The sequence below is a fragment of the Podarcis erhardii genome (assembly GCF_964252035.2).
Source record: "Podarcis erhardii genome assembly, chromosome: 13".
Classification (NCBI taxonomy): Eukaryota; Metazoa; Chordata; class Lepidosauria; order Squamata; family Lacertidae; genus Podarcis; species Podarcis erhardii.
In genome coordinates, this window is record NC_138502.1 from 28,159,918 (window position 1) to 28,297,955 (window position 138,038).

The following is a 138,038-nucleotide window of genomic DNA, read 5'->3' on the forward strand; positions in this document are numbered from 1 at the left end:
TCAGTAGTGGACTAACACAGCACCTGATAAACCATTTTGACACATTTTCTCTTAATTTCCATGCATGAAGAAAGAGTACGGCTGATCTTCCAAAGATGTTTCCATACAGACTTGGAGAGGTATATTCACTTCCACGCCTAGAGTCCACTTTCATTACTGTATATCTTTCATTTTGCCAGTTCACCCTCCTACTCGCAGGATTTTATTGTCAAAATCTGATATTCCAGAACTAGCATGACTCTCAAACCGTGCTGCATGGAACCAGAAAAAAACAACATACAAGTACGGTATTCCTTCCTTGACACATTCCCTTTTCCACCCTCGAGAACTGGAGCCAAGTGCTTTGACAAACAAAGGCAAAGGGGTTCTTTGTTAAGGTTTGAAACACTAATAAGTGGAAAAAAGCCTGGAATTTATTCAGCAGCAGACTTCTCATATACAAGGATAGAGAACCACTCCTTTACACAAGAGTAAACACAATAGACCAGTGGATCCCAATGGGCAGTGCTTTTTTTCCTTGGGGTACAGTTCTTCCCCCCTCCCCAAAATGTTAAAAAGTGTGGCACTTACTGCAACACCTTCATGGTGAGTACTGACACCTTCTTTCTATAAAAAAGCACGGTCAATTGGTGGCACCATTCACATAATAAAAACTACCAGATACCAAAGGTTTCAAAAGTAGGGGGTCCATGGTTTGGCTTTTGAAAAACAGGGGGTTTGCAGTACTTAGCCAACTGGGAAGCACTGGAATAAAGCAGGACACAGGAATAGGACAGACTAACATACCAGACCCTCCTTTTTACACAAGGATACCAGGCAAACAATCCCTTCTTTAAACAAGGACAGAACATACCTGGCAAGAGCCTCTTCTTCCAGCTGCTGGGACCCCCAGGGATGTAGTAGCACCTCAGTCAACCTCATTCTGGCCAGGCTATGCAGAACCTACATCAGTTTAGGCCTGCAGCAAAGCTCCCCCATCTCTTGCTTAAGCCCTATGGCTTTTGTCTGCCCCAGTCATGAGGATTAATTGATGAGCTCCCTTCACCTGGCTTGATTGTTAAGCTCCCTTCACCTGGCATTTGGCAGGGGGTGTCTCATGGTCTAATCCAAAAGTAATTAGCCTACAGCAGTGCTATGTCTGCACAAGGAGCACCCCTGCAAACAATTTTGAGTCATTACAACTGGGCTTAGGAGAGCGGGGAAGTCCTGCTTCCTTTTATTAAAAAAAATAATATTTATTAAGAGTTTAAAGATTACAAAAAGAAAGAAAAAGAATTAAACAAATCAATATAATACAATACAAAAACACTACATAGAACATTGAATTAACAAAAACAATTAAAAACACTTCCAATATTTTCAATCTTAGCTTTCATTCACTTGTTTCATTGACTTCCTCACGCCTCCCTTTTTGTATTCCACTTCAATTAACTGTTTCAGCAATTCCTTTCCATCTTCCTCCTGCTTCCATAGTGACATGGAGGGTTAATTGTGCAAGGCCACCGACACCTCCTCGGATTAACAATTCATCTTCCTCATTCTCAGGACACCAAGCAAAAGCCAGAGAAGTTTTGTCCTCCTACCTGCAATGTTCTGTTCCTAGTTGGGAGCAAGGCAGCCTCAGTTACTGGGAATCCCCTTTCTTGGACAACAGGACAAAGGAACAGTGTCACTTCCCCCCAAAGAGGGGTTTCCTCATTGAAGCCTCTTTGTGGCAAGCAGAACATTTAATAGTCTAGATTGGAGTCACCCATAAGGGGCAGTGAGAGCTCAGAGGCTAAGTGGGTGCCAGGAGGAAATATTGAGAGTATTGTGCCCATGGGCAGCATGCTGGCAATTCTTGCTCTATACCACATCATTTTCCCATTAGAAAAACAGGAGTAAAATAACTGGATAAGGATATTATTAATAAGCTCAGCTCAGGCCTTCCCTGCCACTGATACAAGCTAGGTTCGAGACAAGCTACCTATAAGTGTAGCTTATTGCAAACCACCATCCTAAGGTATGTTACCTTAGAAAGCTGAAGTGGCAGTTTTCCAGAAAGAGATGCTCAGGCATCTGTTTCCCTTGATGTGCTGTTATGAATCAATATTGGCTGCAATAAGCTACACTGCAAAAATCCAAGACAAGACTTGACTTCCTTAGAGATTTCTGACTCAAGAGAAGACACATTTGAGGTCCTGAAACTCTGTGGCACAATTAGGGTAACATTTGAGGGCTCTCCTGACAAGGATTTCAAAAATGTCCCTGGTCTGGAGCAAAGGATGACAAGGTTTCTACAACAAAAAGATTTTTTTGGAATGCAGGAAGTGCCAGAATGTAGCACAGCCTAATTTCTATTGAAAACACAATGCACCTTAAGTACCAAAGGGAGAATGTTCAGCTTTAATATAGATCTAGGTAAATACCATCAGAAGTGACTGCCTCGTGTTTAATAATGTGCATTAAGGCCCTGACCCAAACGGGCAAAATTAGAACATAGGGCACTTTTGCATACATGAATCTTTTGTACTGGGGAAATACAGTCGCTGGCCTGAGGTTTCTGCATCCCTGCTTGGACTGGGGATAATGAGAGTTGTAGTCCAACAATTCTAGAGTCATGGGATCCCATCTCTGGCTTAGTGTTACAAGAACATGCTACGGTGAACTTGCGCACTCCACCTCCCCACAATGTATTTTTCTTTAGCACAAAAACAAACATGGTGATTCAGAAGTAGCAGAATTTCTAAGTGACAACTTCCAATGGAAAAAAAATGTTTATTAAGATGAAAATGATAGTGAACAGGGTCAAATATTTACAGGGACAGACATGTTAAAACATCAAAAGGCAGACACCCCATTTTGAACAAGGTGCTTTCAGTTCACAATAGCTCGTCGTCCGATTCCTCAAGGTACTGGACAACTTTCCTGGCTCGACCCAACCTTTCACGTGCGACAGTTGGAAAAGGTGAGTCCTCACCCGAGCTTAATTCAAGGGAAAATGACTCATCAACATTCTTGGATTTCTGCAAAGGAAAAAAAAAGTGGGCCTGGTTAGCTCTCATAGGTATTATGTGGGCTCAGGAATGGCCAAAACTACCCCCTCCTTATGGAACATGGATGCATTAATGCATCAGTTGTGGGGAAGAAAAACTTTTAGTGCTCTACAAGCACTCTGAGGGATAGACTAATATTCCTGGTTTATGTAGGAGAAACCACTTCAGCCACAGGCCCTAGGGCACGTCATTCCACAGCACACCCGAAATAAAACACTACATATTTTATTAAGGGCGTGGTTTCCTTGCAGAGCAGAGCACTGCAGGCTTGCCCCATAGAGGCACTCATAACTAGTCACCAACATATACTGATGCACTTTTAGCTAGGACTTCAAGGTGAACAAGATGGTGCGAGGCCCATGTATGGTTGATAAAAATGTTTAGAATTTGTTATAGGTTATGGAGAACACCCGTATCTGCCCATATGCCAAAATCAATCTCAGTGGCGACCTAAAACTATGGCACTTCCACCCCCCTCCCTTTGCTCTTTCAATTCTGGCATTTAGGTATGCCTTAAAGACATTCTCCTTCTATACTTAACTGGCAACAAAAAAGATGGAAAGTAATTTTAGAGAACAAAAATGGGGGCAAACAAACCTTAATTGCTGTAGTTTTTTTAAGAGCTGGGCCAAAGTCAGAATCAGAGTCGTCAGAGCTAGAAACCTTCCTTTTGGCAGGTTTCTTCATCCTGGGAGGTGCACACTTCTGGGAGGCTGCTTCATCCGTGCTGGACTCCGAACTCTTTGCTGTTGCCTTCCTTGGTTTTGCGGTTGCCTTCTTCTTAGAGAAAGCATCCATAATAGAAGGCTGATTGCCTAAGAGCAAAAGAATCAGTGAAATCTCTGTTTCTTTCCCACAAAAACATGGATCTACCACAATGTTTTCAAGCCATTGCTTCAGAAACTCATTCCGGTAACTGTTAAGGCAGTGTTAATTGCCAACAAGGGGCTAAACTACAGTTGATAACACTGAAGTATAGCCACCATTTTCAAATGTCAGTCAAGGCTGGAAACAACTATGTGCTTCAACGACAGGAAAGAAACATGGCTATTTAATTGTGAGCAACTCCACAACGGAACAGGCTCTACTAAAAAACCTATGGAATCTTGGCTTGTTCACATTTCAGCTTATTAAGATAAGACATGTTCAGCCCCAAATGGTCACTAACTCTGCAAGAAAAAAAATGATGTGTTAACTTCCAGGGGCAGAAGAAATGTTCAATAGAGGTTTGATGGATTTCAGAATAATATCCCTTTTCAAGGTAACAGTTACTACTTCACTTATTTCATGAGAATTAACCATAGGTAAAGGTAGGTAAAGGTACCCTTGACCATTAGGTCCAGTCGCGGATGACTCTGGAGTTGAGCGCTCATCTTGCTTTACTGGCCAAGGGAGCCGGCGTTTGTCCACAGACAGCTTCCGGGTCATCTGGCCAGCATGACTAAACTGCTTCTGGCGAACCAGAGCAGTGCACAGAAACACCATTTACCTTCCCACCAGAGCGGTACCTATTTATCTACTTGCACTTTGACGTGCTTTCAAACTGCTAGGTGGGCAGGAGAACTAACTACAGAACTAGAGTAATCGATTTGACTTTCTCTTTTCCAGACCCTTAATTTCTAAGCTTATCAGTGAAACCGTGAACCTCCATCATGCAGTTTCTGCTTCCACCTATGTAGAAGCCAGTGTGGTATAGTGGTTAAGAGTGGTAGTCTCGTAATCTGGTGAACCGGGTTTGATTCCCCGCTCCTCCACATGCAGCTGCTGGGTGACCTTGGGCCAGTCACACTTCTTTGAAGTCTCTCACCCCACTCACCTCACAGAGTGTTTGTTGTGGGGGAGGAAGGGAAAGGAGATTGTTAGCCGCTTTGAGACTCCTGAAGGGGAGTGAAAGGTGGGATATCAAATCCAAACTCCTCTTCTTCTTCTAGTGTAAGCCAGAACCAAAGACCTTTTGGGGTACTTATAGTAATGCCACTGAATACTCACCTTTTAACATACAGACATCAGTAGTAATCTTACCTTCAGCTACCTTTGCTGTTTTCTTGGCTGGAGCTCTCTTTTTGGGAGCAGGCTTGGCTGGCACATCAAGGGTAGCAGGCAGAGAAGAGGCTGCTGCAACTGGTTTGCCTGCATCATAGTCCTCAACGTGAACTTGAATAAAGAAAAGTCCCCACTAAGCTAACATGCCCTAAACATCATGAATTCTATACTGAAAAATTCAGTATAGAATTTTTTTGCACAGAGAACAAACCAAGCCACTTTTGAAAGATTGCGAACATCCACAGGCAAGGATATGAATCTCTTTAGCTCTGAAACAGGGAAGGGGAAAGACAATGCAAACATTGTAACATGCTCCCAATGCCAGGTCTGCACAGCATACGACCCATGGACTGACTTACTGCAGTCCTCTTGCTATCTCTGCACCTCCCTAAGGGAATTCCAATTACAGCCACACTGTTGGATACAAATATTGTAGCCCACGGAAATGCACCAATATAAAAATCTCATGCAAATATAATGATGGAAGCAGAGAAAAAAGTATCTGCCAGTTAGAAGTATAGCAGTTAAAAGCAGGTGCACTATAGAAAATGGCAGTTAAAATGGTAACAAAAATGGCCCCTCTGCAGAAATATGGTCCTCTTGAGTTAATAAAAATGTAAAAGTAGCCCTCAGAGTGATTTAAGATGAACATGTAGATGAACATATTCACTGCTTCTTTACAAGGGAGTAAACCAGAGCTTTCCAAACTTTTCATGTTGGTGATACACTTTTTAGACATGCCTCATTTCGTGACACAGCAATTCAGTCTTACTAGCAAACTAGAGGTTATTAAACCCCTTTCATTTTTTTTAAAATGATATTTATTGAAGTTTCAAATAATACAAAAAAGAAAAAAGAAAACAAAAAAAAGAAGAAAAACAGTCAACCTTAACAATCCTTTTTTTCAATAACTTCTTTTCTGCGACTTCCCCTCACATCCCTTTTGTATTCCTTATCCAGATATTTATTCAACAAGTTCTTGTTCTTAAATTTTTAACCCTAATTTGTTATTATGTCTAGTTCAATTTATATATCAAATTTTAACTTTAACATTAATCATTATTCATTAACATTAATCATTATGCTTAAAGACTTTTTCTAAGGTCGACCCTGTTTCCCTTGCATGAATTCCCCGTTTTTACACTAACAGCAATACAAAAAAAAGAAACAATAGAAAGAATCAAAAACATACTTGTGCACCCTTCGGATTTCCAGATCCCACCCTCCCCTTCCCGGTTTCAATCCCCAAACCATTGTCCATTTATCCTTGTGCTGTCAGCCTGGATTCCTCACATCAAAAGCCCTTAAATCTCTCTCAGTTCCTTTCTGCCGGTTTTTTTGAAAGTCCTCTGTAATAACCACCGAGTCTCGGAAGGGCTCTATCCCAAAAATGTCCATGTTCCATCCGGCCGGGCCTCCAGATTTGAAGGTGGAGCTCAAAACTTGTTTCTTAATCTTTATAGGTCCAAATTAAACCCCTTTCAAGCCCCAGGACAAGTGTGTGATACACCTACACACTGCAGCCAACATACTAACGTGTCGTGATAAACAGTTTGGAAAGCTCTGGAGTAAGCAAAACTACCAAATGTTCCAAAATCCTTTTGTTTACAGAACTTGCAAAGAAAAGAGACCATGCAGGGAAATATCAGCACAAACATAAATATGAAAGTATTAGGCAGTTCTTTTGTATGCAGATGGCATTTCCTTCTCATTTTTTAAGCCCTTGCAATCTGTCATATTACAATAATGACCGCTGCTCTTAACCTTGGACTGCAGTGATTTTGGCAGCTTTATGCACAAAATCCCATTAAAACTAAAAATAAAAAGTATGCTTTTTTCAAATTCTGGTGATTCCACAGTTTTATTCCATACAATTTGAGGCTTTAAAAAAATCGTGCAGGAATTGGCCAGCAGATGCTTCTTGCATGAAGTGAGAAACAGTAAACCATGGGTAGTCAAAGTAAGGCCCAGGAGCCGGATCTAACTCAATTGCTTTCTAAATCCAGCCCGCAGACAGTCCGGGAATCAGCATGTTTTTTACATGAGTAGAATGTGTCCTTATATTTTAAATGCATCTCTGGGTTATTTGTGGGGCATAGAAATTCATTCATCCCCCCCCCAAATATAATCCGGGCCCCCACAAGGTCTGAGGGACAGTGGACCGGCCCCCTGCTGAAAAAGTTTGCTGACCCCTGCAGTAAACTATCTACTTTCAGCTGGGGGTGGAGATACAAAAATGAGAAAGTCACTTAACGGCAGTCCCATATTGCTGGTACTCATGGTAACACCGATTTAATCACATGCAGCTATGGTATGATCTTGTTACTTTTACGCACCAGAACATTAATTTTTTAATAAAGAGCGATGCCTTGCTGCGTTAACAATAGATGTTAAACTTGAGTGGTACTTACTGGAGATGGTGCTCTGTACCCCTTGTGGTTTGATGGCTTCTTTGCCTTTACGTCCCTTGGCTTTCCTAGAACACATAATACATACTATGGAGCAAATTCTCCCCATTTCCATGTGTTTGCTCCCTACGGTATAGAAATAGACTATATATGGACAATGGACAAATAGCATGGACTGTGTTCTTGGTATTGAAGTGACAACAAACCCTACACCTCTCACTTTTTCATTTCTTTTGTTTGCTTCACCCCATTATGAAGAGCTTTGTGGTAACATGAGGTTGGTGTAAGTAGATGCAAGTAGAGAAATAGGTGGGAAGGTAAACGGCGTTTCCGGCGCTGCTCTGGTTTCGTCAGAAGCGGCTTAGTCATGCTGGCCACACGACCAGGAAAAACGTCAGCTCCCTCGGCCAGTAAAGTGCAACCCCACAGTCGTCTGCGACTGAACTGTCAGGGGTCCTTTACCTTTAACAAGAATTACATTTTGTGTGTACTTCACTCACATGGAAATAGTATTCTGTTCATCAGATGCAGCATTCTCAACCAATTCTTGGATGTCACCACCAGTGTCACTGAGGTTTGAATCTGACACACACTTTGCTTTTGCTGAAAGAAATGGAAGAAAATTAGGCTGCAACCTTACACATGCCAGCTCAGTACATACTGCGGAGTTTGGCGGGACTTACTACTAGATAAATGTGTGTAGGACTGTAGCCTTAGAAAATGCTGTCAAGTAGAATCAACATTCTTAATCGCTTTTCCAAAGCTCCAAACTTTCCTTTTTTTAAAAAATAAAATTAAACCAAGGATATTTAACAAAGGCAATTTAATTATAGCAAGAGTACAGCAGCAAGCAAAAGTTCCCACATCATTTTTAACCATACACCTACCTTTTGCTGGGCAGCTTGACATGTTTTCAGGTGACAGCACAACCTCCATATCACCACCACCACCACTGTTGTCTGATTCCGAGTCAGACCAAGAGTTTTTCTTTGTTTCTTTTACTGGCTTGAATGGCAGTGTGGATTGTTTCTTGGTACCTTAAATTAAACAGATTGGCTAAATTTTAAGACAATGCATGCTCTGTCCAAAAGAAAAAAGTATTGAGCACTTAAAGAAGATGCATCTACACCTAAGCACATTATTTTTTGCTAAATACAAATATCCAAACAATCTTTAAAACCTAAATGAAGCTTAATCTACTAAAGAAAAGCTACCAAAGAAAATGAATGACACTTGTGAGCAGGTATTACCTGGTTCTGTTTTAAATTTCTTTGCCAATCTTTGTTGAAGAGTCAATGGTTCCTTATCGCATGCTGGTCCATCTTCTTCTTGAATCCCATTAGGCTCAGTTGTTTCACTCTACAGGTAAGCAAAGGGGGAAATTGGTCACTATACATACAATGGATGACAGGACAAAGGTATCCAAGAAAGTGGGAATATATACATATGCATAATACACTTTAATAGTGTGTGCACGCACACATACCCCTTAACAGAGGCTAATATTCTGTTACCTTGATTTTCCTTTTTACTTTCTTCTCTGCACCTGCTTTCATCTCCTCAGTCACACGGGGGATGACCCTCCGGCCATGTGGAGAGGGCATAATCTCCTGCAGCTGCTGCTTCTGTACTTTCAGCCTTCCTCCTTTCCCTTTGGTGGCCTTGCCTGCAGTCCCAGCCATCTCATCCTGTTTTTCCTTGTTTTCTTGCTCCTAGAGCGGGTAGGTAGGTAGAAAGAAAGTGGGCTAAAGAACCAGAAGCAAGAATGGGCAGCATGGGGATTTTAAATCTTGGTGTAACCAAAGCCCAGTCTACCCCCAAAGGAAGCAAGCAAGCAAAATGCTCATATCAGCATAGGCCAGAGGGCAACTGCCACTGGGGCAGCCCTTGGCCACTGTCAGCCTCAGCAGCATTCTTACTTGTGGGGTTTCAGATTCTTTGAGATGACAGAACTCTGCTGAACGCTCACATTCTTCCCACCCTTAAGAGAGATTACTGCTATGATGGATCAAAATAGGCTGTAAACTGAATAACTGGTCAGCTACTCTTCCCCCAGAGTTACTTACTTCAAGAGCTTCAACAAAGGCAGCAAGATCTTCTCTCCATAAGTCATTAGGAGCCTTTCGTTTCAGGTTTTCCAGCTCCATTTCCTAATAAGAACCAGTGAGGAGGAAGAAATATTTAGGAGAAACAGCTGAATGCATATTTGAGTCTTCAACAATGTCATCTCTCAAGTTTCTCCGTAACAGCTCTTTCACCTACTTTGTCACCCCTTTGCTTGCAGAGCTCATCCTTCTTTTCCTTCGTCAGGTACCAGAGAGGCATGTTCAGAAGGTAGTTAAAATCTGGTCCAGAGGCTGCAGCAGATGCAGTTTCCTTATCACTGTCTCCCTCTTCTTCATCAATCTCTTCATTGCCCTAGAATGGAGAAAGTTGATCTGTTTGCTGAGGCTGCTCGATATCCATGGCAATGTACCTCTTGCCCAACACTTTATTTTGGACCGAGGAAAGCAGCAGTAATTGCCTGCTCTCTGAAGGGGATACTGAACTCAATAGCAACCCCTGGGCAAAGATAGAATTACCTGCCACTACATCAGCCATGTCTACTGCAATAGGGCTGCCTTTCTGCCTTAAAAAGGCCAGTCATTCTTAAGACAGTGTGAAATTCAGGATGAAGATTTATTTGGGATATTTGTAAAACACTCAGGGCAATACACAACAGGGGAAAAACATCACACATAAATAAAAACTAAAAACATTAATAGGTATCAAAATTCTGAATAAAATATAGCCTTTTATGATTCAATATTGTAAATTTGGGATTTTTAATGTAATCTGTCCTGTGATCTTTGGCTGAAGAGCGGCACAGAAATTTAATAATACTCGCATTACTTTTGTGCTGCAGCACCTGCCATGGCAGTAGGGTTGGTGGAATTGGTGGAAGGGGATTGGTGGAATCCCCTTCAAAGGACATAGAATCTGGAGAACAGCTAAATTAAAAGGAAGAGATTGAAGATACACTACCTTCTGTTGAGACTCTTTCCATTTCTTTACTGGATCAGAATCATAACCCCTCTGGATAAGGACCTGTATCAATTCTTTCTTGGGTTTATTCTCTAGAAAAAAACCACACACGTATTTTCAGGTCACCACATGGAATGAATGAAACCAGTTGAACAAGCAACCAAAAATCAATGGGTATATCAATTTTCAATCTGGGCACTCTATTAGGAAGGAGCAAGGTCAATTTGCATACCACGTAGAGAAAATCAAAATCAAATTGACTTAACTTCATTCTCCTGTCCCATTTTCAACTACCTTATTCTCAAGGCATAGTTCATGTTTTATCACTTCAGGATTAATTTGGTTTTATTTCATTTTTTTGGGGGGGGGTCACAAATAAACATTAGTATATGGTTTATTTCAAGGTGCATCTTTAGAAAATGAAGCTTGCCTCTCTATCTGAAGCAGGTTTGAATTCTGGAAGGAGAGCCTTTTCCTCCAGTGAAAATGAATTTGAGTTTGCCTGCCCCAGTCTCAGAAGTGGAACCAGCTGCCCTACCATCTTCAAGATAAGAAACTGCTCATGGTAAGCTCTGGCAATACCTACTTACCAATCACTATTTTGCCTTCTATTTTTTCGAGGATAAAGCGAGCCTGGTTGTTCAGTTTTGCAGATTCTGCACTCAACATCCCAACAAGCCAGTCTTTCCTTAAGCCATAATAGCGCAGCCTGAGCTCATAGAATTCCCGCAGAATATCCTCTGCAGTCTCATATTTCTTCAGGCACCCAACGTGGTCAAAGAGTACCTGGAGCAAATAGCAAAAACCCAGAAGTCTGTAACCTGCAAACCTATATGGATCATGGCTCAGAAGGCTGCATGGAGCTCCTTTGATACTTGCACTTCCCTACCCACTTATCGCATACCATGTTGTTGCAGGAAAGAGAAGTCTGAAGTTTGAAGACCTTGTGTAGACCAGCAGCCTCTGCCTCCACCAGATTCTTCTCACTCATTTTTACGATGAATTTGACTGTCGTATCGGTGTGATACTCTTTGTAGTCTGTTATTAGGGGGGGAGTCTTCTCTGTGCCATTCAGCATAGGCTCCAGAACCTGTTCTTTATATACCTAAGGGTGGGGAAAGCAAACAAGAGGTCAGTACTTTGTACCTTTCCCCCACCTCATCAGGAAGGCTCTAGGAGCATAGTAGAAAATTAAACATCTCACCTGGGTCCATGTCCGAACAGGAAGTTCAGAAATTTCAATGGTGGTCGAATCAAGAATAGACACCTCCCCGTTGACAAGGTACTGGTTTTGTCCCAGCGCATCTATTGTCCCCTTGAAATTTTTGTAGCTTGGAAGCTTTAAAAAAAGAGAGGAAATTGTAACAGAGTAAGCCAAACAGCACTCAGTTTTGTAGTTTGTACAGTGTGCTCTGACTCCAATTCAGCAAGACCAGCTCAACTCCTTTGCAAATTTGGCCAGACAAGAGCAGTGTTGTAGGAAAAACAGGCAAAAGCAGAATTGCTGCTGGAGGGTTGTACTTGTACAGTGGACACTCAGGCTTGGGTTGTGAAAGCGGCAAACCCAGAAGTATTTTTCCAGGTTTCGCTGCTCGCGCATATGCAGAAGTGGTCCTCCAGTTGCAAATTCCTTGGGATGCAGCCACTTCCGGAACGGATCCTGTTTGCAACTGGAGGTACCACTATATAGAGAGAAAAGAGCAGGCACTGGATTTTAATGAAGAACAAGAGGGATGTCTTCAGAATGCAAAGGTTACTCATCATTTTATAATGTTCAAGACTGTATCACTAAAACTTTCATCAAAAGGAGTAAACATTCACTGTCAACTTGCAAGGGCTGAAATCTCATGGCCCACAAATTGAGGTGCTGAAGTATCATGCTAGAAAGCAACAATCTGCCCTTGCCCCACACATGCCAATTAGCATTTCTCTTATGATCAGTCCTATTTCACTCAGCCATCAATACATTTGCATTACCATTGGAAGTGGCTCATCTCCATCTAGCATGCGCCGAATGTTATTCACCACTTCTCGGACATCATAGTTGGGAATCTTGCATGACCAGCCAGTTCCAATGCCCTCAGCACCATTGATTAGCACCATGGGAATGATTGGAATGTACCATTCAGGCTCAACCCGTTGGTTGTCATCATACAGAAATTTCAGCACACTGTCATCCGCTGGTGGGAAAGCCAAACGTGCCAATGAGCTAGAAAAGAAAGTGGCTTGTGCTTAAAACAGTTCTGAGATAGGAATCCTGGAAACAGGAAAAGTGCCAGGTTGGGAAGGATAGAGGACCATCTTGCTAAACCTCCTGCTGTAGGGCATGTTACATCAAGATTATCTTAGTGATTAGATTTAGGAACATGTTAAAACCACCATTATATCTTTCAAAACAACCCAGCCAAAGCCAAGAAAGCAGAAGTTGGACAGTGAGTTGCTAACCTGAGCATTGTGAAGATGTATCGAGGGCTGGCAGAATCTTTCCCACCATGCAGCCTGGTGCCAAACTGGCCAATGGGCTGAAGAAGATTGAGGTTGTTGCTGCCCACAAAATTCTGAGCCAAATTGATGATGGTCATCATCAGTGAGTTCTGAAACCAAAACATAACAAACTGAAGCTGAAAGCATCTCCTTTTAAAAGAGGGACAAGGCCACCATCCTGGGACTGAAGAAATAGTGCTGCAAAGGCAAGATTACACTGGCCACAAACATTGGCCAAAAGAACAGAAACTGACAAGACGTTTTAAGCATTTGTGCATGCTGCTCAGACCATTTGGGATAGAGTAGGGTTGACATTTAATAACATCAATATCATTATAACTATAAAGCAACAACAAATACAAGTTTGATTATGTAAACACTGTTTGAGCTGTAGTACTGCTTCCTTGGCAGCTCATGGTCATTACTTGCCCAATCCCCACCCACATTTTAACTACCTCTCCATGGTGGTAAGACGACATCTCAGCTATTGATCCAGCCAACTGGGCAACCTTCACTTCCCGCTTGTCATTTCGTTTGAAGCATGTGAACAGAACTTTCCTCTGACCTGGTTTTAGTCCTGAAAAGAACGACAAGCAGGTTGCTTCAAGTCAAGCAATAGGCTTCTTTCCTTCGATAACCAGCACCTCTCAGTTAAGGCAAGGATGCCAGTTCAGCACTCAACAGATTCCCTGGAAACTTTCTTGATAGTTTGGTACCTATAGACAAATGCTGCTCCCACATTTTAGTGGTTATTGATACACATTTTTAAATTTTGTTTTTATTCCTATGATGTATTTTGTTTTTTACTGTACAGGCTGCTTGGATAAATTAGTAGAAAAGTAGGATAAAAAAACCCAAACTCTCTCCAATGTTGCATCACTTTGAATACTTAGGTGCAAACAGAAGTACAGTAAGCTATTTTTGTTCTCTTACCACTGGTTTTCTATACACTCACCCACCCACCTTATATCACAGCAAATAATTAAAGTAGTTTACATTTTCAAATACTGTACTCTGAATTCTGCTTCAAGCAGGAGTGTTCAAAATAAAATTATTATACTTTTACACCTGTTGTTATTATTATGTCCCCCCCTGCTCAACCTGCCCTTGTTGCCTGGGTCTGCTAATAAAATAATGACAGCTATGTTTATAAGGGGAACTATGTTTGAAATAATAGGAAACTTGATTTAGATTATGAAGAAGTATAACAGATAACTTACCATCAACCAGTGATGGGATGGATCGCTCATTGTCAGAATTTGAGAAGAGGACAAGTTCTTTGTTGATAAAATCATTGTAGGTCAGGTAATTTGTACTTTTGCCATATAAGTAAACCTACAAGTGACAAAGCAAGATTAAGTTATCAAACCTTCAAAACTGTTGCCTCTACTATAGTAGCCTTCAAGTGTTATCCCCATCATAGCACAAAGGAAACAATATACTCTGATGCAAACATATATAGGTACTGAGAAGTGCTAGCAAAGGGCAGATCCAGCAATGCAGTCATCATTTGAGCTCATCACTGCTGACTCCCAAGTGAAAAAGTTAACTGCCTGCATTGAGGTCTTATATTTAATATGACAACCGCTGTGAAAAGCTTGGTCTGTGTTTAGCCCTGGCAACTGGGTATTTGTTGCTGTACAGTGATGAACATGCATGCAACAAACTCTGAGCTCAAGAGGGCACAGGAAGAAATTGCAGGAAACTGCAATTGTTATATGCTAGCGACACTTTAGCCCTTCCTCCTTTACCTCTATTCTAATCCATTACCACACCATAAAACAAGCTTCTTCCTCCTTACCCTTTCACCGAGGGGCAAAGCAACACATGGTGTTAAATGTGACAGTTTTTAAAGCAAAAACACAGATGGATCTGATCAGGGCTATGGTGACATAATTTAACCCTCTGTCCCTTTAACCAGATGCAATCTTAAGGAAAATCACCACCCTCCAACTGTTATTTGTGTTTGGAAGCAAACTTTCACTAGCTCCAAAGCAGTGAAAAGAAAAGTGACTGCTCTATTGTCCTGCATTTTACCCACAGTGCATTAACCCCTGGCCAACTACTGAAATAATGCTTGACTGTCAAAAACCTTAGTCTTTTAAGAAGGTGCCTTATATCTGGTCTGTTCCCTCTAACTAGTAGCAGCTCTCCAGGGATCCAGGCAGAAATCTCTCTCAAGTTTCCTGCAACCTGCCAATGCTAGGGATTCATCCTGGACCTTCTGCATGTGAAGCATGTGTTTTGCCATTGAACTAATCCTTCCCCAAACCATATAGTGAGAATCCCATGCTGCTCTAATGGCAACTCACGTCTGGAAGGCCATGAAGCTTCCTCTCCCTTCGATCTTGCATGAAGTTTGTCAGCCACTCCTTTCGGTCATCAACCTTTTTTTTGCTAAAGGCCTAGGACATTAACAAAATGATTAACTCAGACTAGCCTGGGATGGAGAGTGATAAAAAAATTGCACTTACTGAAACCATTTAAATTCTTCTCAGTTTCCACTAAATTACCCACAGGCTTAGGTTGCCAGTCTAGAACTCTCTCTCAGAGCTGGACAGTACCAAAGTCCACTAAGAGAAGTTAGTAAAGTCAAATTAATGACTGGATCCAGCTTAAATCAAGAGACATTCAAGATCAGGAATTCAGGAATATGGACAAATACAGTCAGACACCCTGGAAGGCCATTGAGTTAGAGGGCTTATCTACATTGCAGCCAACCATAATGCAAATATGTACAGCTGTGGTAAATTTCCCTCACTTCACTGTTAATTTAACTGCCATAAAATCTTGAAGTTGCTCCCTGTCCCCCCCAATGCTGGGCTATCACATGCCAGAAAGACATTCTCCAAACTTTGATAAGTCAAACACCACGAAGCTTTGCTGGTGTTTAATGATGGGAAATGGCCAGATTCAGCTACCAAAAGTTTTTGAACATTTGTTTCCAGGCTATCTAAAGTGTAGTGCTCTTGTTTATTCTAATTCTGGAATAAACAGAAGCTTCTGGAAGCTTCTCTGCATGATGCAAGCTGGAAGCTTCTAGTTGACACGCAAGTTTCTATTCAGCCTAGAAACAAGGAGAAGGCTCCTTGATGTTTGGGATATTCCTTCAGAGAAGCTGAGCAGCTGGTTTAAACTTGTTCTGTTTGTTATTCACTGAAAGTCATGCTGACTATAGTAATAGGCCAGAAGGAGCCTGGGTTTCACCCTTTCTCTTTCCTTCTTGTGTGGTGTTCTTTACATAGCATACTTAGTGTTAAGGTTTTAGTCTTATTATAAGTTATTGTAAATTTAAGTTAAACCTGCTGCAACTTATCTTATGGATTGTGCTAATCCAGATGTATGTGATTTGTGACCGTTATGCACATTTGCCTTCAGTAGCAGGAAAGCTCTGATGGATGAAATATTAATTGCCTCTGGTCTTTTTTTCTTCTTCTTTTTGAAATCCTGCAACGTGTCTAAGTCTTTTTTACTCTAACTATATGTTAGAATCTGCTCTGGATCAATATTGAGCAGAATTCTTGACACATTTGTTCAGGAACATATATGGATATATCAGATAGTTCCAACTTTAAAAAAGAGAAAGGCTTATTTCTGGTAGGATCACTCAACATTTTAAAAGCAGATAATGATTATTGCCTAACTATTTTGCAGATGCAATCCCCAAGCAATAGAGGATAGGTGAAATTTTGTTACCAGAGTAATCGCAGCATCATCTTCAGGGCCAGAATACTTGAAAGGTATTCGGTGCCTTGTCATCTCTGCAAAGTACTCTTTCGCTTCCTTTGCTGTGCTGGTACCCAGACCTAGAGAGATTAAGGACAGATAACACCACTAAGATCCTCAAATAAAACCTAGGCAACTTAAGACATTCTCCACTGCGTGTACAAGTCTCTCTCTATATATATATCTTGAAGCAAAGCACATTTACATAAATCTGGGGTGGCTAACCTTTCGCACATATTGTTGGATTCCAAACTCACATCATCCTGATCATTGCAATGCTGGTTTGGGTTGATGGGAAACCAACATCATTTGGAGGATGACAGGTTAGCCACCCCTGAGATAAAAAAACAAACAAACCAAAGTCTGCAGAGTTAGTATTCCATAGCTATTAGGTGCCATGCTATGCAGTTTATTTTCTTTGCATCATCTACAACTGCAGTCCAGGTCCAATATTAAACAGTGCATCAACCCAATATGGAACACTACAAAGAGGAAGAAGAAAGCTGTTTCGAAAGAACTGCAGCAGGGAAAGTGGTTTAAGTACAAAAGTGGGATTCCTTTTTCAGGTATGTCTAGTGTAAGCTTATCATAGCTCTCTCTAGCAGACACAAAAATGTTAGGTAAGTACCTTCTTTGTTGAATCTTTGGCAATCAAAATGCCAGTCCATACAATATATAAAAATATATTAGGTTTCTGGTAGACCCCTGCCCCCAGGATAAGGGAGTTCCAAACAGAACACCAACTGTTTATGTTACTATAGGCAGAGACTATTTTGGGTGAATCCAATTGTTGCATGACCAGCAATGTGCGGGTCCTTTTGGACAAAATGGAGGGCAAAATGGGGCAGGCTTATGTGTGTTTGGCTGACATGTGGGGGAACCTCATCGCAAAATGGTCACTGCCTGTATAGCAAAGGTATTGCCAAGAGTACTTTCAGCTGACCTCGGGGTTGCTTAGGGTAAGTTAAGTGCTCCAAGATATCCCCTTCACATTCTCTGTCTTTTCTACTTAGAATCTGGAAATGTGGTTATAGATAAAGCCCTTCAATTGCTTTCTCTGCCAGAGTTTACATGGAATATTTCATGTTTCCTCGGAGGCTGTTTACTAGTCTTAACTATCTAGCAGACTCCCAACACTTCTCATATGATTCAAGTTAGCTGTGTTAAAAATAGTTTTAATCAAACCTTTGTAGTACTTGATCTTCCAGTTTTTGTAGTTAGGATTGCTGGCTTTCCATTCTTCATATTCAGGAATGCTATAGAAAGAAATCTCCTCCTTGTTTTTGGAAACCTAGTTTGAAGTAATAAGTAACAATGGGAAAGCATTTTAAGACCTAAGATTTTAACCAGTGGAATTTGGGGGAAATATTCTCAGCTGACTCAAGTGGTCACTCAGGAAGTGGGGGGGGGGAGGGAGGGGAGAGAGCAAGCTTACCTTTACAATGGGAGTAATGAACTCTTCCAGGAAACGGTGTCTCAGAAGAGATGGCCAGTTATGGTGTATGAAGTTAATAAGCAAGCCTTTGATGTGAGAACCATCTTGATCCTAAAGTGTTTCAGAAGACAAATTTTAGCCACTGGCAATGTGAAAGTAGAACTCAAGAGCATGCAGCACCCATCTTTTCAGAGACCAATGCTAGCCAACAACTGATTACGATTGCCAGTATGATCAAACACTTGGCCTTGGACTAGTTCTAACTCACTATGGTTGAGTCAAGGGACATTCTTACATATTCAGTTGGATCTGTACATGGAAAGGATTAAATAAAGGAGAGCAGGTCCAACGTAGCAAAAGGTGGGCTACATGATGGAACAACTCCACTGATAGGTGTTTAAAACACTCCCTTAAAGGGCCCACCTCCAGTCTTTCTTCAGGTTTCTTTTAAAGGTGCTCCATCAGACATTTGGGATGTAACTAGAAGTGTGCATTTATTGTTGCTTCATTTTTTAATTTTCATAATAAAATTAACAATTAAAATTTGTTTTATTTAGAAATTTTGAGTTATAAAGCAATACAGAGGTGTGGTAACTAAAGATAAGTACTGTTCCATGCTGATAGCTTTCACCTGTGGTTCTTAGAAGCTGAGTGCAGGGTAGGGACCAAAGGTGGACAAAACTACCCCAGAAGGAGCACAACATGTCCCCCACCAGTGGTACTACCCCTCCACTAACACCTCATATACCCCCAACCCTTATAGTTTAACTATTTTATCAGCCACGTGTGCAAACAAAATATTTGTACTGTTACTGTTGGCAGGAGATATGCTTGCCCATGAGAAAAAGACTGACCTGATCTGTCATTATCATTATTCTCCCATAACGCAGACTCTTTAGTGATTCTTCATCATCATAGGTCTTCTTATATTGCAGGCCAACTATCTTGATAATGTTGTTGATTTCAGCATTCTCCATTATCTGAAAAGGATCGGTTTTTCTCTTTAAGATTCAGTGGGGGGGGGGGGAGAGGTAAAGGACCCCTGACAGTTAAGTTCAGTCGCAGGCGACTCTGGGGTTGCGGCGCTCATCTTGCTTTACAGGCCAAGGGAGCCGGCATTTGTCCACAGGCAGTTTTTCTGGGTCATGTGGCCAGCATGACTAAGCCGCTTGTGGCGCAGTGGAACACCGAAGCCAGAGCAGCGCACAGAAATGTCCTGCCAGAGTGGTACCTATTTATCTACTTGCACTTTTTGGCGTGCTTTCAAACTGCTAGGTTGGCAGGAGCCGGGACCGAGAAACGGGAGCTCACCCCGTTGCGGGGATTCGAACCGCTGACCTTCCGATCGGCAAGCCCAAGAGGCTCAGTGGTTTAGACCACAGCGCCACCCGCGTCCCTAAGATTCAGTGCATGAACTATCAATTTATGGATCCTGCTGCCCATTTAGACAGATATTGATATCTTGCTTTTAAACTTGGCTCAACCCCTTTTTGTCTAGAAGACTGATCCACAACAGGCAAATTGGGATCCATTAGTGGGTTGCAATAGGAGCACCACCACCAGGCAAATATATGGTAAAATATTTAAGAAATGGGCCCCCAAATGTATGTTTAGTTTAAAAGTGGGTCCCGAGTCTGAAATGGTTGGAGAAACCTGGTCTAGACTGCCATAGGTTACTAGGCTCAAAGTGCTTAACTCATCTTAAAAGCACTTTAAGCAGATTTTGCACCTCACAATCCAATGAGTATCCACTGAGCCATTGTGACAAGGTTTGGAAACGCAATCTCATTCCTGTTACAATTTAGAAAACTGTTGACAGCTTTTATATACAATACCTAAAGCAAATCACGGCCAAGTAAGATCCATGATGGAGTTTGCAAAGTATTGCCAACTCACCTGTTTGTGGGAGGCTTCCCGAACATTCAGCAGCTTTCCACGCAAAGGAAACACTCCAAATTTGTCCCTGCCCACAACTCCAAGACCAGAAACAGCTAGAGTTTTAGCTGAATCACCTTCTGTCAGAATAAGGGTACAGCTGGTAGAATTCTTGCTCCCTGGAATGAGAATTGAGCACCTTAATCCAGACAACTCCATTTACCTACATGCTCATCCTGTTTAATCAGGACTGGCTGTCAAGTTTCTGATTGCAAGAGTAGATCTGTCTCATGTTTCAGTCAGGCACAATTAGCAAAAGCATAGAGTATTGGACAAGACAACAGACAGCAGCTTTACCCATGATGAAAAAAAGCTCTATATGCACAGAAGGAAGAATATGGCTCTTTCCCAAACTGCAGCTTATGTGGAAGCAAAGCTGTCAGTCCTTTCTCTCTCTAAGTCCTTAATCATCAATCAGGCCAGTTGCCACCACTGGTCAGGAATCTGGGTTCCTGTACAGAAGGGTATTTAACTTCTTAAAAGTATCAAAAGGCTTTTATGCTTGTAACCATACTGCGATACATACCAGCATCATTGGCATCATCTAGTTTAGGTATCCCTTTAATTCTGCTGTATTTTACAGAAGAACATTTCTTGTTCAGCTGAGCCTGGGCTTTAAATCTGACCCAGTTCAAAATGTTATCCACTATGCCACAACTGCTTACCTAGAAAGAAAGAAAAAGCTGTCTGTAGAAGCAAATATGATACAGAACATAAGGCTGAAGTCTTTTTTGCTTCTCAGTTTGTTTTGCACCCAATTCCAGCTCAAGACATCTCCAAAACAATTAAACAGATGACAACACAATGCACCCTACAGCACTTACCCCCTTGATAAACTTTTCGCTCAACTTGCATGTTGAGCCAAAACTCTTTGCTTGAAGGGTCATGTTCTCCTTTGTTTGGGAGTCAAAAGTTGGATTTTCAATCAGGCAGTTTACAAAGACCCACATGTGATTCTTCACCTAGAATTAAAGGGAGGTGTTATAAACTACTAATGTTTAGTTTAGTGGACAACCTCATCTCTCAAACTTCCCCAGCTGCAAATGTGATATGTACCCATGTTGTTAATTAAGTTGACTAACTTGGCATTTAGTAGAATCTATTCCCAGGTTATGGAAATTGTTTTCCAAAAGAAGTTTATTTAAAAAGTGATGGTGGGGAGGGGTGTGTGAAGCAAGATGCCTTCAAACAAGATGTGAGAACATGACAAAAATAACTACCATGTAGGAAGCAACATTTTTACCAAGTTGAGCTTCTCAGGCACAGGTAACAAAAGCTGTATCAGGTAAGTTTTATATAACAATGTTCCATTTTCTATATAACAATTAAAGGTACAAGAGGTCCATCTACCTTAGCATCTAGCAATGCTTTTATTCAAGGAATTTTTCTGTTAAAACTATTGCCTAATCTGCAACTAGAATTGTAGGGTGCTGTAAGACAGCAAAGAGGCAAACTTTCAAAATGAGGTCTAAGAAGCCTACGCTTAAACAGGGAAATCTGAGATTTATACCTGGAAAGGCTTCACTGACACTCCAAGTTTGTTCTTTTTCTTTACCATGTCAATGAGTTTGGCAATAAGCTGGTCAGCAACATAGTCTACATGTCTACCACCCTATAACGAAAAGAAAATCCAAGAATTAATAAAAGTTTCAAGGAGAGCCTACTACAACATATGCGTTTGGGGAGTCTTAAAGTGTGTGCCTTGGCAAGCAGGATTTGTATTCAGCAGCTTTGAAATTAGAGCTCCTGGATGGAGCCAATTCCTGCTGATCAGCCTGACTTGAGTTCAAGCTGAACTGCAAAAGAAGGAAATGATTGGAACATACTCCAAATCCTTTCCTTTGAAGGTCACTCATCTGACTTCATGGACATGCAACAGTCACGTGACTGACAAGCAGACAGCCTCATTAACTTGTCAAAATGGTCTATGGGGGAAGCGCAGGATCTGGTCCACAGGTTCTCCACCCTTGCTATATCTAGTAATTAATTAGATAGAGATAGATTGGCTGAGGAATAAAAGCTCCAAACTAGCTTCAAGAATGGATCTGGTCTGTAAGCTAATGGCCCCAATAATATTATGTATTTACTGTATTATGTAATACGGTAAAAACATTTACAATGCTTCTATAATAAATCAAGGAGACTTGTTAGGTTTAAGGTCTCATTTCCAAATCCAATAGCTACCATATTAGATTCCCTCCCCTCTTAAACGGATGATTTGTTTTCCTATAATTTAGCAATACCATAACTGTTTCGCCATAAACAAGACAGATTAAACATATTCAGACTACAGAGCTGTAGCTGGTTACCTTTGTTGTAGCAATGCTATTGACGAAGCTGACTTGCTGGAAGCCCTTTTCACTCATTGTTACACAGACTTCCCACCGATCATTCACTTCTTCATAGACTACTTTCAGTAGATTGCCAGTTTCATCCACCTTGTCCTTTATATACAGATCTACATAACTGCGGAATCCGTTGATCTGTAAATGAGATAGGTATGTTGCAATGTTTGCAGAAAGCTTTTACCTCATTTGTTAATGTGTTAGGTGAAGATGGGTATAGCTATCCAATTAACTCTAAAACATTTTAAGACTGGTTTCCCCAAATCCCAATCCAACAGCTCATTGCCAAAAAGGGGAAGAAAAACAGTGAAAGTCATTCACTCACGAGTAGATTCTTTCCATTCAAGAAAACTTTGACACCTTTACTTGATCCTGCAATATCATAAGCTCTCCGAGACATTAAAGCCACAATATCTTTGTCCAGTGTGGTCATTTTAAATTTTGACAGATCGGGCTGGAAGGTGATGCATGTGAAGTCCTCACCATCAAAGTGCTTCAATTTCATCTCTCCAGCCTTAGACATATTATTAGACCAAGTCTGAGGAAGAAAACAGTTTACAATTTTATGTACAGAAACAACTAGATGAATTTCTTTAGCTACAGCTGATAGTTCCTAATCAAAGAACAGCATATAATTTTTTGTGGGCTCTACTTTTAGCTTAGTCACTTTTGCAATTTTCAGTTAGGTACTGAAGATGTACAAGCACAACAGTTAAAAATGCAGACCAGCTGATGCCTGAACCTTTACAATACAGCGGTACCTCGGGTTAAGTACTTAATTCGTTCCGGAGGTCCATTCTTAACCTGAAGCACCACTTTAGCTAATGGGGCCTCCTGCTGCTGCACTGCCGGAGCCCAATTTCTGTTCTCATCCTGAAGCAAAGTTCTTAACCCGAGGTACTATTTCTGGGTTAGAGTCTGTAAGCTGAAGCGTATGTAGCCCAAGGTACCACTGTATGTGGAGTAAATTTAGAAGTTGGTTTAATGTGCACATGCGCATGTGTCCATGTATGTACCCAAATAACATTTGGGCCCAGGATCTTAAAAGCACACAATACCTATCCTTACAAGGTTCCATGTACCTGCTTAAAGTGCTTCTTATATTCTCTGCATGCAGTTTCCACAGTAAATTTGGTACTGAAGATGTTGCAGAGTTTTGCTCCATAACCATTTCGGCCACCTAAAACAATGTATAAAACAAATCAAGTTACTTACACACCATGAAGCTTTGCAGAGTTTAGGAGGTATACAGCCCAATCCTAGGCATGTTTACTCAGAAATAAGTCCCAATGAGGGCACTAGAAGCTTACTCCCAAGCAGGTATACACAAGGCTGCAATCTTAAAAGATTTGCTTGTTGTTTCAAGTGGGATTAAAACTCAGCATTCAAACCTTAAATGGAGTGTTCCCATCTTCCATCAAGAAAGCCCACATGTGCCCCATTTCTATATCCTTCCCTGTAATATCAGTATTGTTCTATGCTGCTAAAGGTTGGTACCATGAGGCACTTTGAAACTTCGGTTCCCTCATCTATACCTCAACTCTTGCCTTTAGCTCAGCAGTAGGAAGTTAGCATAACTTGTCCAGTATACTAATTTCAGGAAACCGGGGAACTATAAAACATGGGTTACATATTTTTAAATAATGCATATTAAATTAACTCTTCTTTACCCTTCAACCACTCTTCTGCATATAATGAAAGAGACAAAGCTGTAGTGAAGAGACAGGTTTTTCAAAAGGGCTAGTCCCTTAAGACACAATTTCCCAGCTGGTTAATATTTTCTATTAAGGTTTTCCTCTACCTGTGACTTTCTTCTCATCATCATCGTAATTGCTGGAGGTTAAAAGCTGTCCAAAAATAAGAGCCGGCACATAGACTTTCTCTACTTTGTGCTCTACAACAGGAATCCCTTTTCCGTTGTTCCACACAGAGATTGTGTTATTCTCTCTAGAAAAGGAAACCAAACTCTTTATGAATCAGGAACACAAAAAACCTCCATTAATGGAATTAGCTCCCTATTCTACACAAGTGTTAGTAAGCAATGACTGCCTGCCCACTGCTCCAGAAATTTCTCATCTCTAAAGACCCCGAACAAGATTCTTATTCACCTTATGATTTTCAGCTGCAAACCCACTATTGGGTTTGTTTACAAATACAGAATTCAAAACTAGGCCCATCATAAATAACTGACATGAAAGTCATATTTATATACAAATTCTGAAAAAATGAGCAACAGACAACAGGGGGCAATCTAAGCCTGCAATTCTTAAAATAGTTTACTAGAAAGGAATTGAATATTACTTACGGGTCAATCATAACTTTGATACATGACATCTTCTTATCTCTCTGCTTGTTATCAGCAGCATTGACTGGGGAAAAATGAAAACACGAACAAAGCTTGTTAGTAAAAAATGAAGTACTTAATGATATTTCTTAGCTTGGCATTAAGAACCAGTCCCAGTAATCACAAGTTAACTGCATTTGTCGTTGTGCCATTCACTACAGTATTGCAATTCCCATTTTATGGCTATGGTAGCAACTTGCTAAAGTACTGAGCTTGTGGATAAGCCAGAAAATTCCCCAAGCCAACTTAACATCAAATGCAACTCCTCTGTAATTCAATCCATTGACACTAAAAGATGTTGCTCTCACCATACCTAGGATTTCGTCAAATATTTTATAAAGGCCAGGTACGAAGGTAACATCCCTGCAGTTCAGTCCAACATCTTCATCAAATACCCACATTTGCTGAAAAGATAATTAAAAATAATAAGATATTCAGTAAAAAGCAGACACTTTTACTCTGCACATTCAGTGAGCACAAGGTCAGCATTGTCCAGTGATTCCCATAAGCCATGTGGCCTGACTGGAAGTGTCCTAAGATGCCATGACCTTGTAATACAGTTGTGGAAAAATCACCCTCTCAACTCCCCAAATTAGAACAGTCTAAGCTCTGCTTTGTGATACTAGAACTTTATTTGCAATTAGTAAAACAAAGGAATCAGAAAAGCTCCCTCTCATTCAATCCCTACCTTAACTCCCCAAACAAAAAGCTTTTTACCTGAGTCACTTGTTCCACAGAGCCAATGTAGGTATCAGGCCGAAGCAATATATGCTCCAGCTGGCTTTTCTTCTGGTATATTCTTTCAACAGATAGCCTCTTTTTTGAATCTCCATCTGTGATCTTACCCACTTTAGGGTTTGCATCTACTGGCTGAATAGAAGCAAAATGAAAACATTGTAAGTCACTGCATAAATGAGCTAACTTTGTGGGTTTCTGTAATAACAACAATGCTAGGATGGAAATAAACACACACAAGACATGAATTTACCACCAAGCTAGTTTTGAAAGAAGGAATAGGCATTTGTCTCAAGAGACAATGGACCGCACATTTGGGAGGTGAAGTCAAACTGCTGAGTTAGAAGCACTGCAGTGACCTCCGCAGGGAGCAAATCTAGTCAGTGTGGAGGTCCTGGGCTGCCCAGATCACCATCACCATTTTATTTGTATGCCGTCTTTCCACAGTTAAAACAATGCTCAAGGCGGCTTACAATATGAAAAGATTTACATAATTTCAGATAAAGCAAAGTAGTCATAAAAATAAATAAAACACATTAAAAACTACATAACCAAACTGAAATATGACTAGACTCCTCTTGGTCTTGGTGAAGTGGTCCAAAGGAAAACAGAGCAATACCTTTGACACCTGCTTGGCTGACAGGAGTTGCTGGAAGGAGGCAGACAAGGCACCATCCAGATTCCTTGGGGACTTGTGTAGCCTTTACTCCTTAGTCTTTTCGTCTCCCAAAAATATCCCGCAAGGCAGCAGAGGTTTAGAATCAGTTTTCCTTCTCCTAGAGGGGCTTCATTCCCACGCGGAGAAGCCCCATCTACCCCTCACTTCCTTCTACAGCACATGCAGAAACCACCTTCCTCCTGAGCCTGTCTACATGCAGGGGAAGTCCCCCTCACCTAGTTTAGCCAGCCCACCAAAGGTAAAAGCCCTCTCCTAACATCCCATACACCTGAAACTGAGATGAGAAAGGGGGTAAAAGATTGTGCTCGCCTTTTACAGACAAAAGCCTGAGATTCAAGTCATCTATATCTGAACATCAGACTGTTCAGACAAAGAAGTTTTCACCATGTCACACCTGTGATATTTGGCTGGCCACTCTTAAAAAGAGGAAGCTAGAATAGATGGATCTCTGATGTAATCCAACAGAGCCATTAACAGTCTTACATTTTTGGGATGCTAATCCCCACATTCAAACGTGTATATATTTTCTCTGCCTAGAAAGTAAACCTATTATGTCCAGTATCAGCAATATACTGAAGCTACAAAAACATCCACAATCAAACGTTGTTGTGAGTTTGGGTAGGAATTTGCCCCCCCCCCCCCCAGATCCACAAATTTTTTTGAAAAGCTCCATGAACCTCCATGAATTGAGGTTCTGCACCCCCTCCCATGAGAAACCTGTCCCCATCGTAATGTCTCTGTAGGATAGACCTCCAAACCAGTACGTATTTTTTTTAGGTTTTTTTTTAGAGATAAGGAACCGCGGATCATGATGGGATTGTTGTAACACATATTAAGCTAAAATAATCAAATTAAAAAAACAGGAAACAAGGGAATTGGAGGCATCTATGCGGAGGTTGGGTTTTTTTTTTTAAGATAGAGAAGTAGCAAGATGGCTGGGATTAAGAATGAATTAGAAAGGTCCAACGCTCGAGGGCAGAGGTTAAAGGCCGCCACTAATTAAGGCCCGTTTTGTTTCAATGGCGCTGTCCTGAAAGAAAACCCCTCAGTCGATATTGAGTTACGTGGGGCTGGGAAGACGGTAAGAGGGCGGGAGTGTGAAATAACGGTGTGGGGGTTGGGGGGGGAGACTCACCTTGAGCGGGGAAAAGGAGTCTTCTAAGTCCATGGTGGACCCGGTTGGAGCGAGGGGTGTCGAGGAAACAACAGAGCTAGCGGGGATTGTGGGGGTGGGAAGCGGCCGTTGAGAGGGGAGCAGCGGCCGAGTCCCTCAGACTGGCAGTCACCGAGCGCTGTGAGCAGAGCCAACAACCTTCCCTCAGACGAGCGGCTGCGAATGAGGCCGGACAAAGGCGGCAGGAAACGCTTCACCGAGAGAGAGAGCGCTTTCGAAAAGCGTCGCCTCAGCCCGCTCAAACGGCCGCGACCAATCCCCGCCGGCCTGCTTTAGCTGCCGGGCCAATCGCCGTTCGGCACAGGGAAATACTGATTAAGGAGGCGGGGAAGGAGAGTTCGCGCAGCCAATCGGAACGAAAGTCTGAGCGTTCGAACAAATGAACAAAAAAAAAGCCGAAAAACAGTACACCGCTCTTCAAAAGCACAAACTGTTATTTCCCAGGTTTAAAAGCGAGGGCAGGCGCACCGCTCAGTTCCACCAATAGACGTGTGGAATGGCGTTGATGGGCGTGGGGCTGCGCCAATGAACCCGACGCCAGCGCGATGGATTGAATTGCACGTTTTGTTTTGTAGGCGCTTGTTAAAAGTTATCGTTCTTCTTCGTTAATCGTTTGTTAGATGTTTGCTGGCACTCAGCATGTAACAGTTCAATGATTTCCCCCCCCCTTTCTCCTTCATGCATTTAAAGTCAGTGTGGCGTAGTGGACGTGGAACCTGACAGGCCACAGTTACCTGAAGCGAACCACAAAATGGCGCCCACCGCCCTCCCCTCCCCACCTCAAGGGGAAAAGGGGAAGGCGGAAAACGGAGGGAGGAGACGAGCAGTACCTCCTATTGACCAAAAGGGAACTGTTAGAGGAGCATGGATGGGGAGCAAATCTGGCCTTCAATGACTGCGCTACAGCAGCAGTGGGTGATGCATTTCTTGGAGGCTGGCTCTGGTGCCCCTGTGGATCCTGCTGTCTGAGGCAGTCGCCTCACCTTGCCTCATGGGTGGGTCGGCCCGGGCCCCTGTTATTGCCTTTCGGCCTAACTTGCTGAACACCATACATATAATCTTAAGGCAAATCATTCCCACCATCATCGTGACTTATGTCATGATGGACATTTTCATGTCATTCTGAAGTCAGTTACTGTTTTTCCCAGCTCCTTATTCACCAGTAAAGTTTGAAGCAGCCTCATTGTTAAACTTGGTAGGAAACTAAAGGTGCACCCCAAAATTTGCTTTGTACAGTATGATGTGTCTTGGTGACTGGGAAGCTGCCCCGTTGAGCTCAATGAAGGAATCCTCTCCATTCAAAACCACTAGTTTTTGTTTTGGAAACGCTCATTAATGTTTGGAGACCAAAAAATGAGTAACTCCTGGTATGCTAAGCTTGGGGTCATCACAAATGATACACACATGCATATCTCCAGGAAAGCATCCTCTAAGTTGCCCTCAACCTGTTCGAATTCAGGACCCCCCTTCAAGCCAAACAAACATTTGGGGACCCATTTCTTACTGCTTTTTTTGGCCATATATTTGCATGATGGTAACACTGCTGTTGTGACCCACCTTAGATCAGGCCATAACCTAATAGTGGGTCCTCCTGACCCACCAGTTCAAGACCACTGCTCTAGGAGATTTGTGTCTTACCCGATGTTTCCTTCCTTTTGGTGTAAGTCAGACACTGGACTTGTCCACACTTTGCTTGTCTCATGCCTAGAAAACACGAGACCAAGTGGTTTTCCGTTTGCCCCACCACTTCCCCTGGGAAAACTCACTCTTTATCACTGAATCAGAGCATACATCAATGTACGAAAAGCCCAGTTGATGTGTGCTCTGATTCAGCAGTAAAGAGTGGGTTTTCCCAAGGCAAGTGTGGACAAGCCCACTGCCAAGCATAGCTCCTTCATGCCAATAATTTCTAAAATACATAGAAAATAAAGAATAAGAAACTGAAGGTATGCACACCCCGCAATAATCTCTGGGCTACCACAAATTCCCAGGAGAGACCCATCTGTGAGACTCCATTGAACAGTATTTTTATGCTGTTTTATGGTTGTGTTATGCTGATTAGCTTTGTTTATTGTGCGCTATAAAAGTCCACAAGTAGTTGGATGCTGACAGTTGAAAAGATATGACACAGAAGCAAAAGAGAATGACAAACAATTTTTATTTCACATCGGACCTTCTCCATCATGGAGCCTTATTACAGTGTGAAGAAACATGTGTGAAGAAAAGATGGATGGGATTAAAACCCCCTCTAACCAACTAAGCTATCCTTTTAAAAAAAACTTGTTGAAAAATATATTGTGCTAACATAAATTAATTTCTTTTGATATATTGTAAACAAATGTACAGTCAGTAAAATGACTTAAAACAGGAGTGAGGAAACAAGGAATAGATTCAAAAGTTAAAGGTGAGAGGAAATAGGATTGTAGGGAGGAAATTATAGGACAATGAGGATCTGTTTTTCATAATAAAATAAGTCATTGCAACTAATCAAGGGGGGGGGGATTAAAGTGTTACACGAATGGCACCTTTCACCAGTTAAGTTTAATAGATGTAATGGAATGATTCCAGATTTGCACTGGTGGTGTTCAGAGTCCAGGACAAATGAATTCCACATTGCTAGAATGAGAACCTCGTGGCAATTAGGGATTTTCTACATATATTGATCCTCTTGTCACTCTTGAGAGTATTTTGGGTTTAGCTGGACTATCTGATCCCAGTAGATCATAAAGAGCCTCTCATTCATTTCATTATCACTGTTGTAACTGATGTTTCATATGCTCAAATCAACCAACTTTGTTAGGTTTAGGGAAAGCTGGAGAAGGTTATTCAAAATAGCATCTTTATTAAACTGGAATCAGTTTTTAAAAAGAAACAAGCAACCAAACTTTCTCCCATGGAGGGGGGGGGAGAGCGGCATTTTGAAGTTAAAAGAACACTCTACCAACATTTCAGATCAAGAAGTGCAAGAACTTATAATGTCATGTGTGAAGGTGACTGTATGATAGGGTTACCATATATTGAAGAGCAAAAAAGAGGGCAGCCCGAGCTGCTGCCAGCCTGAGCTGGGGAAAGAGACACGTGGGAGCACAAGGCCTCTGCTGCTCCCGGTGTGCCTCTTTGCCCGGCTTGGGCTAGCAGTGGCTGCAGTGTGCAGAGCAGCTTGAGTCCAAGCTGCCTGAGCCTGAGCACCCCCCCCCCCACTCAGACATTTCCTTTAAAATGTAAAAATCCGCCTGGATTGGCATGTCCAGGTTTTCCCAGATGTATGACAACCCTACTGTATGGGTTTTCCTTACTAGTATTTGCGTTATGTAACAGTGTAGTATCAGCCTTATAAACACAGTATAGGAACAGATCAAGCTGCCTAGAAAGGTCGCTGTTGCAGTTCTTTGGACTGTTTTCAAGAGGGTGCTCGACCTGCCAGGAATGCTTTGGTTGCAGGTCATTTTGCTAGTGCAGGAGTGTGCAGGAGCTGACCCACAGATGTTAACACCTCCCTGCTGTAGAATTCAATAGTTCCAAAAATGTAAATGTACCTGCAACCTAGATGCTGCCTTTTCTTTGTGAGATCTATGTTTACCCATGCAGGAACACTGTGGGGAAAAAGCTGCAACATTCCATAAAAATTCCTGAGCACAATACATCCCTTCTGCCACCTTTTTTTTGCTAAACGGCGAACAGGTTGGGAAACTATGTGCAGTAGCATTTAGTACAGGTAGCTGTTAATAGTGCAGTGTGTTGTGATTGAAAATGGAGCAGAGAGTCAATATGAAATTCTGTTTCAAATTGGGTAAATCAGCATCGGAAACCCACAAAATGCTCACAATTGTGTATGGATATGAAGCGGTAACTTGAAAGACAGTGTATGAGTGGTTTAAGTGTTTCCGTGACAGGTGGCAAACCATTGAGGATGACCCTTGGTTTGGCAGGTTGTCAACGAGCAGAACGGCGGCAAATGTTGACAAAGTTTGTGCGTTATAGATGTGGGATTGGCGTTTGTCCGTCTGAATGATGGTGGAAGAATTGCATATTCCGTGTAAAATCGTTACTGAGGTTACTGAGTTGTCCCATCCTCCATATTCGCCTAATCTTGTCCCACCAGATTTCTTTCTTTTTCCAAAACTGAAATTTGCACTGAAAGGGCACAGATTTTTCAACATTTCACACTTCCGAGGTGCAAGGGAACTGAAAGCAGTACGAAAAGAGGACTTCTCCAAATGTTTCCAACAGTTCTACTGTACTAATGTTGTCAATGGTGCATTGTATCAGAGGGGGCCTACTTTGAAGGCCTGTAAGGTATGTATGCTTGAATATTTATCACTGTCCAATTTCTGTGACCATTCACCAAATATTCCGGTCACACCTTGTATAATAAACCAAGCTTTCTTTGTTTCTTCATGTGAGAGCTTCTTGTGGGCATAAGGGTTAACACACATCCATAACAAGCACACGTCATAACTCCAGCAAAAGTTCCTAAACCTCTCAGCAGTGTGTATATGAGCATACTGTACATGAGTGCTGGTGGTGCACATGTAAGTCCAGGTACACACATTGTAACAAAGCAGAAGCCCCTTTTGCACCTGCCTGCGTGAGCTGCTGATTCTACATATCAGCACACATGGCAGCTTGCTGAGGTGCAGGCAATGCATGGTTTTCTTTCCTCTCAAACATTCTTTCCCAGCTGGGGTGGAAGCATGGGTACCTGCATTTTCCACCTCATGTGTCTTTAGGGTCAAAGGCTTATCATCCTGATCCAGCCTTTGAAGCAACTGGCTCCTTCTGCTGTTCCTTGCTGATCTGAAGCTGCGCTCATCTCAGAAGGCATTTTCCACGCACAGAACAACCAGGAAGTCTGAGCAGCTATGTGCATCCGCTGTGAGGAACTTGCCTCCGGCTGGAGGTGAGGCAAGGCCTTTGGACTGGCTGGAGGCTGTTCGCCACTCCTGACAGTCTTGATTTTTGGCCTGGCCTCCCAGTTGTTTGACACCATGCCAGACTGCCTTTTGTCTCCTGAACATAGAAATAGAAGGACATACAAAAGTGGATAGCTGAAGTCAACTGCATGGCACAAAAAAGCACCCATCCTGTCTTGTCTCAATCCATCATTCCCAAGGGCCAAACTAGACACAACGGCTGTGGTTGCATGTGTTTAAATGTGGAACTATCATCCCAATAGCATAGAAAGAGGTTGGGTCTGAATTTAACAGCGAAAGGGAAGCCCAGCTCAGTGTTTCCTGCAGATTCCATTTACACCTCCCAGCAGCTCCTCTGCCCAGGTGTTTTTCATAGATAGGTGGAATCTACACACATATTTTAAAAAATGCTGTGAAAATGTTTATTTAAAAAAAAGTTTTGAAAAATATATTGAATGTGCCATAGCTCATGGTCACCATCTAGTGTCAGATTTGTGTATTGTACTTTACAGCACACTTAAAACATTTTATTTGCAGCTGTATAGCTGAGTCCATGGTCATGGTTCCTTCCATTACTCGTGGTAAGTGGAGAAGAAAAGCACATGGAGAGACAAGCTGTGGAGCAGGGGAGGTATGCAATAGGCAAGATGTAGGTTCTGAACTCCTCACCTGTGTGCTTCCCCAGAAATCTAATATGCTGGACAAAGGGGACCTCATTACCCATTTATTTGCCCCTTCTGGGCCTCCTGAATATTTTCCCCACCTAGATATTCCCCAATTAGGTACAGCCCCACTTATAGGGGAACTGGTGAATATAGTTTGGGATGCCCTGCTTGTACCTCCCATATGGTCACATATCCCTACAGATGCTTTCTTTCCCCACATGTTACTCACCACATAGGATCCGTCAGGACATTGCGCCCATTGAATGTGTAGATGGGAGAATTTGGGGAATTGAAACGAGCAGCACTACTGAAGAGGGAATTCCAACTCTTTGCCAGCAGCTGGCCCTGCAACAGAAACAATGCTTTTCAAGCTAGAAAACAGTCAACAGAGGCTGTAGGCCCCACAACATTATTCTACAACCCAAGTGCCTCAGCCACAGCAGTGGAAGGCAAAAGAATCCTGCCCTTCCCAAAAACATAGGAGTGCCTGCTAGGGTCATCACTTATCCATAAGAAGTAGTTGGGCAGTTGCTAAGCAAGCACCACATGCCTTTTTCATCAGGTACCAGTGCTTTCCTCAGAAAAGATGTCTGCATCAAATCAAGAATTTAACAGGATGTTGCTACTAGCCTTAAGGTTGACAATAGGCAGATTCCTGTCAGTTCTCTTCACGATGGAGACTAGGCTTTGAGTGGATGATGACAGGAAGGCCCGGAAAGTTCCATGCAGCTTCGCCTCCTGTGACTGCCGATAGCACCGCAGGTCAACGCCACCAATCCCATTCATGCTACCAGTCAGGGGGATGTTGAGGGCCACTAGGCGGAGCTAGAAAAATTGAGGGATTTTAGTTAAACACCTGACACCTAAGGAGGACAACAGGGTGGAGTAGATCAACCAGAGGAGTGGTGTCAATCAACCAGTCAGGTTCTTGTTATGGCCTTGCCAGGTTTTGCACCATATCTTCAAGGGGGCCACCAGAAAGAAGAGATTGATACAGCAAGGTCTATAAAAAATGGTAAAGGACCCCTGGATGGTTAAGTCCAGTCAAAGGCAACTATGGGGTTGTGGCACTCATCTCACTTTTCAGGCCGAGGGAGTAGGCGTTGGTCCACAGACAGCTTTCCGTGTCAGGTGGCCAGCATGACTAAACCGCTTCTGGCGCAACAGAACACCATGAAGGAAACTAAGAAACCAGAGTGCACGGAAATGCTGTTTACCTTCCCGCCGCAGCAGTACCTATACATCTACAGTGGTACCTTGTTGTTGAACAGCTTGGCCCCCAAACAAATCAGCTCCCGAATGCCGCAAACCTGGAAGTGAGTGTTCTGGTTTGCGAACGTTTTTTGGAAGCCGAACATCCGACACGGCTTCTAATTTAGTGCAGGAAGCTCCTGCAGCCAATGAGAAGCCGCGCCTTGGTTTTTGAATGGTTTCGGGAGTCAAACGGACTTCTGGAACAGATTAAGTTTGAGAACCAAGGTCCCACTGTACTTGCACTGGTATGCCTTCAAACTCCTAGGTTGGCAGGAGCTGGGACAGAGCAACGGAAGCTCACCCCATAGTGGGGATTTGAACTGTTGACCTTCTGATCAGCAAGCCCAAGAGGCTCAGTGGTTTAGACCACAGCGCCACCTGTGTCCCTCCCCACCCACTGCTTCTAAATTATTTGCCTGAGACAACACTCAAAAAGAAGAAGAAAAGGCAAGCTGTTGTGCCAGCAGCTTGACTGCATTACACTCCTCTTCTGTTGAACTTACTGAAGGGATCCTCTGGGGGATGCTAGGTGGTAGAATCTGGACGGTTGCTTGGCTCTTGTCGTTTTGGACCTAGGAAGACAGGATACATGGTGAAACAAAACCATTTTTTAATGTGACTCAGCTTAAAAGCAAATGCTGTGTCAACGAGCCCTTAGAATGCATGCGCACATAAACTGCAGCAAATATTGCCACCCCCAGACACCATACTAGCTATGCACGGAGTGCAAGAGAACTAGGAAGGTGATGAAGGTGCTAGCAGCAGCAGTGCATGCAGCCTATTCCCAGTAACAGTTTTCTGCCTGTTCGTAGCTGTGGTGGGGCAGTTGTTGAGAAGAATTAAATAGGCCTGCTGAGGCTGGAGTAAGGAGTTGTTGGTGTGTAGACGAGGTGCTTTACAAATAGATGAAATTTGTTACTCAAAGGGGTTTATATCACTTAATTTCATCATTACTTTATCCAACAGTTAACTATGCTCTTCTGCAAGTGCGCCACCCAAATGGGTATAATATTTTATGGGCTTTCGGTTTCTTTGCTCTCCCCACTTTCAGCCCTTTAACTTATGCCAGAGCAAAACCCAGGAGAACTGCTGAACAGGCAATGGCAAAGCATTACAAGTTGGAAGAAGTCCACACCTGATTTCTGTCTGTAGACACCGAAGGGTCATCTCCAACCAGTAAAGACTCTGAATCCTCCAGCTGATCAAGAGACAATAGAAACATAACAGGGATAAGGCTGGACCGAAACGTGTAAAAAAACGAGCATTTGTTCTCATGTGCGAAAAGTTTTTTTTAAAATGCCATCAGGGCAAGCATTGCCCAGGTAGCTCAAGCAAGCGAGCCACAAAAGCATAACTTAATCTCATCCTGATTTTTAAAAACAAAGAGAGCATCTGAGCAGCCCTCTTGGATCAGGGCAAAGGGTCTAAACAGTCCAGGGAATTGTAGAGCAGTCCTACCTCCTGTTGATGCAATAAACACACTACAACATCATCCCTGGTAATTGGCTGCTCATTCTCCTGTTTCATATAGTGGCCATCCAGATGCTTGTGTATCAGATACTGAGCGAGACTGAGTGCTGCACATCTACAGAGTCATGCACATCAGTGTCCCAATGTTTTCCTACCAGAAGCCTGCTCCATCCCTTGGGGGTTCGGAAGAAAGCTTCACTCCCTTCACTGACGTAGACCAAGCTGCCTTCAGGAATGGAGGAGGCCGATTTGAACATCAGCTCTTTTGACTTGAAGATCCACGTGGAGTGCTGGAAAGTAAAGGAAGAGCAGGTGCCTTTATTAAAAGCACACTTACCCTCAACTGGTGGAAGGCTTTGCAATTCGGTTAAGGCTGACCAGAGTTAAGGCTATCTCATGCTGCCTCTCAAGCTCCACAAAGCCAGCAAAGCTAAGGCCGATGCTTTGAGAAACATGCTGCGACAACAGTTGTGCCACATCACAAGCTGGGCTTGCTTAAAATTTGCCATCCGTGCCCACATGTTTTTCTTTGGTCTCTCAGGCCTCAATGAAGTGCCTGGACCTGCAAAGATGCTCCACATTGTTTTGGCCCTGTAATGACTTATGAAACACCTGAGCCTTGCCATATTGCTATAGGGATCCTTCAGTGAGTAAACTGTTTATGCCTGGGTGGAGTGTCTGTGGTGTGCGTGTTTCTGTGTATGTGCTGGGATGTGTGGGGTAGCAATGTGTGTGTGTGTGTTTTAGGATGTGTGTGGTTGTGAGAATGTGCACATCATGTTCTTGGGGGATCTGTGCGGTGCCCACAGTAACTTATCAGGCTTCCAAATGTGATCACAGCCCAACGGCTGGTGTCTCCTGGTCAGTCCCACAACTGAAACAACAGGCATTACACATCCTATTCGCTAGGTGGCTCCCTCTGCAAACACTGAAGAATGGTCCATGAATATTGCTTCAGTATTTATACGGCACACACATCATATTATTTTGCCAACAGTGGCTATTATAGGCCTTAATGGGGCAATAAAACCATAATAACGTTTGAAGTGCTCCTCAGAACGTCATGAAACCAATGAAAACGTGTCTTCAAGGAGCTTGAATTACCGGTACTCCATAGCTTCCCACCCAAATTGGAAACAAATATATGACAAGATTGTCTAAAAATTGGAGTAAAAGGGCTCAATGTGTCAATTTTCAGCACTTTTTAACTTACCGTATCGTTGGCGATTTTCAGTGGATCATTTTGAAATTTAGCACAGGGCTAGACTTCATCAGGTGGGTGATTTATGCCATGCTTTACATTTTTAGTTCAACTATTGTCATTTTGATGAGTTACAGACGTTTTAGGTTTATACTAGCAAAATGTATTTGTTTGGTTTTTGCTACTCACCTTAACAAAAGGGGTACTCCCGAGCCACTTCAGTAATCCTTATTATTGTAGAATCTAGTGGCTACTAACCTAACGCTTAGTAGCTGTGTATTGTTTGAGCACCTGCAACCCCTGACTTTCAGATAAGCATGTTGTCTCAGGACAGAGAAAAACATTTCTCTGATAGCTGAGAAATGAGATAGCTGAAGGAGATTTCCTTGAGGGTGTGAAGAAATCCAGATTATCTGAAGTGAATTTCTAAATCTCATGTGTAGAGGAGCTGGTGGTGGAGGAAAATAATAATAATAATAATAATAATAATTATTATTATTATTATTATTATTATTATTATTATTATTTATACCCCACCCATCTGGCTGGGTTTCCCCAGCCATTCCAGGTGGCTCCCAACAGAAAAAAACATCAAACATTAAAAACTTCCCTAAACAGGGCTGCCTTCAGATGTATTCTAAAAGTCAGGTAGTTGTTTATTTCCTTGACACCTGATGGGAGGGCGTTCCACAGGGCGGGCGCCACCACTGAGAAGGCCATTTGCCTGGTTCCCTCTACCTGTACTTGTTCAGCTCTTTACCCTGGACTAACTATTGGAGGGAGTATCAGAAAGGAGAAGAATGAAGGTGACCTACCTTAAACCCATACTGGTTTTCATTGGAAGAATCCTTCAAAGACAGCCCATCATCTGCACAGCAGAAAAAAGGACAGAATGAACTAACCAGCCACCATCCATCCCAGGAAGCAAATATTCCATCAACTGTACAAGAAAAAGCTCCCCACCCCCAAAGAGGAGAGTCTGTAAACAACATCCTGAAGTGCTGCATATTAATGGTTCTAAATTAGAACGGCTGGCAGACAACAATTCTTCCTTACTGACTTGGCAACACACTCACAGCTCAAATTCCAAGACCAGTATGCTGCCAGTGGTGGCAAGGAAGACTGTCGGAAAACACCCAAACAGGGCACATTGCATACATTTCCACAAGTTTCTCTTCCCTTGTAAAGGTGGTGAAGAAGGGACTGGCTAGGGCTAAACGTCTACTAGAAGCGTACATGCAAGTCCTGGGCTAATATTGTGTCATCCACAGGCTGAATTCAGCAAAGAACCGGTGGAACCACAGATTGCAGAGTCAGAGAAAAACCCTCTGCAGACTATATCCTCGCGCCCTCCCAAAGTGGCTGTCGGTTGGCCATATGCTGGATAGATATGCAAGCCACATCAAATCGCAGTAGAGCAGATACGCAAGAGAAGTCGCACATTATTAGCCAGAGAGAAAACGGCTCGCACCTGAATCCAAAGATGGGTCCTGGCTCAACTGGAAGAAAACAAAGAGCACAGAGATGAGCACCACATTAGCCAAGTTATAGAGACGAATGGAGTGTGCAGAAAACACCTTGCCCAGTTTGGGGTGGGACTCAGTGAAAAATGGAATCAAAAGATTTTTAAATTGGCCTCCTTGCTGAGCAAGGCACCCTTAACCCACAGGGCTGCGTCTTATGTGTGGGGAGCTTCTACCAAGTTCAGGGGCCAGCAGCATTAATTTTGTCTGCAGACCAGCACTGCCTGTTTACACACAGTCTGTTGTATCCAACCATTTCTGTAAATTTTGGTTGTGGTTCGCCTTATGGTACTTTGTATTTTAAATTATTGCAAGCTGCTTTGAGACCTTTTTTTATTTTGTAAAGAGCAATTAATTAATGAAATGTATTTGCCAATTATGTAATAAATACCACCACTACTAATATTTCAGCCAAGGCTGCTGCTACACCAGAACCAAACATTTCTGTTTGTTCCACACAGGAAATATTCCTTTGGCCGGTCCTCTCATGCAGCAGAGGCTTGGATTGCTGAACAATGCTTTGGGTGGTGCCTGGTGCTACTTGTCCTTGCAAGACGTATTAGAGAGCAGCGAAAAAGCAGCCATTTGGCCCTGCCAACTCACCGGTTGCTTGCAATGCCTCCTGGGTGGGATAGGGATCACCCTCTGGAAATAGACAGATGGGAGGCAGGGGAAGGTAAGAACACAAGTTAAAGAGGAAAGGGGGATAGCTTTCAGTATTAGATACAAAATCCCACAAAGCAAGAAACCCCCCATCCCACGTATGTGATGTTTAAAAAACAGCTGAAGAGACAGATCCCTAACTTCCCACAAGTCACTCTCTAAATACCATGTGGCTGCTTCATCTCTCCTAACATTGAGGTGGGTTTTTTTTGGGGGGGGAGGGATGAGGATCACTTACATTAAGGTAAATAACTCCTGGTGGTCCAGGAGGGCCTGGGGGCCCAGGCATGCCAGGATTTCCTGCTGGGCCGGGAGGACCCTAGAAGAAGCAGAAAAGGGAACAGAGACACTGGGTGTTATCTGCATTCTGAAACCGAACTTTGCAAACACCATTACATTTCACACCTTGCCGTCTGAATGGGCTGGCGAATAGCTTGCCTGCTTGCACAACTGTTTCTCGTGAAAGACTCAATGCTCTAAGGACTCCAGTGCTCTAAGGAAGTCAGCCTGGGATCTTTGGTTCCATACAATGCTCATTTAGTCTGGGGTGGTGAGTGGGTGGGTGGAAACTGGGACCCAGTGGCGTAGCGTGGGGGGTGCAAGGGGTGCCGGCCGCACCGGGCGCAACATCTGGGGGGGCGCACTCGCCGCCTCCAGAGTCGCCGAAGAGCCTCGGGGCTCAGCTCCTTTGGGAGGAGGGGTCAGGCTGGGCGACCAGGGGGAGCAGCAGGCGCCAGCAAGGAGGTCCGGAGCCGGAGCCGGAGCCTGGCCAGGATCGCGCGCAGGACGGGGCGCAAGAGGGAGGGGAGAGTCGAGCCTGTCCCCCCCGCGAGGACTGCTGCGAAGAGGCGGGAGGGAGAGGAGGCCCCTTGGGAGGAGCGGGCAGGTGCTGGGGCGGCAGCGCTGGGCGGGGGCCGAGGGGTGGGCGCCCCCCTGCGCAGGCATCGCCGCGCCGCCGCCGCGGGCTTGGCTGGGCCGCCGGCCGAGGGGAAGCACCAAACAAGGCCAGGATCCAGGCCCGCCCCGCTCCCCTTATTTGGCGCCCGGTTCCGGCTCCCGGGTGGCCTCCTCCCACCCACTCTCGCTACCAGTGGAAAGAGAGACGGAGGCGCAGCGGAACCCGCAGCCTTTGCAGGCGCCGGCCGGGGGAGGGGAGCGCGGAGGAGCCCCGCGGGGCCTGGGCCCGGCCAGCCGAGCCTCCCGAATTGCGCCCCGCAGCCAGGATCTTGTGGCGAGGAAGGAGCCCAGTCTGCGCCCTCCTTCCCCACAGAGCTGCAGAGGGAAATCAAGGTTCTCCTGCTAGTTTCTCTTCTTCTCTTCCCCACACTGTGTTGCAACCGTGCCCCCAGCGGCGGCAGGTTAGGGGTTAGGGGCGCAAATTACTTGCCTTGCCCCGGGTTATGGGGCGCAAATTACTTGCCTTGCCCCGGGTGCTGACAACCCACGCTACGCCGCTGCTGGGACCAAGAGGTCAAATACAGAGCCCTCTGGGGCTCTCTACCTGCATCCCATCACGAAGCCCTTCTCGAGTGCCTTTGCCTGGCTGGACTGTGCCTTGAACTGTGATTACGCCTCCTGCTAGCAGGACCAGCCTACCCATGAGGCAAAATGAAGCAGTCGCCTCAGGGCAGCAAGCTCTGGACAGCTGGGAGGGCAGCAGATCCGGCCTCTGATGAGCACACCGATCATGATCATGATCTTCTCTCCCCCCACTGTACACTCGCAGCCGCATGCCCATGCATGCATGCGACAGCGGGCGCATGCCAGGCAGGTGCGTGGTGGGTGCACAGCAGCATGCAAGCATGCAGCAGAGGGGACAGGGGCAGCAATTTGTGTTTTGCCTCTAGTGTCCTGGGCTGGCCCTGCCTGCTAGCCTGGATGGAGGGATGGTTTGTATGCGTGTGTGCTGAAACTTGTGACTTTTGCATGGCTGGAATGTATCCTTCTATTCAAAGGTAGGAGTCGCATCCATTGCTCCACCTACTTTTGCCTCTGGCCACACCCACCACATGGACCCCATAAGGATCCCATGAGGGAAGCCAGCCCTCAGACTGAAAAAGGTTCCCTACTCCTAATGTAGGCAAAAGTGCTTCTTTTTATCTGTTCTGTTCTGTTCTGTTTTTTTTAAAGGAAAAGGCCAAGATTGGGAAGACAGCACATTCTGAAGGCAAGATACATTTTTTTAAAAAAAAAACACACAACCAAAACCAAACCAAGGTTTGTTGGAGAAGATGAAATGGCTGGCTTACACGGCTGGCAATCGAGCCATATATCTCAAGGTCTCCTTTGCCATTCTGGAGGAGGAAGAGAAGAAAAAGACGCCAACTCAATATCTTTATATTGCTCACGGGCACATCTTGCCCACTCATGTCATTTTTACTTAATACATAATCCACACGCACCCCTGCCTCTTTCCCTATTGACTGCAGAAATTCAGGATGTTTACACCCATGGCAGGGCACACTATGGAACACAACCACCGTCAGCAAAGGCTGGGAGAGTCTCCTGACACTGCACTTTTGGCTCTTTTTATAAACTACTTTGAGGCTTTGTTACAGTCAACCGGCATATAAATCTTGTGACACGAAATAGTAAATAAATAAATAAATAGGCCAGTAGCGGTGGCAAGGTTTTGTTTTTTTACTAAGCCATGACTAAATATTAATATTGGCATCGCTCTGGAACACGCATGTATCAATATGATGGAACTCTTGGGGATGAAGAGAAGCAGTGGGACACGTTCAAGAATTGTTGGTTGATTTTGGGGGGTGTTTTTTTCTACAATCTGTGTGCACCCTAAGAGGAGATCCTGGGGAAATGCCTTCTCCAATACGGCCCATGACATGGGTAGGCAAACTAAGGCCCAGGGGCCGGATGCGGCCCAATCACCTTCTAAATCCGGCCTGGACAGTCCAGGAATCAGCATGTTTTTACATGAGTGGAATGTGTCCTTTTATTTAAAATGCACCTTGGGTTATTTGTGGGGCATAGGAATTCGTTCACCCCCCCCAAATATAGTCCAACCCCCACAAGGTCTGAGGGACAGTGGACCGACCCCCTGCTGAAAAAGTTTGCTTACCCCTGGCCCATGACAATCCAGACTAGTACTGAAAGCCCACTAAAATACCTTTCGCCCTACACTGGCTTCCGCCTTTATTTTTTGTTCCTCCACAGACAAAGGCTTGTAGCAGATACTCAGCACAAGTTTCCCCTTAGCTGATCCTTGGAGGAAACACTGCCCCATGCACTCAGCGTTAAGACCACTGATCCTAAAGGGCAGGGTGGGGGCAAACATATTTCAGTGTACCTCTTGGTAGGTAAAAGGTGTCCAGGAGTCCGAGTCAGCTTTTGCTGTTCCAGGGCAGTTGCAGCAATCCTGGATAAGAAAACACAATGAAGGGCCTTAGAATGAGTTGAAGAAGAAGAAGAAGAAGAAGAAGAAGAAGAAGAAGAAAAGGAGGAGGAAGAAGAATGCATCACAGTGCTTGAAGATGTGGGTCCTCTTTGCACTACTACGTACCCGTTCTCCAGGTTCTCCTTTTTCACCCTGCAAGGGGGAAGAAAAGAAACCAAACGGGAGGTCAAATTGCAAATCACCATGACACACTTATAAGTACTGTACAGCCAGGGACACAGCGACAAGCCTATTCATAAGCTTATGATATAACCAGGATCAGGAGCTCTCAAGTTAGAGAACGACACTCCTGGGGATGGTCCTTTCCCCCCCCAACCCAATTTTGGGAAGAAGACAGGGTGGTTCACCGACTCAAGGGACACTTCAATGAACATGTGGGCAGTACTGCCTGAAGCTGATGGTTCGTGAGGACTCTAAATCACCCCGTATTTAGAGTCTCTAGGTTCAAAACAGCAGCTTCCCTTGCCCAGCGTACAAACTTGCGCTGCTGATTCTGTTCGGGGTGTGATGAGGCTAACCGGGTTATTAACTGCTGCTTTGTCCCCTAGGTTTCGTTGCAGCTCTTTGCTTCTGGAAAGATTGCAGGGGAATACATGGCTGGAGTAGTAAACGGGCTTTTGCCACAACCCAGCAAAGCAGATCTAAAGTTGCAGGCAGCTTCCCTGCACCTTAAAGTATGAACTCAGGAAGTCCGTGGCCTTGTAGTCAAACACACACACAAACTCATACCCAAAAGTTCTTAGAATTGGCTATTTTGCACTGCTCTTCGCAAGGAGAGAACTCTCCTTCCTAGGAGGTTTTTAAGCAGATGTTGGATGGCCACCTTGCATGTCTGCTTTAGCTGAGATTCCTGCATTGCAGGGGGTTGGACTAGATGAACCTCAGGGTCCCTTCCAGCTCAACAATTTCAGGATTAATCCACGATTAACTGATTAGACAGGCCCCCTGTGGGCATGAAACTAAGGGCTTAGCTATACTTCCTTTTGAACTGCACTTTCCAGGCACAGATCTGTGCTTTAGATCTCCACATAGGAGCAGGTTTTTGTTTTGTTTTTTGTCACGGCACTTTCCCATTTTATAGCTGAATTGGAGCAAACCTTGCTGCATTTTAAAACACTAATGCAAAGATACGCAAGAGGCAAGGCAGAAGCAGAGGAAGGTGGAGGGAAAGGGAGAGAGAGTTGGACAGAAATCCAAAGTTTGTAAGTACTAATTTTGTATTTTTAAAAGAGAAATGTACACTTGGAGTCCCTCGCCTCTGACTCACACCCGCTCTGCTTTTGATATAAGGCAAAGCAGAGACTAGAGAGCAGGGAGAAGATAAGATGGCAGGAATATAAATGCTGAAGAGACACACAAAAGGATGCTTTTTTTCCGGGAGGAAGAGACACATATCACAAGAGGATATGAGCAAAAATAAACACAGCTACAAACAAGGATGAATAGAGTTCGCGATCATGGGTTCTCTGGATTTCCCACTTTTCCCATCCTTTCAGCTCATGATGAAAACTTTGAGGTGGGCTCAGTGAGCAAGGGCTCCTACCGCATTCATCTGAAGAAGGGGCATCACCCAAAGAGAAAGGAAGGAGAGGCAGCCCACCACCCATCTCTCCACTCTTCCCCCTTGTAACTGGGGGCAGGGGGTGGTGAAAGTGAGGAAGAAAAATAATTTCCAGGGTATCTAAAGTCAGCTCTAGTCCACAACCTAACTACACGCCATTGTCTTTGCAGTGGTTGCCCACACACAGAGATTTTGGGTGCCCTTCCTGCACCACCTTGTTTCTCCTGCTGGTATGACAGGGATGGGGGGAAAGGGCGGCACTGTGGTCTAAACCACTGAGCCTCTTAGGCTTGTTGATCGGAAGGTCGGCGGTTCGAATCCCCGTGACGGGGGTGAGCTCCTGTTGCTCTGTCCCAGCTCCTGCCAACCTAGCAGTTTGAAAGCATGCCAGTGCAAGTAGGGCTGGGGAACCTGCAGCCCTGCAGAGGCCAGGTTACAACCCCCATCATCCCTCACCATTGACATTGCTGGCTGGGACTGAAGGGAGTTGGAGCCCAAGAACATCTGGAAGGCCACTGCTTCCCCCCATCTCTGCCCTGTTGCTTGATAGGCTTCATACTCACCTTAGGACCTGGAGGCCCAGGAACTCTTGCATGAGTGTTGCACTACAAAGAGAGAAGAGAAGGGCATTGATGCAACCCATAAGGAACACCCCCCCCCCAACAACTGCCCATGCACAAGTGACAGATCCTTCGGACCTGTGTTCTTAGAAGACTTTGGTGTTTATGTGCCAATTAAGAACAATTTTTGCACATGCCTGTTTATATTTATAAAACATATATATGGTTTTCAACATCCGTTCATCTTAAGAAAAAAAAGAGGATTTTCTCCTCTCTTTTTTTGCAACAACTGGGGGAGTGGAGGGCAGAAATGGAAGGGGCAAGGAAGAATAAAAAGCAGTCCTGCATGGAGGGGCAAGGGCCCAAGGATCAACAGGAAGCAATGGAAGCCGCATAACTATCACAATTCCAGGTTCCATTTAGCTTCTAAAATGTAACCAGGATCACCCTATGCTTTGGATGCTTCAAGCTAAGGCTGTGTGGCTTAAGCAAGCTATCATTGTGCTTCTATACAAATAATTTAGAACCATTCACCACTTTGGAACCTAAGTTTTACTGCCTGTGTTTTCTTGCCGATGTATGGAAAAACACATGAATATGATTGTTGAAGAGACTGTAAGTAAACCACTTACATGTGGTCTCTTTCTATGCTAAGGGAAGAGGGAACAGAAGCAGTTTAAGGGTAGCATGACCGGTATGGTCACACTGGGCCCCGCATTGCAGGGGGTACTAAAACAATGCTTTAGAATGGAGTGCAAGAGGCAGGGTGCGTGCAGAATTTTAGTGTTGCACATGGTGCTACTGATATTTGAAAGACCAACGTCTGCCACTGAGGGGAATTTTGGAAGCAACTTAGAAGGGATTATTTTTAAGATCTAATAGCCTATATTTCCACTCTTTACTTTGCTGCATATTTTGCGATTTTAAATCTCTGCTGGGGTTCCTCTAACCAAAGAGTACTTGCCCCAAACCTGGATCTAGGCAAAGAATACTCCTATTTATTTATTTATTTATTTATTTATTTATTTATTTATTTGATGTTCTGGGGGAGGCCCCTGGTGGATCATGGAGACAGAAGTTAATTGGGAGAGGGGAGAGGAGAAGGAGGGCAGATCGCCCAGAGTGTCTATGCTATAATTTGCAGCCAGCTCCTGCTGGGCTAGAGTCTTCAAGCTGAATGCACAGTTCTGTTAATAATAATAATATTTTTTATTATTAAAGGCACTCCCATCCACCTGGACATTCAAACCCTCCGCCTGCCACCTGGATGGAGGGCAGGCAAACCTGAGGACTTTGGGTCAGACCTGGAGGTCAGGAAACCCTAATGCCTTCATATGGCTTTCATGATTACATGGAAGTTGGTTTGTGGGAGGAAAACACGTCAAAATGCAATGTTCCTCAAGACACTACAGGACAGGTGTGGATTGTGGTTAGTGTTGTGTGTATATGTCTTCACAAACCAGCGGTGGGAAAGCACTGGATGCAGAGTAAGCAGGAATGTGTACATGGCCTTAGTGTGCCATAAGTAAGCAATCCCAGATGGGTATCAGAGCGCATGCTAGCTCAGAGCAAAGCGTACTTCCACTGACCTGATTTTCGCCAGGAGGACCCATGGGCCCAGGTACACCTTGAGGCCCCATTTCACCTTTCACACCCGGATTGCCAGGAGGGCCCTGTAGGCCAACCTCACCTTTCTCACCCTGCAAGAATAAACCACGAACATTATCACAAGTCCTAAAACAGAAACCCAAGATTTGTAAGTACAGTGGTACCTCGGTTTCCAAACATCTCAGAAGCCGCATGTTTTGGTTTTCGAATGCTGAAAACCCAGAAGTAATTGCTTTCATTTTAGAACACACCTTGGAAGCTGAACGGCTTCTGCGGTGTGTTTTTCAGTTTTCTCAATGGAAATTGCAGATGGCCCTTTGCGTCTCGGTTGTTGAATGTTTTGGAAGGCGAACGGTCTTCCGGAATAGATGACGTTCGACAACCGAGGTACCACTGCACCAACATCATCATCATCATTGTTATTATTATTATGAGAAATGTAGGCTTGGTGTCCCTTGCCTCTGACTCACACCCACCGACTCTGCTTCTTATTCAAGGCAAGCAGAGACCCACTCAAATTGCTTTGGAAATTCAGGCATTTATCTACCCGCTAGCAAAATACCTGTCGTTGTTACAGGGCGTAGGTAGGAGGAGGGCTGCAAGTTCACGTCCCTGTTCCTGCCCGTCATATTTAGCTTTCCTCTCCCTTCCATCCTGCCTTCCTGCTATTAGGCCGCCCACCTCTGACAGTTCACCCATGACCCCAGTTTCGGCGCTGCTTACCTTTGGCCCGTCCTTCCCTGGAAGCCCTTCTCGTCCTGGAGGCCCTTTCTCCCCGGGGGTGCCTAGTGGTCCTGGTGGCCCCATGTGGCCTGGAAGTCCTGGATGCCCTTCAGGGCCCATGGCTCCGGGAATCCCCTCTGCCCCCACTGGCCCCGGCATGCCTGCAGGCCCTGTGGATCCTGGTGGGCCAGGCTGGCCTGGTGTGCCAGGGAGGCCTGGCGTACCTTGCTGACCTTCGTGCCCTGGAAGGCCAGGGGGCCCTTGGGGTCCTTCCTGACCAGGGTATCCTGGAGGTCCAGGAAGACCTGGGTAGCCCATTGGACCAGGGGGCCCTTCCATGATGCTGACCCCCTAGGAAAAATGACAAAAGAGGTATGAGGTGTATTGTTGATCTTTTAAGAGGCAGAAAAAATATCATTTGGCATCTTTAAAGCTAAAGGGACCCCTGACCATTAGGTCCAGTCGCGGACAACTCTGGGGTTGCAGTGCTCATTTCGCTTTATTGGCCAAGGGAGCCGGCGTACAGCTTCCGGGTCATGTGGCCAGCATGACAAAGCCGCTTCTGGTGAACCAGAGCAGCGCACGGAAACGCCGTTTACTTTCCCGCTGGAGCGGTACCTATTTATCTATTTGCACTTTGATGTGTTTTCGAACTGCTAGGTTGGCAGGAGCAGGGACCGAGCAACGGGAGCTCACCCTGTCGCAGGGATTCGAACCGCCGACCTTTGGGAAGTTGGTAATGCATTTGTCAAGATTTCTGACTTCACAGGAAACCAAAGCTAAGATCTAGTTCTTCCTGAGAGAATATACCTGGGTCTGAGTTGGATCACTTCAGATGGGAGGTGGGAGCAACGCAATAATATTTCCCTCCACAAAAAAACCCCCAAATGCAGAAACTAGCATGTAAGGGAGAAGACTGGCGCAGTGTGCAGGGAATTTCTTTGTATTCAGCCATGCGAGCTCCCACCCACAATCCATAGTCCTGATAAAAGCTTATCGCTTCAGTAAGAACTAGGTTTAAAAGATAAACAAGACATGACAGGGCTGCAATTCCATGTCTACCTTGTGCTGATATAATGCATGTGTGAGTGTCATAGGGCCAAAGCAGAAGAGAAGCTGTTCCCAAAAAATAGCAGCTGCATGAATGGCTTTTAAAAAATAAATAAACGGCAGGCATTGGGAACCTAGAAGGGAGGACTTTAATACTTTCCCCCTGCTGCAGTCCCAATCTGGATTGGACATCTCTCCTATGTCTGGAAGAAAAGCTTCAGTTAACACAAATGGAAACTTTTCTTTCCATGCAAATAACCGGTGCTGCCTCTGCCAATCCAGATTGGGACCGTAGCATGGGCCAAAGGGTTAGAAACCTCCCTGAAAGCCTGAAAACATTTGCTCTTAAAGTTGATGATACTTCAAAGCGCTGGAAAAAGATTTTAATGCACATAGCCTGGAACCCCCCCTGGCCTCTGTGCTCCCAAAGTGTTGCTATCTTCCACTGTGGATCAATCACATTTTGGCACATTCTGGTTGCTCAATTAAAGTTGATTTGGTGCTGTTGCACAACAAACACAATCTCCCCCCATATCAGTCTTTGTTGTGTGATAACCAAAGTGATGGGAAAACACACAGGAAGGTGTGTGTTGATAGCTGCTTGGTGTGACGTCATACCCCCTCCCCAAATAAATCAGAATGAGTGCTGAGAGCTGTGTAACCTCTCCACAAACTTTGTGGAAGCCAATCGGGATGAATGCTCAACAAAACTCACCAGGAAGTGACCTCAGTTCTCTCCCCCTGGCCCAGTCTCACCTTTTCATTTCCACCATTGGCACCACCACATTCTGGCGCTCCTGGAAGGGACTGGCCTGGGGGTCCCGGGGGTCCTGCAGGTCCAGGTTGGCCTGGGTTGCCTGCTAGCCCTCTTTCCCCAGGAAGTCCTCTTTCTCCTGGAGGACCCTGGTCACCTTTGTCTCCCTGCCATAGGAAAGAACATGGGATGAGAGGCGAGCGCTGTGGATTCAGGCAACAGTCAATATCTACAGCAAAGGTCTGTGCTCAATCTCCTGCTGTGCAAAGCGCTTCCCTTCTCTCTTAGAAACCTCTGGAGTCTTGGACTTGCTTAGACAGGCAGACTGGAGCCAATGCCAGCAGGCAACTCATGGTCTGCTTTTGGCACACTTATTTTGAATGGCTTCTGGGAGAAGCTTATGCACACATATTTTGGGGAAACTTAAATGTATGGCTGGAGATGGGGCCATGGCTGTTGCTTTAGGGACAAGTAATAATAATAATAATAATAATAATAATAATAATAATAATAATAATTTATTATTTATACCCTGCTCATCTGGCTGGGTTTCCCCAGCCACTTTGGGCAGCTTCCAACAGAATATTAAAATACAAAAAGCTATTAAACATTAAAAGCTTCCCTGAACAGGGCTGCACTCAGATGTCTTCTAAAAGTCTGGTAGTTTCCCCCCCCTCTTTGACATCTGGTGGGAGGGCGTTCCACAGGGCGGGTGCCACAACAGAGAAGGCCCTCTGCCTAGTTCCCTGTAAATTGGCTTCTCACAGCGAGGGAACTGCCAGAAGGCCCTTGGTGCTGGATCTCAGTGTCTGGGCAGAATGATGGGGGTGGAGACGCTCCTTCAGGTATACTGGACCGAGGTCGTTTAGGGCTTTAAAGTCATCTTAACTGGATTCCACAGGACTCTTGGAGGTATTTAAGCAGACGTTGGATGGCCATCTGTCATGGATGCTTTAGCTGAGATTCCTGCATTGCAGGGGGTTGGACTAGAGGGCCCTCGGGATCCCTTCCAATTCTACAATTCTATGATTCTTCCATACAGAGTGAAATATTTCTCAGCTCACTGTAGGCAAAGAGCATAAGGCGAGACCTGCTGGACCAGGTCAATGGCCCATCTAGTCCAGCATCTTGTTCTCACAGTGGCCAGGCAGGTGCCTAGGTGGAGCCCACACGCAGGACCTAAGTGCAATAGCATCCTTCCCACTTGAGATTTATTTGTCTAGCAGCTAGTGTCCCCATAGTAACACAGCATTCGGCCAACCAGGTGCTGCCCTCCAGATGTTTTGGACTACAACTCCCATCAGTCCCAGCACCAGGATGCCCCTTAGTGAAGGCTGGACTAACAGCTCCAAAACAATAGATCAGTACAGCTCAACAGCATGAACCCTTCTCAGCAAGGAGATACAGAGATGGGGGACAGTTGCAGCTTTTGGATGCCTGGTTATTGTGCCACCCTCAAAAGGCACAGCTTCTTTGGGTGGGTTGGTGGGTGGAGGTAGCAACCATAGTAGTATAGATGTGGCCTTCTTTATGGCTGGGGAAGCCCAATAGGTTTTCATTTGCCTTATGCATGTTCTTTAAGACGGTGTTTGAAACTGCCTTTTGTAGACTAGACACACCCTCAGCTGCAGACTGGCCTGGACTTGCCATTACCATAGCAACCCAACACAGGGGGAGAAAGCTTAGATGCGCACCTTTGCACCACGAGGGCCTGGTGTTGCCGGACAGACACACTGGGAAAGATTATGCATCTAAGAAAAACAGAAAAAGTAGTTAGCGATAGATCACCTCTCACCAATGGAACACAGAGAGGAAGGTCATAACCCATAGAGCAGGCATAGGCAAACTCCGGCCCTCCAGATGTTTGGGACTACAATTCCCATCATCCCTAGCTAACAGGACCAGTGGTCAGGGATGATGGGAATTGTAGTCCCAAGCATCAACTTTCCCCTTTTTTACCCCAATAATGGAGGCAGCGGCTATCTTGGGAGGGAAAATGGATGAGGTTTCCTCTTTCGTAATCACCTGTCAAAAAGCCCAAATAAATAAATAAATTACACATTTAAAACTTTTTTCACCAGGTCAGGAATCTAGGGTTGCCATACATCCAGAATTCCTGGACATGTCCTCTTCTGCGGGTTCTACATGCCCATCTGGGGAGAATTTTACATTTTAAAGCAAATGTCCTGGATTTTTTTTGTTTAAATGTGCTTGGGTGGCTCTGCTTCTGGTTCTGGCAACCCAGGCTCTGGTTTAGGCTTGGCAGTGGTGGAGATGCTATTAGGTGATTGCCCTAAAAAAGCTTAACCATTTTTTGTGTCCAGATTTTTACTTGAAATATGGCAACCCTAATATAGACATACCTCAAGCCCTCCAGGGCCATATCAGAGACTTTAAAGCAGACCCCCCTTCTCTCTCTGTGTGTGTGACAACTCACCCCCAACTTTGTAAATCTACCCTATTATTTCATCCCATCAGAGTTCCTTCCTTCTGGGTCATTTCCACCTGATTATTCCAGACTTTAAAAAAACTTCCTTCTTTCCCTCTTTCCATGTAACTGTAGAACTGGAAGGACAATATTTTATCTGACAATATTTTATCTTACTGGGTGACCTTGGGCCAAGTTACATTGTCAGCCTGACCTACTTCACAGGATTGTTGTGAGGATGAAAAAAATGAGTAGGAGAACCACATATGCCATCTTGAACTTTACGGAAGAGAAGTGGGATATAAATGTCACAATATTGATTTAAAAGAAATAGTGCTGCCATTCCAGGCCTCTCTGTCAGGCTGCCATAATTCTGTCTAGGCTCCTTCTTCCACAGTGACATTGACTTCTTGATCGTGAACTGCCTACATACCTCTTTTGCCACAGAGTCCCCCCTGATCACGGTCTGGTGAACAGAAGGAGTCAAGAGTTGCGGTTCCTCCTGAGATACAAGATGACAACAGTTAGGAAATCGAATAACCTCCCTGCCATTTTACATTGCTAAGGTGCATTGTTACTTTCCATGTAACTGCAGATCTGGAAGGGACAGTATCTGACAAAAATAAGGCTCCATCTGCAGTATACGTTTCAAGCAGTGTTACAGCACTTTGAACAGACATGGCTTCCCCTCAGAGAATTCTGGGAACTGTAGTTTGCTAAGGGTATTGAGAGTTGTTAGGACACTTGTTCCCTTCACGGAGCTAGAAATCCCATAGTTCCCTAGGAAGAGGGGCTGATTGTTAAACCACTTTGGGATTGGTAGCTCTCTGAGGGGAATAGGGATCTCCTACAGTCCCTGGAATTCTTTGGGGAGGCCATGACTCCTTCGGAAGTTTGCCCAGAAGGGAATGCAGCCCTCAGGCTGAAAGCTGCCACCCCTGCCATCTTGAGTGTATTGCTTTGCAAAGTGAAGGTTAGGCAGAGTTTGTGTTAAAATGTGAACCAAATCTACCAGTAAACCTTACCTGCAAAACATACACATATACTTTCCAGGAAGTTGCTATAGCAAACATGACAGTTCTGCTTATCCTGGTTACTGTCCCTCGAGTTGTTTCCCCCATTCCCCCTTCTTCCATAGTGGCATTGGCTTCTTGATAGCGAACTCCCTGCATACCTCTTTTGCCACAGAGTCTCCCCTGCCCACGGTTTGGTGAACATCAGGAGTCGAGACATGTGGGTCCTCCTGAGACACAAGACAATGACAAAAATCAGATAACCTCCCTGCCTGTTTACATTGTTAAGGTGCACATTTGTAATGAAAATGTAGTAAGACCTATCAAGATAACCATTCATATCAATCTGGGATTTGATGAGGGAAGTGTCAGTCAGAGGTCATGGAGCTTGGTCAGAGAGTCAAGGCCTGGGCATTTCACTCTCTAGTAATTAACCACTCGTAGAATCCTGAAAAATACGCCATATTGTTTTTGAGCAAAGCTGTGTCTGTCAATGTCTCAGTGTCAATGACTGTGTCATGTGGGTGGGCGGGCCTTCCAAATAACCAGTACAATGTCCTTCAGTGTATCTTCCTAAATCCCCAGGGAGGTCCTGAAATATTTCAAAAAGTCCTGGGCAATATACCTACAGAGGAGTGGCTGAGATTAACTGTATTGGTGATGATGCCTCACAAAAATATGGCATGGATTACCAAACCCCACGGACTACCAAAACCCTGTATTGACTCACTTCAGCCTTCTGAGGATGCTCCTTTGTAACAGTCGCCGGAGGCCACCAAGATTTTTCAGTCACAGGCTGTGCCTGAAAGGTGTGCAAAGGAGCCGTTAGGAGACATTCTGGGAAATTTAAAGAAAAGTGCTTTCTAACTGGGCAAAATGAACAAACTGAGAATTCTCTAAATAGTGCATTCAAGACCATAGTGATGGTTGCTATTCAAGACCAGCCACTTTGATTCTATCCATACTGCAGGTTAAAACTGGCTTCACTCTGTCTCCACAAGGAACCTTGAGAATTGTAGGTCTCTGAAGAAAAGCAAGGATTCTCTAACAGAATTTTCAGTGCCTCATAAAAGAAAAAAAGGTGGGAATTAAAATGGTGGTTCCACATGGCACTTTAGTGCTATATATTCACCATAGCAACCCCCCACACCAGAAGGCAATAAACTAATGTATGTTTACTCAGAAATAAGTTCCATTGAATAAAGGACTTGCTTCTTCTGGTTACTATCCCTTTAACTAACCCCACCCCCTATTCCTTTATTTCAACGTGGCAGTTTTTTCCAGAACAGAATCCCAAATGTACCTCTTTTGTCTCAGAATCTTCCCAGGTTGTGGTTTGGTGAACTGAAGACACTGAGGGTTTTGCATCTTCCTGAGATAACAAGATGGTGACAGTTAGGAAATCATATTTTGTAAGACACCAACTACGATGCCAAGTCTTCTCCTCCCTGCCACTGAGCAGGCCTCCCACCCTCCAAAGCAAAGTGCTGCTATCTTCTAATGGTGTAGGAAGACCCATGAGCTACACAACACACACATCTCTCTGTTTTTCAAAATGGTAGCTGATTCTTTAATTTGTTGCTTTCTATACTCCCTTTGCTTAGTCATTTGCAAAGGTTTTTCCATGGAATGCCATTTGTTTCGACTGAACTTTAAAGAACAGGTTTCCATGGAAAAACATCTGGAGCAAAAGAGAGAGAGAGAAAAAGAAGGCACTTGAACACTGAGTTTTTCTAAAGCATGCCTGGGAAGAGCAGAGATGTGGATAAGCCCTAAAACTAGGTAGGTAGCAGCTGTCGCGTGAGCCAGCCTTCAGGGGCAGATGAAGATATTTAGATTACAACAACCCACTTGCTACAGAAAATAACCGAAGCGTACCAGCTCAGTTGACACCTCCTTCCCCGGTGCTGTTACTAGGCTGTGTAAAAATTCATCATCTTCATCCTCAGTGCTGCCTTCAAGGATGTTTTGAAAGGGAAAATCCATGCCAGGAAACATTTCCTCCTTGTCAGCTGCAGAGGTAGCCTGGGAGGGGGAAAAATGGAATTTGTGGGCACACCACAGCCTGACATAATGTTTGTGGGATAACCAGTCTTATATAACCAACATGCTTCAGTCTAATTCAATGTTTCCCAAACTTGTTTCCAGTTGTTTTTGGACTACAACCCCCATCATCTCTAACTAGCAGGATCAGTGGTCAGAGATGATGGGAATTGTAGTCCAAAAACAGAAGGAGACCCAAGTTTGGGAAACCCTGGTCTAATTAATGCATGAAGGGGTTAAGACCATATATATGAATTTTGAATCCCTATAGTCCTCTTCAGGTTTCCCCCCTCACACAATTATCATGTGAGGGTGAATAAGGGCCATGTTCCCTAGCACCCCCAATTGTTTGGTTTTTTAATTTTTATTTTTTATTAGCAAACAAAAGTATAAGCATAACAGAAAAGGAAGAACCAGAAATTTAAACAATAAAGCCTCACGGTCTGGAAGGACAAAAGTACAAAGACACGGCACAGCTACAACTGGATAACAAAGCATGCACTCATACAAAGATTCGCTGTACAGATAATAAAGATTTATAAAAATGAAAGCATTCTTCACCTGCAAGATAAATTATAGCTGAGAATAAAAGTTTGTTGTTGAACTCTAACCACTCCTGCAGTGGAAGATCTGGAGAGCCTATGGGGTAGAAAAAAGGCTCCCCATGGCAGAGGTTCAGTCCTCTCGGCATGTGAGGGGCTGTGGGAGCAGCGATGGCAATGAGAGGCAGTGAGGGGCGGCAGTGAGAGTGCTCCCCCCACTTTCCTATTCATACAGCATTAATAATATGGGCTCGGGAGAGGAGAGAGACACCAGAACTAGGCTTAGGTAAAGGTAAAGGGACCCCTGACCATTAGGTCCAGTCGTGACTGACTCTGGGGTTGCGGTGCTCATCTCGCTTTATTGGCCGAGGGAGCCGGCGTACAGCTTCTGGGTCATGTGGCCAGCATGACTAAGCCGCTTCTGGCAAACCAGAGCAGCGCACGGAAACGCCGTTTACCTTCCCGCTGGAGCGGTACCTATTTATCTACTTGCACTTTGACGTGCTTTCGAACTGCTAGGTTGGCAGGAGCAGGGACCGAGCAACGGGAGCTCACCCCGTCACGGGGATTCAAACCACCGACCTTCTGATCGGCAAGTCCTAAGCTCTGTGGTTTAACCCACAGCGCCACCCACATCCCTAGAACTGGGCTTATGCCTAACTAATATTAACCGCAAAGCAAGCAAAAAATTCCAAATCATAATCAATTTATCTGTATGACAGCTTTTCACATACACACAAAATTATGCTGAAAGTGACAATCAGGGCAAGGCATCACCAAACCAACAGATTGCAAGATTAATTTAATAATAGCAGCAATAATAGAACAGTAATTCTATAGCAAATGTAGCAGCATACAAAAATCCCAGTTCTAAAAATGTAGAACATCACAGATGACACTAAAGGCTCAGTATCTTGTCAAACAAGCCTCACCAACTTAGGGAATGACCGATGATGCTCTTGCAGATGATCTTAGTGACTGGAATCAGGAACATCTGGTTAGATTATTCTGTGTTTTTTAAATTTTTTGCCTTGTTCCTGGTGCTGTTTTGTATCACTTTCATAAAAATTCCAATTTATTTTTTTACAAAAGAAACCACACACACAAACCCCAAACCTCTATTGGGATATAACACAAGGGTTAAGTCAATCCCTGAGGTACCCTGGGCTTAAGTTGTTCAGGGCTTTGTAAATTAACACAAGAAGCTCGAACTTCTCTCAGTAGCAAGTGGGCAGCCAGGGCAGCTGTTTTAACAATGGTGTCACATGTTCTCAGGTGGAAGCTCCCGGTCTGGCCATTGTATTCTACACCAACTATTGGGGGGCACCAGAAACTACGCATTTGACAGGATTTTTAAAAAGGCAATGCTCAGAACCACCACCATCCAAAACGGGCAAAGCACCACCCTTCCCCCAAACAAATAATCTAGAGCTAAAAAACCCCAGCAGGAAACATCTGTCGTCGTCCCTGCCCAAACAGGCAACGCCATCCCAACCAAGCAGCCCAAATAAAGTCAAAAACCTACACTTAAAAAAGTAATGTTTAGAAATTAGGAAGAGGAAGGGCACTTTCCAATGGAAGACACCATCAAACAGAGGAGCATCTCCTGACAGCCTTTCGAAACAGAGGACTCTCCTCTGTAAAAGCAGGACACACAACGCTTGCTTGGGCTGGTCCCTTTCTAGCCATTTCCCTTTGGCCAATTAAGCCCTGTACATGTACTGAATCCAAGGATTTGTTGTGTCTGACAGGACCTTGGTTGCTGATAAAGTGGAGAGGAAGGGACCAAGAGAGAAAAGCACAAGCGATTGTGTGTCTCAGGGTGGGGGAGCTGGCCTTGGGACTTTGGTCTGCATCTCCTACATTGGGAGCATGCTCAGATGAGCAGCCAACTGGCCTGAATTGCCATAAGCCTTTCATGCTGAGATGCCAAGGGGGGGGGGGGAGGCTGAAAGGCTGTGGGGCAGCAAGTGCACCTAACCTGCAGGGTGTGGGAGTACAAAGGAGGACGGTGTACTTTACAGGGTGTGTGCATGGAAACACAGCCGCACGTATGTTCCTGTGCTGCTGCTCACAACCCCTAGAACTCAAGAATTGCCTTGTTGGATTAGACCAAAGGTCTGTCTCGTCTTGCATTCTCTTTGCAGGCAGATGCCTCTCTCGAAGCACTTTGGCTATGAGTACAACATGGTGGTTAAAGGATAACTGATCAGTCTGTTTATGTGCTACGTTACAGGTGCACAACGGGACGCGGGTGGTGCTGTGGGTTAAACCACAGAGACTAGGACTTGCTGATCAGAAGGTCGGCGGTTTGAATCCCCGGGACGGGGTGAGCTCCCATTGCTCGGTCCCTGCTCCTGCCAACCTAGCAGTTCGAAAGCACGTCAAAGTGCAAGTAGATAAATAGGTACCACTCCGGCAGGAAGGTAAACGGTGTTTACGTGCGCTGTTCTGGTTCGCCAGAAGCGGCTCTGTCATGCTGGCCACATGACCCGGAAACTGTATGCCGGCTCCCTTGGCCAATAAAGTGAGATGAGTGCCGCAACCCCAGAGTCGGCCACGACTGGACCTAATGGTCAGGGGTCCCTTTCCCTTTACCTTACAGGTGTGCATGTAAACATTCCCCATTTCCTCAGACTACCGGGTGGCAGGGCGGAGAGACCATAGCTCAGAGGTAAAACACATGCTTTATATGAGAAGACCTCAGGTTCAATCACAGAATCATAGGACTTTAGAGTTGGAAGGGACCTGAGCATCATCTAGTCCAACGGCAGTAAGAATATGCAGCTGTCCCATACAGGGATAAAATCTGCCACCTTGGTGTTATCAGCACTACTCTCTAACCAACTGAGCTATCCAGTGCTGATTCAATTGCTGGTGATCTCCAGGTAAAGATGGTGAAAGACTTATTTCTGAAGCCCTGGACGGTTACTGCCAGTGTAGATCAAAGATGGGGAACCCTGGCCTTCCAGATGTTGATGAATGACAATGCCCACCAGCCTCAGCAAACAGGAATAGTGGAAGTTGTAGTCAGCAACATCACACCAGATATAGACCAAGGATGGGGACCCTGTGGTCCTCCAGATGTTGTTAAACTACAGGTCCTCTCCCTGGGGGAGATAATACTCAGTCAGATGAATCAGTGTCTTGCACAGTAAACAGCAGAATCTCCACTGCAGTGGGTTATCACTTTCCAATTCCTTATTTCCATGCCAGTTCCGTCAGTGAACTTAATAGAGGAACTATTTGATTGCTGTGTGTCCTTCATGCTTTCTTCATTGCTCACGGCTAAGCCCCCCCCCCCCCACTTTTATAACTGAATGGAATGAGGAGGTGGTTGCTCCGACAGATTAATTATTACATACAGGATTGCAATCTTGTATATACGCCCCTTCTCAGGTAGTAATGAGACGACATGTGCTGAAAGCTGCAGCTTCACTCAAAGGCATGCAGCTTTCAGGTCACCAATCACTGAATAGTGTTCATGAATATACTTCTAAAATCTTTTCTGCTCAGGGAGTGAAGGACTTGCAAAAGATGAATCTTCTCTCTCTCTTTCCAACCCCCACCCCCCATATATTCTCCCATTCTTGCAGGTGAAGTGTGAACATGAAGCATATCCATAATTATGGAACATTTAATATTGCACTAGACCAGTGGTGTCCAAACTTTTTGCAAAGAAGGCCAGATCTGATGAAGTGAAGGGTCGTGGGGCCCGACCGAAGGGCCAACCAATGTTGATTACCTTTTTTTTTGGATTTTACGCCCAAAATTGGTGAGCTTTTTTTTTTTTTTTTAAGGATTGGAGAGTTGTTGAGGTTTTTTTTAGGATTTTACCCCAACAAGTAAACTGCCATACGGGCTGGATTAGACCCCTGAAATGGACTTTGGACACTAGACAAATTCTTACACAAGTGTTTGAAAATGAAAAAGATAGGGTTGTTGGTCATGATTCTGGGTTGTTCTTTTAGCAAAAACTTATTTGCACCCTTCTGGAGGCCAGGACATATGCAGGGTGACCTCTCTGGGTACAATTTTGTTCTTATTTCCGCTACACACTCACCCACTCACTTGTGGGAATTCACACATCCAGATTCAAAAACAAACTTATTTCACATGCAAAGTCAGACACATCACCTCTGGCTAGTGCTATTGGCCTGAAAGTCCTGAGTTCAAATTGCGTTACAGACATGAACACACACACACACACACACCATACATTTAAAGCACACTCACCCCAAGCCCTGGGAAGTGTTGTTTACCCCTCACAAGCTACAATTCCCTTCGCCCAGGGCTTTTCCCCCTTATAAAAATGTTTACTCTCATTTTGACTCAAGAAAATCACCATTTTATAGTTCAAATCGGGAAAAATAAATACGGTAAATGGACAAAAGTACAAAGATTCACAAAATGTTTAGGGGTATGTGTCCCCCTGCATCCCCCCAGAAAAGAAGCATTGCCTGCGCCCTTAACAAACTACAGTCCCCAGGGTTCCATATGTGTGCGCACAGAGGGCATACAACCTGATAACCATAGTCCTCTTCCGACAACCTATATTACAGGGGGGATGATACTGGTGTCTAACTAAACAAAAGATTACGGAAATCACGCAAAACGCTATGAGTGATTTGAACACGCTACATAAACGCAAAGTGTTATTTTGTAAAGCAATTTAAGGTGTTTCGGGGTTGTTTTTTTACCATCAACAGGTGTATAAATTTTACAATATAAAATAAATAATAAATTGCTCCTATTACTTGCCAGGGTTCAAAATCCCCACTCGGCTATGAAGCTCACTGGGTGACCTTGGGCTAGTCACTGCCTCTTAGCTTAACCTACCTCAAAGGGTCATTGTGGGGATTAAATGAGTAAGGGGCGGGGGAGAGAATATTTTGTGTCACCTTGAGCTCCTTGGAATACAAAAGGTGGAATAGAAATCCAATAAACAGAAGTAAAACAAAACAAATATGCACCCAGTTACCAACACATGCCTTTGAAGCGCGCTCTCCCTTCATAATGATTTTACATATCCGTCACAGGCATGTTGTCACACTGTCAAACCCTTGCTTTATTAGGAAGCTGTGAGGAAGCCAGAAATCTAGGAGGTGAAAGCTTTATTCTGTATAGAAATATAGTGATGGCTATAGAAGTATAGTCAACTCTCTGCTTGCCACACTGCTCTTAAAGGCATAGGAGCCTTCTCAGATGAAAAAAACCCAACCCTGCTCACTTGCATGAAGCAAAGGGTTACACCAGATCAGGGGTGGGGAGCCTGTGACCCTCCGGAAGCAGCCTTTCTCAACCTGTGAGTCCCCAGATGTTTTTGAACTACAACTCCCATCCCCCCTAGCTAGCAAGGCCAGAGCTCAGGGATGACGGGAGTTGTAGTCCAACAACATCTGGGGACCCACAGGTTGAGAACCACTGTATAACTCTTGTCATTCTTAGCCACTGACTGAGGCTGATCTGAACTAGCGCCAGACAACATCTGGAGGGCCAGAGGTTTCTCATGCTGTAGTGAGTGCAGGGACAGGGGACAAGGAACCTGTGGCTTGCCTGGATGTTGTTGGACTCCAATTCCCAGGATCCACATCCAGTATCTCCAGGGGTGTTGGGAGTTGTAGTGCAGCAACACCTGGAGCGCCACAGATTCCCCATGCCTGCTGTACCAGTTTGATGGCCTACAAAGCTCCCTCCAGTTCTAGAGTTCTGCTAAATTTGCTAGATGATTCGCCACGAACATGGGTGCTAGGCATGCCCTGGCGTTACCCAGCCATCCCACAGCAACTGCTTACCAGGTCTGGTGTTGTTGCTTCAGAGGAGACCGCCACCTCCTCTGTAAATGTCCCTGGTGTGTCCCAAAGGGTGGGGGTGCTCAGGACCATTTTCTCAGTGGGGTCTTCCACATCTGCTTCCGTGGCTGGTAAGGCAAAACAAAACCATGTTATGGGCTACCACCACATCAGAGCATTCTAAATGTAAAAGGAAACCGCTCCGTTTCTGACGCTCATTTTCCAGAGCAGCGGAATCACGGAATCATAAGAGCTGGGAGGGATCCAGTGGCGTAGCGTGGGTTGTCAGCACCCGGGGCAAGGCAAGTAATTTGCGCCCCTTAACCCGTGGATTTGCGCCCCCTAACCCTAACCCCCAGATGTTGCGCCCTGTGCGGCCGGCCCCCCCTGCACCCCCCACGCTACGCCACTGAAGGGATCACAAAGATCATCTAAGTCCAACCCCCTGCAATGCACCCAACATGGGACTCGAACCCATAGCTCTGAGATTAAGAGTATCATGCTCTACCATCTGAGCTATCAGGAAAGAAAAGCCAAAGTTAGGAAAATGCCATGTTTGTTTTGTTTCTTATTGCTGCATCCAATTGTGAACCACCCTGAGACCTACAGGTATATGGCGGCGTACAAATTTAGTAAGTAAGTAAAAGTAAGTACATCCAATTCTTCCTCCTTTCCCTCCCCCAATAATATTTATTATTTTTCATACATAAACATAACAAAAAGGAAAAAAAATTAACAATACTAAAAAAGAAGAGAGAAATAGAAAAAAGAAAAAGAAAAAAGAATATGGAACATAAAATAAAACAAATCATCACTACAATAACACTTAATTAATTAAAATCCATCTTCATAAACATATTATTTGACTTCCTCAAATCTCTTCCATCTGAATTTCTTAGTAGTAATATGTAGCAGTTTCCAATATCATTATTTCATTGAACCACATCACAGTCAAATCATATTTCCTAACTTTTCTTATCGTACATTCTTCCTCCTTCTGCAATTCTTCCTCCTTCTGTGCTCAGGGTAGGGCTGACAACAACCTTGTGAGGTAGATCAGGCCAGAGACCAACCTGGCCAATACTGCTCTTGAAGCATCAGGGCTAAGCAGAAATTTGAACCCAAGTCTCCCCTGTCAGAGCATGCTATCCATCACACAGCACTCTCCCCAACATTCCCCTGGCAAAGCTCCTGTAGCTCTCATAGCTGCAGAAAAGGCAGCTGTTCAACAGGCAGACCCCATGTCCACAGATGATGTGCAATTTTTGGGAGCAAAAGCTGTGCATCGCACTGCATCTCTACGCAGGGGAAAGCAGCACCTGTTGAAATCCTGCCTGCCACACAACTATATGGCGGTTGCTCGAACCCCAAACAGCTGCAGTCCGAATACCTCCTGTTGCAGACTCCTAGTCCCTTTCCCCCACCTGTACCACCTTGCTCTGTTTACAACCCAACCACGCAGTGTGAACTGACTCCAAGCCCTCTCTGCTCCAAATACCTGAGATTAACCTTTCTGGAGCCTCCTACATTTCCAACCCCTTCACCGCATAGAAGAGCAATGGAAAGCCTTTTGCACCTACCTTTGGGGGTTGTTGGCATCATCACAGTTGTGGGTTCTTGTCGACCCCAAGACCACCAGTACTGAGCAGCAGTGAGGGGAGCCAGCCCTGCTAGCACCAGGACGATGCAGAGCCAACGCAAAGACGGGGCTGCCCTGAGAGCGCCCATTGCAACTCTGCAGTTCTATGATCCTGCGATTCTGTCTGTGTCCTTCCCAGCGCTTCCCAAACTCAGGCACACTCTCCTCTCTCTCCCCAGACCAACCTTTGGCACTTCTGATCCAAGCTCTTATCTGCTTAGGATGCCCGCCTACCAGGCGCTCTCTGCCAATCAGCTGGCATCTCACCCCACAGCACTGCTTGGTGCTGCTGAAGGCGCCACACAGAGCAATCTGTGGCCACAGATACAAAGCCGTCTCCTTTTCTGGGGGGAAAGGCAGGCAAAACGTCAACATGGGAACGTCAGCTCTCTCCACCAGCATTATGCCTAGGCTCTGTGTCCACAAAGGCAGTAACAGTTCTGAACACCAGTTGTTGGAAATAGCAGGAGGGTAGAGGGCTCTTGTGCTCAGTCGCTGCTCTTGAGTTTTAGTTATTTGATGCATTTATATCCCACCCACCCACCCAGGGACTTAAGGTGGCCTACATGGTTCTCCCCCTCCTCATTTAATCCCTACAACAATCTGTAGAATCATAGAAGAATTGGAAGGGACCCTGTGGAGCTGAACGCCCTGCAAAGGAGGAATATGCAGCTGTCCCATGCAGGGATCAAACCTGCAAGCCTGGCATTACCAGCACCGCGCTCTAACCAACTGAGCTATCCCGGCAGATGTCACACACAGGGGTCGATGTGCCTTTAAACACCAGTGCACCAGAAGCTGGAAAACATAGGGGAAAGCACACATTTCCTACTAGTCCACCAGTGCTTAAGGCTTTGTGGACATTTGTGTTAGATGAGTTCCACACATTGCATCAACTTTTGCCCACCCAGTGCCCTCCAGATGTACTGGACTACAACTTCCAGCAGCCCCGCCCAGCAAAAGCTTATATTGCTGTGTCCCAGCTTGATATTTTATGAGAATGTGGTGTATAGATATAAAATAAATAAGAGTCCACAACATCTGGAGGGGGCCAGGATGGTGAAGGCTGCATTGCATGATTGCTATTTTTTTTAAAAAAAACCCTGAAATACCAATCATAGTTTGGGGAGCTGCTCTAAGTCATGGGTTTAATAAAACACAGAATTGAAGGGGAGCTGTAACTGCTTCCCTGGTACCTAGGTAGGTAAAAAGGTAAAGGACCCATCTTGCTTTCAGGCCAAGGGAGCTGGCGTTTGTCCACAGACAGCTTTCCGGGTCATGTGGCCAGCATGACTAAACCGCTTCTGGCGCAATGCAACACCGTGACAGAAACCAGAGCACACAGAAACATTGTTTACCTTCCCGCCACAGTGGTACCTATTTATCTACTTGTACTGCATGCTTTTGAATGGCTAGGTTGACAGGAGCTGGGACAGAGCAACAGGAGCTCACCCCAATGTGGGGATTCGAACTGCAGCCCTTCTGATCGGTAAGCCCAAGAGGCTCAGTGGTTTAGACCACAGCACCACCCGCACCCCTAGGAATCTGCCTTATACTAAGTCAGACCAATGGTCCATCCAGCTCACTACTGTCTACATCAGGCTTTCTCAAACTGGGGTCTCTAGCTGCTTTTGGACTACAATTCCAATCATCCCTCACCACTAGTCCTGGGAGTTGTAGTCCAAAAACAGTTGGAATCCCAAGTTTGGGAAACCCATAGAAAAAGCTCTCCGGGGTTTCAGGCAAGGCAATGGTCTTTTCCAACCCTACTTGGAGAACTGGAATGAACTGGGGACCTATTGCATGCAAACCATGTATGCTCCTTTCAGAGTGAAAATTCCAGTCCTAACTGTTCTTCATAAAGGGCTGATTTAACAGAGGGAAGGGTCACTCACATTAAAGGGTCTGTTTGAGGCTTGCTGGGGGGGAATCATGATGTGGATTTCTGTCTCACAAAAGTTCAAGGAGCAATGCCATATTTGGGGTTGGGGCAAGAGAAAAAGAAGTGGTGTGGAATGGTATCAGTGATGGATGAATAGCAGGTTAGAACTGGGAAGGGGGTGGCCACCCATCATGGATGCTTTAGCTGAGTTTCCTGCATTGCTGGGGGTTGGACTAGATGTCCACTGGGGTCCCTTCCAACTCTACAATTCTACGGTTCTAATATTTAGTTCCCCAAAAGTTCATCTCCCTGCCCTTTGCCTCTGTCAGTGAGCATGTTACCCTACAGACTAAACACCATCCCACTGGGTGATAAAGTTTTGATGCAGTGAGGGTGCCTGTTTGGGTTTTTTGCAAACAGCTCAAGGCTGCCTGACAAACTCTTCTGTCTTCTGAGAGGAAGGGCAGAGGAACTGGGGAAGAGTTCACTCCAATAACTGTTTAAGGAAGAGCATATTTCTTTTGTGGAAGTTTCTTCAGTGTATCGCAACACTGGCAGAGGAAGAGGGGGTGGGGGGGAGTGCACTGCCTCCCGCCCCCAGGACGCCCACCTACTCTCCACCACTGCATGGCAAAAATATATCCCACCTCCCTCTTTCTCGAAAAACAAAATATTAAAATGAGGAAAGAAAAACTAAAAATATCTGACACATTTATCATTCCAAAAATGCCCTAGCAAACATTATCTTGCTGCTGCCCACCTTCATGAACATGGACTTCTGTTGATTCAATTCAGAGACCACAACTATGTATTCCATATTTTTATGCTCCAGTAATACATGAATGATTTAAAATTTTAAAAGATGATGTTAAGGTGCTACACTCAATATGCCAGCAAGTTTAGAAAACTCAGCAGCAGCCAGAGGATTGGAGAAGATCAGTCTACATCCCAATCCCAAAGAAGGACAGTGCCAAAGAATGCTCCAACTACCGCACAATTGCACTCATTTCACACACTAGCAAGGTTATGCTTAAAATTCTACAAGGCAGGCTTAAGCAGTATGTGGACCAAGAACTCCCAGAAGTACAAGCTGGATTTCGAAGAGGCAGAGGAACCGGAGACCAAATTGCAAACATGCGCTGGATTATGGAGAACGCTAGAGAGTTCCAGAAAAACATCTACTTCTGCTTCATTGACTATGCAAAAGCCTTTGACTGTGTCGACCACAGCAAACTATGGCAAGTTCTTAAAGAAATGGGAGAGCCTGATCACCTCGTCTGTCTCCTGAGAAATCTCTATGTGGGACAAGAAGCTACAGTTAGAACAGGATATGGAACAAATGATTGGTTCAAAATTGGGAAAGAAGTACGACAAGGCTGTATATTGTCTCCCTGTTTATTTAACTTATATGCAGAATTCATCATGCGAAAGGCTGGGCTGGATGAATCCCTAGCCGGAATTAAGATTGCCGGAAGAAATATCAACAACCTCCGATATGCAGATGACACGACCTTGATGGCAGAAAGTGAGGAGGAATTAAAGAACCTTTTAATGAGGGTGAAAGAGGAGAGCGCAAAATATGGTCTGAAGCTCAACATAAAAAAAACTAAGTTCATGGCCACTAGTCCCATCACCTCCTGGCAAACAGAAGGGGAAGAAATGGAGGCAGTGAGAGATTTTACATTCTTGGGCTCCATGATCAATGCAGATGGTGACAGCAGTCACGAAATTAAAAGACACCTGCTTCTTGGGAGAAAAGCAATGACAAAACTAGACAGCATCTTAAAAAGCAGAGACATCACCTTGCCGACAAAGGTCCGTATAGTTAAAGCTATGGTTTTCCCAGTAGTGATGTATGGAAGTGAGAGCTGGACCATAAAGAAGGCTGATCGCCGAAGAATTGATGCTTTTGAATTTTGGTGCTGGAGGAGACTTTTGAGAGTCCCATGGACTGCAAGAAGATCAAACCTATCCATTCTTAAGGAAATCAGCCCTGAGTGCTCACTGGAAGGACAGATCCTGAAGCTGAGGCTCCAATACTTTGGCCACCTTATGAGAAGAGAAGATTCCCTGAAAAAGATCCTGATGTTGGGAAAGATTGAGGGCACAAGGAGAAGGGGACGACAGAGGATGAGATGGTTGGATAGTGTTCTCGAAGCTACCAGCATGAGTTTGACCAAACTGTGGGAGGCAGTGGAAGACAGGAGTGCCTGGCGTGCTCTGGTCCATGGGGTCATGAAGAATCGCACATGACTAAACGACTAAACAACAATGTTTGATGGCAATCTCTTTTTTCTGTAAGGCATAATGCTGCTTCTTCATTTGTTAGCAGCTGAAAATAAATCCAGTGTTTTCTAGCATCCCTTTGAAACGTCTTAAGGAGGTCAAGGGAGGCATAATCCCAACATAGTGTTGCGATTGGGGTGAGGAAGGGGGTAGGCTGTATGCTTGAGTTCCTGGACCCAACCGGGATTCAACTGCGGAAATAGCCAGGCGTGGTATGAGTCATTAAGGTAACAAAGGAAGTGGCTCTGTGCTAGAGAACACATGGGTGGGCTCTTCTCCCTCAACTTTCTGGCAGTTAGAAAGACAAAAGGCCAGAGTGGAGGCGTGAGAGCTAGAAGCAGGAGAAAGCAAGCTGGGAAGCCAGAGAGGCAGAGCCATGCCTGATCTCTTCTTGAATCCAAGGCACAGCAAGCTTATGTCCCCGAGTGCAATGTGAATTCTGCCTAGCACCTACGACAGCCTCACCCCATTCTCGTCTGCTATCTCCCTCCTCCACTCCATTTTCAGAGTGTGGCAAAATGCAGACTTTGTGGCTTCAGCATCAAGCCAGCTTTCTCTCTTCCCACCCACCGCCCTCTGTTTAACATCCAGCCTGATGAAAAGTTCCACACCCACAGGCGTTTCGTTCGGGATTTTAAAATGTCTTATGTTTCAGTGAAGTAAAGACAACAACAAACAAGGAGAAGGTAGAGGCCAAGAAGCCAAAAGCATACAAAACAACTGCAAGAGCAGTCAAGAAGCCCAAACAGGAGCTTTTTCCTGCAGAGAAAGAGATCCCTGCCAAGCTGACCAGAGGAGGGCTGAGGGCAGGGTAGTTCCTCTTCCTTTAATGCTCTAATAGACCAGTCTGCACTGCAGAAAATAACCTCAACAGTCAGTGGGGGGGGGGGGGTGAGTGGCAGACTCGTTGTGCCTTGCAGTTTGCTGGCTGACCTGCGGTCTGTCACTATTAACTTATCCACACCTCTCTGTTTGCCCTGCCAGGGAAACCCAGGAGAAACCTAGCCTTTAGTGCCAAATTAGAACAACTGGCCATCAGGTTTTTCCGCAGATTGCTTTGCTCATTCCGATTTAGTGCTAAAGAGCAGGTTTTCTGGGGGGAAAGAGGCAAGGCAAAGGCAAAACCACCCAGATCTGTGCCTACAAAGTGTGGGCAAGCAGAAAACTGCTAAGATCTGCACCCACCCTGTGGAATGCACACCCCCCCAATCAAGGAAATAAATGACTATCTGACCTTTAGGAGACATCTGAAGGCAGCCCTCTATCGGGAAATTTTTAATGTCTGATGTTTTACAATTTTTTATATATGCTGTAAGCCATCCAGAGTGGCTGGGGAAACCTAGCCAGATGGGTGGGGTATAAATAGAACAACAATACTACCAACAATAACAACTATTTTCAGCACAGGACAAGCGCAAGTGTGGGAAAGACCTGCATCTGAGCCTAATTCATCTTGCAGGGTTGTTCTGAGACTTAAAATGGCAAATGAAAACAAAACCTGCATGTCGCCCTGCCTGAGCATTTTCAAGAAAGTGCGAGATATTGATGTACAGTGGTACCTCAGGTTACAGACGCTTCAGGTTACAGACTCCGCTAACCCAGAAATATTACCTTGGGTTAAGAACTTTACCTCAGGATGAGAACAGAAATCATGTGGCAGCAGTGGGAGGCCCCATTAGCTAAAGTGGTACCTCAGGTTAAGGACCTCCAGAATGAATTAAGTTCTTAACCCGAGGTACCACTATATTAAATTATATAACTTATCTGGGCAGTGTCCCCTATTTACAGCAGTTAAGGACATTTTAGTTTTGATCCATTAGTCCATTCTGTTTCAATTTTCCCTCTTCAATAGTTCCCCACCCCTGCCATTGATTCCCTCCCCATTCCCCCCCCCCCCCAGTTATCAAAAGGTGTTGCTAGACATGGTACATTTTGAAGTTAGCTAAGCGGGTCCGGGAGGTGGGGGTGCTGTGAGGCATTGTCAATGGGTATCACTCTCTCTGGGCAGGTAAAACAAGGCCTTTTTGGCAGGTGGAGCGTGTCACATCTTAGTGCGTCAGGGCTGAGGGATGCTCAAAGCATGGAAAATGGGGTGGGTGGGTGTTGACGTCTGTTGGCAAACCAGGCCCAAAAAGATTTTGGCAGAAATTGATTTACAGCTGCCATTTCTTTTCACTTCCCCTCTCTGCTTTGGTGCCCTCAGGTGGACATCTGTGAAAATGCAGGAAACAGAAAAGCAGAAAGTGTGTTTCTCCAATACCCAGAGGGGTCTAGCTCAGCCCTGGGATATTCCCAGACCTCACCTTCTGCTCTGTCACTCCATAGCACCCCTGAAGTGTATTAACAAATAGCTTGTTTTGAAGGAGAGTTAGGAATCTTGGGGCTCATTTAGATATCGCCGCTTAGAATAAGTGCAATGCTTCACAGATTTCCAAAGCACGCTTACCTAAGTGAAACAGCCACAAATGCTGCTGGAGAGATGGTGGAGAAAACCTCAAACTGAATCTGACTAAACACAGACTAAAGCACATTTTAGGACCTATTTTGTGGAGATAACTGCCGCCATTGCACCTGCCGTTTGGAGCGGTTTCCATTTGTTACCTTCCAGCCTCCTGGAGAAGTCCTCCTCTGCCCACTGTGAGACTCTTTCCAAATAAAATTGCTTGCACCGTGCCTTGATTTTACATTGAATGGAACACCAGTGGAGACACCATTCACATCTTCTTGTCCAACTTCTGTGGATATTTTTCCTCCATTTGTGAGGCCTGCAGATGTGGTCAGAATTCTTTAGAAGTATACAGCTGACCATCTGTGTGCACTTGACCCATGTCCATTCTGGATGGTTAAAGTAGCCAGAGAAGGTCTGGCCAACTGGACTGAAAATGACATTAACACTCCCTTGTGGGAGGGAGTGGTCCTTTTAAAGCATGTTGTTGCATCTGGTCATTTTATAATCTTCTGTGCTTGTGCAAAGTGCTTGCTTGACTCAGCTCTGGGAATCTCTGGATGAAAACAATTATCTGGGACTCTTTTTTAGCATCGCTTCCTATCTGGTTGCAGGATTCAAAACCACCATGCCTCTGGTGCACAGATGTTAGCCCAGCCCGGCTGGCTTCCTTTTCATTTGGATGCCGTTTCTGAAGCTTGCAGTCAACCTGCTGCATTCTCGGCCTGCCAAAAGAATCTATTGTTAATTTTCCTCTAACACAGCTATTGCAATACATAATTTCTCTCTAATGCTGAGGGATGCATTTCGGCCACAGTGCAAGAGGCACTGGAAGTCTTTTTGTCGTCCTACATGGTTCTATCTATGTATCTCAAGGAGACATACATAGTTCTCCCCCCTCCCCATTTTATCCTCACAACAACCCAGTGAAGTAGTCTAGACTGAGAGTGAGTGATTGGCCCAAGGTTACCCATTGAGCTTCATGGGCAAGTGGGAATTTGAGCCCTGTTCTCCCAAGTCCGACTGCAACCCACTAACCACTACAGTACACTGACTCTTACATTTCATTATATTAGGAATAACTGAATGGAAACCTTTTAAGTAACACTGACTCTGGAATATGAATGGCTTACTGGACTGAGATGCTTTATGACTTTTAAGCTTTTGGACTGCATAACTCAGGCATCGGCAACATGTGGCCTATGGGCTGGATCCGGACCACGAAGTCCGTTTTACCGGCTCCCGAGCTGCCCCTGAACCAAGCCGCCCACTCAGCGACTTCCCCGCATGCTGTGCTAAACTCCACAGTGCAGTGCGGGGACTTGCCGAGCGGCACCGGAAATCGCGTCTGCACACATGCAGATATCAGAAATCGCTTCTGCAGGTGTCACTGTTGGCGTCTGGGAATGCACAGAAGCTATTTCCGGCACCGCGGACATGCACAGATGCGATTTCTGGTGTCGTGCTGCATCGGTCCGGCCCATGGATGATCTCTACAGGAGTGATCCGACCTATGGCTGGTAAGTGTTGCTGACCCCTGGCAAAACTCTTCATTTTGAAGGAAAAAAATGGGGAAATGAACATACCCTGAAACATTTCTCCGGTGAAAATAGAGACACCCTATTCCATCATTATCATTTTATTATTTATACCCCGCTTATCTGACTGGGTTGCCCCAGTCACTCTAGGTGGCTACCAACACATATAAAAACATATTAAAACACTAAACTTTTTTTTAAAAAAAAACATTTCCCTACATAGGGCTGCTGTCTAAAGGTTGTATAGATACCTATTTTCTTGGCTTGGTGATCGCTTTACTCCATACTCTCCAACATTTCTCTGATGAAAATAGGGACGTCCTAAGGAAAAGCGGGACATTCCAGGATCAAATCCAAAACCAAGATGGCTTCTGTAAATCTGGGACTGTCCCTGGAAAACAGGGACACTTGGAGGCTCTGAATTCATCAGGGACACCCTGATTAATTGCAGGCACATCTGGAGATTGCTGAGCGAGTGGGGCCTGCTCACATCTGTAACCAAAATAAGGAGTAATCTTTAAAACCTCATGAGGGCGCCATTCACGAAGACTTGAAGGCTGGCAGTGTGTAAATACATGATACATGAAAAGCATGTTATCACACAGATACCAGGCGTGAGTTGTCTTCCCCGTTGTGCCTGCCAGTTGGATAGACTGCTGGCTTGAGGTCCCATATCAGATTTGGCTTGATCAAGCAAAGAAGAAAGGGAAATTACTGGAGAATACTTTGTCTTAATGGAAGGTCATAAGGAGGGTTGCCACAAGTTATTAAACTGAGGGGGGGAGGAATGTAAACTTGGCGGAGGGGGAAAAAGTTATTTTAAAGTGACTTTAATCTCTCCCCCTTCACAAAAAAAAGCTTAAACAGTCTTTTAAGAAAAAGCAGGATGTAAAAGCTCCTTTCGGGTTGAAGCTGGTTTGAGGGAAAATGCACCAAATAGCAGTATTTTCTCAAGAAACTACAGGGTTGTGGGCAACGCCATGTTCAAATGCCAGCTGCGGGAACTCACTGGAACCAGAGGATACGGTAAGGTGTAAAGGTAAAGGTAAAGGGACCCCTGACCATTAGGTCCAGTTGTGGCCGACTCTGGGGTTGCGGCGCTCATCTCTCTTTATTGGCCAAGGGAGCTGGCGTACAGCTTCCGGGTCATGTGGCCAGCATGACTAAGCCACTTCTGGCAAACCAGAGCAGCGCACGGAAACGCTGTTTACCTTCCCGCCGGAGCGGTACCTATTTATCTACTTGCACTTTCACGTGCTTTCTAACTGCTAGGTGGGCAGGAGCTGGGACCGAGCAATGGGAGCTCACCCCGTCGTGGGGATTTGAACCGCCTACCTTCTGATCGGCAAGTCCTAGCCTCTGTGGTTTAGACCACAGCACCACCTGCGTTCCTCACGGTAAGGTGTACACAGCCTAAATAACTCTCTCTGGTTTCTTCCATATTCCAACTCTCATTTAGCAGCAAAGGCAGGCAAGGTGATAGAGGGCAGGTTCTTTTCATAGGAGGCTGAAGTTGACATTATGCTTCTTTTGTCCCTAAAGAAGGTAAAGTAGAGGAGAGTCATTTGTGATGCAAATGTGCATTTTGGACAATGCGAGATATACATTTAGTTCACAAAGGAAAAGCCACTTTAAGCCTTCTGCAGGAAGACACTGTCAATGGCTGCACTTCAGCTTTGAACTCCAGGTTATCACTCTGTGATTCAACAGTCTTAAATTATCTGGTTCAACAAAACAGGGTGGATGGAAGGAAGGAAAGAAGGAAGGAAGGAAGGAAACTTTGACAGTGCCACTCTTATGTATGTTTGATCAGAGAGTAAACTCCTTTGAATATATTCTGAGTAAATATGCACGAGATCAGTCTGTTTAACATTATGATTATGCGTTTTCAACCTGTTATATACTCTTGATAAAAGTAGGCATGATATCATTTCCTAGTTGGATAAGTTATGAAAGGCATATGCAAGCTTTGGTTATTATTTTTTAAAGTGTTTTTTTAGCTTTTGAGAAATGACAGTAGACAACTGGAAGAAATAAGAGTGGAACAAATAACTGTGTGGAACACTCACTGCACTTAGGAAAGTGTCAGTCAGCTGCACATATTCTAACAAGAGAAATTCTGAGAACAGACCCACAATGAGAGTGCCTACTTTGACTACAGAGGCAGGAAGTCATGTGTTAAGCAGGTAAGCTTGGCATGTGTTGCTGTGTGGGTGGGTGTAACAACACACTGCTCTTGTTTATGAAACATATGAAAGGGAACAAAGAACTCTGTGTTGGACAGAAGAGTTCTGCTAAAGTCAGAAGCTCACATACACCTGTAGAAACCTACGATGGTCTATAAATCAGGTCTCACCAGGTTTTTGTCCTGGAATTTATTTTCAAAGCCAGAACAAGTGAAGTAGTAACACAGAACAGCCTCCTTTTGAGTCTTGAGCAGCATGCCTCTCCTTGATCATCACCAAGTGCCCACAACCAGTTTCTATACATCTGAAATTGCCACTAAGGTCACTTAGCTCAGAGACATAACTCTGGGGCAAGTTTGAGCCCCAGGGAAGTACGTATGCTTTTTTTATTTTTAAATGAAGTATTGTCAGTATGAGAGAGTTTATTTTAGCTTCTCTATATATCATCTAAAGTTCAAATCACACAAACATGTCTGAAGACCCCGCAGGGTGGTGCAATTCAGGGTAGGGAAACAGTGGACTTGAAAAGAATTAATACAATCATAGAGTTGGAAGGGATCACGTCTAATAATAATAATAATAATAAATTTTATTTATATCCCGCTCTCCCCAGCCGAAGCCGGGCTCAGGGCGGCTAACAACACTAAAACAGTACAACATTATAAAACCATTATAAAAATTAATTAAAATCAAAATTGATGGCAACCATAAACTAAAGTTTTGTAAAGATTGCCAAAGGAGGGAGTCAGGCTGCGCCCTGACCAAAGGCCTGGTGGAACAGCTCTGTCTTGCAGGCCCTGCGGAAAGATGTCAAGTCCTGCAGGGCCCTTGTCTCTTGTGACAGAGCGTTCCACCAGGTTGGAGCCGCAGCCGAAAAAGCCCTGGCTCTAATTGAGGCCAGCCTAACCTCTCTGTGGCCTGGGACCTTCAAGATGTTTTTATTTGAAGACCGTAAGTTCCTCTGTGGGGCATACCAGGAGAGGCGGTCCCATAGGTACGAGGGTCCTAGGCCGTATAGGACTTTGAAGGTTAAAACCAGCACCTTAAACCTGATCCTGTACTCCACCGGGAGCCAGTGCAGCTGGTATAGCACTGGATGAATGTGATCTCACAGCGAAGACCCCGTAAGGAGTCTCGCTGCGGCATTCTGCACCCGCTGGAGTTTCTGGGTCAGTCTCAAGGGCAGCCCCACGTAGAGCGAGTTACAATAATCCAGTCTGGAGGTGACCGTCGCGTGGATCACAGTGACTAGGTCAGGGCGAGAGAGGTAAGAAGCCAACTGCTTAGCTTGGCGGAGATGAAAAAATGCCGCCTTTGTTATAGCTGCAATCTGCGCCTCCATGGAGAGGGAGGTGTCGAAGATTACACCCAAACTCTTAACGGACGGTGCTGGCACTAATTGCACCCCCGCAAGAGATGGGAGTTGCCCCCTCAATCCCATATCGTCCCGTCCCAGCCAGAGGACCTCTGTCTTCGAGGGATTTAACTTCAACCGGCTCCCACGTAACCATCCAGCCACAGCTTCCAAGCATCTGATCAGTGTGTCTGGGGCCGAGTCAGGATGGCCATCCATCAACAGATAGAGTTGGATGTCATCAGCATACTGATGGCAGCCCAGCCCAAAACTATGGACAAGCTGGGCGAGGGGGCGCATAAAGATGTTAAAAAGCATCGGGGAGAGTATCACACCCTGGGGCACTCCACACACCAAGGAGTGGCGGGATGACAATCCCCCCCCAAGCGCCACCCTCTGTCCCCGACCAGAGAGAAATGAACGCAGCCATTGAAGGACTGTGCCCTGGATCCCCATGTCGGCAAGGCGGTGGTCCAGGAGTTCATGATCGACCATGTAAAAGGCTGCTGACAGGTCTAGAAGAATCAGCAGCCCCGACCTGCCTCGATCCAGCTGCCTGCGGGGATTATCTGTTAGGGCGACCAGAGCTGTCTCGGTTCCATGACCAGCGCGGAAGCCGGACTGGAATGGATCCAGAGCCGATGTTTCATCCAGAAACCTACCAAGCTGTTCAGCAACCGCTCTCTCAATCACCTTACCCAGGAATGGAAGATTCGAAACCGGGCGGTAATTGGATAGATCTAAGGGATCTAATGATGTTTTCTTTAAAAGCGGGCGCACCACTGCCTCCTTCAGTTCCCTTGGGAATGTTCCGGTGCCAAGGGACAAATTGATAATATCCCCCAGGGGGACCCGTACCTCGTCTGGACATGCTCTAATCAGCCAGGACGGGCACGGGTCGAGAGGACAAGTGGTGGGCTTTCCAGCTCGGAGGAGTCTGTCCACATCGGCTGAGGATATCCGGTCAAAGTGGTCCAATACTGGACCCGAGGACAGTCAAGGGGCCTCCAGTTCCTTATTGTATCCAAATTGGCAGGGATGTCATGGCGGAGCAACAGGACCTTCTCCACAAAAAAGCTCGCAAATGCCTCACAGCTGTGTGTCAAATTGTTATTTAAATTTGGCTGTCCTTCGAGGGACGTTAAAGACCGAATTATACTAAATAATTGCGCCGGGCGAGAGCTAGCAGATGCAATGGAGGCCGAGAAGTAGGACTTCTTAGCGGCCTTCACTGCCATCTCGTAGGTTTTCATAAAAACCCTATAAGATGTTCTTGAAGCTCCGTCACGGGCACCCCGCCATACTCGCTCTAGCTGTCTGAGGTCCTGCTTCATTTTCCAGAGCTCCTCGGTAAACCAGGGAGCCCGGTTTCTGCGGGGTCGCAGAGGGCGCTTAGGTGCGATCTCATTGATGGCTGCCAGGAGCTGGGTATTCCAGCCCTCAACAAGCTCAGTCAATGAGTCGCCAGGGGGAGAAAGGTCCCACAAGGCTTGACGGAAGGCTTTGGTCTACTCCAAATCCCTCCAATGGAAGAATCTTTTACCCAGCATGGGGCTCAAACCCACAAGCCTGAGATTAAGAATCTCACCCTCTACCAACTGAGCCATCCCTCAGTTGTTCCATTGCTACTTCTCACCTTTCTTTATTCTTGTCCCAAGCTGGAAAAAAACCCCATCAGGATGTAGCAGGGATAGGTAACCCGGGACCCTCCAGACATTATTGGACTCCAACTCCCATCATCCCCGACCATTGGCTTTGATGGCTGTGGCTGATGGGAGTTGGAGTCCAGCAACATCTGAGCAGCCACAGGCCCCTATCCTTGGGCTACAGTGGTTTGGAAATGTTTGTGTTTGCCCTAAATGGAAGGTACACACACACCACAAGTTTGCAGAATGAGGGAAAAGGTGGAAAGAGTGAATATCCTCTCTTCTCTGGATTTATCCAGTGGACAAACAAAAGGAAATGGTGCTCGCTTTAGTGTTTAAAGCAGTGTTTCCGAAACTTGGGTCTCCAGCTGCTTTTGGACTACAACTCCCATCATCCCTAGCTAGCAAGACCAGTGGTCAGGGCTGATGGGAACTGTAGTCTCAGAACAGCTGGAGACCCAAGTTTGGGAAATATGGTCTTCAGTGATTTACTGCACAGAGATGCATCTAGTGTCTTTGTTGTATAGCTTTTGCTGTATGCTGAAGATGTACCTCTTTACCCAGATCTTCGACACTTAAGGTACAGTGGTACCTTGGTTTAAGAACAGCTTAAGAACGCTGCAAACCCAGAAGTAGGTATTTTGGTTTGTGAACTTTGCCTTGGAAGCAGAACATTCCTGCTGCTGTCGCGCCGCCGGAGCACAATTTCTGTTCTCATCCTGAAGCAAAGTTCTTAACCTGAAGCACTATTTCTGGGTTAGCGGAGTCTGTAATCTGAAGCGTATGTAACCTGAGGTACCACTGTATACCGTACATCTATCAATCACTAGACACCACAGCTGCTAAGAATGGAACTTCCACAGCCAAGTGCAGTATACCTCTGATTCCTGGATGATGGGAATAAACAACAGGAGCTGGACGTCCCTTTTAGAGCCTGCTTGTGAGCTGGCTACTCTTAAGAGACTAGATCAGGCATAGGCAAACTCCAGCCCTCCAGATATTTGGGACTACAATTCCCATCATCCCTGACCATTGGTCCTGTTAGCTAGGGATGATGGGAATTGTAGTCCCAAACATCTGGAGGGCCGGAGTTTGCCTATGCCTGGACTAGATGGATCCATCATATCACACAGGCAGTGGTACCACTGGGACAGGACTTTAGGGCAGGCGTTGAAGGCCCCACTCAGTAGAACGATCGGGAGGTTCCCCAAGCCCAGCGGAAGTGGCCCACCACATTTTTAAATAAGCAAAACAGAACAAATTTACAGCCCCCTTCCTCTTCCTAGAGTCCCATTAAAATCCAAAATCTAAAATTACCTAACCACAACACCGGATCCAGCATGACCATTCTCATGTTCTGAGCCTAATCAATGCAACGCCTGTGTGGCCACAACCTCAGACGAGGCATGCATAATATAATTGTGGCATTATTCTTTCTCTCTCTCTCTCTCTCCCCCCCCCCAGCCCAGCCTCCCCACCCTCCCTTTCACAGAGAAACCAAACAGGCACTGGCAAGGCGCACTCGTAACTTACCAAAGTAATAGGAGAAGCATGGCTGGAGGGCTGCTGCTATTTTCCAGTCCCGGCACAGGTTTCCGTCTTTGCAGCAGCTGCAAGCTCTTTGTGCTTCCTTCCTCAGGGCAAATGAGGTCTTTTCTCAGCTGTGGGGCAAGCTGCCTTGGTTGCTGCTGCTGTTCTCCTTTGCCTCTCCCTCCAACAGGGAGGTGTGGCCAGAGAGTGGTATAAAGTCCAAAGAAAGAGCTTCTCCCCCCTTCAGTACAGAGTCCCCCTTTCTACAGGAGATCAGATTCTCTGCTCTGCCAGCAACACAGTTTTTATTTTTATTTTTGCAATCGCCTTGCCTGTCGGTCCCTTGCTGCCCTGTAACACCTGCCTGCCTGCCATGCACTCGGGGACTGCGCCCATCACTCTGCTGCTCCTGGTACAGGTGGGCTTTTCCGTGAGCCTCGACGCCATCCAGTGCCCGCCATGCTCCGAGGAGAAGCTGGCGCGCTGCAGGGCGCCCACCGGGTGCGAGGAGCTGGTGCAGGAGCCCGGTTGTGGGTGCTGCGCCACTTGCGCCTTGGCCAAAGGAATGCCCTGCGGGGTCTACACGCCGCGCTGTGGCTCTGGGCTGCGGTGCTACCCGCCGCAGGGAGTGGAGAAGCCTCTGCACACACTCATGCACGGCCAAGGGGTCTGCATGGAGCTGGCTGAAGTGGAAGCAATCCAAGAGAGCATGCAGTCCACAGGTAAGAGGGGCATCAGGCTCTCGGGCACATAAGCCCGAGGCAGGCAGGTCTACTGGCCGCACCAGTTGTGGCGCAGAGGAAATGCTGTACTATGGTTTGGATGCGTGGAAGGGTGTATTTGTCTGGGGGTACCTTACCTTTGTGGGTAATGGCTTGCGTTCGCAGTCTTCAAGTTGCCAGTTCTGAAAACGGGCACAACCACAGCTATTGGCCAGTACCTGGAAGGAAACTGACGCCACATCGACCATCACTGCACCCTTGACCGATGCTAGATTTAACAACTTCACGCTCTCTCTTGGGACCCTTCAGAGAGCTTTGTGCTGCATGTCAGGCTCACAATATGCTTCTTGGCTGCCAACTTGTAACACAAAAATAACCTGCGCGCATGTTCAAAACGACAAGTGGCAAAAAAATACTTGTTGCAGGTCGAGTTTCCAAGGGCTGCATTTTCCTAGTGCATTGTCCTCTGTGGCAACGGAAGTGCGCTCACATGTGCGGACAGTGGTTGTGGGGAGATCATCTGCTCTGTGGTGAAAGATTTGAACATGTATTTCATATGTTCTACTGTTAGCGCAGCATGGTTCGTGGTAGTCCTTTTCCTATGCATGAATAGTCGGGGGATAGAATGGGGCTGAAAATAACTGGTATTTCGAGTTCCTTTTGTTTACCTCCAGAGCTCTCTCAGCATAGGTTTTGGCACATGGGAGAAACAGGGCGATTCCAGACAGGAGCTTACTATTGTAAACGGGGGCCCTTCAGATATTGCAAATGGGGTGTTGGCAACATGTGGCGGTGGTCACCCCCCCCCTTTTCATTTTAACTTGCTGGATTGTACACACTTCAAACGTGAACTGCACAGACGTGATGCTGGTCAAACTTGGGATGGGGAAAGAAAAACAAATATTAATACAGCCTGTCTGCTTATAGTGCAGTCATTAGAACATGAGACTCTTAATCTCAGGGTCCCGGGTTCGAGCCCCATGTTGGGCAAAAGATCCCTCCATTCCTTGTGGTTGGACTAGATGATGCTCAGGGTCCCTTCCATCTCTACAATTCTATCATTCTCTGACTACAGCAAGGCATGACTGTTTAAGCAATGGCTTGCACCTCTCTTGTTTAGTTTTTTCACTGTTCATTTTTAGGTAGTGTTCATTACTTACTAATAAAAATTATTTGAAAATATATAGGAGGGAAAACGCTGATGTTTTGATGCTGACCACGACGCATAGACACTGTGGAAAAGCTTGCAGGTACAAAGAGCACTGAACCCCACAATATCTAACAGGAGGCTTTTCCAGCCTTCCTATCATCCACCCAGTGGCGGAGCCTCATGCTCTGGCACCGGGGGGGGGGGGGGGGCGGAGAGAAGGCAGGGGTGGGGCTGGCGCACGTCCCGGGTGCGTGGCACCCAGTGCAGGCGGGGGGTCAGCCATGATGGCACCCCACCGGGATTGCACTGCCAGGGGTGGTGCGCTCCCCCCGCACTCCTCTTCCTCCGCCAGTGCAGTGCATCCACCCCCTCCAGTATTGGACAAGAAGGTGATTTGTCACTTTATTTGAAGTTGTTTCCTAAAGATCTCCTAATGGAGATCAGATGCGCCTGTGTAGATTTCAGCTTCCTTTTCCTTTCAGCTACGAAAGGGAGGCGTGCAGGGAAATCTTGTACACATCTAACTCGGACACGCTCAAATTCAGTGGGAACGGGTTCCCAGGTAATTTGCATGTACAGAGGACTGCAGCCTAAAGTACATAAGGGGTAACTGAGGCTGCAGCCTTGGAGCAGCAGGTTGGACCAAATGACTCTTGGGACCCTTTACAGTTCTATGATTCTATGTAGGGGGTTTTCTTTTCTTTTTTTAAAAAAAGAAAATCCCAGAATTTTTTTTTAATTGTTTTATTTCCACACAAAACATCTCTACTTCAGTGTTAGCATAAGTCCTTCACGTCTAATTGCCCCAGTAACAACTGTTTCAGTGCACTGATCCGATATGCAAACATGCCAATACAAAACCTTTCTCGAGCGTAGGCTGTGCCAAGAAGTTGCAGACCACACGCGTCAAGGGCATGTAAATAGTATTCAGCCATGACTGTTCAGTGCCTCTGACCCGGAATGTCTTGGAGTGCTAGTGTCAATCAGGACCACCTATTTCTGCTGCATAGAGCCACAACCTTAGAGAAAGAATGGAAGGTCGATCTTGGAGATAAAGTGACAAATGATGTTTTTTTTCTTCCTTTGAAACTGGGAGGAAAGAAATTTCAGTGAAGAAATTTGGTTTGTATTCCCTCTTTGCCACCCTATAACTCTCATACCCATTTTTTTTGAGAAGCAATGCACAAACCTTAGAATGGTGTTAGAAGTCATGTGAGTGATATCTAAATGTTTCACTATTGTGCAATCATGCTGTAGAAAAAACATAACCAGTGCACATACTGGTACAGAAAGGTGTACCCACACCTACATACAGGGGTGCCAACTTGAATAAAAAATTTTTGTGGGGTGGGGGCAAGTAAGCCCCACCTTCATAATCGATCACATGATGCGGTGCATGCACACCATTTGAATGGCAATGCCCATCAGATATTTTAGAGGGGAGTTGAAGACCCCTCGGCTCCTATGAGTTGGTTCCTATACCTGCGTATGCCCAGAAAGTTTAAAAAAAAAACACACTTTGGAGGGGGGTGGGAAGAGAGGAGAGGCAATCGAGGTGAAGCCTTACTCTGCACCAACTGGAGTGGACAGGGCATGGTGGTGAGATGTTTGGGGTGGAGAAGGCACTGAAAGGATGTGATTCATTCTATGCTGTGCAAGGCACATTGCGATTGCAGCATTCAGCAAATACTGGGAAATAAGAGAATGGTTAGTGCTGGAAGGCTCCTGTCTGGAAGCAACCATTGGCTGGTGTTCTAAGAACGTACATGGCTGCAAGTGACAGGTTCTGCAACAATGGCCTGGCCCAATCCACCTGGTCAGCTCTTCTGCCTTTACGAGCAGCCTTGACAGGCAGCCACTGGCAAGTGATACTTCCTCAGCATAGAGAGGGAGAATATCATCTCCTAATTGCGACTGATCCATCCACTAAAAGGCACAGCTATGGGGCTGACATGAGAGTCAGTTGGCAACCTTGGATTAATGGGCTTTAAATGTGCTACATTTAATGTACGTGGGTGGCATTGTGGTCTAAACCACAGAGCCTAGGGCTTGCCAATCAGAAGGTTGGCGGTTCGAATCACCACAACAGAGTGAGCTCCCGTTGCTCGGTCCCAGCTTCTCCCAACCTAGCAGTTTGAAAGCATGCCAGTGCAAGTAGATAAATAGGTACCACTCCGGCGGGAAGGTAAACAGCATTTTTGTGCGCTGTTCTGGTTGGCCAGAAGCGGCTCAGTCATGCTGGCCACATGACACGGAAGCTGTACGCTGGCTCCTTCGGCCAGTAAAGCGAGATGAGCGCCGCAACCCCAGAGTTGTCCGCGACTGGACCTAACGGTCAGGGGTACCTTTAAATGTGCTACATTTTCAGTGACATACAAAGAAATACCATACTAAGGGATCTCGTGTACCCCTGGAGTCCTGTGTCCAGTTCTGGGCACCACAGTTTAAGAAGGCTATTGACAAGATAGAACATGTGCAGAGGAGGGTGACCAAGGTGGAAACCAAGCCTTATGAGGAACGGTTGAGGGAGTTGGGTATGTTTAGCCTGGGAAAGAGGACACTGAAAGGCCTATGACAGCTTTCTTCAAATACCTGTTGCACGGAAGATGGCACAAGATTGTTTTCCGCTGCCCCAGAGGGTAGGACCCAAACCAATGGATTCAAATTACACGAAAGGAGTGCCTGACTAAACACCAGGAATAACTTTCTGACAGAGCTGTTAGACAGTGGAATGGGCTACCTTGGAAGGTGGTGGACTCTCCTTCATTGGAGGTTTCTAAACGGAGAGCAGATGGACATCAGTAATTCCTTCAGGGGGTGGACAATGACCTTTTAGTTCCTTCCCAACTCTACAGTTCTATGGTTCTGTGTGTTTTTCAAAAACCCACAGTGTTTCTATTGAAAAAATTACCGTGCAAAATGTTGGAACACAGGGGTACCAACTTGAATAAAATATTGTGGGTCCCAGGTAAGCCCCACACTGCATAATCAATCACAAGGTAAAGGTAAAGGACCCATCGACGGTTAAGTCCTGTCAAAGGCAACTATGGGGTGCGCCGCTCATCTGGCTTTCAGGCCGAGGGAGCTGGTGTTTGTCCACAGACAGCTTTCCAGGTCACGTGGCCAGCATGACTAAACAGCTTCTGGCACAACAGAACACTGTGATGGAAACCAGAGCGTACGGAAACACTTTTAACCTTCCCGCCACAGTGGTACCTATTTATCTACTTGCACTGGCGTGCTTTTGAACTGCTAGGTTGGCAGGAGCTGGGACCGAGCAACGGGAGCTCACCCCATCACTGGGATTTGTACCACCAACCTTCTGAATGGCAAGCCCAAGAGGCTCAGTGGTTTAGACCACAGCTCCACCTGTGTCCCTCCAACCACAAGACCACACACACTCACTATTTGAATGGCAATTCCCATCAACTTTGGGGGTCTCTGGGGGGGGGGGCAAAGGGGCCTCGACCCTAGGAGTTGGCTCCAATGTTTGAACTTCAATTTCTGTAAGTTGGCTGCTGGAAATCTATGCTGTGCAGATATCCCTGCACTTTGGCCCAACACATATAAGCAAATAAGAAGCTTGACTGGGGTGGGGGGCCAGAATGCAGACTACCTACCTGCCTCTGGGCCTGCAAATACCAGATCCATTAACTCCTTCCATCTTGTCTGGTTCTCTGCTGTGCTTTCGGTCTTGAAATCCACAGGTGGCAGGTTTGTTGTGTTGCTCTGTGTGAAGGTCACGGTCCAACAGACTTCTGACACCATGTGTTGTCGTCTCCTGTATGAACTCTCCACAAGCTGCATCAATGCAAATTCAAACTTTATTCTTGATGAGGCTTGGGAGCCTGCACCCAGCAGTAACTAACCCAGCCAGGCCACACCTCTGAGTCAGCTGCTCTCCAGGAACTGGCTTCCTGGGTCACAGCGGTTTCTTTTTAAGGGGCCACATACTAGATGTTTAATTGACAATGCATACATCCCGCTCAGAAGACTCCTTTTTTTAAATCACTGTTGGCAAACTGGCTCTCTAGTTAAGTTTTTGTTGTTGTTTTAACTTGCCATGGACACAGAACTAGTTATAAAGCACAGTTTGGCAGCGGAGGAAGTGTTCAGCTGTGTGCCTTGCAAATGGAGGAGAATATGCATGGCCGTCTAGCTCCTCTCAAAATACCATTAAGCTCAGATCCTCCAAGAATCTCTATTTTCCAGGGACTTTCCTGATTTAAAGAAGCCGTCCCAGTTTCTGATTTGATCTCTGAATGTCCCACTTTACCTTAAAGGTAAAGGGACCCCTGACCATTAGGTCCAGTCGTGACCGACTCTGGGGTTGCGGCGCTCATCTCGCTTTATTGGCCGAGGGAGCCAGTGTTTGTCCGCAGACAGTTTCCGGGTCATGTTGCCAGCATGACCAAGCTGCTTCTGGCGAACCAGAGCAGCACACGAAAACGCCGTTTACCTTCCCGCCGGAGCAGTACCTATTTATCTACTTGTACTTTGATGTGCTTTCGAACTGCTAGGTGGGCAGGAGCAGGGACCGAGCAACGGGAGCTCACCCTGTCGCAGGGATTCGAACTGCCGACCTTCTTATCGGCAAGCCCTAGGCTCTGTGGTTTAACCCACAGTGCCACCCGCGTCCCTCCTTTGCACCTTAAGTTGTTTCTATTTTCTTTGTAGCATTGTTGGAGGGTATGGAGTTATTCAACCCCCGAGCCACCTGAAGGCAATCCTGTATGGGAAGTTTTTTTTAAAAAAAGGTTTTATTGTCTTTTTATATATGCTGGAAGCTGCACAGAGTGGTGGGGGCAACCCAGTAAGATATGTGGGGTATAAATAGTAAAGTTATCATTACGGAATGGGAGGCCATCCCTATTTTCATCGGAGAAATGTTGGAGGGTATGTAAGTTTAGACTCTGGCTGTCCACCACTGATGGTAACATACACCAAGTGTCGCACAAGCAGCAAAAAATAATAAAACTTGGTAGGCTACTGGGAAGTCAGACGAAATTGTCTGTATGCTGTAATTGCAGTGCACCTTACATACCACAGAATGAATTGCATTCATTTCAGGGTCGTTCTCACCATGTCCTGTCCACTCCAGTGGGTGGGAATGCCATATTTCCTGGTACTTGTCCCTGGCAAATTGCTGTCTCTCTGTTATGCCTTGGAGGAAGGGATACCTTTAAAAGAACGTGCTGGTAGAGTGCTCACATGTACACTACCTTAGTTTCTGCCAACACACCCTAGAGTGTTAAGGTTGCTGAATGTGTTTTGATTCTGCGGTGAGTACCATCCGATCCATGGCAGGGTGGAACATTCTATTAAACTTCAAGCTCTCGCAGCTCCAACCCCAGTCCCAGCCTTGACCCCTATGGCCAGCTTATTAACACAAACTGCTTCAGATGCAGCGGCTATCATACCTTTCCAAGTGTCCCAATTTTCCAGGGACCGTTCCAGAATTATGAAAGCCATCCCGGCTTCTGATTTGATTCTGAAATGTCCCCATTTTCCCCGCCAGTGCTGTTGCCTTTGAGCTCAGGAAGGAGGATGAGCCGGCCCTTGTCCTGAGTGGCAGAAAGGGAGCATCCCATTGGCTCTCCATAGCCACTGCTGATGGCCTCCTTCCTTGGGCAGCTCGTAGTGGATATGGCTGCTGCCACCAAGGCCCAGCTCTGCATGTTGCGCCGGCTCTGAGAAGCAAACAGAGAGTAGGGCGTGAAGAAAGGGGGAGAGGAGTGGAGCACACGGAATCTTGAATTATTATTTTTAATGCTTTGCGTCTAATCTTACCCCTTTCTAAAATGTATTTATGGTGTGTGTTTTTCTTTTGGTAAATCTACAAATAATAAAATCAGGATTAAGGGGTTTCCTCAGGACAGTGGAAGGCATGTGTGCTCGGTCTCGTTGATGTACTGCTAGTAGTATTCACCCTTCTTCTGACAGGAAATTCTTGGCAGGGGGACGGCAAAAAATGGGGGGGGGGGTTGAGGAGGGTCAGTTGTGGAGTAGGGGAGTGAGATATGTCCCTATTTTCACTTGAGGAATGTCGGAGGGTATGGGCTATTGTAGATTCAGGGCGCTTCCAGGCTTTCGCTCTTGGGGGGTGGGACCTACCAACAAATTCAGGCTCTGCCATGATAGCTGATGGTGAAGTCTTGCGTAGCAAATCCATTTCCCTCAGTGATAAGACTTTTGCCAAAAGGCAAATGATGGGGAAATGCCATTGGCTAGCACTTGCTTTGACACGACGTCATCTAACCGCCCTCCTTGCAAAACAGATCGCGATAAATCCTCGGTAAACAGGTGGTTTGGAAGCACCCTCAGGGTAAAATAAATAGCACAGCACACGGGAAGCAGAAAAGGCTTTCATCCGAACTGCTGGTGATTTGTGCGGTCTCTCAGGCAGTGATTCTTGGTGTGAGGCTGTGTACCCTTTACTCTGCATCTGGCATGTTCCCAACCACAGTTTTGCACAACATTAGCCACACGCCACACCCATCCTGTCACTTCTTCAGGAAATGCTGCCTTTTGATGCATTCCCACCTCAAACTGACTTCGAACCGAATTGAGCCACCTCGCTGTGTTTAAGCCAGCAATGTGTGCACAGCAGTTTTAGTTACAAATACACAGGAGGCGCTCTGTGTTCATTTGTGAAATATGAGGGTGAGGGTTACCACTTTCTGGGGTGTGTACCTACGCCTCAGAGGCAGCCCAAGATACTTGGCAGTGTGAGGCAAGAGACAAGGTGGTGCCGCTAACAGTTCCTATTCCTCGTACAGATGCCAGCCACTTGAATTTGAATTCCAGCACTGGCAACACAACAACATCCTCTATCCACTTAAGGGCGACAGGCCACCTCAGGGAACAAAGGGCAGGCCACACGGCACGCACCTCTCTTCTCCAAAACCTTGCCCCTGCCACTCTGCTCTGCAGCATCAGCCAACCAAGGTGGCTGCTTCACTCTGCTTTATGGGAGGGCTGGTCCTGTTGGTATGCTTCTAGCAACAGCCTGAACCTGCAGAAATTATATATTGGCACAGACCTAAACAGTGTAGAAGGCATCACTTGCTAAATTTCTGTCCTGAGTCTCCCAACATATAGTTTCATTGGATGTAATGAGTTAAAGAACTTAAATGTCTACATCAGGGTCCTGGATTAATTTGAGCCCACAGAGGTGAAGTCAGGGCTGGCTCAAGACATCTTGCTGCCTGAGGCGGACAAAATGGCAACTCCCATTCCATGTAGAGAAGTAGATTGGAGCAACAATTGATTCTTAGTTCAACACTGGTGATAGGATAGCACACCTGAGGGAAGGAGGTACACTTAGGGGGCTCTGTGTAACATAGAGAGCTCTCCTTCAACATCTCATTGCCCTTCCCTCCGTATCTGCTACCCAAGGCAGTTGCCCCACCCTGCCTAACAGTAGGGCCAGTCTCGTGTGGAATGTAGGGATGGCTAGATCTATCAATTTTGGTTCTCTCTCTCTCTCTCTCTCTCTCTCTCTCTCTCTCTCTCTCTCATTTTTCCAATGTTAAATTCAGTTATCCACACTTCTGCAGCAATTTTTGATTTATAAGAAAATCATGAAAATTTGACAACATATTAGTGTTAACTTCACCTAATAAACAGGTTTTTGTAAGCAGTTTTCAATAAGGTACACACTTTTGCAAGGACTTCCCCCTATGTAACACATTTTCTATGTATGCATTTTATCCGCACTTTCGCCTAATACAAACATTTCTGTAAGCAATGTTTAGTTGGAGAACTGCACTGCAAAATTCAGAGAAGGGCGAATTTTGAAGGATTGCTGTGTTTTGGTTCACATATTGTTTCGCAAAGTGTGAATTAGGTAGGTTTACCTTGGGCATCATTGAGGTCATACTATTTCAGATGCAAGCTGAGATTCCAGCAATGGTCTCCTCCATTGCAACTCTAGTTTGAGAGCCTTTCTCTCACTTAAGTGTACTTTTGTGCTACCTTTACTGATGATCCTAAAAGATTTAAACCAGAGGGCTGGATCCAGAAGTGGCCTAACCACCATGGGACATTTCAACAGCAGAACTGGCTAGGGAATGTGTTTCTGTAATGTGTAGTTAACTGAAGACGGAAGAAAAAGATGGGATCTTGTACATCAGTGGATCTTCCCATGATTTTAAATACATATTTAACCCTCCTCTTATGTCTTCTACCTTCCATGTTTCCCTTATGTGTCTTCACTTGCCGCACCATTCAGAAATATGTTGACTGGCTCATTTACTTAAAGCATCTGAATTGTTTTAATAATAAAAAAAATCCCCCATTCTTAGCCAGGACTTCTGCATCTTTAAAGAGCAGGATGACAAGCAGAGTTCAAGAGGTGACATTTCCCATCACTTCATTTCCATCAGGGAAAAACATCTTCTTAAAGGCATGCAATTATTTAAGACTGACCAAGAATGCTTTCTGGTATTGTTCTCTAGGCAGGGGAAAACCTAACATTGCATTGAAAGCACACCTAGAGACTGCAACTGAGATTTTTAAATGAAAAAATTAATGTTCACCAACGTACAAGCTTATGTACCCTACTGAAATTAGAATTACCTCTGAGTTAATAAGTTTTGTATTGAAGTATTAGTGTGACCTCCTGATTATTTATGTTGTCTCCTTTTTTCCTTCCACTGATGGAAGCAAATGTGTGTCCCAGTGAACTGAGGATGCATGATGGGGGGGGGGGGGACTCATGACCATTTTGCGCTAGATTCAGCCCCTCTTACTTACTAACACACATTACGCCACATGAAAAGAAATGTGCTGTTTGCCTCAAAATCTTTACTGGCAACTGGCCAGAGGGCTGCAAGTCTTCTATACAACCCCAATCATTCAACGCAATAAATCAACTTCTTCCTTTGAGAAAAAATATATAACTTAAATGGCTGCCTTTAAGTACCCTTGAGTGTGGAAATGTGTGATCAAGGGCTTTCAAAAAGTCTTCATGGATTAAGGATCCAGGGAGTTGAAAACATACAGGTGAGTGCAGAAGTTAGCATCCTGAGAATCGACTTTTGGCTTTCTAGTTGCTCAGAGTGGGCAATGCCTGGTGGCATCACAGAAACGGGGGCGGTTTCTGGATGCGATTTCTGCTAGTCTAGGCATGGGGCTTCAGAACCACGCCAAGCTCCACACCAGATGGTAGGATAAGAAATGCACGAACATTTGCTTAGCTAACACACTTCGTGCAAGTCACAAACGTAGGGTCAGTTTGGCACAGGTTTGCCTTGTCAAAGATGCCATCTTGCTCAAATAATTTGGCCTTGCACCTGAAATCACTGCATCTTAAAAGATTCAGAAGTCCTGACTAGGAATGGGGGATTTTTTTTTCTTCTTATAATGCAGGCATTGTGAAGGCCTCTGTTGGTTCTTTCCCCCCATGACTTTTCTTGATGGCCCTGTTTTCCCCTTGCTGGATAGTGTGTGGGCACATATCTTCCTGATGTTTGGCTCGAAGAGAGCAGAAGCCCAGCTGCTTCTCAGACTTGAGTTATCATGAAGGTTTTGTTTGGTTCAAATCATGGCATCCCAAAGGATGCAACCCTGGAAATCGCAGCAGGAAACTGGCTTCCCTGCCTCCAGTGGAAACTGGGAAGACAAGGCATCCAGGAAACAGCTGAGGCATCATAGGACCACACTTTTTGAGAATGAAGGCTGCGGAAAGGCTTCCTCCATCAGCGGACAGGAAAAACTTTCCCATCACTTGTTGGGAATGAGAAGTGACCTCAACTGCGCATTGTGGTATGTCAAAGTGGCTTGCCATGAACGAGCAACTGTGCTCATGCATATGTGCACCTGCCATGCTTCTCATTTCCCTAAGCTGAAAACAAGCCAGTGTTGTCTTAGTATTGTGTCATTACTTGTGATTTCTTGCCAAACAAATGACGAGAGCTAAGAGCAAACCTTGATTTTGTTCATTTTAACTGATTTGACTGCCAGTTTTACCTATTTCTTTTGTGCTAAGTGTTGCATTATCATTATCTTATTATTTAAAATAATAACAAATCAATGAAAATAATAATAACATAGAACAATAATTAATATTTATTTGTGCGTGTATAATCTGCAACCTGCCCTAGGCTCAGGAAGGATGAAGGGTATGATAAAACTTTCTAAATAAATAAAGTTGTGTGCTTGCTTCCCTTCCAGTTTGTCCTCTAAACTGAATACCGGTAATGTAACACGCTTAAGATGTAAGGTCTAATTAAGATCTGCAAACCGTATGTTATTTAAATTTTTTTTAAAAAAAATTGAGGTGAGGTGCGCAGAACTGTACACAGTATTCTAAATGTGGTTGCACCATAGATTGATATAATTTCAGTTTTATTTTCAAATCATTGTAACGATCTGAGGAGAAACCAAGGTACCCTGGTTTCTCATCCGATCGCATAAATCTTTTGCCTTTTACTAAAGATTTCTGTGGAGAAATCATTGTAACAGGGTTGGCAGCTACCACAATTTCTCTCTCTCCTTCCTTCCTTCCTTGATAGATACATACATACATATGTGAGGGGATAGGTCTATTGGTGGCTCCTACCTTTGAGAGCCAGAAGATGGTATTCTAAAGTCTAACAACAAGAGAGATTTGTAGACATTTCCTGCGATGAACATCCCTAGGATGTCCGGTTGCCACACGAGACAGTGTGCTGATCTAGAATGCCATGCCTGAACTTTACATGGATGAGTGGAATCCTCCTGGACCAAACTGCTGATTTCTTGCTTGTATTTTCTACCCAGCAGACACTGCTGGGTGAGTGGGTTAATGTGTAGCCCAGAGAGTAAACATTTTTGCCTCGTGTGTCTCCTCACTACCAGGAACAGAATCTCCTGAAACTGTTATTTTTGGCTCTGTCCTTTGTAGGGTGACAAAGGGTAATCGATGCCCTTGGCAGTGGTGGTGAGGAAGGAGGCAGAGATAGGAAAGGAGGAGGGTGCCGGGGGAGGAAAGGAGCAAAGGTGATTTAAAGGCACAAGTTGGCAAGAGGGTTGTTTTTCTAGGATTATTTTTTTTTTAAAAGCCTGTGTTTTGGGAAGAAGGTTCTTTGTCTACCTGTTGCTGACCCAAGTCTGATGTAAAGGGGAAAGTACTTTGTGTCACTTTCTTTGGCAGTAAGCAAAGGCAACCAATTAAGATTAAAAACATGCCTTTAAATGAGTATTGGTGATGGTGACGGAAGAAGACATTTGAAAATTCTTCCGCTAACTGTGTCCCCCTCTTGTGGTGGTTACTAACCATTGTAAGTATTATCAGGTATTAGGGATGCTTCTTTAATGCAGGGCTGAGGAACCAGTGGCCTTCCAGATGATAAAACTCACACTTACCTCAGCCCCAACCATTATGGTCAATGGCATGGGATGATGGGAACTGTAGTCCAGCAACACTTAGAGGGCTGCAGGTTTCCACCCTTGATGTAGTAGAAGGAACTGAATTATGTCTTTTTCATGGTATGGATACCTGTACAGTGGTACCTCAGGTTACATATGCTTCAGGTTACATACGCTTCAGGTTACAGACTCCGCTAACCCAGAAATAGTGCTTCAGGTTAAGAACTTTGCTTCAGGATGAGAACAGAAATCGTGCTCCAGCGGCGCGACGGCAGCAGGAGGCCCCATTAGCTAAAGTGGTGCTTGAGGTTAAGAACAGTTTCAGGTTAAGTACGGACCTCTGGAACAAATTAAGTACTTAACCTGAAGTACCACTGTATTACCAATTTGGTTCTGTGCTTTTTCACAAATACTGTCTCTCTATCGGCCCAAATATGTTTTAATTTCCCTTTGTCCTTCCCCCTCAGTCAGGCATGGTCTCCCTTGCTGGCTTTGATGAAACAGCTGGTGACCTGTTCTGGATCGACTTTCTCTCTACTCTGCCTCCACTTTCATAAGCAAAGGCTGAGGCCTTTGTTTCCCCAGTGAAATCTGCACAGGCCAAAATGTGATGAATTATTATTATTGATGATGATAATCATAATAATCATAATCATAATAAGGCTTTAAAAAAACAAACTACTGATAACTAAATGAAGGGCAGGTGTGCTGGTGGTGCTTAGCCATCTAAACCAGATGGACAGTCTACTAGCAAGGAGTCTACTACTCAAGCAGCGGTTGTTTAGGGAGATGATTCTGGGTGGGGTCACCATATAAATGTAGCCATAAATGTCATCTGAGGTTGGCCATGGGATTTTTTGCATTGTCATAGAAGAAACTTGAGTATGACATTCAGATTTTCTGCTGACACTGCAAAAGGGCCAAGTGTGCACCTTTTGGAATGTGCAAAGACAATTGAGCCACTTGCCAGTAGTATGTCTCTGACAGGAATGGCCCACCATTCGAGATCTTGCACGTCTGATAGTTGTTGGAATTTCATGCTGTGCCAGTTTGACATGTCTCAATGCTGCCAGGGTTTGAAAATACGTTTTTGCCAATTCCCTCCTTCTAAAATACACGGTTCCTTTTGCTGAAAAGTTGGTCATCTCTACACTGCCACATTCTGGAGATTAATTAGCAGAGTGTAGATAGCTTCCTGCTTGGAAACCACACTTTGCAGACCCTCCAAGTGTCCCTATTTTCCAGGGACGTCCGTGATTTAGAGAAGCCGTCCCAGTTTCTGATTTGAATCCAGAATGTCCCATTTTTCCTTAGGACGTCCCAATTTTCATTGGAGAAATGTTGGAGGGTATGACTTTGGTATTTTATTAGAAAGCAGAATCTTGAGTTTCTGAAACTCAGCATGGAAAAACCATGCTAAAGGCAGCATCTTCATGTGGACCTCCTCCTGTCTTTGCTGGTAAAGAAGCATGCAAATTTGCAAATTCCAAAGAGGCCTCATACATAGCATTGCCAACTTTGTTTTGTTGCTGACAAGGGCTTCTGTGCCTGTAATGAGAAGCAAACCATTAGCTGGTGCAGCTTTTCCCCCTCAAGTGCATCTGCATGCCGGGAGAAATTTCATTTGGTGAATTTAGATTTTCCATCTGTTAAAGGCAAAAGAGCTGTGTGAGGGGAGGAAAGGTGGCAACGCTAATTATTCAGACAATAAATGGCAAAGCAGTATATTCTGTTACAGCAGTTAAAAATATGGCGAGCCACTGATAACTGGAGTGCAGAGTACTGGGCTTGACAGACATATGGCATTATTTGGTGTCAGCCATCTTCACGCAATATATATTTATATGAAGGGGAAAGACCCTGTTATAAATATGAAGTATTTTGCCTTTTTAAAAATTGTCCTCTGTAACTTGGTGACTCCATATCCGGGAGACTTTTCTGGAACCACTAGACTTTATACTTTTGGTCTATGAGGATTAAAATAAAGGACACACACACACACACACACACACACACACACACACACACACACACGTGACTACTTCTTTTTAAGCTCATACCTACATCCCACCTAGGCCTAGGCAGATTAGTTCTGTGACGCCAAGCCAGAAAACTGCTATTTCTGCTCTTGAATCCAAATAACCTTCCTTAAGGAATTGGGATGTGAGACTGCTGACTTTTGCCGCATGAGGAACACTGACAAATTGGTAATCAGGCCTTTGTCATGGTGCAGTCTAAGAAATTAGGGCCAGCTTTTCCTTCCAGATCTGCACCTGTGATCAAATTTCGTTTCCCAGTTGTGGCCAATTCCTCCCTCCCTCCATCCGTCCTCCTCCTTTCCACGTTCCAGTGACCTTATTTTAAAAAAAATCTGTTTGTATCTGGTTCCATTCAAAATGTTTTTATTTGCTCCCATTTAAATTCAACACTCTTGGAGATCGAGAGAGAAAGGGATAAACTTCAATTTTTGCAGAACAGGCCAAGACCACTTCCTCTGCCCCAAGCAGTTTCCGTAATGGGCACCAGAAACACAAACATTTCTGCATGTTACGCAGTTTGGTCAGGCTGGGGTTTGGGGGGGGGTGCATTTGAAGCTTATCCCACAATCCCACAAGGTATGTAGACACTCTTTTTAACCTACCCACTATTTCTGCAGCCTGACAAGTTTTGTAGTGTAAAAGAAGTTCAGTAACAAGTTAAACTCAGGCTAACTTCTAAGGCTAACTTCTGTCCTCCAGCATGTCAAAAGCCACCACATGGATTTAACCAGGCCTGGAGTTGTTTCAGCTGCTAAGGCAGACCCTCCAAGTATCCCTATTTTTCAGGGACAGCCCCAGATTTACAGAAACTGTCCCAGTTTCTGATTTGATCCTGGAATGTCCTGCTTTTCCTCAGAACGCCCCTATTTTCATTGGAGAAATGTTGGAGGGGACACTGTGGCTTCCCTGAAAGGCCCCTGGTAATAGTCGTATACACATAAAGCAGAGGAGTTATTGAGAAACCCTTAGCCTGCCTTTCGGAACTATAATTCCCAGGTGTGTCTAGGCAGAAGGACATAAAAAGGAAAGGCAGCCGTGCTGGTCCAAAAAACTCCAAAATCCACAGCTAGGAAACAGCATTTTTTAGAACCAACCAAAAATGCCGCAAAATACTGAGCTTTCATGTTTCAGAAGGAGGGAGGGACCTTTAGATCATTTGACATTTGCAAGCGTAGGCCTTGACAGGCCTCTTGGCTGGTATTCTGGAGGGCAGCCCTTCTTTTGAAGATTCCTTTCCATGAGAAACAATGAACAGAAGGGGGAGGGCAGGCTGAAAAAAGGAAACAGCAAAAGAAATTTTACCAGCTACTGGTACCAGACTTTAACCCTGAGGGGAAGTGGGCTGCAGGAGGGCAGTCCTGTACATCTTTCAGTGCATCTCAGAACAGGGAAATTAATTTACAACAGACATGGCCATCATTTCAGTTTCACCTCACATTATCTCTTCAGCAATGACTATTTCTCTAAGAAAAGCCACTGCTTCAAGCAAGAATGGGGTTGTTTCCAGATAGGAAATCTTGTGTTGCTCATGCCCACAAGCATTTTCTGTTTCAGGGTCCACATGACATTGTTGTCCTCAAATGCCAAACCATACTTTTTAAACATTAAATCAGGATTTCCCCTTGTTGCTTCATGTCTGTAAAAACCGGGTCTGAGGTAGTAGAGTTGAGAATGTCTTCAACCTGAGAGAGAGAGAGAGAGAGAGAGAGAGAGAGAGAGAGAGAGAGAGAGAGACTGTGTAGACAGTTTCAGGTTAGATTGGCCTTCTCCAACCTGATGGCCATAGTGGATTATTGTTATGTACTGAAGTTTTCATCCTGGGCCAGCAGGGGGATACTGTAGATAGTTTTCACTCAGGTCCACATATGCAAATAAGGGATTGAAAGTGACATTCAGTGATTGGATAGTTACAGAAAGTGGTTACTGTTGCATTGTAGTGGAGCTCTATATAAGCAGGCTGGCTGAACCCTTCAGTTCAGTTCTGTTCTGGCCTGTGAATAAACAAGAGCTGTTTGAAGAATCGTTGTGTTGTCTGATATGTTCACCCACAACTTAACAGTTATAGTGTTCCATCTAGCTCAGTATTGTTTACACTGACAGGCAGCAGCTCTCCAGGGTTTCCCAGCCCCACCCAGAGATGCCAGGGATCATTCTGCATGCAAAGCTGATGCTCTGCCACTGCGGTATAGCCCTTGTCAGCCAAAACATCTGGAGGGCACCAGGTTGGGAAAGGCTAGGCTGAGCCAGGTTGTGTGCCCAGGAAAGACACCAAGCTTACTTCACACCTAACCAATAAACTGGTTACATCCCACTTATGGAATTGTGTTTAACCAAGAATGGAATCCCACACTTAGTTTTGGCCGGCTTAGTAGAAGGCAATGATCAGTCTCTCCCAAAGTTAGCCTCTTCTGTATTCTTCCAAGGTTTCTATTTGATAAGAAGAAACATAAATTCAAGGCACAACCAGTGCTCAGTTGCCTGAGGAGCCTTCAGTATCCTGTGTGGACAGCCCTGTTCTTGGTATATCTTTCTTTTTCGCCCTTTCTTCTCAGTTTCCATTTGCTCCACACTGAAATCTTCAGGATAAAATGGGATACCCGTCCCTGGATAATCGAGGGTCGTCAGCTGTGTTTTTCTTCCAACGGCTTGTAGAAGCAATATTTCAGGCCTACCCTCTGCGGAGCTAGCCTGCCTCACTCTGACAGTGCTAAAACATGTCCTGTAACGTTCAAAGGCTTCCACAGAGGGGTCCCTGTTCAGTTTCATTCAAAAGAGCTGGCAAGAGGCCTGGGGTTCTTCTGGCAGACAGTTTTGTTTCAGTCTGCCAGGGTTGCTCATCCTCAAAGCAAAAGCGCCACGGAACACTTTTCGTTCGCAGAGATCGATAATTTGATGCAGACTGCAGTGGGCGTGGGAGCGTGCGCTTCGCGGCATGACATCTCGACCTTGCAGCTGCAGATAAGTTCAGCAATAAGAGCGAAGGAGAACACACACGCACACACACGCACATTGGGGAGAAATAATGTTTACTCTACCAAAATATGAAGCTTTAAATGCCCTGGCTTCACAGCATCCTGGGCTTGCTTCCCCTTTCAAGAAATGTCAAACTAAGCAGATGTGCTCTCTTGACACTCGCCTCCCCGTCTGCCAACATCTGGTTATTCCACCGCTGGAATCACATTTAACCCAGAAAGCTTATTGCCAAGACTCTACGCGGCTGAAATTTGCTTTGGGCCTTTCCCCCTCCCACCCAGCTCCCCTTTCATGTTGTCAAACAAGCTACAGTTTGCAACTTGTCAGGACTAAGCATGGGGTTCCTTGACGCTTACCTGTTCAGACTGTGGTGCAATGCTGGATCTCCTCAATGGCCAGGCAGCCTGGCCATCCAGGAGACCAGGGCTCACAGGACGGATAGCTCAGTTGGTAGAGCATGGGACGCTTAATCTCAGGGCCGTGGGTCTGAGCCCCACATTGGGTGGAATATTTCTGCATTGCAGTGGGTTGTACTAGATGATCCTTGTGGTCCCTTCCAGCTTTATGATTATATGATCTATAACGTGGCTACTGAATGTGGAAATATCCTACCCTGGCTCTCTGAAAATATGGTTGGTGAAGAAACGTATAAGTGGAGTGAAGCTACCGATCTGACAATGGGAAACACGCAAGAGCTCACAGAGACAGTGCCCAAGGACAGTCAAAAAAATGCAGGCAGCAGAGTTGGTCAAGATACATCTGTCTTTCTGCTTGTGTGAGTATTGGGGTGTGTGTGTGTGTACACACATATGCATATACTCACCAAAAAGTAGCAGTACATTGCATAATGCAGGTTGCGGGTGGCACTGTGGTTTAAACCACTGAGTCTAAGGCCTGCCGATCAGAAGGTCAGTGGTTCGAATCCCCACGACGAGGTGAGCTCCCGTTGCTCAGTCCCAACTTTTGCCAACCTAGCAGTTAGAAAGCACGTCAAAAGTGCAAGTACATAGGTACTGCTCCGGCGGGAAGGTAAACGGCGTTTCCATGCACTGCTCCGGTTTCGCCAGAAGCGGCTTAGTCATGCTGGCCACATGACCCAGAAGCTGTACGCCGGCTTCCTTGGCCAGTAAAGTGAGATGAGCGCCGCAACCCCAGAGTCATCCACGACTGGACCTAACAGTCAGGGGTCCCTTTTACTTTACCTTTACATTGAATAAAATCAAATTTATTAGGATTAGCATGACTGCCATGCTGAGTGAATAGTTTCCTGGGAGTAAGCTGCACTGAACTCTGTTGTGTTTACTTCTGACTGCATAAATTCGGCTTGCAAGATACTTCAAGCTTTGACAAAAGGTCTCCAGCAAGCTGAATTGCAAGCTTTAGCTTTTAATTAGAAGTGCAAACTCTCTTGCAAAGAAGTGCTGCTATTTTAAACGGCTAGTGCGAAGTAGGATCCCTGTAAAAGGAAAGAAGCATCTTGCCTTTGCTTGATTATCCTCCTCATTCTCCCATTTCATTATTTCATTATTGACCTTTTATTGGTATTTCTATTCTTTGAATATAGTATTGTTGTTTTATTGCTATGGCCGATGGCTGACACAAATAAAGATTCATCCATTCATTCCCATTTCATCTATGCTAACCGGCCACAACAGACCTGAAAGCCCCATTATCACCTCATTCCCTTGACAGAGTAAGGAGGGCCCATCAATTGCCCTGATGTTCACACAGATAATGCCATTCCCCTTTTGGGGGCGGGGGATAAGTCATTGAAATTTGCTGCTTTGTGTTCCCTTTCCATGGAGTCCTGCTCCTGCCCCCCCCCCCAGCACCTGGTAATTGGAACTACAGTATACTGCTTCCATATAAGGAGGTTCTCCTCTGTTTTTATGGCTTTTTTCCTGTTTGTTTAACAATTCTAGCCTTATTTGTAATGCTTTCCACAAATTTACTGTGGACAGGCAGGTCTGTTATTTCTTTAAATACCCGCAAACGCTTAAAAAACAAACAGACTGCTGTTAACTCTGGCCACTTTCCAGTTACATTGCATTACTTAATCGTTCAGGATGAATAATCAAACCAGTGGTTTTCAAACATTCTGCCTTCGGGAAACATTTTCCACATTGATTCTGCAGAGTCATGCAACAGGTCTTCATACGAAGCCACCTAATGGCTTAGTGCAGGACACAGGCTGTTTTGGAGAGGACAGGCGTACATGCAGCTCAATAAAGTCTTGATCAGGCAATAGGTAAAGGTAAAGGGAGCCCTGACTGTTGTGGCGCTCATCTCGCTTTATTGGCTGAGGGAGCTTCCGGGTCATGTGGCCAGCATGACTAAGCTGCTTCTGGCAAAACCAGAGCAGTGCATGGAAACACCGTTTACCTTCCCGCCAGAGCGGTACCTATTTATCTACTTGCACTTTGACGTCCTTTCGAACTGCTAGGTTGGCAGGAGCAGGGACCGAGCAACAGGAGCTCACCCCATCGCAGGGATTCAAACCGCCGACCTTCTGATCAGCAAGTCCTAGGCTCTGTGGTTTAACCCACAGTGCCACCTGTGTATAGTAGGTCACAATATTGCCCCATACGGTGGCCACATACACATCAGAATCAGAAGAGGAAATGTGTCACCAAAAAAAAGAAGTCAAAAGTGGATACTAATTTACATGAAATTTGCACGCAGTGATTCATATGTATAAATGCAAATTGAAAAATAACTAATTTAAGCAGAAATGCAACACATAGCTGGAGGAGGGGGAACTGTGACCAAGTTCTATCTAGGTGCCAACTGCTGATGGGCAACTTCAAGAGCTCTGCTCTCCCTTCTTAGGGTTCTTTTACATCAGACAGTCCTTGAGAGATCTATCCTCTGTATGACTAGCACTGTGCCCTGGAATCCACTCAGCTCAGAGAGAGACAGTGTGGTGTAGTGGTTAGACTGTTGGACTAGGACAGTCCAGGTTCAGATCCCCACCTGGCCACGACTATGGAACAGGCACTCTGTGGCATCTGTAATAGTGCCTGTTCTGCAGATCAAAGTGAATAAGTGGGCATAAATGATAAGAGTACACCACCTTGAACTCCCCAGAGGAAAAAGTGGGATATAAATGTGAAGAACAAATAACAAAATAAAGGAAAACTCTTAAATTTCAGGCAAGGTGTCTTTTAGAAAAACTTCTCCACCGCTCCTGCTCATATGACAAACGTTTCCAAAGGACACCAGGGTTCCTTAACAGTTTCTGAATTAATCTGAATTAAATCAACCCAATAAAAAAAGAGGAAAGGTAGGGACAGATAGGCTAAGCTAATCTGCCCAAATCCACACAAGGAAATCTGTGGCACTGCAGGGATGTAAGCCTTCTATGCCCCCAGGCAGCCTGCAAGCACCGAATGCCAATCTCCCCTCAACAGGGCTCTTCTTCAGGGCCTTGGTGGGAGACCGCAGCCTCCTTTAAACTTCAAGCAGCTGTTTCCCTGGCACAGTGCCTTCTGATTGCTATGGTTTAAGAGGCACATAAATAGAAGTAGGGGAGGGAGGGAAGTGGGTGATGGCTTTTACAATGGTTACCAAGCTTTTTCTGGGGTAGCTGCTGAGCACCCTTGACCTACAGCCTGTTGGGAAAGGTGTTCGTACCTTTTGGCTATGAGAATAAAGGGACTGGTTGGCAGGGCTGACCCCGTCATTGGGCAGAGTGAAGCAGCTGCCTCAGTCAAGGAACGTTTGGGATAGGGAATAGCAATGATGCCTTGGAAGACAAGGTTATGTGTGTGCCCCGTAAGCTCAGTCTGTTGCTCTCAGGCCTGTTGTTGTCCTGCTGGCAGTGTTGAAGTAAGGTTCAACTGCTACTCCAGCTGGCTTCCGTGAAATTTGGGGTGTGGGTTTGTGGGGCGCCACCCTGTCCTTAGTCCCAGGCAGCAGCATGTCTTGGGCTGGTCCTGCTGCCTGGTTAAGCCTAAATCAGCTTTAACAAGATGTTTCCTCTCCCTCCACGCCTCCACTTCTCCCAAAGCGTCCAAAGCAGCCGCCGCTAAGTGCAATTGATGCATTCCTCAAGTTGTTTTAGGATGTTGCTTCCTTACCCCTCCCCTCTTAAATGCTTTTACCACTTTCTATATTTAGCGTTTTTAATTTTGCTCTTAAATTTGAGCAATTTCGCCACATTGCACGAGTGCCAATTAAAAGCTGCCTTTCACCCCCATTTTTTATTATCGTTCAGTGATCTAAAAGCTGTCTAGAATAAGCAGTGAACTATTCTTAAGCCTAGTTCTCACAGGTGAGTTCCTTGGCCAATTCTACAACATTTTTGCTTGAGTTCAAGGGATTTACATTTGAAAAACAGACAGCTTTCTTCCAAGACTAGAGAAATACGGCCCTCCTTTGCTGTAGCTTCCAGAAATTTATACCCCACTGAAGTCAAATCCAGGGTTCTCTTGTTGGAACCTTTCTAGCATCAGCTTCCTCTGCATCTGGTTCTGGACCCAAGGATCAGCAGCATACTCATTCTCAAGCAAAGAACTTGTTGTCTTTTTTGTCAAGGTGATTTGTATCAGTTCCTGGTCCTCTAGTGTACATGTTGCTTCATCCTCGACACTCCTTGCGTGGGTCCCCTGAGGCATGTCCACCTCGATGAACACCTATTCCATGGTCTGGTACCAGCAGCCTGGGGGGGGGGCGCACATGGCACCAGCCTGCTGTGCTCTTCAAACGGTGCCGAGACCCACTCAGCAGGTGCCTCACCTCATTCCCCCCACCACGACCCCAGCTCCCTAAAAGCTGCCTTTTAAAAACATTGCAGGGTGCTAAAATGGGGGGGGGGTTGTCTGGAGAGACAGTGGGGGTAGCCATAGCCCTGGGTCAGCAGGCAGGAAGAAATCAGGCAGGGAGGGAAGAACACCACCACAAACACATATGGACACCACCGCGAGCACATATGGCCTCACCCACCAAAAGGGGGGGGGGGCACCGAGCCAACAATAATGTTTATGAAAGCCTGTTGCCTGTGTTGTTAACTCTTCAGCTTCTGCTGCGAATCTTAACTCTTTGGCTGCTTTTTCATCCTTAGTTGAAATAGTGCAGATGATGATGATTTAATTTAAGATAGATGGTTTTGTGCAAACAGAGACACAGACTATTGTGCTAAAATGGCCAAGGATAGAGCTCAGAGGGTTAAAGGTGGCCAGGCTTCTTAATCTGGCCCTTGGGACCCTCACCAGCCACTGTGCCTTTCCCTAGGCTATCATCCCTCACTGGTCCTGCTTCCCACCCTCCTCGAGTGTTTTTGCTGTCCTGAAATGTGTCCTTGAATTCAGATAATGCTTCTTGCTTGCCCGGTTGGATGACAGAGAGAGGTTTGAGTGCCTGCAGAAAGCAGCTTACTATACAACAGTAAAAATCACCTTCATTGCTCTGCCTTCTTTTGCATCTGACTGCCATTGGCATGTTGCCCCAGAAAGGCTGCCTAAGAAAGGAATGCAGTCTTTGTTTTGAAAAAGGTTTCCCACCTTTGGTGTGGAGGGAAATGAAGGTTCATCCAGGTGTGGAGGTGAAGAGGCATGGTGCCAGAGCCTGGCCTCCCAAAATGTCACTCCACCACCTCTTCATAGGCTTCATCTGCATTATACATTTAAAGCAGCATCATACCACTTTGTACAGTCACGGTGTCCTCTAAAGAATCCTGGGAACTGTAGTTATATAAGGCTGCTAAAAGTTGTTAGGAGAACCTTGAAGACTCCTCATCTTTGTAGGAGGCAAGTCAGAGGAATTAATGCAGACAGTGATGATGAGAGATGAAGTTCCAGGCCTAAAATTTAAAACTGGCAAATCACCAGAGCTGTATGGCATTCACCTGAGCTTTCTCAAAGAACTGCAATGTGAAATTGATAGTCTTCTAACAAAATATGTAACTTGTCCCTCAGATCAGCCTCCATCCCTGAGCATTGAAAAGTAGCCAATATAACCCAATTTTTTAAAAAAGGGATTCAGGGGGGAATCCTGGAAATTACAGGAGAGTTAGTTTAACGTTTGTCCCAGGAAAACTGGTGGAAATATAAAATAAACAAGCATACAGAAGAACAAGCCTTGTTGAAGCACAGCCAGCATGGTTTCTGAAAGGGCAAGTCCTGTTTCACAAACTTATTAAAGTTCTTTGAGAATATCAAGCACATAAGGCGAATGGGTTGATATTGGATGCTTAGTAGTCAGGGAATAAGATGAGAGGTCCTCTTGTAGATCAGGAATTGGTTAAGTTGCAGGAAGTAAAGTATAGGATAAATGGAGAGTTCTCCAATTGAAGAGATGTAGAAAGTGGAGTCCCCCGAGAATCAGTTTTGGAACCTGTGCTTTTTAACTTGTTCATAAACCATCTAGAGTTAGGAATGAGCAGCATGGTGGCCAAGTTTGCTGCTGATAATAAATTGCTCAGGGTTACTGAAACAAAGAGAAGTTGTGAAGCACTCCAAAAAGTCCTTTCCAAACCCAGAGAATGGGCAGTAAAATGACAAACGCAAGTCAATGTAATAAGTGTGAAGTTATGCATGTCATAGCAAAAAATATATTTAATTTCACATCTATGTTCGAGACCTTGAGGTCATAGTAGATAGCTCAGTGAAGACATCGATCCGGTATGCAGCAGCTGCAGAGAAGTCAAATTCCATACTAGGGATCATTAGGAAAGGAGTTGAAAATAAAACTGCCAATATCAAGCTGTTATACAAATCAATGGTTCAACTGCATTTTGAATACTATGTACAGTTTGGGTCAGCTCACCTCAAAAAGATTATTGGAGATTTGGAAAAGATTCAGAAAAAGGCATCCCAAATAATCAAGGGGGTGGAGCAATTTCCCGTATGAGGAAAAGGTGTTATGTTTGGGACTTTTTAGTTTAGGGAAAATGCGAGGAAGAGGTGACATGATCAAAGCTCAGTGTTTTTTTTCTGGGGGGGGGGTACACAGGGGTACGCATACCCCTAAACATTTTGTGAATCTTTGTACTTTTGTCCATTTATATAACCCTCTGTTTATGTAAACTTCGGGATGCGCGCGCGGCAGACCCGGAAGTATTTTACCGGGTTTTGCTGCATGCGCAATAGCGGTCTGCGCATGAGCAGAAGAAGTCCTCAGGTTTCGGACTGGACCTCCAGATCCTGTCTGCAACCATAGGTACCACTGTATTTCTTTTTCCCGATTTGAACTATAAAATGGTGATTTTCTTGAGTCAAAATGAGAGTGCCCCTAAACAACTCCCCCCCGCCCCCCGAGAGGAAAAAGCACTGTCAAAGTTTATAAAATTATGTGCGGTGTGAAGAAAGTGGATAGAGAATTCTTTTCTCCCTTCTCGTAACCATAGAACTCAGAGACATCTAATGAAGCTAAATGTTGGAAGCTTCAGGGCAGATAAAAAGTACTTTTTCATATAGTGCATATTCAGACTGTGCAACCTGCTCTCACAGGAGGCAGTGATGACCACCAACCTAGATGGGCTTTAAAAGAGGATTAGACAAATTCACTGAGAAGAGGGCTATCAGTGTCTCCTAGCCTTGATAGCTATGCTCTGCTTCCACAGTTGGAGGGAGTAATGTTTCTGAATACCACTTGCTGGAAGTCACAGAAGGGGAGAGCGCTCTTGTGCTCAAATCCCGCTTATGGTTTTTCCCACAGGCGTCTGGTTGGCTGCTGTAAGAACAGGATGATGGACTAGGTAGGCCCCCTGGCCTGATCCAGCAGGCTCTTCTTATGTTCCTACCCACAAAGATCTCTTTCTGATGTACATGGTTCCCCACCTCCCCATTTTATCCTTACAACAACCCTGCAAGGTAGGGTAGGCTGGGAAACCCTTCCTGGCCCCAGGCACTCCAGTAAGCTGCATAGCTGAATAGGGATTTGAACCCTGGTCTGTCTGTGGAGTATTCTGTTTTTTATTGTTAAATATCCCCCCCCCCCCAATTTAATTCCACATTGTTGTTGTTTAGTCATGTCCGACTCTTCATGACCCCATGGACCAGAGCACGCCAGGCACTCCTGTCTTCCACTGCCTCCCGCAGTTTTGTCAAACTCATGCTAGTAGCTTCGAGAACACTGTCCAACCATCTCGTCCTCTGTCGTCCCCTTCTCCTTGTGCCCTCCATCTTTCCCAACATCAGGGTCTTTTCCAGAGAGTCTTCTCTTCTCATGAGGTGGCCAAAGTATGGGAGCCTCAGCTTCATGATCTGTCCTTCCAGTGAGCACTCAGGGCTGATTTCCTTAAGAATGGAGAGGTTTGATCTTCTTACAGTCCATGGGACTCTGAAGAGTCTCCGCTAGCACCATAATTCAAAAGCATCAATTCTTCAGTGATCAGCCTTCTTTATGGTCCAGCTTTCACTTCCATACATCACTACTGGGAAAACCATAGCTTTTACTATACGGACCTTGGTTGGCAAGGTGATGTCTCTACTTTTTCCACATTAACACCAATAAAAAAGAACATATTTACCCCCCAATCCTCATGTGTAGCAATATCTCTTCAAAACCTTTTCTTCGAGATTCCAAGAATCTTCGGACTTCCCTCCATCTCCTCTTCTGGTTCTTTATATAAACAAAATTCTCTTACCTTTCCATAACCGTTTACCCAATTTTCTAATAATTACACACAAGTAATCAAAGCTTACTAATACTTCAAATCATTTACCATTATTTAACACAAATATAATTTAAGCGTCTAGAATATCATTTAACACAACTTTCTGCATTCTACATCTATGCTTAACTATTATTTTTTTCTTCAAATTTTATCCCCATCTCTACTAATTGCAAGCGTTTAATCAAAGGCTGCTAATGTACCAATATCTACCCTATTTTGCAGATAAACAATGGGACTACTTCCCATTCTTTTTCCTGACTTTGGCGTACTTAAATTTCATCAGAAGACATCTGTCAAAAAAAAAAGAGAAAAAAAAGAAGAAGACATCTGTCAATATTAAGGCAAATTCCAGATCCAGCTTGCCTTCCCTCCAAACTTCTCTCTGTATCCTCTCTGTTTTATTTTGTTTACAGGGAGGTTGTGCAGCAGAGCTTTCCAAACTGTGTGTCGCGACATGTTACGTGTGTCAGCTTGCAGTCTGTAGGTGTGCCGTGCGAACGCTCCCCGTGATCCTCCCAGGGTGGGAAAGGGGTTAGTTTAACCTCCGGTTTGCTAGTAAAACTGAATTGCGAAATGATGCATGTCAAGAAAGTGTGTCATCAACATGAGAAGCTTGGAAAGTTCTGTTGTACAATGTCATGTCAAGCATTGCCATCCTATAATTTCCTGTGCATTTTTTCATCACTTTCCTTATTGCAGAAAGTCTGTGGGTTTTTTGTTTTTGTTTTAAATAAGAAGTGGGTTTGTTGTGCAAAAGTGCAAAATCCGCTTTAATTTAATAACTTGAATTTGCCTGTATCCGCTTGAATCCCACTAATAAAATAGCAACAGGAGCCTAGAATGTAATATTATTAGTTGCTGGTATGCAAGACTTTTCAAGCTGCATCTAATTCAACTTCATTATAGCACTGGTAGTTGGAAAATGTGTGGGCTGTTGGAGATTTTTCACTGTTTTTGGTGAGAGCACCCACTGAAACAGACTTATTGGGAACAGATTTTACAAACACACAGCTTTATTCTACATAGGCCAACAGAGAAATATCCTAACATTGTTCTGTTTCATTTGTTGCCATCTGAGAGCCCACTGCTTCCACATAAAGCTCTACTTTTCAGTATTTTGTTGGCAGTCAAAGTGGATTTAGCTTGTAAGGGAAGTGGTTACTTCCTCTACCCCGAACCGGTAGATGGATTACGGGATATAATAATTATACTGGTTAACTTGCCAGGTTTGAAGAATGAGGGGACAGGGAGGAATCTGATTCCTTTTTATGAGCTGTGGGTTGCATTTCCCACTTTTCTGGCAGCCCAAGAAGGCAATATACATGCACTCCTGACAGATTCAGATTTATTTCTCCTCACTTAACGGAAACCTTATTATTAATGCCCTTCATCAGTCGCTGGCTCAAAATACATTGCTTTTGCTTCCGGATGACTTATTTTAGTTATTATTTCAGTATGAGAACGAGTGTATTGTATGTTAAACTGTACTGCTGATATCAGGTTTTTGATGTGAGATATTATGGCCCACTTCCACCCCCCCCCCCCGCTATAAAATGGGTTTGCTGCTTCCCCATTTTCCTTCCTGCTTGTCTTGCACCCAGTCACAAGCATTTAAATGCAATTAGCACCAACAGAAAACCAAAGATGAGCTCTGCGTAAACAGACAGTGTTTACATGTAATCTTAGCCAGAGGCATTATCAATACACGCTTCCTTGCTGTAAAGTCAGAGCACCTTAGGAAACCCTGAGTCTTTCCAGAGAGACACAGCTTGGGCTTTATCACCTAAGAGACAGTTTTAGGATCCCTAACATTTGGCACTAATGGAAGTCAAGCGCTACACCAAAGAGGCTTAGATCCTGCAGAATAAACTCTGCATGTGGCTTATGTTTTCTTACTTTGTACCATTTATTTTGTTTCCCAGAGCCAGGCTTTCAAAGATTTTGGAGACTGGGGCGAAACGGAGGAGATTGTCAGTAGATGTGCTGCTAGTATAGAAGCCAGCATCCAGAAGCTATGCAGTTGAGTGACAATGTATTCCAGGGGTCAGCAAACTTTTTCAGCAGGGGGCCGGTCCATTGTCCCTCAGATCTTGTGAGGGGCTGGACTATATTTTGGAAAAAAATAATGAATGAATTCCTATGCCCCACAAATAACCCAGAGATGCATTTTAAATAAAAGGACACATTCTACTAATGTAAAACACACTGATTCCTGGAGCATCCACGGGCTGGATTTAGAAGGTGATTGGGCCGGATCCAGTCCCTGGGCCTTAGTTTGCCTACCCATGATCTATTCTATGTCCACTGAAAGTCCTGCTCGTCCATACCCACTTCCTATGATGTCAGCAACTGTTTTTCTCCCGTAGTCACATGTGCTAGAAGCTTATTTTTCAACAAAAGCTAAGATGTTCAAGGTGCTGCCGTCACCACCATTATTTCCAGCGCCATCAACGTGCATAGTGCTTTGCAGAGTCCTGCTGTCTGTTCCAAATTGCTTGGGATTGTCACAACTATCTGCTGATAATCCTAGGTACCTTGCTGTTGCAAGGAAATCCTTTATTTATTTTTTAACCCTCCCTGCAGGTGGTAGGTAAAGAGATTGCTAATATAGAGCTGACTCACCTACCCCCATGTTTTGCATAGGGTTGATAACAATCAGTGCTGGTCTCAGTATGGGCTGGAGGAGAGGCAGAGCTGAGAAGCCAAGCCAGCAGCAACACTTTGAGAAGTGCCCCAATTCCTGCTGGATATGGCGAGAGCTAGGGCGGAGTGTGCCAGAAGGCAGCAATTCCTGTTTTGCCTCAGGTGGCGAAATGGGCTGGGCTGCCCCCAAGGAGAGTAAGAGAAAGCAGATACTGAGCATGCAGACATTTCAAACATGAAATATCCTGCCAGCCCTCTTTCTTTCTCCAGTGTCAGTCTGATTCCAGCCAACATGGCTTCTCTCTTTGGGCCTGGGGTGGGAGTGGGTAGATCTACAGTCAGGAAGACTGAGCTGGACGTGCCACTGAAGAGGGGCAGGAGGGCAGATAATGGCAGCACAGGTAACAGCAACGGGAGGAGCCAAAATAAACCTGCAGCCACTGCTGATTATTGAAGCCTGGTGGCATATATTTGAGATGGCCGACTTACAGCCCATTACTCTGGCCCCTTTCATCCCTTCTGCAGGCCAGCTTGGGCTTGCAAGGTGCTGCTTCTCACCCAGCACTTGTGGAAAATGAAAGGCAACAATCTCCTTTCCAGTGTGGTGTAGTGGTTAAGAGCAGTGGACTCGTAATCTGGTGAACCAGGTTTGATTCCCTGCTCCTCCACATGCAGCTGCTGGGTGACCTTGGGCCAGTCACACTTCTCTGACGTCTCTCAGCCTCACTCACCTCACAGAGTGTTTGTTGTGGGGGAGGAAGGGAAAGGAGATTGTTAGGCGCTTTGAGACTCCTTAGGGTAGTGATAAAGTGGGATATCAAATCCAAACTCCTCCTCCTCCTCCTCCTCCTCCTCCTCCTCCTCCGCTGCTGCTGCTCACTGGCTCCTCAGGTGCTGATTTTGTCTAGCTAATGGCATTTCCTCAACCATTTCACTCAGAACGTGAGGATGTGTGGTCAAAAAACAAAACAAACAAACAAACAAACAAAAAGGCTATGTGCTTCAATTGGTGTAGGGGTAATGTGACCCAAGTAGCACCTCCAGGGCCCAGAGCAAGGGTAACCAAATTTGCAATGATAATTTACCTTCGATAGTTTTGTAGAAGAGGGAATGTATGAAGTAGTGTAACTTAGCTTCTTCATTCCTATTTGCCTTAGGCTCCTCATACCCTTAATCCCATTCTGTCTCTCTCAGGTTATATTAGATATACCTGTTTAACATGAAGCAAAATAATAGCCCCTCACAACAGAAGAGAGCAAAGTGCAGAGAAAACTAACTTTCGTGAGGCTTTGGTGGCTGAGTTGGCATGTCTCATTAAACTCTCACACATGTGACCCATTCCCTCATGAAAACACGCACTTCAACTTACACCTTTGCCTAGTGCCTAAAAAATATGTATCTGCTAATTTAGCAAATATCCTCCCTAGTGCAACATAAAGGCTGTGTACACACTCCCGTTTACTCTGCCTTCAGTGCACTCCCGTTGCTGGTTTGCGAAGTTGGCCACAATCCACATCTACCCTGTAGTTTCTTGACAAATACTATGTATTGATGCATTTCCTCTCAAACCAGCTTTAATCCGATTTGAAAACAAAAAGCCATGCAAAGACACTCAAGCCCCATCACCACCCGCTGGTCTGGACAGACAGCAGGTGGCTTGGAAACACATTCAGCTACACTGATGTGCACAGTCACGTGCAAATGCGATTTGAAACACGGCAGGAGGAAACAAGCTCGCTGCATTTTCTGCTGGTTATGCATACGCAGTCTGGCTCCTGAACAGCAGAATTTTAAGAATTTGAAAGCTCAGCATATATTAGAAAAAAGGATGAATGTCTCATCAAACTTGCCCCATAGATGATGGATAGCGATTCTGAACAGGCCTTCTCTGGCTGTCTTCAGTGGGAGGCTGGGATCATACAATGCATCCCAACTAAGCAGATTTGGAGGTTATAAGGTTAAGGGGGAACAAGGAAGAGCATAGCAGCTGCGTCTTTGTGGAGGTGTACAAGCAGGAACGAGCCACAGCAAGCCTTGGGCTGGTCCTCATCCTCTCTCTTCTGCCTGTGCAACAAAAGGAAGGAGCTCAGGAGCTTTTGATTTGGATAAGTTATGTCACTTGGAATGACAAACTCCAGTTTCTATTAACTACGGTTAGTTTCAAACAAGCCAACTTCAAACCGTGGTTTCTGAGGCTGACTATCCTCCCTAGTGCAATTTAGGTTGAATTTAACCACCGTTTATGGTAACTTCAATTCTGGGTCCCAATGACATAAAAAACGAAAAGCTCATAAGATCTTTCCCTCGGCTGTACACCAGGAACAGAACACATTAGTATTACATTTATTAGTTGCTTGCTGCATAAAGAGACATTAAGTGACTTACAAAATTTGAAGTTAAGCTCCAGATGTCTGAAAGACCACCTCCTTCCCTACAGAGCCTCTTGTGTGTTAAGAAAGGAGAGGGGGCCCACTGGGGGGGGGGTGTCTGACGCCCCCCAGATGCTGGGGGGAGATGTTGCTTAGGAGAAGTCATTTCTGTGGCAGCCCCTAAACTGTGAAACTCCCTCTCCACAGAGGTGCAACTGGCACCTTCACTATACAGTTTTTGGTGAATGCGGAAGAGTAGGGCTGGATGATATATCGACCAAAACTGGTTTGAAATCCATACTGTGATATCGGTTTCATAATTTTTGACCTGGCAATATATTATTATTCATGATGTGTGTGTATGCGTGCTATGCAAAAAACACAATGTGGGGAAAACCGTGAAGCCAGCCAATGCCTCTACATAGGTCCATCCTTATTTCAAACATTGTGATATATCGGTATACAGTGGTACCTCTACTTACGCGCACCTCCGGTTACGTATCCTTTGGGATCCGACCGGAGCTCCGGAATGGATCCCATTCAGAAGCGGAGGTACCCCTGTATTGTAATGTTTAGCTAGTGATATATCACAATGTTGAAAACCAGATATTGCCCAGCCTTATTTACTCTGGCATTTGGCACCTGAGAGGTATATTTGTAAGATCTATTCTATTGTTGTGATGGTGATTTGTTTTAAAATGTTTTTAATGTATTGTAAATGGTTATGATCTGACTGGAGACTTTAGGTTGGTAATAAATAATAATAATAACATTAGAAAAAAGAACCATATATTACCATAAAATACATGCAATAATCCAGAGAAGGGAGCCAATAAAACAGCAGCAAAACCATATACTGTATTCATATAGCAAAATCACCATTATCTATCAAATGCCTGGGAGGAGGGAGTTTTTTGGTTTTTTTTAACTTGGCACAAGAAATAAATTAATGATGGCACCAGGTGGACCTAACTGGGGAGAGAATTCCACAGACGAAGACCTACAACTGCAAAGGCTCTCACCCCTTGCCATCATCCTTCAGGCCTCCCTCAGAAGGGGCACCCAAAAGAGGGTTCAGATGAAGAGCTAAAGGTCTTGCTTCTGCATGCCATGGTATACCAGGGGTTGGAAACATTTGGCCCTCCAGTTGCTGTTGCACTATAACCCCCACGGTCATGCTGGCTGGGGCTGATGGGAGATGTAGTTCAGAAGCACTTGAAAGGCAAAAGGTCCCCTGTCCTGGGCCAAACCATAGTTTAGAATGAAGTATTTACAAGGTCAGTGTGAATTTTCTACAAAGGAAACCCTCATAAGGAGACTACTGAATCTGACGAAGAGTTGACACTCAAAACAGGTTAAGTGTAATAACTGAAAACAGGAGAGTTTTTGTAAAATAGACTTCTATCCTATTTCTTCAGCCTCTTGTGAAGTTTGCCTCCTACGGGTTTTTTTTTGGAAGGGAACAGCAGAGATCTTACCTACAGGAAAAAGCCTGTCCCCTTGCTCTACAGGCAAGCAAAGCCGCATCTCCAGTGTTTGTTAGCTGACGAGAAATTGATCCAAAGTTGCACATAAATGAATGGAAACTTGGATGCGGCCCATTTGGAAAAGAGGGATTAAAGGGAGAACAGCCATACTTTGGAAACTCAGAGGAAGCCAACTGGGCAGGCTTTAGAAGAGAGAAAGGATGGAGAGGAGGGAGGCTGAGGCAATCCATGAAAGGCTTGTATGTGGGCCAACTCAGAGCAGGGTTGGCAAAAAAATACCTTTCGTGGCCCAGTTTGCTAGCCACACATCCTCTCTAAGACTTGATTTCAGCCAAGACACAGGCCCAGCTCCTCTTTTGATTGCCATCGCTGGAATATGTGAAGTATTAGCCTCTGAGCATGTGCAGAATGCCTCTGCCTCACCACTCCAGGGGTGCTTGCTTTTGAGCAAAACCTCAGCTGGGGATTAGCTATGGAACCTGCTTTCAGTGCTAGGAAAATGCAGGGGTAATTTGCTTTGCACCCCAGACAGATTTGCAATGGTAGGTGAACAGGGCAAGGTTTCTCAGTCACAGGCCTTGAACCTGACATATATTTCCTCTTAGGAACTGCACCAATCTGCTTGAGCATATCACCTTGTTTCAAACATGCAGGACCAGCTGGTCCACACATCCGACAATGGTCAGCATGAGCTGCATAGTCAATGTGCCTGGCTTTCTCACAGTGAGAACTGCAGGGAAAGAGGAGAATCTTTTGGAAACTCAGGAAGCCCCCACACTGACATTCCCTGTAAAGCAACCGACGTGGCGGCTAACTGTTGGGGTGTGCGTGTCCTCAAAAACGTGTTGAGACTGCTCTTTGCAAGCTCCAGCCCCTAAAACAAATCCCCGCTGGCAATTATTTTCATGCCGCTGTGACTTTATTCCTATTTAGATCCCGAGGAGGTTGACCTCCCGCCCACCATCAACTTCAGCCCCTGCAGCATCCAAGACAGAAAATGCCGTCAGAAGCAGCAAGCAAGGAACCGCGAGCGGATAAACACTGTTGTCAAAATGAGGACCAGTGGGAACCTGCCCATCCGGGAGGACACCCGGCCAGTGGTGAGGTGTCCTGGTTTCTCTTCAGGGGTGGGGGAACGAAAAGCCACCATCTGAGCAGATTAGGTACCTCCACTTCTGTCGCCTGACTTTGCTGTTCCTTTAAACCTTTGGCCCTCCAGTTGTTGGACTCCAAGGTTGCTTCCAAATGAGCCATTTAATGAACATTTTGTCCTGATTTTGGAGCACTTCAATGTGCTTTCGGATCAGGGTTACGGCCAGAGTTTGTGGGGAGGTGAAATGGCAATGGCTCTTTACTGAGCATTTTTCTGATTAGCTTGAGGGGAGGTTATATAGTGTTGCCACAAGCAAGTGTCATCCTACACTACCCAGTGCATTTCCCCATTTCTTTCCTTATTGCAAAAAGTCCCTATTGGGGGTGGGGGGTGGGTGCAGGGTTTGTTGTGCAAGAGCTCTGAATCAACTTCAACTGCACAACCTGAATTTGCCAATATATGATTGAATTCCACCCCGAAATGGAAGCACCCCAACTCCCATTGGCCCCTGACAGCATAGCCAGTGGTCAAGGAGGTTGGGAATTGTAGTCCAAATGCATCTGAAGAGCCACATGTTCCTTATTTCACAGCAGAGCTAAGTAAAGCAACATTTCTGCCTCTCAATGGCTTTAACAAAGGCATCATCCAACTTGCTTCAACTAGGGCTGCCAAATGTCCAAGTATTCTTGGACACATCTGGGAATTGGGCAGCAAAATGGTGTCCAGGCGCATTTTTGCTGAATTGGCAAAATGTCCGGGAAAACCCGAACGTATGGCAAGTAGGGTGTGTTATTCTAAATAATAATAATTCAAGAAAACTCCAGTGTGTTTTGAATGAAGCCATGGAATTTTCTAAATCACATGTTAATGTTAAAAGCAGGGAGCATGGTTCTGTAGAAATGTACAAGTTGTTGTGGAGGTGGGATGATTTACAAAATCAATCCTCCTGGCAAACTAGGAATATCCCCTCATTCACCCAAGTTTAGGATATTCCACTATTCTTCAGCAGTTTCTTTTTCTTTGAACAAAATAAGTGGCTCACGTAAACGTAAACAAGATTTAATAATAAACTGAGAGAAAACTGTAACAAAATAACATGTCTGAGAGAAACTAAATGCAGCATCATGAAGCAAATGTGAGGCAAGAAACAAGAAGTGGCAGTTAGTCCCTCTTAACTGACATTCTTAACAGAACACACACTGAAGGGAGGGGCCAATTCCGGAGCAGAACACACAAGGCCCGCCCACCAGATACCAAGCACTCTACTATTCAAATTAAGCCCAGTGTTTTTCTTACAGTTGTTGCTAAAATAGGATGTGCAGGCCAAGAGGCAGCAGGTCAACCCGGAAAACTGTAACTTAAATCAGAATGAGTATGTCACTTGTGCATATGTGTACCACAAAGAGGAAGTAGTTCTACAAGCAGACCTATGAATCTCAAGTTTTCAACACCATATCCCATTGAACAATTCAGTAGCAGAGATCTGAGAAAGGCTGTGCAAGAGAGAATGTGGCTGATTAAAAAAATGTCATTGGGAGGCCTTTTGCATTTCCAGCCTTTTGCAACACGGCGCCCGTGATTTGGTTTACATATGTGCAGCACACCTTATGTGACCTACCAAGCAGAACACAGCCCACCAACCATGTTTACAGTACATGGTTACAATTCCAGGTAAGGCAGCAAATGGGTTTATCAAGCCACTGATATGTGACCATACACACCTGGTAGGTTGTGTTCAGCTTTGTGGGTCACTGCTTGTGTAGATCCCCATCAGCCTTTCTCCAAATCAAGGCCACTCTCACAAAGCAATCGCCTTCATTTGATTCATTTGATTCACAGCCCCAGCTTATGTTTAAGATAGAGCTGCAAAGATAGAGCAGGGCATTTTTGCTGCATAGCAGCTATATATTGTCCTATGCTGGAAAAAATACAGTTCAGCCCTGGAGATATTTCCATCCTTTCCAACAAGGAGGCTGCAAGCACAGTGGTGCTTCTGCCTAGGGCTTCCACCCCTTCTCCACTTCTTGCCATCCACATTCTGACTCCGTTGCCTCCTACTGTTTTGCCAACAGGTCCAAGGCTCATGTCAGAGTGAACTTCACAGAGCGCTGGAGAGATTAGCAGCTTCCCAAACCAGAACCCACGAGGACCTGTACATAATCCCCATTCCCAACTGTGACCACAATGGGAACTTCCACCCCAAACAGGTAATACTGGAGCACTGGCAGAAAGATGGATGGACCTCAGTTTTGTGTTGTCTGCCCTTTGATTCACCTGCATCATTTAGTGTATAAATCATGAGCATATGCTATGCGTTTACTAGTTAAGACAGGCTGTGTTAAGTGAGCCCAAAATGCAACTCCTGCTTAAAAACATAACAAGTCTTGCAAAGCCAAAAGTATAGAAGTGCATCTTCAGCAATTGCTGAAAGCTGTTTAGTGAAGACATCAGATGCATCTCTGTGGGGAGAGAATTCCACAACTTAAGGACTGCCACGGAGAATGCCAGACCCTACAAGTGTCCCTATTTTCCAGGGACAGTCCTGGATTTACAGAAGCCATTCCAGTTTCTGATTTGACCTTGGAATGCCCCGCTTTTCCTTAAAGGTAAAGGGACCCCTGATCATTAGGTCCAGTCTTGACCGACTCTGAGGTTGCGGCGCTCATCTCGCTTTATTGGCTGAGGGAGCTGTACAGCTTTCGGGTCACGTGGCCAGCATGACTAAGCTGCTTCTGGAGAACCAGAGCAGCGCATGGAAACGCTGTTTACCTTCCCGCTGGAGCGGTACCTATTTATCTACTTGCACTTTCATGTGCTTTTGAACTGCTAGGTTGGCAGGAGCTGGGACCGAGCAACGGGAGCTCACCCCGTCATAGGGATTCGAACTGCTGACCTTCTGATCGGCAAGTCCTAGGCTCTGTGGTTTAACCCACAGCACCACCCGCGTCCCTCGCTTTTCCTTAGGACGTTCCTATTTTCATCGGAGAAATGTTGGAGGGTATGGAGGTATGCAACCTCTGAGCCAAGGAGATAAGTAACTATACAACCTTTAGAAGACATCTGAAGGCATCCCTGTATATGGATTTTTAAAAAAATGTTTAATGTTTTATTATGTTGGAAGCTACCCAAAGTGGATGGGGCAACCAAGTCAGATGGGTAGAGGATAAACAATATTATTATTATTATTATTATTATTATTATTATTATTGAATAGGATGTCACTATTTTCTTCGGAGAAATGTTGCTTGAGAATATATTCCTCCCTGCGGCTCTAGGTGGACACAGGTGGATCAGGTACTTTTAAATCCTAATAAAGAACTGTCAATTCTAATTTTATTCCTTTGCCCTTTCAGTGTCATCCAGCGTTGGATGGGCAACGAGGGAAATGTTGGTGTGTAGATCGGAAAACCGGGGTCAAGTTGCCGGGAAGCCTGGAGCTGAAGGGAGACTTGGATTGCCACCAACCTGCAGATGGGGTGCAAGAGTGACTTGACTGAAGAGAACAGGACGCTGAGGCGTTCCTTGATGAACTGCCATAGCGCTGTTTGATGAACAGATGGATCACAAATGGGGATGTTACCCCAATGCTCTTTTTTTTTTGTTCTTTAGGGGGACTGATAACGGCAGTTACACCTGCCCCTACCCCCTCACAACTACATTAATCTAAGCCTGACATGATCTAGCCCATCCACATCTCTCTGGTGTTTAATAGGATAAGAATTAGCCACCACGGTTCCTTCTTCACAGATTCTCTGGAAACTACATTCCATTTGACTTGCCATCATGGGGTGGGGGAGCAGTATAAGCTTTAACCTTAAGTACTTGGATGGGTCTTTTGAGAGTGTTTGCCCCCCAGGTAGGCCCATTTCCGCTTTTGGCCTTTAGAGCAGCGGTAGCCAACACATGGCCTTCCAGAAGTTGTTAGACATCAGCTCCCATCCCCTCAGCCAACATGGCCAATGGCTGGGGATGGTGGGAGTTGGGCCCTAACACTCAGAGGGCACCATGTTGAGTGCCCTTGCTTTGGAGAGAAAGATCTAGATACCCATCATCAGAGTCCTTTTCACCCTCCCACCCCAGCAAACAGGGAGATGTGGCTTGGGAGAGAGGCAGCCATATTCCTCTTTCTGACATCTAGTTGGTGTCAACCCTGTACATTCATTATGATCCCTCTCTTATGGGTTTCAACTAAGGGCTAAAGTCTACATGTGACTTTATACTTCTGCATGGCGACTCTTCTTGCCCTGCCTCTCTACCAGGCTTCCGCGTGCAATTAGTGCTGTGATTATCTGCTAATATATTGGTCGCAATGTTTTAAAAATTGCTGTGAATATTACTGTTCTTTATTGTTTATTGAAACTTCTTTTTTAAAAAAATGTTATGATTGTCGTACATCGCCTAGTCTGAGCATTTCTCGGGAAAGCTATTTATAAATGGTAAAATAAGCAACACACAAATCGAAATCAATCATGACGGGTGTGCATCGTTTCCATACCAGGAACATCCAGCACAACGAGGAACTGTCCGTATACTTGGTACACTTCTTAGCAAGCTAAATTGGGCTTTGCAGTGGGGGTGGGGGGTGGGAGGAGAACTGACATAACGAAAAGCCTCCTTTAGCAATGATAAGGTAACCTGGTTTACCTGGTCTCAATGACTGTGAATTGGTCTACTGCTATGGTTTTGCATCTAGACACCCAATGACAGTCAGGTATTTTAAGCAAAAGGATCCTAATGCTTGTTAAATGAAGAGGTCGAGACAACCTGCAGCCTTCTAGCTATTGCTAGACTACAACTCCCAACATCCTTGACCATTCGGCCATGATGGCTGGGGCTGATGGGATTTGTAGTTCAACATCATTTGGAGGGCAGCAGGCTCTCCATTCCTGTTTTGATGGCTGTGGGTATTTCCTAGACAATTCACCTAGAGAGGTGGTGGTGGTCTTAGACCAGTACCCTGAAAAGCAGGTATGTGGTGGTGGGTGTGTAGGAGAAGCAATTAGATCCAAACTAGGTGTGATGTTAAATGTGCCTTTGCATTTAAAATGCAGGCTTTCAAGTCTTGGTTGGTGGGCAGGGAGAAATTATTGGGATTCCAGCAGACACAGAGGCGGAGGTTAATTTTTTCATTCCCTGCTGTTGTCCTCTAAAGCTAATATTTGGTGAAAACCTCCCCATGTTAGCACCAATGGGGGATTTCCTCCCAATGTAAACTACACTTTCAGAGGAGGGGGTTTGCCACAGTAAAGATCAAAAGCATAGCTGTACATAGGTAAGCGAGAGAAGGAGAAGAGAGTGCGCAAACTTAAAATTACTCAGGGCATGGTCATCGTGTAACAGCAAGCCATGATTTTGTGTTACATCTGAATGGCTCCGGGGAGCTCTGAAGATTTTTATGTGGTGTGAGCCGAAATCTAGGAATGCCATTTTGGAGAACTGCTCCAGTTGCTCTCCGAAAGATATTCTACCTGCAGTTGGAGTGCCCGTTTGCTTCCACTTGTATGCTTGTATATTTGTAAATAAAGGAAATGTCACAAAGATATTGCAAGTCTCCTGTTCTCTCTCTCATCCAAAAACAAAAACTAAACTCAGTACCACGAGTGGCCGCTTCCAGAGAAATGGAAATCTCCTATCATTGCCCTGAGGTGAGGAGCCTACATTCAAAAAGCCCCAAATATAAACCTGAAGAGGAGGAATGACTTATCTGGTCAGGGAAAAGGAGTCTTTCTCTCTCTGTGAGGGACAGAAGAACAAAGGGTCTCCTGTAGAATGCTTCAGTTAACTTCACAGGCTGAAACACTACTGGCTGAAATCACTATTGCTGAAAGCCACCTAGGAGGGAAAGCTTAGAGCTACCCTATACCTGGCTTGGCAATTCCTACTATTTTCCCCAGAAACCATCATCTCCTGCCACCTGTTGGGGGTTCCCTCCTGCAACCCTGCGGCCACCTCTCTGCTGCCATCTGCTGGTTGGAGTTCCTCACTGCACTTCTCTCAACTTCTGCATACAGAGGAGCTACACTGATGGTTTGCATCCCTGAAGGGACTACAAGGAAGGCCTGAGGGATACCAAGCACAAGGTGGCTGTTAGGCACTTGGAAAATGCCACACAATGACTTTGTGCATGTATTGGGGGAGCACAAGCTACCTGGCAATTATCTGATGTACTAATGATGCTAGGTGAGGGACGAGTGGGTTGTTCCATTCACCGGACAAAGTTGGCCTGTTGGGCTGGGGATTGATTCTGGCCGGCTGGGCCAAAAATATTCCCCATCCTTGTTCTAATCCATGCTTTCAGATCACTACAGTCAGTTGGGCCCAACACTTCATCTGCTTAGAGTGCCCTTTTTGTGCCAGGACTCAGTTGATCAAAAATTATAACCCCATAATCTTTACTGGCAATGCCTACTGCACAACAAGCTAGTCTCCCTTTCTCCCCCATTGCCCTGCTCCCCAAATCTGGCTAAATAAATCCTGTCCTGGTTGTTGAGCTTTGTGTTGGCTGTGGTGGTGGTGATGGTTGTGGTTGTTATGATTGAGCAAATGGATGCCTGTTGCTTCAGCTTGCAGCGAGGCTGCTGCGGAAAATAGTTAGATTTACGACTCTCCGCCCTGCCTTCGGTGCCAACTCATAAGGAAGATTCTGTGGGCCTTCACACTGGAATCATTCATTTTAATGACCCTTCCATTTGGGAATGACGTGCTGATAAGATAAATGCCGTTTCCAGCTGCTCCTTCATTTTCTTGGCAAGCTGGCCAAGAGCACTCGGCCTGTTTGTTTCCCCCTCCCGGCCTGCCCCACCTTCCTTGTAGGACTCGGCTGATAAACACACAGAGAGAGGGAAAGCTGCACAAGATGGAGGCAGCCAGCCAAGGGCCCCATCAGCATGAATCCTGAACAAAAGCCAGCCGCTTGCTAAGTCTTCTCGTTTCACCTCTGGCAGGCTGTCCTGCCTCTTTGGGCATATCGGTTTTCTGAAGAGCGAGGGATGGAGAGGAGAGGAGACAGTGAGATCATCATAGAGTTACAGAGGCAGGGGTAGAAAGGCCTGGAAAACACACAGCTGCCTCCCTCCCTCCCTCCCTCCCTCCTGTGCAAGTCAGTTTCAAGAATTCTGCGCGCGCCAAATAGGAAGAAAACATTTTTATTAGGCAACATTCGGCCCACAAAACAACTGTTCCCCCGCTCTTGACAAGCAAGAGGCATTTGTGTCTCCTGAACTCTCTACACAGGAAGCTGCCACATACTGAGCCAGACCACTGGTCCACCTAGCTCAATATCACCTGCACTGATTGGCAGTGGCTCTCCAGGCCACACCTGGAGATGCCAGGCATTGAACCCGGGACATGCTCTACCTCAGGGGTCAGCAACCTTTTTCAGCCGTGGGCCGGTCCACCATCCCTCAGACCATGTGGTGGGCCGGACAATATAATTTTTTTGGGGGGGATGAACAAATTCCTATGCCCCACAAATAACCCAGAGATGCATTTTAAATAAAAGGACACATTCTACTCATGTAAAAACACGCTGATTCCCGGACCATCCGTGGGCCAGACTGAGAAGGCGTTTGGGCCGCATCTGGCCCACGGGCCTTAGGTTGCCTACCCCTGCTCTACCTAGATGCAAGCAATCCAACCAATCTTTTCTCTATCACCTCGCTGCAGGAAACTGAGAAGCCCAAAGAACGATGGGAGAGGGTGGTGGTGATGCCCTAGGACTCTCTGACATCATGCCAGCTGTGCCACAACGGACTTGCATGAGTCACTTCCACCCTGAGATTCAGCCCTGCCTCTCAGGAATGGGCTTGTTCTGTTGCCAACCTTCCTCTTTCAGCTTTTTTTGGGGGGGGGGGAGATGGGGGGGATCCAGTCAAAATATGTATTCATTCCCAGCCGGTGTTTGGAGAAGGGCCAAGCATTTGGAGTGACAGAGCACATGTTTGGCATTTAGGAAGTCTCACGTTAAATCCCTAGCATTTCCATTTAAATCATCTCATGTATCTGGGAGAGGAAAAGACCCTTCCTACTTGAGACTCTATCTCTTTTCGAAATGTCTACCTTCGTGAAATGCTTTCCCAAATGGATTTGTCTGCCAAGGAATCCCTGTGGCTGTGTCAAGGATTGTGGGGAATTTTCTAGGGTGAACGCTGAAGGGGATTTGCTTGCATCCAGGAAGAGAAGCCTAGAGCCGATTCCAAGAAGGATCACAACCAGAGGGGAGGGGACCGATGACGAGATTCCTGTGTTGGGTCTCAATGAGCCTCATCAGTCTCCTCATCGCTCTCAAACACAGGCATCTCGCCATCAGTAACACTAGCTTCAACTAGGGCTGACCCATGTGAAACTTTGCTTGGAAATATACCCAACACTCTTCTTCATCAAAACATTGAAAATAGGGTTGGTCCTGGTGGGAGGGCTGATTTTCAAGGAAACTTGTCCATTGTTCCTGGTCTACTGGAGGAACCAAGGTTTCCCAGAGCAGTTTCAAAAGCAAAACTGGGCTAGTTTCGTGGACTGGCTGGACACAGAGAAATGGTGGGATGCACCACCTGGAGAACCCCCAAGGGAAGGTGGCTCAGAGTCCAGGGAGTTGTGGTGGGAGTGGTCAGAGGGGGAAGACCGGGAGGAGGAGGTGTCTGAAAATGAACAGGAGTTAGTGAGCAAGGAGAGTCGATGGCAGAGAGAAGTCCAGAAGCTCAAGCAAGAGAGGTGGAGGGCCATGAGGCAGAGATGAGTCATGCTGGTGAAGAAGGATGTTTCCTCCTTCTACTGCAAGAAGCTCCCTTCCCGCCTGGGCTCCTAGAACCAGAAGAGATATGAAGAGGGAGGAGCAGAGACAGGCTTGTTGGCCTAGTCTCAGATTGCTTGGGAATGACTTGGGGTGGTGGTGAGGAGATTAGGCAGCTGTGGGAAGGCGGGGAGTTCAGCCTCCCTCCACAACTGCCTCATGGGGCGAGGCCTACCAAGAATAGTTGCTGTGCTCATTAGTCCTGGCACTCCTGAGCAGGCCTTGTTTCTTCTAATAAAGAGTTAATTTCACTTACTCCGTGTGATTTATTGGTGGCTGGCTCCCTGACAGCTAGTTGGATCAATCACCTGATCCACCATAAGTCATCTAGTACACTTGCACAGCTCCAAAATCCAACTAATCATGTGGAATTACATAAATGTCATTCACACAGGTTCGGAGATAGCCAACATGGAAATCTTAGATTTTACCTTTTGGAAATTTTACATTTCCAGAAGGTGTCTACAAAAACAGCATTGCTGTTTTCACCCAGCAGGAATAAGCTTGTGTGTTTTGAATCCCACAGGCTTCTGGCATTTTGAATGCAGGAGAGTCAACTTTTCTTGGTCTATTAAAATCACACCCTTGGCCTTGTACCAGCTTGTCCAGATATCATCTCTGTGATGGAGGGTTGCTGCTGCTGAAGCAGCTACTCAACTTCCAAAGGGGGGCAGGGGGACCCACCCAGTAGGTTGGCAATAACATTTAGATTCTCTACCTTTTAAATCAAGGTGGCTTTCTCAAACAATGGAATCAATACGGAAGAAGCTGTTCTCAAACCAGCAAAAACAACCTGGAACTCCACTCATGCGGAAATAAGACAATGATGCATCATTCTTGTACAAACAGTTGCTGCATGAAATACAGAAACTCTGGAGACAGTGACCTGCTACAAGGAGAGCCTTCTGTGTGCACAAATTCTGGAGGCAAATACATGTTGCCATCAGCTCTAGCCTTCAGAGGCCATCCACTTGTGGATTCCTCCTTTTTATTTTTATGCCAGGCACATAAACACACACCTGCCTTGTGGTATGGTGCTGTGTTATTTCAGAGAGCAGGCCAGGTGAAGTTGGATGTTTCACAGAGGAACAGCGTTATTGCAAACAAGAATGGTCGATCTAGAGCAGGCATAGGCAAACTCGGCCCTCCAGATGTTTTGGGACTACAGCTCCCATCATCCCTGATCACTGGTCCTGTTAGCTAGGGATGATGGGAGTTGTAGTCCCAAAACATCTGGAGGGCTGAGCTTGCCTATGTCTGGTCTAGAGCAGCAACAGCATGACTGAATGCCTCAGCTGGACACAGTGCCACTTGTAGTTGGAATAGCAGTATAACAGTTAACTCTACATCACATAGGTCATAGGGTAACTCAAGCCTAGGTTTCTTTCATTTTCTCGTTTTTCCATTAAAGTCATCTTCTCCACCTTTCTGCAACAGTTCACTCACGAAATTTCATCAGTGGTTTAGTGTGCTTTTCTCCTGGGCATCGCATTTTGCCCAATACACATTTTTGCAATGGATTTTCTCCAATTTTGCATGTGTTGTTTTCCACAAATTCTGTATGTGTCTATGCACACTTTCCCCTAATACACTTTTTGCTGTTGTTCAGATTATTTGGACGGATTGTTTCAAAGACTGCTGCAGTTCAGTTCCTGTATTGTTTTGGGAAGTATCAGTTAAGTAGATGGCACCCACTTGTCTCAGAAGATAACAGAGGAGTGTGCCTTTGGGGGTGGAGTCAAACTATTGGAAGGTTGCAGTGACTGCTGTGGTTATAGAGACTGATGCGGGAGAGACATGTTTGTTGCGGTTGGGGCAGATGAATGCGCCCGGTTGTGCTGCTGCAGGTGCATTATGGCCTTTCTTCTCTCTACGCTCCTCTCAGCGGTCAATCCTCCTCTGGTCACTGCTATGTATACATGAACTTATTGTCTGTCTCCAGGCACTGCAGTCGTCTGCCAGGGATCCTCACTGGTGGGGTTGATCTCGCCCGTCTTGCAGACATCTTTGTAGCATAGAGTTGGTCTGTCAGCGGGCCAGGTGCCTGAAGCCAGCTCCCCGTAGAGCACGTCCTTGGGGATCCTGCCATCTCCCATTTGGTGAACGTGACCAAGCCAGAGTAGACGTCACTGAGACAGGAGTGTGAACACGCTGGCAATGTGAGCTTGAGAGAGCACATTGTGCATGAAACTCTGTCCTGCCATATGATACCCAAAATCTTCCTGACACAGTGCATGCAGAAAGTGTTGAGGCAGTTGTTAATTTGCCCAAGACTCACTTCATGTAGGTTCATGCTAAAATGTAAACCAAACCAAATTTCTCCCCAATTCTTATTGTTTTTATGTAAATTGCTTGGAGATTTTGATTATATTGAGCAGCATATTTTTTTTTAAATAAATAAATGATCTATTACTATTTTTCATCCACAGGAAACTAAACCCCATTGACTTCTCTTGATTTAGGAAACCGCTTGACTTCTCTTGATTTAGGAAAGTGGTGAGCATATGAAAAATATTGTTTCTCATTAGTGAGAGAAGGGGGAACTTTAGAGCCAAGAGTACTTAATTGACATAAAATGGGTTTTCTCCATCCCACAAATATATAATTGTTTTACTCAAGTGATTCTACAGACATCCATCCAAAATGTGAAACAGCTGCCTAAACTACAGGCTGCCTGTAGTTTGCCAGGTATCTATAACATGGACTGAATCCAGAAAGAATCCAAAATTGCTCTGAGGCTATATCTTTTATGTACATTTCTGCCCTACTGCTTCCCAAGACCTGCAATGCTTTAAAACCAGGGTGAACCCAGATAGCCTAATTAAAAAAAAACTAGCCTCAATGTTTTGATGGGGGTGGAGGGGTGGCTCATATCTACTGAGAACTCTGCATTCTGCCCACTAAGAACCAAAGAAATTAGACTTAGTTAGGAAAATTGGTGAGGGGGGTGGATGGAAATTATAAATCTAACTGCATAGATGCAACCTGATGAATTAACTATAGAAATAGCGACCAATTTGGTACCTGAAGTAACATATATCAAAAGAGAGATAGGGAGTATCCAATATAGGTTTAAGCCAAATGCTGTTGTGAGCCCAAACCTTATAAACTAAGTTGTGGAGACAAATTGTATGTTTCATACGAATACTTATTGATTACAGCGGTTTCATGTTTTTCTTTCTTTCTAAGAAAGAACAAGATGCTTTGTATTATGCAATTGATGTTTGCTTATAGGAATTGAAGAACAAAATCAAGAAAATTGATATAAAAATATATAAAAACTTTCAATACGATTTCCTAAAACCTAGATAATAAGAAACCACAACTGCTGATGTCGCCTGTAATATCTGAAATGAGCACTGTTAGGAGCAAATACACAGTCCTACAGCTGGCAAGAAACTGCTAGTCCTTTATCAGGTTTCAAAAGAGAACACTTGCCGTCCAAGGATGCTTTAGTTGTCGTCAACGCAAGCCAAAACACCAATCTAACCTCTATCTCCATCTTTGAATCTATGCCACCCTCCTCCTTCTTCCCTCGCTCCCTGACACACAATGATTGTAGGTAAATTTGTCATTCAGGAAAATAACTCCAATCATTTTCACCCATTCAACACCAGCCATCCCCGGCTATTAGCAAGCAAAAAACTGAAGAGAGGGCTAGGCACTCAACTGTGTAAGGAATACCAAAAATACCGGTAGGTAAGAAAGAGAGATGCTAAAGAACTGCATCTCTTTCCCTGATCCAAGAAACAAAAAGTTCTATGTGAGAATATGGTTCCTGAATCAGAACTCTTATTGGTCAAACTAGATATGTTAAATATGTAACACCATTTTCTCAATTTTCTTCATGAAGCTGTTTATTTGCCCTGGAAGGGTAGCCACTATTTGTTTCCAAAAGCTTATCCTTCCTGGAGCACACAACAGCTTTGGGGTGGGAAGGTTGTCATCTGTTTTCATCCAGGAAACACTGTGAAGGAATAAAGGTTCAACTCCTCCCTCCCACACCATAGTCTGGATTGGGTTCTCTGGTGGCAGATTTTGGTTGTCATAAGAGTATAAAAATATAAGAAGAGCTTGATGGATCAGGTCAATGGCCCCTCTAAGTCCAGGATCCTGTTCTCACAGTGGCCAACCAGATGCCTTTAGGGAGCCCGCAAGGGGGAACTGAACACAAAAGCATGCTCTCCCTTCTCCCCATTGGTTTCCACCAATTGGTACTTGGAATCCCCTTTTAAAATCCTCTTTTAAAGCCATCCAAGATGGCGGCCACCACTGCCTCCTTGTGAGAGGGAGTTCCGCAGTTTAACTCGGCGCTATGTGAAGAAATTCTTTTATCTGTCCTGAATCTTCGAAGGGCATCTGAAGGGGCCCTACATTCCTATCCAAAGCGAATACAGTCACTGCCCCGCCATGACATCGCTGGCTGGAGCCCAAGATGACTCCCGCCCCCTTTGCAACGATGTCAGCCGACCGGTCGCAGCAGGACCCCTCGTCTTCATCAAGCTCCCATTGATCTTCATTTGGGGGGGCACTTTGTTTTACTATAAATACGAGGCTGTGAAAACAAGAGATTCAGCGGGGGACGTGGGCCTGTGTTTTCATAATGGCCGCTGCAAGCACTGCTCAGAAAATTCACGCTCCCCCCCCTCCTTGATCAGATATTACAAAGAAAACAGAAGGGGGAAATGCAGGAAACGATGCAAGGCCTGGGTCTAGAAATCGTGTGAGCGCCAACAGTAGCAAAGGAGGAGGACTATAGCAGGATGAGAACAGGACTGAGGAGCAGAGCCAAAACAAACGAGAAGGGTCCCTTTTCGCCTACATAGTTAAAGGGGCTCAGGAGACTGTCTAAGCCCTAGGCCTCCTTTCTTCTCCTCAAGTGCTTTATGGGCACATTTGTACCAAACCCCAACAGTTCATCACTGGGATTTCTCAATGCTGAGTTTAAAATCACCAATAATCAGCTGCATGAACGTCATGGAACCCACCCAGACTCCACCCCAGCCAGAGGGCATTTCCATGGCAGGGGGAACATGCCATGGGTCAGCATTGATCCCACAGCGCCAAGTAGCTGATCGATGGCGACCCTCCTTCTAGAAAGAGCATATAGTGGTGGGCATTTGGCTGGTGTTGTTGGCCTCCGACTCCCAGCATTGCTGACGTTGGCTCTACTGGCCTGGGGCTGATGGAAGTTGGAGTCCACAACATCCAGAAGGCCTCTCCATTGACTCTCCTGAATAACCAGCAACTTTTGGCGCCTCCTCTCCCGATGGTTCTGTTCCCACTGGTCACTACAAATATGTAACAACTAAGGGCTAGCAAGCCTGATCTTGCTTTTTTTCTCCCCTCTAACCAATCGCTGTCCCTTTTGTGTCAAGCCATTTTTAGACCGGACAATCCCTGCCACCCGCAGACTCACATTTAGATTTCTCTGGTGCTCTGGAAAACCTCTTCTTCTTCTTTGCCTAAAAATGCTTTTAAACAAACAAAACTGAAGGCCTATCGATCAATTATGCAACCTCTCAAACAGATGGGGGCGGGGGAATACATCAGTAAGACAGAGAGCCAACAGTCTTTGTTTATGGGATTGTCTGGTTGGCTTAGTATAGGGTTGCCATATTCTGAAGAACAAAAAAACCCAGAACACCTCCCGCCCCCCCATTCTGCATCTCCATTTTTCGCCCCATCCCTGCCGCTGACCACTTCCTTGCCCGTCTGCTCGCCCCCTCCTTTGCTTCGCTCTTCTTACCTTTGCTGTCTTCGGCCTCCTGCTCAGAAGATGCTGCTCGGCACTGGGAACGTGGCGCAAGGCCTGGAGACCACTCAAAACAGCGGGAGGCCTTGCATGCCCCAGGAAGGCCACAGGCAAGGCCTGTCAGCCACTGGGAGCAACGCAAGGCATAGCACGGCCCCGGGAAGGCCGCACAAGGCCATTCAATGCGGCGCTTCCCATTTCGGGACACAACGCCTTCTGAGCATGAGTGTGCCCCACCCCAAAATAAGCAAACCCCGAAATCCAGATAATCCATGAAAAATCTGCCCAAATGGGCATGCTGACCTGCCAAAAGAGGACATGTCTGGGAAATCCCAGACGTATGGCAACCCTAGCTTAGTATAAATCCTATTCAAACTAGTTTCCAGTTTTGGTTTGGAGAGCACATGCAAACCATGGTTTGCCTACAAACTGGCAGCCAGGGAGGGAACTGGAACCCAGAAGAGGGAGAAGGGTGTGCTTGAGCTGAAGGCTGAAACTGTTGGGATTCCTGCATTGCAGGGGGTTGGACTAGATGACTCTCAGGGTCCCTTCCAGCTCTAAAATTCTATGATTCTATGAAAACAGGCTGTTCTGCATTGGCTTCTGAAGTCATGTGCATTACTGAACTCTCTCTCTCTGTATATATAAAACATGCGTGTTAAAGTGCTCAACAGGATGTTTCATTGTCCAGTCATTCTGGCTGCACTTATTGTACAAAAACTGCATAGATGTCTCCAGACGAGGTTTTTAATGTGCAAGCATCATACCTCCTTCAGGCAGTTTCACGGATGTCCAGGCAAACTTTCCCCGATCTACAGGCTCCCAACCTTAATTAATTGCTTCCTGGAATATGACGCTTCCACAACCCACACACTTCAGTTGGCTATTTAATTTGTTGGTTACATAGAAAACAGCAGCAGGTACAGCTGTGTAGGTTCTGGCTCTAATCCTGGCAGGCTACCGTTCTCAAGCTCTGTGCTGCAGATGCTACTCTTTATTTTATTTTTCTGATTTTAAATTGCAGTTGCTCTGCGGCAGAATAGTGAAATTAACAAGCAGGGGGAAAAGCAACCCATCCCTCTGTAAAACTGACTCCATCCACGTGTGAAACTGAAAAGACTATTGTAAAGCTTTAGATTTGCCATCTTGTGTGGAGCTCCAAATATTTATTTATTTGCACCAATTCCATACCGCTTAATAGATATATAAAAAATCTCTAAGCAGTATAGAGAAAACTACAGCAACAGCAGAAAAAAATCAACAGATATTATAAAAAATGCAGAATTAACGTCTCAAAATGTTACATTAATACAAAATTAATAATAAATATAAACCAATATCAATTCTTTGGCCTTTGGACACACCTTCCATCCTGGCAGAGGCGATGAGCTGCACCCAACATTGGGGGGGGGGGTCCTGTCATGCACGTGTGACGTCACTGGCATCGTGCGCCAGGAGGCCGCCAATAACAGGAGGAGGCCACCACCACAAGGCCTTGCAAGGCCCGTTGCTACTGTGAGGCCCAGTGGGGTGGGGGGGGGAAGGCTTAGCCTCTTCCCAACAGATTTTGGGAGGAGGGCTGAAAACACCTCAGCCCTATGGAGTTGGCGCCTATGCCCCCTGGCTCTCACTCAGGTTCCAAACAAGTTCTCAGCTCACCTGATAAAAGCCTCCCAAAAGAGAAGGGTTGCTTCCAACATCTCCCTAGTGTCTCCCTCCAGGCTTGCTTTTGATGGGCAGGTCTGAGGTGACTAGCTTTTCCTCAGCCTGCTCACAGCTGTGTCCCATTAAGCAGTCAGCTGCACTGTCCCATCCACTTCCTGGTCCAGTAGGTTTGCTGAGTTTCTCAGGGGATGCTAAGGACAGAAAAAGGACAGCCCACTCCCTTTTTCCTCCAGCCTCTGCCCTGTTCACCACTAGCAACTGGGAGCACAGGCCTGAGCCTCTGGGTTTGGAAAGGAGGTTAAGAATGAACTTCTTCCTTCCCCTTTGGAGTGCTAATTGCTATTAAATAAAAACTGTGTTCACATTAGGACCTTAAAGTGCAGTGAAGTTGTCCACCATGCATTTGACAGCTCTTTCCTCCTAACTGTTTACACCAGCATGACTTAATTCACTTTTGTGTGTGTGGTGCCTTTACCCTTTCTGCATGGCTCTGACTGTTCACACTCTGGCCAGAGGCAAATTAGATTACAAACAGCTTCAGGACTGTGTGAAGCTGCTTTGAGAAATGAGGCATCGAACAGCTGCAACCACAAAAATTGCCCCTGCCATTCTGGGCGACTTGCAGCATATATAGAAACATCACAAAACATCAAACATTAAAAAAAAATTCCCTATACAGGGCTGCCTTAAGGAAAAACACACATTAAAAACAACATTTGAAAACAATTCTATAAATTCTATGAGCATCCTTAAACAGACCAGGAGGCAGCAGGGCTTTCTGATGAACCAATTTAGCCTGGCCAGAAGAAAATTGTTGTTGAAGGAGAGAGGAAACAGTTAAAGCCAAGAGGGAGAAATGGGTGCCAGGAATGCAAAAATCCAGCCTTAGAAATTCATGCCAACCCAAGCCTCTGGCATTTTTATTTTGAATGAAACAAGTCCAGAAAAGAAATATGAAAAAGGGGAGAGAGGTTATGATTATATTATTATTAATGCTACCACCACTGCTAATAGATTTCCTCCTCACAAAAAATTCTTTGACCATCCGAAAGGAAAATTATAACCGCAGCCATTAGCAATAAGCAAAGCATTAGTAACTGGATATTTCCTGCAGATGTTAGGAATCTGAAATGTTTCACATGGATGTCTGTTTTGCTGGAATGATCTCCAGGTGGGTGACTTCCGGCGGGGGGGGGGGGAGGATGTACATGAGCCGTGAGACGAACGCATCACATCCTTGGCATCTCCACCTTCCAGCCCTGAGCATCAGATTGGCAGCAAGCGGGAACAGCAGGGATCAGACATCCCAGAATTCCTGGATGATGCTTTTCTTGGGAAGGCACACACTCACACTGGACTCAAACTGATGGCTACTGGTTATATCTCACCAGTCCTTCTGCATCAGCAAACAGAAAGATTCGACAGAGAAATATAAAATATTCCATCAGGCTACAGCGGGGGAAAGGAAGAGAAGTGATTCTGGCTCCCCATACCCTAGCTTTGCTGAGCAGCCAACCCACCTCTGTCCATCAACTGTCACCAGTTAGTAGCTCATCTGAGGGTGGGCTGAATGGGTAGTTTGTGGCAAGGGAAGCAGCCTGAAAGGCAAGGGAACAATAGTAGGAAATCAAGATCCACTCACAGATTTCCCAGAAAGCTGTTGTCTACATGCACACAGACCGGACGGCCCTGTGATAAATGCAAATCAAAGCATGGAAGTGAGGAAAAAGGACCAGAAAATGCTTTGCTGGATCAGATCAAGGCACAGCTTGTCAAGCATTCTGCTTTCTGGAAGAAAGACCAGCAGCCATGTTGAAACAGAAACTGAATATCCTCTTCCAGCATATGCAGAGATGTATCCTGCTTTGGAGAGCTCCACTTTCTTCTTATGAAGAGTCATAACAGAGTTATGTCACAGAGGTGCCACATCAAGAATCCTGTGACTTAATCAAGCATTGAGCAAAGAAGTGCTCCCTTTTGTCAGCCCTGAGGTCTGCCAGATGTTGTTGGACTCCAACTCCCATCAGCCCCAGCCAGCACGGCCAACGGCCAGGGATAATGGGAGTTGTAGCCCAGCTGAACTGGTTCCAAACCACTAACTCACAGCTACTGCCAATTGGCTGACCTGATTTCTCATATTATAAGGCTTTATACACACATTTTATTATTATTATTTTTCTAGAACCAATGGAGACTGAGCACTCCCCCCCCATAGTCCACACACTGTTTGGATCTATTGCATATATATTTTTGCCCCTGGGAAGTGTGTCTTGAGAAGCTGATTGCATTCTGGAAATAAAAGCTGATTGCAGATTGATTCTGTATTGCCCCACAGCCTGTCCATTTAAAAACAGGTGAATGTATCCACAACTGCTCAATGATGTGGGCATATATCAATACCACAACCTCCACATCCTTCTTCTGGGGCATTTGCAGGGAGGAAAAGGGGTTTTTCAAAAGCACACACACACCCCTGTGGGCAGCAGGATCTAGAATCACTCTTGACTGAAAGCAGCATGCTGGATGGAGAAAAACTACATTTTTTGTGCTACATATAAGTTGGTGTGTATACAATCACAGAGAGTAGTACTTTAGCTCCAATATTAATCCAGAGATAAAGTGCAATTGCTTTTCAACATTTTGTGCATTTGGGAGTGCATGCAAGGTTTAGTCAACTCTTGCTAAAGGAGAGACCCTCCCCCTCTGCCTTCACTTTTTCAGTTCCTGTTTATATGCATGGAATTTAATCTCATCGGTTAATTGGTCGGAACAAAGGTGAAGCCTTTCTTGAATGCGCACGCCATGGCTTCCTAGCTGAGTCAGGGACAATATGAGAAATGCTACCCCAGGCATTATATTATGGCTTCTGGTCCCCACTGGGCCTCGAGTTGTTCCAAAACAAACTCCTGCTCACCCGGCGCCCAACACAATGCGTGAGGCATCAGCATTTGTTGTCCATAGTTAACAGCCTGTTCTTTCCCCAGATACATTTTTGGAGACAGGAGTGGAACACGCCGTGACCCTCGATCCTGTAAACAATTGGAGCAAAGCGAGAGTGAATCAAATTATAACTCTTCTTCCTCGGCCTCTCCCCCACCCCAGAATCCTTTTGCAAGGCATTTTGGCCAGGAGTAAAGTTTTCAACTGCTGCGCGCTGGTAGAATATTAAAGGAAGCAGAAAGTTCGAAGAAAAGCTTCCAGAGTCCTAAGAATGCCAAAGTTCTGTATCGAGGACTTGGGGGCCAGGATGGTGGAGGAGGAACCAAGGTCGACGTGAGCAAAATATACAACAAAAATTTACATACATTATTCTTTGCTGCAAAATCGAGCATTTCCCTTTGCAACAGCTTTTGGCACATTTTCTGACAGAAATTATAATAGGTGGAAAGGATGTATTGGGCTTTGGGGTACGTAGGAACATAGGGAGACCATTAGGCCATCTAGCTATACATTGTCTGCACTGACTGGCAGCAGCTCTCCAGGATAGCAGGCAGGTGTCTCTCTCCTAGCCCTACCTGGAAAGGCCAGGGATTGAACCTGCAACCTTCTGCATCCAATGCAGGTTTTCTACCACTGAGCTTTCACATTGCAGGGAAGCTTCTCAACTTCCTATCTTATGTTTATGCACACCTGAGGATGGAAGGAACTTGACCACTTCGATTTCCTCAGTTTCTCATTTCTCCAATCTTAAATTATATCTGTGACCCATTTGTTTCTTTTAAAAAAAAGCTCATCATGAAAGCTCATCATGAAAATGAATGCAGATTTCTCCTAATAGACACATTTTTATTTGCGGTTTGGACTAACACACACATCCTTACAAGCCATTTCCTCCGAATCAAGTGCATTTCACTAATACCTCGGGTTAAGTACTTAATTCGTTCCGGAGGTCCGTTCTTAACCTGAAACTGTTCTTAACCTGAAGCACCACTTTAGCTAATGGGGCCTCCTGCTGCTGCCCCCCCCCCAGCACGATTTCTGTTCTCATCCTGAAGCAAAGTTCTTAACCCGAGGTACTATTTCTGTGTTAGCGGAGTCTCTAACCCGAACCCAAGGTACCACTGTATATCTATTTCTATGCATACTTTCCCTTAATAGATGCCTTGTTGTCGGCTGGAGAACTGCCTTGCAAAATTAGGATAAAGGCAAATTTTGAAGGATAGCTGAGTTTCGGTTCACATGTTGTTTTGGAAAATGTTAATTGGAGAGATTCGGCTTTTTAATGTGTACTGGAACAAATTTTCCCTCCCCTTTCAGAGGTGATGGCATTGGACACAGAAGGAGAGGCTAGTAACTGGATGACCCTTGGAGTCCGTTCCAACACTCCAATTCCATGATTATATGAATGAGAAAGGCACTTGGCTGACAATGGTGAGGAGATCATCCCACTGAGAGTATCTTGTCCAATGAAATCCTAAAGCTGTCCTAAGGCATCCTGAGAAAGGGATGCTGTTGTTTTGCTTACCCCAATCTCTGAGCTGTAGGCTTCTCTGGAACAAGGTTCTTTAAGACATACTGTAGTTCTGTGATGACAGATTGCCAGGGTCTGGTTGGTCGCAGAGGAATGGTGGGAGGAACTAGCTAGGAAACCACCAAGGGAAGAAGGTTCAGAGCCTGGGGAGTGGTGGTTGGATGACAAAGAGAGAAGACTGAGGAGGTGTTGGAAGCTGAAGAGCTAACAGGGCTTAGTGAGCAGGGAGAGTCTGTGGTAGAAGTCCAGAATCAGGGACAGAAGCTGAAGCAGGGGAGGATAGAGGCCAAGAGGCAGAGATAAGTCAGGCTGGTAAGGAGTCACTGGTGTATCCCCCTCCTGCTGAGACAAGCTCCCCTTCCTGCTTGTCTCCCAGAACCAGAAGAGGCATGAAAAGGGCAGAAGAGAGGTTGTCTTCACACAGGCGTGGTCTCCAATTGCTCGGGAAAAACCTTAGGACTTAGATGGCTGTGGGGAGATGGGGACTTTCACTCTCAGCAACTGATCCATGGGGCAAGGCCTACTGGGGATCAGCTGTTCATTAGTCCTGACACTCTTGTCAAGTCTGTGCAGATTGTGTTCTTGTGAATAAAGAGTTCACTCTAGCTTGCTCCAACATATTCTGCTCCCCAAAGCGATTCCCCAGTGCTATAGCATTCACTCATCACAGAGCATCTCTCTCGCTCTGTCTGCTTCAGACTCGGTTCCAACACTGCTGGTCTATTCTTCTCTTTCACCTACATAGGCACCTGAATAACATCACCTCCATCCAGGGTAAGAGGTAGAGGGGGAGGTAGAGAGGAGGGGAGAGACAGGGGGTCCTTTTCCAGAAGGGTCGCTGCCTATTTAGTTTCCTTGACATCACCTGTAAAAGCCCATCCTCTCAACAAAAGGGGATCTGGGGATGTCAAAAGCCATTTCACCCAACAGGCCTCATTTTGCCACATTATGATTGCTAGGTAACTGTCAGGGAACTGCCATCGGAGGAACAGGTGGTGGAAAGGCTCCAGGAGAATAGGAGAGATTCTGCAGCAGAAGAAGGAACCAGTAGGGGGAGAGCAGGAGCTCCGGCGGAAGGGGAGTCGGAGGGGAGGCTCTGGGATACTTCCAGTGAGAATAGTGAAGAGGTAACAAGACCCCCCTTAGGAACTCCCACCCTTCGCCGGAAACTGTCACGCAGAGAGTCCAGGAGGCGCATGTCCGTCAAACAGTTTTTATGCTGGAGTAAGTTCCGTAGACGCCCACTGTCAGATTCTACCAGCGACTGACGGAGTCATGCTTTGGGGGCTCCGTTAGTGACTCGGTTTGGTTGACCAGCCAAACCCCAGAGGGATCAAGCTTTTATGCACAAGCAGCTCATTATCCCATCACAGTAACCAACTGTAATTACTTCCCTCATTCCGTCTAGTAACAAGATGGCCGAATAGGAGGGAAAATGACTAGCATTCGGCATAAAAATGGAAAGGAATGTTTTCCTGGTCATCACATTTTCTTCCTGAGAAGCCCTCCCCCTCCCCCCTCCCCCAAACCCTCCTGGTTGTGGCTAGGCTACTCAGGAGTGGAAGAAAAGCCACTCTGCAGATGCTCAGAGGCACTTCCTTCTTTATTGTGACTTCAGATGTTTCCAAGGCTGTGTTCCCTGTTGCTGACCAGGCGGTGGGGAAACATTGTTCCTAAATCTTTCCCTTTCCCCCACCCCTTTCCCCAAAACAGCAAAGGAACTGAAGTCCACAGGAGGGGGCGGGGCAGAGATTTTATTTTTAAACCTCAGCCTAAGAAGTGTTAGCAAACTACAGTGACAAAAGAAAAAGCAATACAAGCTGCAAAGTGAGAGGCCCGTCTATTTTTGCAAAGAGCCCCTGGAAATTGGATCTGCTTAAAAGCCTCTCCACCCGCCTTTCCTCCCCTTGCAAATGTTTTCCCTGAGCTGAGCCTTTGTGGCAGGGCGATAATGGAGTGGGGGGCCTTGGCTCGGCCTCCCCTCCCAAAGTCCATCTTTAAACTGTTTTCTTTTCCTTTTCAAAAAGCAATTAAGGGGAGTGTGAGGGCAGCCGAGAGCAAACATTCCAGCTCGGAAAGCCCTTGGACTCCGCTTCGCGATCCAAACCTGACAGCCTTTGTCATCATTTTTCAATTAAGCCCCCAGGGCAAAGGAGGCCTTCCCGCCACCGCCACACACGTGCCAGGACGTGGCACTGAGACTCCCCTCCCCGGATCCCTCCCCCTTCCCCCAGTTGGCACCTGACAACCATTTTTCCACTGAATAAATCTGTCTCGGCGAGAGGATTCTGCTCCTTTTATCAGTGCGTGCAAAAAGCGTGTTGGGTGCCAGGACATCCTGGGGTGCGTGTGCATATACATATACATAGGTGAGCTTATCATAATAAGACGTAGGGCCTGATCCTGTGTATGTTTATAAAGAATATGGCCCTCCCCAGATTGCATGGTGGTGGGGGTGGACTCTGTCTCTGACGTCCACATGTCAGGCATGGCATTTGCGAGGGAAAGACTTCTGTGAGTGTCAGCACTCTACACATCACGCAGGGCCCTAGAACACAGAGAAAGTCAACACGTGTAGGCTTTTGCTTGCAGGTGTCCATTTCTGACACATAGGTGTCATAGTGCTGCAAGGCTTTGTGGGCAGGGACTCAGAGGCGCAGCCCCACTGTCTATTTTAGTTAGTCTGTTTCCCATCCAACCCTCCTCCCTTAATCTTGAATTTAGTCCTGCACATTCCAACCTTGCAATCAGGAAACTTCATCAGCATTTTGGTATAAAGTTCTGTATTATTATTACTGTTATTGTTATTTGTAGACTGCTCCTCATCTGGAGAGCACAGCGCAGTTCACAACATAAAGCGAATGTATGCAGTTTTGCCTAATATTTTTTGCAAAGCAATGACCCTCATTTTGGGGGTATGTTGTTTTCATTAACACCTGCAGTTATATTATTTTTAGTTTATTTTATATGGGCAATTTGTCTCAAATGCTTGTGTAGCATTTGGCTACACATTGCTTTACTGGATTGCTGGAGTGCTGCAAAATTCGGAGGAGTGCGAATTTTAAAAGACTGTAGGATGTGTGTTTCAGTTTGCACATTATTTCAGAAAGTGTGGATTAGGTGAGTGTGAACTGACTCACATTTCTCGCCCACCCTTACCTACAACCCCATTATCAATGCAATTCGATGTGCCGCATGTGCAAAATGGGGGGGGGGGGGTATGGCAAGAGATGCTTTCCATTTCTGCAAGATGCATGTCCTTGATAATTCATAACGGTGCACAATGCACTGTTGTGTTTAACGATTCTTAAAGAACATTGTGGCCCTGCCAACCCACCCCAAATACACCTTTTCCTCAAAGCTAATTTGGCCCTCCACAAACAGTTAGAAAAATGTGGCTTAAGGGAATCTAGGCACAACTTTGGGCTGCATCTCATTGCTTCATCACATGCCCAAGTCCTGTTTTTTCTGTGGTACTAGAAACCCACAATTCAAAAAAGAAAAAGGAAAGGGAAAAAAACCCCTGTAAATATTATATATCAAGGAACAAGTGGGTTTTCCTGATAAACCACGTGTATGTAATTATGTACAGCGCTATTATGCTTAATGGTTGTTAAAGAACATTGTGGGAGCTGCCAGGCTAACCCCAAATGTGACTTTCAAAAGCATTAGAAAGGCTGATCCTCCAAACAAAATGAACTTTGGGGAGCCATTGCAATGGAGAGAACGAATCTTGAAACGGAACCTGGTACATCTTTAACCATAGACTTTCTATTTATAGCCTAGCAAAGATAGCAAAAGACATATGCAAAATTTAGAAGAATTGCAAAAAGAAATTATTTTTTAGATGGCAAGCAGACTTGACATAAGGAGCAACATACGAACAGTTGTGATGGCTGGCTCAGTGCAAGAGGAGCATTTCACCCCTGGTTGCCCTGCTGGCAACCTTTTTAACAGGGTGAAGGTCAGAACCTCTAAGTATCCCTATTTTCCAGGGACAGTCCTGGATTTACAGAAGCTGCCTCAGTTTCTGATTTGATCCTGGAATGCCCCGCTTTTCCTTAGGACGTCCCTATTTTTATTGGTGAAACATTGGAGAGCACGCCTTTCCTTTCATCAGAGAAATGTAGGAGGGTATGGCAGGGGTGACCTCTACAGGTTACCCCCCCCTCCTTGATAGCCACAGGTTCCCCAGCCGTGATCTAAATGCTATTCAAGAAATGTGGGGTGTAGTTTGAAAAAGAGGCCTTGTCTTTTTTATGTCTTGTTTTACAGTTTCTGGATTTATGCAGCATTGCTACTAAGCAGAACTAAGAGCAGACCAGATCCGCATGCCCCCCCCCCCCGCCCCGACAGCAGAAACCTGACCGCAAGTGCCAAATCTCCCATCCGCTGCAAATTTGGGATAGTGCCTCAGAGGCCATTATAGGAACAGAAACCAAAATCCAAGTCAAAGGAAAGGAAAAACCGACCAAAACAAAAACGAGAAGGCAAACAGCCAGTTTAGAAAGTGGCCCATTCTGCTGATAGCTGGGGAGCCAGAGTGTTCGTTTGCCTCTTCATAACCCCCTTTGTGATGACAAATGTGTTTTCATGGGACAGAATTGTCATAAATATCTGCAAAATTAAAAAGCAGAGCCTTGTTCACAGATTGCACAAGAAGCTTTCCAGGTTCCCTCGGAGACTCAGCTTGCAACGTGCCAGGAAAAAAGGGGGGAAAAAGGAAAGCAAACTGAACATTAACGAGAGTGATTATGTTTTTGCTTTAATCAAAATAGGCCTGCGCTAACCAGCAATGTAGACCCTTCCTATGCTTTGGACTGAGGGTGAGCAAATAAAAAGGGGAAAAAAAGGGGGGGGAAATGCAGCTAAAATCTGACTCTTTGGCACCCCCTGCAGTTTAGGATGAATCAGGCCCCCTTGCCAGTGGGAGGCTGCAGCCCAGCTTGAGTACTTTTGTTATCTGAATGGGGGAAAAGAGCAAAAACCTCAGAGAAATCTCACTAGCCAGGCGCTCCATAAACATCTCCAGCAGAGGGGCCAAGAACACAAGAGCATTATACGCAAATCATTGCCGTTGGCAATACTGACGAACACTGAGAAGGTCAAATTGGGTCAGTCACAAGGGGCAAGAGAAGCAGAATCAGTCGAAGAAATGCACTTCAACTCTTTATTTTGTTGGGAGAGTTTTTTGTGCCACTGCTTCCTAAAAGCTGTTGGCATCATTCTTTCGGAGCCTTTCAGAAGATCGTAAAACCCTGGTTTTATACATATGCTAATGCTAGCCCAGACCCCCCGAGTGTCCCAATTTTCCAAGGATCTCCCTGCTTTAGAGAAGCCATCCCAGTTTCTGATTTGATCCCGGAATGTCCCCCTTTTCCTTAGAATGTCCCTATTTTCATTGGAGAAATGGTGCAGGTTATGGAGTTATCTGACCTCCGAGCCATCTGAAGGCAATCCTGTATAGGAAAGGTGTTTTTAAAAAAAATATATTTCATGTTTTATTATGTTTTTATATATGTTGGAAGCTGCCCAGAGTGGCTGGGGCAACCCAGAAATATCATGATAATTTTACTATTTATGCCTCACACATCTTACTGGCTCCCCACCCCCCACTCCCAGCCACTTTGGGCAACTTCCAACATATAAATAATAATAATTGTTATGTACTGAAGTTTTCACCCTGGGCCAGCAGGGGGATACTGTAGATAAGTTTTCACTCAGGTCCACATATACAAATAAGGGATTGAAAGTGACGTTCAGTGATTGGATAGTTACAGAAAGTGATTGTAGTGGAGCTCTATATAGGCAGGCTGGCTGAACCCTTCAGTTCAGTTCTGTTCTGGCCTGTGAATAAACAAG

At 45.3% G+C, this 138,038-nt stretch overlaps 3 protein-coding genes across 7 annotated transcripts; 1 reads left to right on the forward strand and 2 right to left on the reverse strand.

Moving 5' to 3' along the window:
• Positions 1 to 2,737: 2,737 nt before the first annotated feature.
• TOP2A (DNA topoisomerase II alpha) lies at positions 2,738 to 27,601 on the reverse strand. The gene is made up of 35 exons (XM_081837591.1): positions 27,329 to 27,601; positions 25,497 to 25,649; positions 25,093 to 25,183; positions 24,741 to 24,804; positions 24,237 to 24,382; positions 23,518 to 23,615; positions 22,761 to 22,973; positions 22,400 to 22,573; positions 21,601 to 21,702; positions 20,915 to 21,052; positions 20,617 to 20,755; positions 20,052 to 20,209; positions 19,010 to 19,135; positions 18,156 to 18,266; positions 17,906 to 18,011; positions 16,691 to 16,800; positions 15,307 to 15,399; positions 14,215 to 14,329; positions 13,450 to 13,571; positions 12,956 to 13,104; positions 12,488 to 12,719; positions 11,715 to 11,849; positions 11,415 to 11,615; positions 11,101 to 11,296; positions 10,511 to 10,602; positions 9,749 to 9,904; positions 9,553 to 9,636; positions 9,001 to 9,198; positions 8,737 to 8,845; positions 8,374 to 8,523; positions 7,987 to 8,089; positions 7,490 to 7,554; positions 5,058 to 5,189; positions 3,633 to 3,850; positions 2,738 to 3,005 (listed from the first exon to the last, which is right to left on the reverse strand). Exons 1-35 carry the CDS (start codon positions 27,359 to 27,361, stop codon positions 2,862 to 2,864), a joined length of 4,656 nt encoding a protein of 1,551 aa, XP_081693717.1. The 5' UTR covers positions 27,362 to 27,601; the 3' UTR covers positions 2,738 to 2,861.
• Positions 27,602 to 29,506: 1,905 nt separating this feature from the next.
• Positions 29,507 to 77,177, reverse strand: LOC309327982 (uncharacterized protein). 5 transcript variants are annotated; one of them, XM_081837720.1, is made up of 28 exons: positions 71,717 to 71,838; positions 70,588 to 70,657; positions 68,954 to 69,523; positions 60,549 to 60,673; positions 54,047 to 54,193; positions 53,472 to 53,540; positions 52,899 to 52,970; positions 52,330 to 52,398; positions 51,589 to 51,657; positions 50,687 to 50,752; positions 50,422 to 50,478; positions 48,730 to 48,894; positions 46,924 to 47,274; positions 46,182 to 46,292; positions 44,596 to 44,637; positions 42,577 to 42,603; positions 42,364 to 42,432; positions 41,306 to 41,350; positions 39,295 to 39,375; positions 38,997 to 39,038; positions 38,342 to 38,369; positions 37,686 to 37,738; positions 35,825 to 35,959; positions 35,335 to 35,397; positions 34,703 to 34,771; positions 33,576 to 33,770; positions 33,175 to 33,290; positions 29,507 to 32,377 (listed from the first exon to the last, which is right to left on the reverse strand). In XM_081837720.1, the coding sequence occupies exons 3-28, from the start codon at positions 69,159 to 69,161 to the stop codon at positions 32,182 to 32,184; spliced, it is 2,670 nt and encodes an 889-aa protein (XP_081693846.1). In that variant the 5' UTR covers positions 69,162 to 69,523; positions 70,588 to 70,657; positions 71,717 to 71,838; the 3' UTR covers positions 29,507 to 32,181. The 5 variants fall into 5 exon arrangements, with proteins under 5 accessions (XP_081693846.1, XP_081693847.1, XP_081693849.1 ...); XM_081837721.1 differs by lacking the exon at positions 71,717 to 71,838 and adding an exon at positions 71,346 to 71,363; XM_081837723.1 differs by lacking the exon at positions 68,954 to 69,523.
• A 248-nt stretch (positions 77,178 to 77,425) lies between these two features.
• On the forward strand, positions 77,426 to 117,039 carry IGFBP4 (insulin like growth factor binding protein 4; the record flags this gene model as incomplete). The annotated part of the gene is made up of 4 exons (XM_081838240.1): positions 77,426 to 77,774; positions 111,338 to 111,504; positions 113,570 to 113,704; positions 114,851 to 117,039. The coding sequence occupies 4 exons, from the start codon at positions 77,426 to 77,428 to the stop codon at positions 114,983 to 114,985; spliced, it is 786 nt and encodes a 261-aa protein (XP_081694366.1). The 3' UTR covers positions 114,986 to 117,039.
• Between the last annotated feature and the right edge of the window lie 20,999 nt (positions 117,040 to 138,038).

Excerpts from the sequence above, each read along its gene's own strand:
- TOP2A (XM_081837591.1), bottom strand. The coding sequence starts at position 27,361 with ATGGACTTAGAAGACTCCTTTTCCCCGCTCAAG. Across the intron at positions 14,330-15,306 it reads AGCTTCATGGCCTTCCAGAC|GTTTACTTATATGGCAAAAG; the intron begins GTGAGTTGCCAT and ends TGTCACTTGTAG. Across the intron at positions 3,006-3,632 it reads AAAAAACTACAGCAATTAAG|AAATCCAAGAATGTTGATGA; the intron begins GTTTGTTTGCCC and ends TTTCCTTTGCAG.
- LOC309327982 (XM_081837720.1), bottom strand. The coding sequence starts at position 69,161 with ATGGTCAGCTGTATACTTCTAAAGAATTCTGACCACATCTGCAGGCCT. Across the intron at positions 53,541-54,046 it reads AGGAGGTGTCAACTGAGCTG|GAAGATGCAAAACCCTCAGT; the intron begins GTACGCTTCGGT and ends TTGTTATCTCAG. Across the intron at positions 51,658-52,329 it reads GAGACTCTGTGGCAAAAGAG|GAGGAACCGCAACTCTTGAC; the intron begins GTATGCAGGGAG and ends CTTGTATCTCAG.